The sequence below is a fragment of the Panthera tigris genome, chromosome F3 (genome assembly GCF_018350195.1).
Source record: "Panthera tigris isolate Pti1 chromosome F3, P.tigris_Pti1_mat1.1, whole genome shotgun sequence".
Classification (NCBI taxonomy): Eukaryota; Metazoa; Chordata; class Mammalia; order Carnivora; family Felidae; genus Panthera; species Panthera tigris.
The window spans coordinates 13,886,028-14,030,206 of record NC_056678.1 but is presented as its reverse complement, the minus strand read 5'-3'; the positions used below and the strand labels follow the sequence as shown (position 1 = coordinate 14,030,206).

The 144,179-nt window shown below is 41.2% G+C and overlaps 4 protein-coding genes across 6 annotated transcripts in view; all 4 read right to left on the bottom strand.

Moving 5' to 3' along the window:
• Nucleotides 1-19,265: 19,265 nt before the first annotated feature.
• On the bottom strand, nt 19,266-42,409 carry FMO4 (flavin containing dimethylaniline monoxygenase 4). The gene is made up of 11 exons (XM_042976678.1): nt 41,790-42,409; nt 41,386-41,636; nt 39,860-39,999; nt 37,680-37,817; nt 34,504-34,692; nt 33,243-33,405; nt 28,775-28,917; nt 27,110-27,309; nt 25,424-25,776; nt 23,199-23,268; nt 19,266-21,294 (listed from the first exon to the last, which is right to left on the bottom strand). Exons 4-11 carry the CDS (start codon nt 37,809-37,811, stop codon nt 20,895-20,897), a joined length of 1,650 nt encoding a protein of 549 aa, XP_042832612.1. The 5' UTR covers nt 37,812-37,817; nt 39,860-39,999; nt 41,386-41,636; nt 41,790-42,409; the 3' UTR covers nt 19,266-20,894.
• Nucleotides 42,410-50,951: 8,542 nt separating this feature from the next.
• FMO1 (flavin containing dimethylaniline monoxygenase 1) lies at nt 50,952-75,592 on the bottom strand. Its single transcript, XM_042976683.1, has 8 exons — nt 75,461-75,592; nt 66,810-66,998; nt 63,396-63,558; nt 58,601-58,743; nt 56,161-56,360; nt 54,954-55,309; nt 54,364-54,436; nt 50,952-51,864 (listed from the first exon to the last, which is right to left on the bottom strand). The coding sequence occupies exons 1-8, from the start codon at nt 75,590-75,592 to the stop codon at nt 51,522-51,524; spliced, it is 1,599 nt and encodes a 532-aa protein (XP_042832617.1). The 3' UTR covers nt 50,952-51,521.
• Nucleotides 75,593-89,057: 13,465 nt separating this feature from the next.
• Nucleotides 89,058-117,890, bottom strand: FMO2 (flavin containing dimethylaniline monoxygenase 2). 3 transcript variants are annotated; one of them, XM_015540488.2, is made up of 9 exons: nt 117,830-117,890; nt 117,340-117,477; nt 103,269-103,457; nt 100,739-100,901; nt 98,334-98,476; nt 97,806-98,011; nt 93,487-93,842; nt 90,905-90,977; nt 89,058-89,890 (listed from the first exon to the last, which is right to left on the bottom strand). In XM_015540488.2, the coding sequence occupies exons 2-9, from the start codon at nt 117,469-117,471 to the stop codon at nt 89,542-89,544; spliced, it is 1,611 nt and encodes a 536-aa protein (XP_015395974.1). In that variant the 5' UTR covers nt 117,472-117,477; nt 117,830-117,890; the 3' UTR covers nt 89,058-89,541. The 3 variants fall into 3 exon arrangements, with proteins under 3 accessions (XP_015395974.1, XP_007088786.1, XP_042832410.1); XM_007088724.3 differs by having other exon boundaries at nt 117,340-117,588; nt 117,830-117,846; XM_042976476.1 differs by lacking the exons at nt 117,340-117,477; nt 117,830-117,890 and adding an exon at nt 103,613-103,720.
• Nucleotides 117,891-137,277: 19,387 nt separating this feature from the next.
• LOC102968491 (putative dimethylaniline monooxygenase [N-oxide-forming] 6) overlaps nt 137,278-144,179 on the bottom strand; it is an 18,166-nt gene continuing 11,264 nt past the window's right edge. Inside the window, exons 7-9 of the mRNA XM_007088721.3 lie at nt 141,969-142,324; nt 139,897-139,969; nt 137,278-138,262 (exon numbers count right to left, since the gene is read on the bottom strand). Coding sequence (XP_007088783.1) covers nt 137,920-138,262; nt 139,897-139,969; nt 141,969-142,324 — 772 coding nt within the window. The 3' untranslated portion in view covers nt 137,278-137,919. The remainder of the gene's footprint in view (nt 138,263-139,896; nt 139,970-141,968; nt 142,325-144,179) is intronic.

The following is a 144,179-nucleotide window of genomic DNA, read 5'->3' as shown; positions in this document are numbered from 1 at the left end:
GGCTGTCGCCAGTGGAATGATTACGTCTGATTTGTTGATTGTTGTTCATCCATAGGCACCTGGAAATTAACTGAGGGTGGTAGAGGGAGACCAGATGGCCTGGTGTGACTGAAGGGAGGTCACAGGAGCTCTATGCATACGTGGGTGTGCATATAGTTCTGTTTCTGTTTTGCAGAGCGAATGGCAAATTTGCCAATGACTCTCAAGAGTCGACTTGAAGAGCTATAGTGAGCTCAGCTTGTAGAGGGTCAAGATGTTTGACCTTGTGTGCCTAGGGTAGTCCAAGAAACTAAGTGCTTTATTTATTTCCTCTTAAGTTAGTATATGTACTGCTTTTAAGCTAGAAAATGCAGTCTCTGAAGCTTAGTCTTTTTTTTTTTTTTTTTTTTTTTAATGATTTCCCCTTCACTTGAAGGATTTCCTTTTGGGGAGATAAATGTTCATAAATTACCTAACAGAAGTATTGGATTGTAATGCTGAACTCTGAACACATTTTATTATTGGGCAAGAGACCTTTACGGCAGGTTTGTTTGTTTGTTTATTTATTTATTTAGAGAGCAAGCTGGGGAGGGGCAGGGAGACAGAGAGAGAATCCCAAACAGGGTCCATGCATAGGGCCCAGAGTGAGGCTCGATCTCATGAACTATGAGAACATGACCTGAGCCAAAATCAAGAGTCAGATACTTAAATGACTGAGCCACCAAGGCGGCCCCAGCAGGTTTATTTTTAATTTCCTTGAATGACCTTGCAAGCTGTGCTTTGCCTCATAATGTTTCTTAATATTACATTCTTTCACATAAATTATACTTTTATATATTTTTTAATTTTTTTTAACGTTTATTTATTTTTGACACAGAGAGAGACAGAGCATGAACGGGGGAGGGTCAGAGAGAGGGAGACACAGAAGTGAAACAGGCTCCAGGCTCTGAGCTGTCAGCACAGAGCCCGACGCGGGGCTCGAACTCACAGACCTCGAGATCATGACCTGAGCGGAAGTCGGCCGCTTAACCGACTGAGCCACCCAGGCGCCCCTATACTTTTATATTTAAAAATATAAATTATATAAGTGATAGAAGATAAAATGACTATAATAATATTTTTAAAATGTTATGGAATTATGGATCATCCCTGGAACCTGTGTTTCATTCTTTTAAAAAAAATTTTTTTTTAATGTTTGTTTATTTTTGAGAGAGATAGAGCATGAGTGGGGGAGGGGCAAAGAGAGAGAGAGGGAGACACAGAACCCAAAGCAGGCTCCAGGCTCTGAGCTGTCAGTGCAGAGCCCAATGCGGGGCTTGAACTCACAAGCCATGAGATCATGACCTGAGCCGAAGTCGGCTTCACTGACTGAGCCCCCCAGGTGCCCCCCTCATTCTTGACTGAGGAAGTGAAAAGACCCATAGCTGCTGCTCTGGGGGAAAACTGCTTCAGCATCAGCTGGAACCATGACCCCTTAGAAAGGATCAAGTCCAGTCCCAGACTGTATCTGTCAGTTGCGTCTCCCAGGGAATTGCCCGCACCCGCACACACAGCAGGTCGGGCACTTCACTAGTCCTTCCCCATCTGTGAGATCTGATCAGGAATACTTGATCAGCAAGAGTCAGACCAGGGCTGGGCTTCTTCTTCTTCTTAATGTTTGTTTTTGAAGGAGCGAGAGCCTGAGTGGGGGAGAGGCAGAGAGAAAGGGAGACACAGAATCCGAAGCAGGCTCCAGGCTCCGAGATGTCAGCGCAGAGCCGGACGCCGGGCTCGAACCCATAAGCCGGCGAGATCATGACCCGAACTGAAGTCGGACACTCAACCGCCTGAGCCACCCAGGTGCCCCTGGGCTGAATTTCTTTAAGTGGATCTCAGTTTCTCCACTGTTAGGATTCAAGGCTTCCTCAAATTAGATTCCAAGCTGCACTGCCAACTTAGGTTGCCAGAGTATGGCCTGCAGGTCACGCTCTGTTCATAAATTGCAAACGTCTGCCGGAAAGAATTTTGCAATGCCGGATGAAATGTTTGCAAAGTCTCGTGAAGGTAATGATTCACCCCCACCTGCTTACTTAGGTGAGTTGCGGGTGTCTTAGAAAGGAAAAACACTCTTCCGGGTCTCCCCCGTTCTCAGTGCTCTTCCACACTTCCTAACTTCTGACACCAGGTGCGTTGGCTCGCCACACATCAAGCAATTCTGGAACATAAGACTCCTGCGCCCCACCCCCCAATATCAGAGGCCAATCTCCAGTCTAGGTTGTCACCTGTGCTTCTGACCCACCAGCTATAGATGGGAGGGTCCCATACCCCCTCCTCAGGTTCTGTTAATTTACTCCAATGACTCAGAGGACGCAAGAAAACAGTTTACTTGCTAGATTGCCAATTTATTATAAGAGGATATAACTCAGGAACAGCCAGATATAAGAGATGCATAGGTCAAGGTGTGGATTTTATTGGCCAAGGACAGGCTGCCCCCAAAATGTGTAACTGTGGCATATTGATTATTTAAAAAAATTTTTTTAATGTTTATTTATCTTTGAGAGAGAGGGACAAACAGAGTGCAAGCAGAAGGGGCAGAGACAGAGGGAGGCAGAGTCTGAGGCGGGCTCCAGGCTCTGAGCTGTCAACACAGAGCCCAATGTGGGGCTGGAACTCACCAAAGGTGAGATAGTAACCTGAGTCAAATCCGACGCTTAACCAACTGAGCCACCCAGGAGGCCCTGGCATATTGATTATTTTAAACAAAAGTTACTTAAGAAATAATCAATGTGAAAAAAACACTCTGACCTCTGCATTCCCCTTTGACCCCAGAAAGCAAGAAATAAATCTCCCATGTGAAAGGTACCCTCCCTGTACCAGGAGGTAAAGAGACATCCTTATCACCAGAGATAGAAAATTTAGAGCCCTACTAATTCACTACCTTAGCCCAAATTCTGTTTAGAATTCCTCATGAAATGAAGCTCCTGAAGTTTTCTCTGTCCTGCCAAGGGACACATGCACCCCCATGTTTAGAGCAGCACTATTAACAATAGCCGAAGTATGGAAAGAGCCCAAATGTCCATCAATGGATGAATGGATAAAGAAGATGTGGTATATATATACAACAGAGTGTTACTCGGCAATCAAAAAGAATAAAATCTTGCCATTTGCAACTATGTGGATGGAACTGGAGGGTATTCTGCTAAGTGAAATTAGTCAGAGAAAGACAAAAATCATAGGACTTCACACATATGAGGACTTGCAGAGACAAAACAGATGAACATAAGGGAAGGGAAACAACATAAAAACAGGGGAAGGGACAAAACAGAAGAGACTCATAAATATGGAGAACAAACTGAGGGTTACTGGAGGGGTTGTGGGGGGGGTGGGCTAAATGGGTAAGGGGCATTAAGGAATCTACTCCTGAAATCATTGTTGCACTATATGCTAATTAATTTGGATATAAATTTTAAAAAATAAAAATTAAAAAAAAAACATAAAAAAAAGAAAATTGGAAAATAAACATTTTTAAGGCAAAAAAAAATCACACGTTTCTAATTGACCGTTCATACAAATTATTTTTGTTTAATTTTTGATTTTTCTCCCCCAAATTTGTATATGTTAAAGCCTGTATAAGAAGGCTAAATAGGGAGAGCTCTTAGGTTATTAATAAATAGTACTAAGTCCTTACACTCCTTGGAATAAATTGCTAGGCCACTCCTGCTGGGTTGCCATGTTAGCAAACTGAAACTTAGGTAAATTTCATGTTTTTGTAAATGTTCCACTTGACTGGAAACAATATATCCAGTTGGCCAAACCCCAAATACTAAGGCGACTCTGGGCTCTATACTTATTTCCTTGTTCCTACTCATCCTAAACAAAGTTGACTACCAGGCCCAGCCAATCAGATGTTTTCTATTTTTCTCTTCCTTGTTCTCTATTCTTTAGCCTAGAAAAGCTTCCTACCTTCTGCCTTGTTTTGACTTTTCCCAATGCAGAATATCTGCTTCATGTATTAAAGTTTGTATCACCTAAATTGTCTTCTTTGGTCATTTTTAACATATTTGAAATGATTTCATTAAAAAAAATTTTTTTTGAATGTTTATTTTATTTTTGAGAGAGAGAGAGAGAGAGAGAGCATGAACAGGGGAGGGGAAGAGACAGAGGGAGACACAGAATCCGAAGCAGGCTCCAGGCTCCGAGCTGTCAGGACAGAGCCTGATGCGGGGCTCGAACCCACAAACCATGAGATCATGACCCGAGCCAAAGTTGGATGCTCAACTGACTGAGCCGCCCAGGTGCCCCAAATTGATTTCATTTTTTAAAATCCACTTGCAGAAAAAAATATATATCTAGAGTAGTGGAATGATCATTCTGACTGTGGGAAAATATTTCTAGTTACAAATGAAAATCATTTCTCTGGAAGAGTCAAGCTGAGTAAATGTTGATCTTGATCTGTAACTTAGATAGCATTATGTATGAGTAGTGGTAAGAAACATGTGTAGAAGGAAAGGAAATTGGAAATGGGCCCAAGTTCCAAAGTCGACTCGGGAGAATGGTCTCAATTACAGAGACTGATCCACAGTGGGTGGGTGGCAAGCTCATACTCAACAGAGGCAGTGGCCAGCCGTGGAGTATCCATTTTACTGATGGAACTCAGCCTGAAGAAATTAAGTGACGTTTAGTCCTTGGGAGTCAACCAGTCAGGTGACTGCCATTACGGAAGTATGCCACCGTATGTGGTCAGAAAATGTTTTGCTTCTAAAGAAGACTGATTTGAATGACTGCAAATGTTCAGAGGAGGGTTGAACACCAGTTAGAAGGGCAGAGACTGTAAAATTTGGAAGAGGAACAAAAACTCAGTTCCACCCATCCATGCATCCATGCACCTATTCATCTTCAATTGCTTGTTTGCTTGGTTAAACCAACACATATTTATTGAGCTCTTTCTTTGTACCATGCATTGAGCTAGGTGCTGGGGGTATAATGGGGAGCAAAGCAGATATGGTCTGTGTCATCCTGGCACTTACAGTCTAACGGGTGTGATAGAGGTAACTAACAATCATAAATGTATGACCACAAATTGTGAGAAGGGTCTGAAGCAAGGACACACAGTACTGTGAAAAAAATAGTAGGACACTTGACCTAGTCTGGGGATCAGGGGAGCTCCCCTGATGAAGAGGTGTTTGAACTGAGATCTGAAAGAGAAGGAGTTACCAGGTAAAGAACAGGAGGAGAGTGAGCTGGCTTGTGCATGGGTCAATTGTAGGTATTTCCTCCAAATTCCACATTCAGGTTTGTGGGTGGGGTGAAATCAGCCAGTCACGGCGGGAATATTTGCATCATGAAAATCTGCAAGCACTACAAATGGGATTTTCTTTTGGAAAGCCAGTTGTGAGACATTTGTCGGCATCCCCCTGGGAGAAGGGGAATGTAACTGACATTCACACTAATCACCCACTAGGACTCAAGTGCTAAGATACTGGGTATATTACTTCACTTAATGCTCACACTAAGTCTGTGTTGTAGAAATATTTACCCTCAGTTCCTGGACATGGAGTAGGACTTAAAATAAGAAAGTGAGTTTCCTCAAATTGTTGAGCTAGAAAGTCAACAAGGTCATCTTTGAACCCAAGTCTGCTGGGCTTTAAATAAACAAAAAAGAACTTTTTAGAAGAGTCCTTGTAAATGGTTCACTCCTAGATGTGTAATTTGCAGGAGTTAAAAGTAACCTTTTTGTTTTGTTTTGTTTTGTTTTTTGCAAACATAGAGGGGAATCTATGTCAAAGATTTAGTCATCTCATTAATTAGTGAGGGAACCAGTACAACGGTCAAGCCAGTTTAAAGAGGCTTTATGGAAGTTTAAGGCACTTTAATAAAGAAATCGTAGAATAAATTATCTGGGTTAGAAACAAAACTGATTAATGTTTTACAGGGCAATAAACCATAACCTTTGGGATTATTATCTCTTCTACTAGAGAGAAATCATTTGTATCTTTATTGGACATAAATCTACAAGCTAACATAACTTCACAGAATATGGGCCCCTAATTAGTAGTAAATAGAAAAGTCAGAAAATGGTAACTCCTCCAGAAAATGAAATAATCCTTGAGAGGATTGTCAAATAATGCTTCAGTGTGACATTGCAAGGGCACACAGGCATTCTCTTGGTTTTATTTCTGTGTTTTGAATAATTTTTCTTTCTTTAAAAAATTTTTAAAAACTTTATTTGAGAGAGAGAGAGAGAGAGAGAGAGAGAGAGAGAGAGAGAGAGAGAATATCCCAGGCAGGCTTTATGCTCAGCAGTGGAGCCCGATGTGGGGCTTGATGTGGGGCTCGATCCCATGACCCTGGGATCATGACCTGAGCTGAAATAAAATTGGATGCCCAGCCAACTGAGCCACCCAGGAGCCCCTGTATAATTTTTCTTAAATGTGAACAGGTAACTTTCATTCTAACCTGGATATCTAGCTTTAGGGACACACGAACCTAAAATGCGGCACCCAGGCACATTGAATATCTTAAGCTGAAACAATTTGAGAAAACAGCAGGTGTAGGAAGCTTACTCTGACTTCTCCCTAACCTCCTTCTCCTTCGCTGATACAGGTGATGAAACCTCCCATGTGAAAGGTACCCTCTCTGTACCAGGAGGAAGGAAAACATTGTTATCACCAGAGACAGGGAGTTTGGGGCTTGGAAATCTATACAAACAAACCTTATTAAACTAAACCTTATCTTCCTAGCTGCTTCTTCACCATTTACTATCCTAGCCCAAACCTCTCCATCTTTTCAATTCTTTACATATTTACTGTTTCTTTGTCCAAAAGGTATAAAAGCTTCTTGCTCTGGTCACTTCGGCAGGCCTTCATTCTCTTGTAAAGGCTCTTGTGCACATGAAAAGATTCAAAATTTGTATGCTTTCTCTCTTGCTAACCTGTCTTTGTCAGTTTAATTTTCAGGCTCTGCCAGGGACCCTAAGTTTTTCCTATTCCACAGTGATATGTAGTTAAGTGTGGGACTCTAGAATGAAATCTTCCCTGGTTCCATCCCTTACTAGCTGTGTGGCTTTGGGTGAATTAAGGAACCTCTCTTAATTCCTCAATTTCCTCCTCTGTGACACATCTGTGTCAGAATAATTGTACTTACCTCCTAGGTTGCTGAGTGGATTAAGAGGTGATGGTGTCTGGGATTAGGGTGGGCCTATCTAGGCTTCCCCTGTCAACTTTTACCAGCGGCTGCTCTCAGTTTCCAAGGTAGGGTCGATGGAGAGGACGTTGTTGGGCTAACGTATGTGGACAACCCTTTAAGGTGGGAAGCTGATAGAACAATAAGCCAAGAAATAGAAGGGAAGGAGTGTGATAGTAAAGGGAGTTTTATTTGGCATGTTGATGATGTCCTAGCAAAGTATGTAATTCCAAAAGAAAAGCCAGAAGTGGGACTTAGAGGTACAGTTAAAAGGCAGTTTGCTAAGGTACAGCATTGGGGTCTCAGAGTCTCCACCCGTAACTAGCACCTAATTTCTTCACCTGGGTTCTGGACAATTTATAAAATAAAACAAAGAGTGAAGATTGAGTCCAAAATGCTCATTCGGTTATGGACAGAGGTTAAGCTGGACTATATGGGTCTATCAACGGAACTTCAGCATTAGGCGACTTCCCCACCCAATGCCCGGGGCAGAGGAGAACATATGCTTTCTGTGGGCAGGCTCACTCCCACCAGAATGCCCGCAGAGCTGATGGGGAACCAGTTGTTCTCCCTGAATTTGTCAGATATGTCATTGTACCTGCCCTGATCCATAAGCAGGATGACTAAGGGGATGGAGAGAGGCCCAGGGCTATGCTAATTCAGGTCCTTTCATAGGAAGGAAGCATTAGGAATGGGGAAGAAGTGTATCTGGGCACATACAGAATCTGAAAGGAGAGTGATACAGGGAGGTTACAGAGATGGTGGCCCCCATGTGGGCCACCACAACTCTCTGTCTCCCTATAAGCAGTATTTCAAGCAGAGTCAACTCCTGGACCCTGTTTGGTCAAGTTCGAGTTCAGTCTTATCCTCTTCTGGGTAAGTTTGAAGTTTTGGAGTATAAGAAAGCTATTTTTAGTGAACACTGACCATTGACCTCTCTTGTCTCCTGCTGACCTAGGAGAACTGATAATGCATTTCTTGTACCCAGAGGTACAGACGTTGAAATTGCTAACGGCCCAAAGACCTCAGTCCCAGTGCTCTAGTCCTTAGACTGTTCCCAGAGCCTACTGAAAATAAATCTGTGAGACATTGAGAAGCCTTGTTAATCTAGGGAAGCCCAATTCAATTCAATGAACTGCTTTATTGAACTGCCCTTATTTTTTCTTTTTTAAATTAAAAAAATGAATTTATTTATTTTTGAGAGAGAGAGAGAAAGAGAGAGAGAGAGAAAGAGAAGGAGATTGAATACATGCAAACGGGGGAGAGGGGCAGAGGGAGAGAGAGAGAGAGAGAGAGAGAGAGAGAGAACCTTAAGCAGGATCCTCGCTCAGCTTGGAGCCTGATGTGGGGCTTGATCCCAAGATCCTGGGGTCATGACCCGAGCTGGAATCAAGAGTCGGATGCTTAATTGACTGAGCTGTGCAGGTGCCCCTGAATTGCCTTTCAATCAGTCTACTTTCTGTTCAAAGAGTGCATAACTCGGAAGGATGTGAAGACATAATCACAAGTCTTTTCTTGTCTGGGGATTTGTTATACGAATCTCAGAAGTTACAAGACTATGTAGGAAAGTGACATTGTCATAGTACAAAAATATTCACTGAATGTTTTCCTACTGGTGTGCATTTCCTTTCACTCTCTTTCCCCATCGCTTCCACTTTGCCACATTTTCTCCTTGTGGGTATGCTAAATACAAAGCTTCCGCCCACTATGCTGAAGAAATTGATCTCATCAGCCCCCCCCCCCCCCGCCCCCCGTTTGGCCAGGTGAGACAGGGGCAACCGGAGTGCCTGTGCAGGACCCTGACACAGAGAGCAGCCTGACAGCATGCTCTGCCTTGTCCCCCTCCAGTGGCAAGTGTGATGCGAGGGTGCTACTGTTTGAGCTGAACCGTCGGACGTTTACTTTAGCAGGGCCTGTAGAGTTTGCCATTGTTCACCGTGGACAAGGGACTATGGACTTGCTAGTGAAGTTGGTGGGGTGAACGATCAAAGTGGTGATGGTGGATGAGGTGTCGAGGGGGGTGGGGGTTCCTGGCAGGTGCAGCTCCCAAACCGAGGGCTGAAATTCCTACTCTTACATGCAACAGCTAATTCTGTGCATTTGTGGCCAAATGTGCTCTTTTAGTTTAGCCTCCAAGCTGCCTGTGGGGTGAATGCTCTTATCAAGCATGCCCCTTCTACTAATTTGAGCTATGGTGTTTTTTTAAAATATATTTTTTAAGTAATCTCTACACCCAACATGGGGCCCGGGCTGACAACCCTGAGATCAAGAGTCGGATGCTCTACCAACTGAGCCAATCAGGTACCCCAATTTGAGCTGTCTTTTTTCGAATTATTTGTTTTGAAAAAGTTGGAATGGACTCGCATCTATTCTTATAATACAAAAACCTTTCAACGTTACGATTATCAGTGAAAGAAAAAAAGGAGGTGTTACAGTCTTTAAATATTTCAACCCTAGGGTCGCCTGGGTGGCTCAGCCAGTTAAGCATCTGACTTTGGCTCAGGTTGATCTCATGGTTTGTGGGTTTGAGCCCTGTGTCAGGCTCTGTGATGACAGCTCAGACCCTGGAACCTGCTTCCGATTCTGTGTCTCCCTCTCTCTGCCCCTCCCCCACTCATGCTCTGTCTCTGTCTCTCAAAAATAAAATGTTAAAAAAATAAATAAATATTTCAAAATATTCACATGGGTGGTATCCTTACTTTTTGCAGGTACTACTAAGGACATTTCAAGAGTGACTTCTTCAAAGAGGTCTTGTCTGAGCACCCAGTTTAATCCCCCATCACTCTCTGTCTCTTAAACTTACTCTATTTTTCTTCATGGCACACCTGTCACTATCCATCACTTTCTTGTTCATTTTCTGCCTCTCATACTTGATTATAAATTCCATGAAGCCAAGGGTTTTCTTTCTCGTTAGTCAATTCCGTAGTAGCATCATGATCTAGAATAGTGCTTGGAACATAGTAGGTGCTCAATAAATGTTTGTTGAATGAATTCATGAATCAGCTGACCACTTACAAGTTTATTTTCTCTCAAACACATGTACTTACTCAATAGGAGAGTCTACCCTGGGTATCATTTTCACGAATGTCTTTGTGGTCAGTCGCTAATGATCATCTGATATCGCATACCAGACAAATGCAAAATATGTAACAGCAAGTGAAGTGACAGAACCTTCAAAATAAGAAGGACTTTATGTAGTTGATAAAGACAATATGGGAGAACTGCTAAGCCATTGGCAAATCTAGCAGAGTTATGTCAGCTAAAACAATTTGAGATTAAAATAGAGGTAACTCACAAGCATAATGACAAGACAGGAGTTTCAAAAGGGAATGATTTAAATGCCAAAGAATTAAGAGTTACATGGTAAAAAATTAAAAAAAAGATAGGGGCGTCTGGGTGGTTTAGTCGGTTAAGTGTCTGACTTCGGATCAGGTCATGGTCTTGCAGTTCGTGGGTTCTAGCCCCGCATCAGGCTCTATGCTGACAGCTTAGAGTCTGGAGTCTGCTTCAGATTTTGTCTCCCTCTCTCTCTGCCCCCTCCCCCACGCGTGCTCTGTCTGTTTCTCTTTCTTGGAAAGATAGATAAACATTAAAAAATTAAGAAAAAAAGAGTTACTTGGTAAAATCAATGAAAACTTTGGAAATTTTTGCAAAATGACCAGTCTTGTAATTTTTCTTTAGAAGTCAAACATGAAGTAAAAAATGTTAGGAGAACGAATGAGGTGGAAGATGTTCTAGCTTGCTCTTTTATAAATGGTCAGATAACTAGGCAATTCTTGTTAGTACATAGTTACAATTATAATAAAATTTGGTTAAATACAAGGCTAAGAAATTTATTTTTCTAATTTCTGGTTTTATTTCTCAAATTTACCTCTTGATAAAACCTAAATTCTTACCTCCCCCAACTATTTACTATGACATTTCGATTCCTGTTTAAAATGATTCACTTGCAGTGGCCTTTTATTTCTTATTTTTTTTTTTACTTTTTAAAATTTTATTTATTTATTTTTAATTTTAATGTTTTATTTATTTATTTAATTTTTAAAATTTACATCCAAATTAGTTAGCATATAGTGCAACAATGATTTCAGGAGTAGATTCCTTAATGCTTACCCATCTAGCCCAGCCCCTCCCACAACCCCTCCAGCAACCCTCTGTTTGTTCTCCATATTTAAGTCTCTTCTATTTTGTCCCCCTCCCTGTTTTTCTATTATTTTTGTTTCCCTTCCCTTATGTTCATTTCTGTGTCTTAAAGTCCTCATATGAGTGAAGACATACAATATTTGTCTTTGACTAGTTTCACTTAGCGTAATACCCTCCAGTTCCATCCACATAGTTGCAAATGGCAAGATTTCATTCTTTTTGATTGCTGCGTAATATTCCATTGTATACATATACCACATTTTCTTTATCCATTCATCCATCGATGGACATTTGGGCTCTTTCCACACTTTGGTTATTGTTGATAGTGCTGCTATAAACATGGGGGTGCATGTGTCCCTTTGAAACAGCATACTTGTATCCCTTGGATAAATCCTTGGATAAATTTTGGATACTAACCGTTTATCTGATATGTTGTTTGCAGATAACTTCTCCATTTCCATTGGTTGCCTTTTAGTTTTGCTGATTGTTTCCTTTGCTGTGCAGAAGCTTTTTATTTTGATGAGGTCCCAATAGTTCATTTTTGCTTTTGTTTCCCTTGCCTCTGGAGACATGTTGAGTAAGAAGTTGCTGCGGCTAAGGTCAAAGGGGTTTTGGCTGCTTTCTCCTTGAGGATTTTGATGGCTTCCTGTCTTACGTTGAGGTCTTTCATCCATTTTGAGTTTATTTTTGTGTCTGGTGTAAGAAAGTGGTCCAGGTTCATTTTTCTGCATGTCCATTTCCCCAGCATCACTTGCTGAAGAGATTGTCTTTATTCCATTGGATATTCTTTCCTGCTTTGTCCAAGATTAGTTGGTCATACGTTTGTGGGTCCATTTCTGGGTTCTCTATTCTGTTCCATTAATCTGAATGTCTGTTTTTGTGCCAGTACCGTACTCTCTTGATGATCACAGTTTTGTAATACAGCTTGAAGTCCGGGATTGTGATGCCTCCAGTTTTGGTTTTCTTTTTCAAGATTGCTTTGGCTATTCAGGGTCTTTTCTGGTTCCATACAAATTTTAGGATTGTTTGTTCTAGCTCTCTGAAGAATGCTGGTATTATTTTGATAGGAATTGCATTGAATATGTAGATTGCTTTGGATAGTATTGACATTTTAACAATATTTGTTCTTCCTATCCAGGAGCATGGAATCTTTTTCCATTTTTTGGTGTTGTCTTCAATGTCTTTCATAAGCTTTCTATAGTTTTCAGTGTATAGATTTTTCACCTCTTTGGTTAGATTTATTCCTGGGTATTTTATGGTTTTTGGCACAATTGTAAATGGGATGGATTCCTTGATTTCTCTTTCTGTTGCTTCATTGTTGGTGTATAGGAATGCAACCAATTTCTGTGCATTGATTTTACATTTTGCAACTTTGCTGAATTCATGAATCAGTTCTAGCAGTTTTTTGGCGGAATCTTTTGGGTTTTCCGTATAGAGTATCATGTCATTTGCCAAAAGTGAAAGTTTGATCTCCTCCTGGACGATTTGGATACATTTTATTTCTTTGTGTTGTCTGATTGCAGAGGCTAAGACTTCCAATACTATGTTGAATAACAGTGGCGAGGGTCGACATCCCTGTCTTGTTCCTGACCTCAGGGGGAAAGCTTTCAGTTTTTTCCCATTGAGGATGATATTAGCATTGGGTCTTTCGTCTATGGCTTTTATGATCTCGACGTATGATCCTTCCATCCCTACTTTCTGGAGGGTTTTTATCAAGAAAAGATGCTGTATTTTGTCAAATGCCTTCTCTGCATCTATTGAGAGGATCATATGGTTCTTGTCCTTTCTTTTATCGATGTGATGAATCACGTTAATTGTTTTGCGGCTATTGAACCAGCCCTGCATCCCAGGTATAAATCCCACTTGGTCGTGGTGAATAATTTTTTTAATGTATTGTTGGATTCGGTTGGCTAATATCTTGTTGAGGATTTTTGCATCCATGTTCATCAGGGAAATCGGTCTATTGTTCTCCTTTTTAGTGGGGTTTCTGTATGGTTTTGGAACCAAGGTAATGCTGGCCTCATAGAAAGAGTTTGGAAGTTTTCCTTCCATTTCTATTTTTGGGAACAGCTTCAAGAGAGTAGGTGTTAACTCTTCCTTAAATGTTTGGGAGAATTCCCCTGGAAAGCCATCTGGTGCTGGACTCTTGTTTTTTGGGAGATTTTTGATTACTAATTCGATTTCTTTACTGGTTATGGGTCTGTTCAAATTTTCTATTTCTTCCTGTTTCAGTTTTGATAGTGTACATGTGTCTAGGAATTTTTCCATTTCTTCCAGATTGCGCATTTTATTGGTGTATGATTGCTCCTAATATTCTGTTATTATTGTTTTTATTTCTGCAGTGTTGGTTGTGATCTCTCCTCTTTCATTCTTGATTTTATTTATATGGGTCCTTTGCTTTTTCTTTTTGATCAAACTGGCTAGTGGTTTATCAATTCTGTTAATCCTTTCAAAGAACCAGCTTCTGGTTTCATTGATGTGTTCTACAGTTATTTTGGTTTTGATAACATTGATTTCTGCTCTAATCTTTATTATTTCCTGTCTTCTGCTGGTTTGGGGCTTTATTTGCTGTTATTTTTCCATCTCTTTAAGGTGTAAGGTTAGGTTGTGTATCTGAGACCTTTCTTCCTTCTTTACGAAGGTCTGGATTGCTATATATTTTCCTCTTATGACCACATTTACTGCATCCCAGAGGTTTTGGGCTGTGGTGTTATATTCATTGGCTTCCATGTACTTTTTAATTTCCTCTTTAACTTCTTGGTTAGCCCATTCATACTTTAGTAGGATGTTCTTCAGTCTCCAAATATTTGTTACCTTTCCATTTTTTTTCTTGTGGTTGATTTTGAGTTTCATAGCATTGCGGTCTGAAAATATGCACTGTATTATCTCTATCTTTTGTACTTGTTGAGGGCTGATTTGTGTCCCAGTATGTGGTCTATTCTGGAGAACGTTCCATGTGCACTGGAGAAGAATGTATACTCTGCTGCTTTAGGATGAAATGTTCTGAATATATCTGTTAAGTCCATCTGGTCCAGTGTGTCATTTAAAACCATTGTTTCCCTGTTGATGTTTTGATTAGATGATCTGTCCATTGCTGTGTGGTGTTGAACTTCTCCACTATTATGGTATTATTATCAATGAGTTTCTTTATGTTTGTGATTAATTGATTTATATATTTGGATGCTATCACATTTGGTGCATGACTGTTTACAATTGTTAAGTCTTCTCGGTGGACAGACCCTTTGATTATGATATAATGTCCTTCTTCATCTCTTGATACAGTCTTTATTTTAAAGTCTAGATTGTCTGATAGAAGTATGGCTACTCCGGCTTTCTTTTGTTGACCATTAGCATGATAGTTGGTTCTCCACCTGCTTCCTTTCAATCTGAAGGTATCTTTAGGTCTAAAGTGGGTCTCTTGTAAACAGCACATAGATGGATCTTGTTTTCTTATCCATTCTGTTACCCTATGTCTTTTGATTGGAGTGTTGAGTCCATTGACATTTAGAGTGAGTACAGAAAGATATGAATTTATTGCCATTATGTTGCTTGTAGAGTTGGAGATTCTGGTAGTGTTCTATGGTCCTTTCTAGTCTTTGTTGCTTTTGGTCTTTATTTATTTGTTTTTTTTTTGTTTTTTGTTTTTTTTTTTTGTTTTTTTTTTTTTTTTTTGTCTTTTCTTCCCTCAGAGAGTCCCCCTTAAAATCTCTTGCAGGGTTGGTTTAGTGGTTACAAACTCCTTTAATTTTTTTTGTCTGGGAAACTTTTCATCTCTCCTTCTATTTTGAATGACAGCCTTTCTGGGTAAAGAATTCTTGGCTGCATATTTTTCTGATTCAGCACATTGAATATATCCTGCCACTCCTTTCTGGCCTGCCAAGTTTCTGTGGATAAGTCTGCTGCAAACCTGATCTGTCTTCCCTTGTAGGTTAAGGACTTTTCCCTTTGTGCTTTCATGATTCTCTCCTTGCCTGAGTATTTTGTGAATTTGACTATGAGATGCCTTGTTGATGGTCGGTTTTTGTTGAATCTAATGGGAGTCCTCTGTGCTTCCTGGATTTTGATGTCTGTGTCTTTCCCCAGGTTAGATAAGTTTTCTGCTATGATTTGCTCACATAACCCTTCTACCCCTATTTCTCTCTCTTCCTCTTCTGGGACCCCTATGATTCTGATGTTCCTTTTTAATGAGTCACTGATTTCTCTAATTCTTAAATTGTGCTTTTATGCCTTAGTCTCCCTCTTTTTTTTTCTGCTTAATTATTCTCCATAAGTTTGTCCTTTATAACATTGATTCTCTGCTCTGCCTCATTCATCCTTGCTGCCATGGCATCCATTCAATATTGCAGCTCAGTTATAGCATTTTTTATTTCATCTGGACTAGTTTTTACTTTTTTATCTCCACAGAAAGGGTTTCAAATCTATTTCCGACTCCAGCTAGTATTCTTATTATCATGATTCTAAATTCTGGTTCAGACATCTTGCTTGTATCTATTGGTTAAGTCCCTGGCTGTCGTTTCTTTCTGCTCTTTTTTGGGGGGTGAATTCCTTCATTTTGTCATTTTGAAGGGAGGAAAGGAATTAATGAGGTAAAAAAATTAAAATTAAAAAATTAAATTAAAAAATATTAAAATTTAAAAAATTAAACACACACAGACACACACACACACAATAGAGTAAATGATGCTAGATCTTAGGTGTGTTTTGGTCTGGGTGTTGAAAGGGATTTGATAGATTAGAGAAAAAAGGGGAATAAAAAAAACAAAAAGAAAAAAAAGGAAATCTTTTGAAAATTTGAAAAAATGAATGCAGTGAAGTAGAATAAAATGAAATGATGGAAGTAAAATAGAATTTGAAAAAATTTACACAAAAGTAAAAAATATGGTAGAAAAAAATTCAAGAAAAATATTTTTAATAAAAATGAAAATAATAAAAATTTTTCTCTTTCTGTATTCAAGAAAAAAGAAACGAAAAAGAGAAAAGAAGAAGAAAAAAGAAAATTGAATAGATGGACCGGCGAACATACCGAAATACAACTGAAATTACTTCAATTTCCCCCAGAAGTCAAACTATGAAGCACTTTATAGTCCATAAAGTAAGCAGGCGGAGAAACTTGTGTTCCTGAAGAGCGAGGTTGGCCCAGATGGCGGGGCTTAGTGTAACGGCTCCGTTCTCCACTAGATGGCGCTGCTTAGCTTACTGGGGTAGGTTGTGCCGCTTGTAGGTACGTATGCGCATGCGTGGGAGTGGTGAAAATGGTGTCGCCCAGATACCTGGTCTCTAGTATGGAACTCCCTTCTCCGGGATTAGTTTAGCAATCGTGCACCTGTCCTTTGTCTTCGGCTTCCGTCCACTCCCCGCTTTTACACCATCTGCAACCGAGCCCCAGGCAGCACCTCCTTCCTGAGTTGTATCTCAGATGCGGCTGTTTTTCCCGACCCCTTACTTCTGAGGGACTGCGGCTTTGACCCGTTCTGCTCCTCTGCGGGAGGGTCTCACCGAGCGGTGGCCGGGTGCCGGCTGCACCCAGGAACGTTTGCTGGTTGCTGCTGCCGATGCCCAGATACTGCAGCCGGGGGCCAGCCCGCCCCAGAGAAAGTTCGCGCGATCGTGTAGCAGCGGCGTTTCAGGGATTATGGAAAATCACAACAGGCATCTGGCACCGGGCTCCGCCCCCAGCGACCTTGTTCCAGCACCAGCGAATGTGGCCGTTCTCCCGGGTCCGCCGGGGTCTTTGCCTGTGCAGGGGCCACGCCGCCTCTACCAGCTGTCCTCCCAGCGGGGGAACTGCCTCTCCCGTGTGGCCCAAAGCCCCCCGGACCCCACTCTGCTCCTGGGGATTCGCCCTTCCCACCCGAACGCCGCCAGGTATGGAGCTGCGGGGTTTCAGCCTCTGCTCCCCCTGTTTATACTCTTAAGGGAATTTAAACCCTCTCCTTTCTCCTTTCTCCCTTTTTAGTTCAGTCCCTGTGGGTGTTTCCACTTTTCCACTTTCTCTCCAGCTGCTTTTGGGGGGGTGCTTTTCCCATATTCTCCCCCCTGTCTCCATCCTCTCTCCGCACACAAAAGTGGCTCCTTGCCCTATGTGGCTTCTCTCTCCCCCAGTTCACCTCTCCACGCCGTGTACCTGCTAAGTTCTGTGGTTCAGGTGGTGCAGACTGTTGTGTTAACCTCAGATCAGTTTTCTAGGTGTGCAGGATGGTTTAGTGTTGATCTGGCTGTATTTCATCAAAAAATTTTCATTTAAATGTTTGTTTATTTTTGAGAGAGAGAGACGGAGCACAAATGGGGGAGGGGCAGAGAGAGAGAGAAACTCCAAATCTGAAGCAGGCTCCAGGCTCCGTGCCTGGATGGTCCGATGTGGGGCATGAACTCATGAACCATGAGATCATGACCTGAGCCTAAGTAGGATGCATAACCAACTGCCCCTGCAGTGGCCTTTTCATGATACCTTTTTTTTTTTTTTTTCGGGAACTAAGGTCATGGCATGTGATAAGTAGAATATTCAGAAGTCTATTCAAGGTTCAGGGAGGGAATGTCCAGCTTGGAATGTCATCCATAAGCAAATCAAGGTGGTAAGGGGTGAATTGGAGGAGTTCTCTCTCAAGGCAACTCAATCTCAAGGCCTTAGGGTTGCATGTTTGGATTCAAATCTCTGTTCTGTCTCTCCCTTGCTCTGTGAATCGGGGCAAATTACTTCTCGGAGTTTTCTTTCTCATCTAAAAATTAATACATGGAAAAATAAATCGCCACATTACATGTAATGAGATAATAAAGACATCTCAGTTCTGCTTTCTCCTTCAAGAACTTGGGCATAGATAAATATGACATTGCTCTTGTTGGTCAGCTTTGAAGATTTGGAATTAGGTGTCCCTTCTACTAGGTGACGTTGTTAGTAAAAATCCAGACATATCAACAAGTTATGTCAGGGGCTCCACTCCTAATGATTGAGAATGATTCCTCCTTTGCTGACGTTTCCCTCTGCATTCTGGGGGGGGGCCACCGGAGTGGGGTGTGTGTGGTGATGACGGCAGCCATGATGGTGGCAAGGGGCCTCAGTGATTTGGTGGGGGTCACGAAGACAAAAGAGTGATCTTAGCTGGAAAGTGCTACCAGGGGATTCATGGAGAGCAAAGGCCATGCTTTCTGATTAGGCAAGAGGGAAAGGAGCCGGGCAACAGGTTTCAAATCCTTTAAGTCAGAGAATTGAAAATGTCCTCGGGCTCATCAGCTATTGATAGTTAATTTACTGGGTAGCTAACATCCTGTATTGTCTCACTGTTTGCTTTTAAGGTAGATGCCATTATTACCTTTCTCCTCGTTTTCCAGATGAGGATACTGAGGCTTAGCCAGGCTAAGTCACTTGGCCAAGCCCTCACAGCTCATGGCAGAACTGGGATTATAATCCAAGTCAGAGAGAGTGCTTTCAACCAGGACACATGGTTGCCAGTTATTGTATAGCCATATTGACTCTATTTGCCATATGGGTTTCTTGCTGTTGGTGAACTGTTCTTGTTCGTTTGCATGGCTGAGGGAACCTGAGGATGTTTATCATGTTGGCAGGAGAAAGAATCTGGGTAGGAGAACACAGACAAGAAACGTCAGCTGGTGAGGCAACTGGTAAGCCATCAAATATTTATTTAGCAATATTTTGGATCAGGCAGTGTTTTAGCTGAATAAGACGCAACTCCCCTCAGTAACTTCTCATTTGTTAGGAGACAGACACAAAAAGAATGTTACAGTTGATCCTTAAACAACGCAGCACTGCCCAGTAAAACATCTGTATAACTTCTCATTCCCCCCAAAATCTAACTCTACTAGTACGCTAATCACCTACTGTTGACCGGAAGCCATCCTGATAACATAAAGTCAATCAACATATATTTTGTGTGTTATTTGTATGATAGACTGTATTCCTATAAAGTAATAGAGAAAAGAAAATGTTATGAGGAAAATCGTAAGGAAGAGAAAACATACTTATAGGACTGTACTGTATTTATTGAAAACGATTTGCATATAAGTAGACCCATGCAGTTCAAACCTGCATTGTTCAAGGGTCCACTGTACATGACAGTAAGAAAAGGGCAACGACAAAGCAGTACATGAAGGGCAGTCGTTACAAATTGGAGGTAACTCTGCTTTAAGGATCCAGGGAAGGCTTCACAGAGGGAGATAATCGATCTCTCTCTCGAAAGAGAGTTGGGTGGATTCGCGTTCCCAGTGGAGGCAATGCCTTGTGCCAAAGAGAGGAGGTATGGCGCAGCTGACAGTTCGGTAGTGTTGGATGGTAGGTCCAGAGTGGAGTGGGGGAAGCTGTAGGACAGGACTCTGGCGACCTGGGCAAATGCGGTCAGATCACGAAGGGTCTCCTCTTCCAGGTTCAGTAATTTGGACGATTATCTCTAATCAGAGGAGGAATTTTGAAGGATAGTAAACAGTCTGCACTGGATCCTTTCTGTCTGCCCTTCCGTATATGCTCTCCATTGTCTTTGCTCTGACTGCACTTTAGGAGGCCGACTTCCGTGGGTGACATCAGTCGGTATGTTAGTTTCCTAGGATTGCCACCACAAAATACCACAAACCAGGTGGCTTGTTCATTCACCGTTCTGGAGGCTGGAAGTCTGGAACCCAGGTGTTAGCAGGATTGATTTCCTCGGGAGGTTCTGGGGGAGAGTCTGTTCATGCTTCTCTCCTAGCTTCCAGCGTTTGGGCCATCCTCAGCTTGTGGATGCATCACTCCGACCTCTGCTCGTCTTCACACAACATTTTCTCCCGTGTCTCTGTTGGTGTGTCTTATCGTCATTGATAAGGACACCAATCATATTGCATTTAGCTCACCCTACTTCAGTATGATCTCATCTTAAATTGATTACATTCACAAAGATCCTATTTTCAAACAAGGTATAGGTACCAGGGGTTAGGACTTGCATATAACTTTTTGAGGGGCACGATTCAATCCACAATAGTTGGTAACCTTGCCCTTTGAGTTTTGGCTGGGTTAGGCCATTGGGGAGCATGGGCAGGGGGTCAGAGGGAGGGAAGAAAATAAACTTAGGGAACTTATTCCCAAGCTTTGCACTTTTGGGGTCACCATGGACTGCCTTCATCTGTCAGCTGAAGGCCGTAACTCTTGAGGTGTAGCCCTCTCCACAAAAAAGTCTCTCTGTCTCATTTATAATTGTTTTCTCCCCTTGCCTCATTAGGCCTCAGAATGGTAAAAATATCTCATTGTTACTAGTCTGGGAGTATTTCATTATCCCTATGATTTCCTTACAGTCTGCCCAAACCCAAATCTCTATATTAAAATTTCCACCAAATTAACTAATTTGAGTGTCATCTTATTCCAATCAGCATTTTTATGGAAACAATGACAATATTTTTATTTTACATAATTGCTTAGGTAGCAGAGTAGAGTATGGATTGGAAAGGGAGGCAAGAAAGGAGGCACTGAGACTAGAGAGGAAGGCAGTAAGTATAATAATTCAGGTAAGAGATGACTGGACTTGAACTTGAAAGATAGTGGTTATGATGGAGAGGAGAGGAGGGATGCACAACTATTTGGAGATAGAATTAATATGGCTCGGGACAACCCTTGTAACCAATCAGATTCATCCTCACCAAATACTGGTAAGAGGAAATTCTTGCACCAACTTCAGAAAAAGTGAAGATTTACAGATCAGCAGAAGAGAGGCAAGTAGGATAGGTACCCCCCAAACTTTTAAATAATGTGACATGGAGCCAGGCTTGGTGGAATCAGGGACGATTCGAGTTTTTAAGGGTTTCAGTGTCCTGTCCCATTGGGTCAGGATGGCATTTCTGGCTCCATCCCATTTCCCAGGTCCCTTTAGGCGGTACTGGTAAGGAGTACACGGCCCAAAGAAAACTTCCCAAGCGAGTCTGGGATCCTTGAGGAACAGAAATGGGACACTGGGCTTGGCGCCTATGCATGCGGCAATGTCATCCATGTAGGTGATGTACTCAAGTTTGTCTTTACTGATGTCTTTCATCACACCCCTGCAGGGGAGAAAGATGGATCATTTTTCAGTTTCAAGTTATAAGTCACCCTTCCTCCCGCCATTTTGTTTCTTTTTATCACAGTCAAGCCATGTTTGGGAATGTTTTTCTATGTTGCAAAGCAAAAAAAAAATAAGAATTTATCTACAGAAGGTATTTGGGAAGGTAATTTTGTTAAAGGAGATGGTAAAAGGAGGCAATTGGAAGAGCAGTTCTAGATAATGTTTTAGGTTCTTGAATTTGATATAAGCGTAAAATCTCATCCAGTCTCAATACAGCACTTATTGAACGAATGAACATGATCAGAAAGCATCACATATATGGCCACCTAAATTAGTGTTATTGACATTAATTGTGAGTTGAGAGAGCCATACATGGGGCCCTGAACATGACACAGATGTGGGTATCATGTATATGAAAGCTTTATTCCTACCTATTTCTGTGGTTAGTAAACTTTCACGATGTCCTAATGACATTCATTCATTCATTCCTTCAATAAATATCACATGAGGCATCATGCTAGCTGCCAGGAATCTAACAATGAATAAAACAAAGTCTGTGTGGTCAAGAACCTTACCTTCTAGTGAGGAAACTAACAGGCTATAAAAACCCTCAGCCAAGCAGATATATAATAAATCAGGTGGTAATAGGTATTATGAAGAGATATAAAGGAGGGGGGGAATGCAATGAAGGGATTGAGTAGGCCGCCATATTTATACAGTGTTGTCAGAGAAGGCTTCTCTTAGGAGGCGGTATTTGACAGAGTGAGCCTGTAGGTATGGGGGGAGGGGAGGGGAGAACATTCCAGGCAGAGGTTAGAGTAAGTGCAAAGGTTCTGAGGGGGCTAGGTTTGGGGTGTTGTTTGAGGACCAGGGAGGAGGCTGCCTCGGACTGGAGCAGTATGGGTGAGGTGGGAGGACAGTAGGCAGTGAGGGCACAGAGACAGCTGGTTGCTCTGGAGCACTGGGGAGCCCCAGGGAAGTTTCTGGGAGTGAAATGGGAAGCAATTAGAGGGTTTTGACCAGAAGGACAATGTGGTGCTCCTCACTTCTGCCACAGTGTCAAGACTTGACATTCTCTGTATAAGAGCAGAGAGGAGGCCGGGAGACCAGATAAGTGGTGACAGCCAGTGTCCTAGTGAGAGGTGACAGTGGCCTGGTCTGGGGTGGCTGTGGGGGTAGCTAGAAGGGTCTGGATTTCTACCTTCTGTTCGAAGGTAGGAGCTGACAGTATTTGCTGATGTGCGGTATGGAGAAAAAAAGAGGAGAAAAGGATCGCTCAGGGGTTCTGGCTGATCACCCAGAGTGAGTAGCCAGTGACTGAGAAGGGGAAGAAAAGTCTCAGAGCAGCCCGGGTGCAGGATGAGTGGGCAGGTGTTAGAGGGCTAGAGTTCATTCTTAGCTGTATTAAATTTGAGATATCTAAGTGGTATCCAAGTGGAGATATCTAGAGGGACTTGGATTAGGAGTTGGAATTCGAGGGAGAGACTTGGCAGTCATGACTATGTGATGGAATTGAGAGCCACAGGCCTGGGTGAGGCCGCCTAGGAGTGGGTGTTCGTAGAAGTGAGAAAGGATCTGAGGATTAAGGTTGGGGTTCACCAATATTTAGGAGCGAGGAAGAGGTGACCAGGAATTGCAGAGAAAGAGCAGCCTAAGAGACACAAGAACAAAGACACAAGGGGGTTCTGGGGGCCAAGTGAGCTCAAGGTTGCCACCTGTTGGGGCCCTGGCTCTGTATTCTGCTGAGAGGAGCTGGTACCCCCACCTAACACATCCGAGACCACACATCTAGTTGGCGGAACAGTTGGGATTAAAAGCATATTCTTCTGGCTCCGATGCAGGTTTGTGGGTACGGAAATACATTGGTAGGTTTTCCCGAAGAAGCTGCGTGTCGTGTCATACCTTTCTATGAGCTGCTCCTTTTTCGTAGCCTCAGCCATCAATTTTGGAGACGGAGGTATCTTACAGAGTCCTGTGAGAAACATTGGAAAGAACATTAACGTCACATGTGCCTTTTCCTTTGCGTTCTCTTCTCCCTCGTTTCTGGCCCCCCACTGCTCTATCCTTAGGACGTGTAATAGTCAAAGCTTAGACTGGAACTAGAGGTAATTTCTGGAAGCATAATGCCCCTCCAAACCCACTTAACCAGGGTTCGTGGCATTCTACTGCCAGAATTATGAGGATGGACGCCCCTGTCACCCAGCCCTCAGCCTGCACTGACCCATCGGCCATTGGTACCTGCTCCAGCTCATTTACCTGCTTGCACATTACATATATTCATATATACTGTTTGTATTGTATTGTCTGTATACCCCTGTTTGTATGTGTGCGTTAAAGCTATTCGTGGGTTAAGTGTAACTACTTAAAATGACCTTGTTTTTATAGCCCTGCTTTGACATGTCTTCACTCCTGTTGTACCGGAAGCCTCGCGCGTGGAAGCGCCTGGTGGTCCCTCAGCCTCACAGAGAGACTAGGCTCTGACCTCTTGAGTGGTTGTGGGCATGTGTTCCTTCTCGGTCTCTCTCCTAGACGGTCTCAGCTCTTGGACTCTGCTCGTCCGACCGGAGCCAAGTGCTGGCCCCAGGGTGGGGGGGTTAGTATCTGCTTGAGATAGGTCTGACTTAGCCCCGTCGTGTGCTTGCCACTAGAGTCACTTTACCCTGTAAAAAGCGGGCAAGACTTTACCTAGTGGTTCTCAGATTGCGTCTGGAGGCTCTCTGGAGAAGCATGCAATCCCTCCTGTGGCGTCATCTAATTGAGTTTTGTTTTGTCAGCTCTATCATTCTGGTGAGCATTTTTGAGCTCATTACAAAACATTAAAAAAACCTCAAAACACCACGTACTTAAGAGTCTTCTGAGGTTTTAATATAACCAGATAATGTTGTGAAAGCACTTTAACTGGGCTTAAAGAAAGAAATATTTGTGATCATTTAATGAAAATGTGCAGAATCTGAGGTCTATTACATTTGTAGAGGGTGAATGAAGTCGACACAACTTAGTACTGTGTTATATACTGTTGATAAATTACTGGTGATTGTTTTTATTCATTAATGACACAATTCTGCTAAAGAACACCTGGTTGGCTCAATTGTGATTGCTGTTTATAGTTAAAAAATCAGGGGCGCCTGGGTGGCTCAGTCAGTTAAGCGTCATGACTTTGGCTCAGGTCATGATCTTGCACTTTTTGAGTTTGAGCCCCGCGTCGGGCTCTGTGCTGACAGCTCAGAGCCTGGAGCCTGCTTCGGATTCTGTGTCTCCTTCTCTCTCTGCCCCTCCCCTGCTCACGCTCTGTCTCTCCCCCTCTCAAAATAAAATAAAATAAACATTAAAAAAATAAAAAAATCATGCAAACGCAATTCTTTAAAATGCTTACTAATCTAAAACCTGCCCTACTTTGGAGAGGTATGATAGTAACAGCAAGAGTAAGAATGCCAGTTATCAATTAGTAGAGTTCACTGTGTGCCAGGTACCATGATAAGTGGTCGGCAGACATTATCCATCTCACAAAACTGTTGTGAAAGAGGTTTTATTATCCCCATTTTACAGACGAAGGGGCTGAGATTCAGAGAGGTCCTCACAAAGATAGTGAGTTTTAGAGTCGGGATCAGACCCTGGTAACCCCGACTCCATCGTCTGTGCCCTTACTGTGAAAACTGACAGCAGTTAGTGTCTAGTGTCTAAAATATTTTTTTATAGGCATTCCTCAAAGGTTACCATCTCCTCAGAACTCAACTTTATTCACAGTCTGCATTATTCCAGCAACTTCCTTTGGAAGGGATATAGAGTTCTACTTCTAGAAATAAATAGAAAGATTTAGAAGTAAATAAGCTAGAGTAGAACAGAATAAGGATCCCAAAGCTTCCAACAATTTCAGTTAATCTGAGAAACATGATTATATGTTGCTGTGCAAGTTAATCCCATCCACACAACCCAAACCTTTTTTCCACCGTCACATTAGTGACATAAGCACACCCATGACAATATGACTCATATATGAAATTAAATATTTCCTAAACTTGAAATATCTTACGGTACGTTAGCTCACATCTGTTCCATTTTGGCTGAACCACAAGACACTAACTGGAAACTGAGTTGATCACGTGGGGCTTTAAATAGAGTCAAGGTACCTCTGAATACTCTTGTGGCCCAACGTGCCTGGAGCTCTGTGCCTGATAAGATGGACCCTTTAAGGCTGATGAGGCCAATGATAGCTAACGTTGCCCTCTCCAGGTTTGAAGGAAAGACCTGCTTATACAGGAATATCTTCTTTGTACAAAGGCTTTTGAGAGGCTCTTCAAGGAAGGGAAAAGAAAATGTGTATCCTGTCGTAAAGATCACAACGTCGAGGTTTTCCTCCACTGTTCCGTCTTCAAAGACAGCAGAGGTTTCCGTGAACTCCTTCACGCTGGTTTTCATAGTGACCGTCCCACAGAGGATACAGATTGGCAGTTCATCATTCACAATGAATTTTGGTTTTCTCCTTTGACACAGAAGGGAAAATTATTCATTGTAGTTGTATCTGTGAGACGCTTGAGCAAATTATGTATTTGGTCAGCTCAGGGGAATTATCTGCCAAGCCAAGGGAGTGAATTGACCAATGTCTAGTTCAAAGTTGTCTACCCAACTTACTGTTTCAATAACATCTTTTGTTTTTCTGCTTCCAGTAGAAGGCATGTGGAAAATGGCTAAACCTATTCTTTCCTGCCTGGGGTTTAAAATTCTCTGTCTCTTGAAATTCATTTCTGGAGCAATGCTTTTCTCGAAGAATTAGGACCGAGTATACAGCAATCCATTTAAGAATCAGGTCTCACATCACCCAGGCCTCAAAGGATTGACGTTAGACAAAGAGGAAATTAGCAAGAAACTTTTTGGATAAAAATAAAAAAATCTGAACCAAGTTATGCAGAAAAATATTTTTTATTACAAACATCATTCCATCTAATCATGGCAGGTATAATGTCTTTATAAAATTGACATATCAAATCATCCACTGCTGTTAATTTTCTTTGTAAGTTGAGAGCTGTCTTACGAAAAAAAAAATATTTGGGTCAAGCATAAAATAGAAGTCACATTTAATGACCTTACATTCATTTCAAAAGTTTTCTTTTCCTTGCCATGTGCAGCTTCATACAGATGTATGTTATATTAAAATGTTTAATTTTAGGAACTCCTATTGGAAATTCATCCTCTAATCATTCAGCCAGAGAATCATTGGCAAGAGCTGGCCATCTGTACTCAAGATGCTGCAAATATTCCATTTGTAGATGGTGCCCATTTCAGGACTCCTCAAAGCCAATTTTAACGTCCTGACTTTCAAGCTAACATCCTGACTTTTCAAGAAATGAAGAGTTTTTATCTTTCATTATATTCTAGCCTCATGAATTACTACTTTTGTTACCAGACAGAGAATATTCTTATTTGTGGTACCTGATGGACATTGTCTTAAGGAACTAAGCCCAGAGCAGAATAAATAAAGGCAGCATAATAATTACTGAAGATTTGAGTTCTGAATAAAGTAGAATTAAAAATTATTGATTGTTCTTTAAAAATATGTTTATTTAGAGACAGAGAGAGAGAGAGCACGTGCATGCACCTGAGTGAGTGGGGGAGGGGCATAGAGAGAGAGGGAGAGACAGAATCCCAAGCAGGCTCCATGCTGTCAGTGGAGAGCCTGACTGGGGGCTTGATCTCATGACCTTGGGATCATGACCTAAGCCGAAATCAAGAGTTGGACACTTAACTGACTGAGCCACCCAGGTGCCCTCAAATTATCGGTTCAATTATTTTCCCATTAAATAAAAAAATTTAAGTACCCCTTTGTAATACTTAATCCATAATTCTCATGGTTCAATCTTTTATTCATTTGCCTCTCTTGAATCCAGTTTAGTACACATGAGGGCAGAACTTGCGCCATAAAATTAAGGTATCTTCTTGTAATCACCATATTATAGGGGTAACCCCCATTTGAACAGCGGTGGATAACCCAGGCACCAGTTCTAGTACTGAGAAGTACCTAAAAAGTAAGGAAGGATACATATACGTACATCATTTTGTAGCATGTTTGCTTGATGTGCTTCAAATGTTCTTATAACATTTGTCCTTTTTAAAGAAGTTTTTATCTTAATCCCAGTTCATTAACATCCAGTGTTATATTAGTTTCAGGTGTACAATATAGTAATTCAACCCCTGCACACATCACCCGGTGCTCATCGCGCCAAGTGCACTTTTAGTCCCCATCACCTATTTCGCCCATCCCCCCACCTCCCTCCCTTCTGGTGCTCTCAGCTTGTTCTCTGTGGGTAAGAGTGTGTTTCTTGGTTTGCCTCTTTCTCCCTTTGCTCATTTGTTTCCTAAAGTCCACACGTGAGTGAAATCATAGGGTATTTGTCTTTCTCTGACTTATTTCACTTAGCGTTATACTCTCTGGCTCCATCCATGTTGTTGCAAATGGCAAGATTTCCTTCATAGCTTCTGTTTTTAACTGGTGAGTTTGTACATACAACTACAAATGACTGTTTCTGTTGTTTTCGTTTTTATAAGTCACTTTTTCCTGATCTATATATCTGTTAAGTATTTTTTATCATGTTCACTATAAAAATTATAGTGCTAGTAGATATGTGCACTGTTGACCTGGCGACCTTTTACATACAAATAATACAGAATGTAAAGTGGAGTTTTGGGAAAGCAATTTTAACTGAGTTCAATAAAAATCTTAAAAATCTCTTTCCCGGGGTGCCTGGGTGGCTCAGTCGGTTGAGTGTCCGACTTCAGCTCAGGTCACGATCTCACGGTCCGTGAGTTCGACCCCCGCCTCGGGCTCTGGGCTGATGGCTCAGAGCCTGGAGCCTGCTTCCGGTTCTGTGTCTCCCTCTCTCTCTGCCCCTCCCCCATTCATGCTCTATCTCTCTGTCTCAAAAATAAATAAACATTAAAAAAAAAAATTAAAAAAAAAAATCTCTTTCCCAAATCTAATAATGTCGTATAATATATGTTAAAGTGGAGCAGATTTCTAACTTGCGAATCTATGCTTGGACTTTCTAAAGTCATTCTGCACACTTCGTGGGCAAAGTGAAGGCTGTTTTTATCTGAAAACAAATTCTAAATGTGACTTCTAATAGAAAATTTGGACATGTTCAGAAAATAACTTCCATTTTCTATTTTTATATGGGGGTTTCGCCAGAATTATGAAGAGAGAGTGTAAAAACAGATCAGTGGTCTGGGTGGAGTAATTTATTCATTTGGTCTTGTTCCTGAAACAGTGCCTCTGAAAAAATGCCTCGTGGTCTGGCATCCACACAGTGTCCTTGACCCCTCTTGGAGATGTTTCAATTCTGTTATGTGTGGATTTTTTTTTTTTTTTCACTCACGTTGGGTCCACATGACTTAGCAATCGGCCAATGTGCTTTATAGTCTTGTATCCCTCTCTCCAGCCACCAGAAATGATGATGGGGTGGGGGTGTGGATTCACCCTTGTGTACCTGAGCTGCCGTTCGACTGAGTTCCACTGCCACGTCCCCTCCAGTGTTCCCAAGACCGATCACTAACACGCGTTTGCCTTGAAAGCCTTCTGGGCTCTTATATTCCTGACTGTGCAGGATCTGGCCTTTAAATTTATGAATACCTGAGGGGAGGGAGGGATCAGAAAATCAGAAGCATCTAAAGTTTTATAACTCCCTAGTATGCAGGCATAGGGTCTGTAGGAAAAGGAAAGTTCCAGAAATATGTCAGCCTTTTGCTCCTGCTGCTAATTGCAGGACATAGAAGCCACGTATCATTTTCTTCTCCCATTGGATTCTCTGAGCCTGGATATAGCTTTAGTACAACCTGCAGGAGATTTAAAAATACGGGAGAATTTAAATTCCACATGAGTGCTCCCTTTTAAAGCAATTACTTGGGGAAATCAAGGTCACTGCAGACCATAAGAAACATCTCATGCACGACCCTGAACATCCTAAGCAAGAAGTAGATCGCTGATGCATGTTATTTTACCCAACAGATATATTCTATAAGAAAATGGTTTGTGTATAGAACATATTTACAAGTGAATTTTAACTCAATTATAATTTTCCACAAAAGAAATTTTGTGGCAAGTTCTCTTATACATAATGATTTTTGTGGCTTAGGCTTGCTACTTTATGCTTATTTTACTTTATTCTTTATTATAGGCTTAATGCTTTATGATACCATATGCTTATTTATACTCTATTCTTGCATTATTTACATTTGTGTTACTGACTGTTTTTTCAAGTTCCGAACACTGTTGATACAAGTATCACTCTTATGGTATTTGTATACATGAGAAGGACTCATGTATCCAAATATTTCTTCTCTTGATTTATTTTTGGTAATTATCTCCTTGGCATGTATAAAAGACATAAGTCATAGATTCATAAAAATGAAGACTGGTCGCAACAGCGGAAGTAGAGGTATTTCCAGCGGTGGCTGCAGAAATGGACATTATGAGGTGGCAGAGGAAACAAGAGTGATGGGGACAGTGACCATCAGTGAGATGAAACTCTGATGAAGAATCTGGAAGGAAACCCTGCAGTTTAGAGAGTTTAAAAGCTTCTCACCCCAATACTTCAAGTACATTTGAAATTTTAATATAAAAAAATGAAACTGTCTCCTAGAATATATCAATCTTCTTCTTCTTTTTTTTTTTTTAATTTTTTTAACGTTTATTTATTTTTGAGACAGAGAGAGACAGAGCATGAATGGGGGAGGGGCAGAGAGAGAGGGAGACACAGAATGGGAAGCAGGCTCCAGGCTCTGAGCCATCAGCCTAGAGCCGACGCGGGGCTCGAACTCATGGACCGTGAGATCGTGACCTGAGCTGAAGTCAGATGCTTAACCGACTGAGCCACCCAGGCGCCCCAACTCCGGTTCAATCTTCTATCATGGTGATTGACTGATTCATTTACTCAGTAACATTTATTTATTTATTTATTAAAAACAACTTTTTTTTTTTTTAATGTTTATTTTTGAGAGAGAGAGACAGAGACAGAGCGTGAGTGGGGGAGGAACAGAGAGAGGGGAGACACAGAATCCAAAGCAGGCTCCAGATTCCGAGCCATCAGCCCAGAGGCGGATGCAGGGCTCTCCAACTCACAAACTGTGAGATCGTGACCTGAGCTGAAATCAAGAATTAACAGACTGAGCCACCCAGGAGCCCCATGATGCCAATTTTTGTTTCAGCAGGCTTCGTGCCCAGGGTGGAGTCCAACGCGCGGCTTGAACTCATGACCCTGAGATCAAGACCTGAGCTGAGATCAATAGATACTTAACCGACTGAGCCACCCAGGTGCCCCTGATGCCAACTGAAAGGAACTTTGCATGAGACAGGCATCTATCTGCCCAGGCAATGAGACCCTAAAGACAGTCTGTGTGGAGATGACTGGGGGAGGAGCTAGGGTTCAAGGAGCTGTGCGTGGTCAGCGAGAGGGTGCGGCCCATGCTAAGGGGCTGCACTGAGAGATCCCCCTTCATGGAATGTCCCTCTGAAGCAGAACCAAGAAAGCACCCTGCAAAGTGTCAGTCTTAGGCACGTCTGCGGCCAGAGAAAACTAGCGCCTGCTTGGTGCCAGTCAAGAAAGACCCTCCCTGCCCCCTGTGACTCTAATTCCGGAAGGGTCTAGGGTTAGAGACTGTAGCTGGTGGGTGATGGGTTTGGCAAGAGGAGGCACTGGGAGAGGAAGGGGGAAAGCCATGGGTGCCTCCTGTTCCCACTGAGCGTCCAGCCCAAAGCAGGCTCCAGCCGGGGGAGGGGAAGCCCCACCGTTACATGTGGTTGCAAGTTTTGACTATTCCAGGAGGCAAGATGTTTTCATTAGGAAAATGAGAATTTTCTTGGGTGATTTTAAAGCGATGAGAGGGCTTGCCATGATCTGACAGAAAAGCGGTGGGAATGGCCCGAGATTGCGCGGCGGGGGAGAGGAAGGGCAAGCCCCACAGAGCAGGCCTGCTCTGAGAGACAAAGAGACACAGAGAGAGAGAGAGAGAGAGACAGAAACAGAGATAGAGCGTGAGCGGGGGAGGGGCAGAGAGAGAGGGAGACACAGAATCAGAAGCAGGCTCCAGGCTCTGAGCTGTCAGCACAGAGCCCGACGCGGGGCTCGAACCCACGAACCTGAGCTGGTCAGATGCTTACCTGGCTAAGCCATCTGGGTGCCCTGAACTCATTTAATTCTTAAACCACTCTCTAAATGGAATCACTGGGTTAAGTTTGCCCAGTGCTGGCACGTGGTCCGGGCTACCAGACTTTAGACCTTTGCTCCTAGGGGCACCCGGGTGGCTCAGTCAATTAAATGTCTGACTCTTGATCTCTGCTCAGGTTTTGATCTCAGGGTTATGAGTTAAAGCCCCATGTTGGGCTGGGCATGAAGAACTTTGTTCATAACTATTATGTTAAATGCCACTTATCACCAAGGGCCAATGTCCCGGGGGAACTGTAGCAGACCAGGACTCTTTGGAAACCTGAAAGCATGCCTACTCACCAAGATACCCCATGCTAGGAACACAGAGGACATTGGCATATTTGGCCTGGTGTCCTCCTGTGACAAATCCTTCTGAAGTTTGGTCTTAAACTAAGACCTCCTCAGGAGGAGTCTCTGACATCTGTATATGTGGATTTCTTCCTTCTCTATAATCTGGGTTTTGTGGCAAAAGAGAAGGGCACACGGCTATTTCTACTGCAGTCAGCCGCACCCCCCGCCCCAGAGATCATTAAAGTATGCAGAAATGTTTGCTCTTGTATTGATCCCAAACTCTCCTGTCATTCTCCTTTGTGTTTGCCCAGTCTCTTTCCTTCGGACCAGCTCTCCCAGATTACGTACATTATACTGCCGCAAGGATCCTCGCCTCTCAGCTCTTGGTTGATCTTTTGCAACAGCATCTTTTAGTCAGAGTCTAAGTACAACTGAGGGCGAGCCAACCCAAACCTGACAAGATACTGTATTCCAAAACATAGTATCACATCTTGTAAAACATCTCCCCATAGAAACATTGCTATAACAGGCGGTTCTGTATTTCTTTACTGCTGTGCCATTGTGGATTGAGCCCCCAGGCTAGCTGCAGGCTGGACCATCATTTACAATATTGCTTCTTTGCAATAGTATGCATTGAGGTCTCCCGCTGGGTCTCTAAGACATTTTTTTGAATATGATATTTTGTTAATTTGATTATGAGATTACGTTTATAAGGTTTACATTTCATTTTCTTCATTGGCCCAGGTTTGCAAGCTTTATTCTTCATAGTCTTCCTTGAAAGCTTGCTTTCTTTCTTTCTTTCTTTCTTTCTTTCTTTCTTTCTCAAATATATATATTTAAAGTTTATTTATTTATTTTTAAAGAGAGAGCATGGGAGGGGCAGAGAGAGGACAGGGGGGAGAGAAGCCCAAGCAGGCCTCACACTGTCAGTGCAGAGCCTGATGCGGGGGTTGAACTCACAAACCGTGAGATCATGACCTCAGCCAAAGTTGGATGCTTAACCAGCTGAGCCACCCAGGTGCCCCAACTGCTATGTTTCTTAAAAACAAATCTGTCAAGTTTCTTTATGCTCTCACTTTGTTTGTTTGTTTGTTTATTAATTAAGTTATTGATTTGCAGTTTACTCCTGACTCAAATGACCTGTAATTCAATGACAGAATTCAAAAGCTTGGCTTTTTTTTTTTTATGACACATCTGATAGGGTTATGTGATCACTGAACTTGAATCAGATCCGGCACGATAAAGCTTAAATAATAACAACAGCATTTATATTAATAAGTAAGTAATAAGGCCTGACACCTCCATAGCTTCCTACCTTTCCAAGTTATTTTGTACACACTTTTTCTGAGGTTGAGCATCAAGTCACTTATAATCATCATGAATTATTTCCAATGGCAAATAAACAACTTTCTTCTAGAATAACCCAGCAGAGTAGGCACGATCTCGGGTAGAAGTGACTCACCAGGAAAGGACTCCAGAGGCAAGTGAGGATTCAGGAAATGTCCAGTGCAAACCATGACAGCATCAAAGACACCTCGGTCCCGCTTTCCCTCTGTCTCTGTGACAACATCCCACTGACCAGTTTCAGAGAAGTCTGGACGCTTCGTGACATTGCATACTGTGGTCTGAAAGTAAAAGACACGCACTCACTTAAAAAAAATGTTTTTTTTTAATGTTTATTTATTTTTGAGAGAGAGGCAGAGACAGAGAGAGACAGAGCACGAGTGGGGGAGAGACAGAGAGAGAGGGAGACACAGACTCCGAAGCAGGCTCCAGGCTCTGAGCCGTCAGCACAGAGCCCGACGCGGGGCTCGAACTCACACACGTGAGATCATGACCTGAGCCGAAGTTGGACGCCTAACTGGCTGAGCCACCCAGGCACCCCCAAACACTCACTTTCTATCAATCACCTTTGGACTTCATGTAATGACTGGTATGGTAACCATGTTTGTTACTTCCAGCGGGCTGAGTGAGTCTCAGGACAGGAGGTCTGTCAATATTGGTTTATCTCCCCCCTAAAGAAATGAAGCAACTTGGGGCACCTGGGTGGCTCAGTTGATTGAGTGTCTTACTCTTGGTTTCGGTTCCTGTCATGATCTCATGGTTTGTGAGATCAAGCCCGGTCTCGGGCTCTGTGCTGACAGTGTGGAGACTGTTCTCTCCTCATTTGTGCTCTCACGCGCGCTCTCTCTAAATAAATAAATGTTAAAAAAAAAAAAAAAGAAAATAAGTAACTTGTACAAAGTCTCAAAAGTAGTCATAGAGAGCATGACCCAAAACATCTGAATGACTTCACTGGAAGGAAGAAACATTCAGTTTTTACTCCCGGTGAGAAGGAGGTGAGTTACAACACTGAATGACTTGGGAAAACACAGGAAGATGAATTTTGGCTCATTATAATTTCTGTGGTCCAGATTCCTAGTCACTTCTTCCCAGTGGGTTTCATGGGCAAAATTTATTTTTCCTTTCCTCTCATAAAGAAAAACATTCTAAATTTCATCCTGAATAAGAATTTGGATTCAGGAGAGGAACCAGGATATTCAGTATTTTAATGCCTTATTTGAGTAAAACATGAGAAGCAGGAGAAGTGAGGAGTCTTTATTATCTGCCTTGTTCATATAGAGATAAAATCAGGAATGAATTTACTTAAATATCCCATTTCCATTAGATTGCCGAATGAGCAGCCCCCATTCATTAACCTTCCGTGACCCAAGGTGTCTTACCCTAAACCGAATGTATTTCAGAAGGTCAAAGTGCTCAACAAATTCTTGGAGATAGTCCCAAAATTTTCCTTGGTTCATGTAGTTTGGATAATCTTCTTGGAAGGGGAAGTCGCTGTAACATGACATCTCTTTGCAGACGTTTGTCACTAATGACCTGTAGACCCTGGTCATCCCATCTTTAGAAGTTTCCTGTGGTGAGAGCACAGTTAGCTTGATGGGGTGGGGGAGTCAGGAGGAAGAGAAAAGAGATTGTTAGCAGTCAGTGTTCCACTCACCATTCCAAAGAATTCCATGGAAATGCAGCACTGGGTCTCTATGCTATAGTTATCAGAAATCGTTGTTGGGATTGGACTTATTAAACATAGTATCTTTATCAAACTACAAAGAAGTTAACAAAATTTAACAGGGTTCTCCAAGACTAACAATGCCATTAAGCGATTCCATGAACATGGGGCCTATGGTCTCTCCCTTGCTTATTTTCTTCCCCTTCTTTGCCATCCTCACTCCCTCAACTCATGCCCTAGACCTCTTTCTCTTGACTTTACTCAGAGAACTCCTCACTGATTTTTGTATTTATTGTCTATGTATATTTTCAATCACTCTCTCTTTATTGGCTCCTTCCCATCAGCACTTAAAATACCGAAGACTCTAATTTTTAAAAACAGAACAACACTCCCTTTCAACCTATATCTATTCCCTTTCCAGCCTTGTCTCTCTGTGTCCTATATCAATCTTCATGAAAAAAATCATCACATACTGGGCAGCCTCTGTTTTCTCATCGACTCTTCAACTCACTGTTGTCTTGTCGCAACCTCACACACTCAAAAAACGTACCAACAAAACAAAAACATGCATATTAAAAGCACAGATGGGGGCACCTGGGTGGCATAGTTGGTTGAGCATCTGACTCTTGGTTTCACCTCAGGTCATAATGCCAGGGTCACGGGATGGATCCTCACATCGGCCTCCGTGCCGGGCATGGAGCCTGCTTAGGATTCTCTCTCTCTCCCTCTCTCCCTCTCTCTTCCCCTGCCCCTTCCCCAGCTTGCATGCTCTATCAATCTCTCTCTCTCTCTCTCTCTAAAAAATAAGGCCTCAATGAACTTCTGATGGCTGAAGCTAATCTCTATTTCTCTTTTAAGTATCTTTCTTAGCTGTCAATATCCATAAGACACCGTCTCTAAGGTAGCTGTTCCGGCCGCATAGCACCCTGCACTCCCAACACAGCCCTGATCACACTGCACTGTAACAATGTGTTTTACTGTTTTTGTTCCCTACTAGACTGTAAGGAGGGCAGGGTCCTTGTCTATTTTGTCCCCATCCTGGTAGAGGGACATTATAAGCACAGGTACTCAGGTACTTGGTGAATGGGTGAACATTAACACTATCACTGCATTTTTGAAAAAGAAATAGTATATATATGACTGAAAGAAATTACATTGAAATTTATCATTATTATTATTATTTTAATTTGAGTATAGTTCACACACAGTGTTACATTAGTTTCAGATGTACAACATACATAGAAATTTTAATAGTGCAGGTATATAATTCTCATGGGTATTGGTATTATATTTAATTTGTACTTTTCTTTTTGTTTAACTCAGTATTATTTTCTAAAATTTATCTATATTACTTTATTTTTTTGAGAGAGAGAGAGAAAGAGAGAGCATGTGTGCGCACGCATGCACACACAAACGGGGTGGGCCAGAGGGAGAAAGAATCTCAAGCAGGCTCCACACTCAGCACGGAGCCCAATGTGGGGCTCGATCTCACGACTGAGATCACGACCTGAGCGGAAATCAAGAGTCGGACGCTTAACTGACTGAGCCACCCGGGCTCCCCTATCTATCTTACTTTAGGGGAAGAAAACCAAACAAACTGTGGGGTCAAATAGCAGAAGGGACACAAACCAGGCCCAGTGTTTTCTGTCCACATTGACATTTGGCTCCATTTGGTTCCATCAGGCTCACGGTACAACAAAAGAAACTTTTCTCCCCTAGTACACTATAATCACAGGGCTGTGACCATTTCTGCTTACATACATTTGCTCATTCTGTTTTCTTCACCATCTGTCGATGAATGGCAAATGCCACCTCCTCCATGAAGGCTTCCCTCATTCCTACCAGTTTGAAGTACTCTCCTCCACGCTGAGCTCCCACTGAATGTTGCTCTTCTCTTCCCCCCAAGGCCTCCTATCTTCTGACATTTTATACCTCACTGCTGGGACAGATCCCTAGGTCCCTGCCGAAGGCCCTGTGATGCCCAGGACCAGCCAGAGGCAGGTGGTATTGAGCCACTTCCAGCCCCTACTTCTGTTGCTCAAGTCACCTAACAGCTGGCCTAACCCTAAGCATAAGCCCCCAGGATGCACACCCCTCTCCCTGGAAGGACCGATCAGCATCTCGACCTTTTTTATTCTGATACTGCTGTGAAAGCTACCCACCCCCAACTCTACAGGGTCCGGATTCTTGCCTCACTCTTGCCAGTTCTCTTCCCAAAGACCCGAACAATGCCTGGGGGCTGGGGCTTCGCTCCCTGAGGCCAACCTCCGTCCTTCGAAAAGTGTCAGTGCTCCATATTCACCAATGCCATTCAGTTTAACCTATGTGACACTTTGTTCCTTTGCCTCAGAATGTCCCTGGTCCAGAAACCACTGTAACTTCCAACACTATGTTTGTGTAGCGGACTTAACTCTTCCTTCTTCCCTCCTCCAACTGTCCCTGCCCTGCCCTGCCCTGCTAAGTCTCCGGGTTCATCACCTGTCAGACTGCATCCTGCACAGTATCGGCACCTTACGTGCACAATCCCGTGTTGTTGTAGTGAGCTGCTTTCTTTTTTTGTTTTAACGTTCATTTATTTATTTTGAAGAGAAAGAAAGAGAGAGAGAGAGAGAGAGAGAGAGAGAGAGAGAGAGAATCCCAAGCAGGCTCTGTGCTAAATGTCAACAAGAGCCTGACACGGGGCTCGATCTCACAAACTGTGAGATCGTGACCTGAGCCAAAATCAAGAGTCAGCCAGCTTAACTGATTGAGCCACCCAGGCTGCCCACCCCCACCCAGTGAGCTGCTTTCTTATGTGGTCCCCAAGATAGGCTGAAGTCACCATGCCTGAGCAGGGACAAAGCCGACAGCCGGATTATGATTGATAGAGGTGGGAGGGTACGAGCTACGCACAGTAAACTTCCATAGTCCCCCGATGTCATTACTTCTCTCAAAGCAGGTGGGCTCCAGATCCTCATCCAAGCAGCACTTGATGGAGGACAGGCCGCTCACACCCGCCCCAATCACTGCGACTCGCCTGGCCATGGCACCCTGTTGGAAGAAGGGTGGCCTGAGCGTCCTCCTGTGACAAAACTGGAAGGAGCCTCCTGTCGTAGCATTCAACTTTCATGGTGGCATAAACACCCTCTTGTCATCTTTGAGCTGGGGCAGACTCACATTGTGGTTAAACATGAGGGCTTTGAAATGGGACTGTTCTGGTTTAACTCTTCGTGTCACTTACTAGCAGTGTGACCTTGGGCTAGCTTTTTTTTTTTTTTTTTTTTGTCTCCGGGCCTCGGTGTTCTCTTTAGTACAGTGGGGACGGAAATAATAATAATAGCTCTTAAATATTTGTTATGGAATTAAATGATTGATATGTCAGAAGGATTGTAGAAGTCTGTTTCCTACATAGTAAGTGCTCACTTAAATTTAGTTCTTATTATTAACTAGTATAGTCAGGACCTTGATGCCCTTGGGACTTTAGATCCCCTCAGTATGAAAAGGACCCTCTACTTCCACTTTGTCTCTCTGGACCCGAGGAATTGCGGCTAGCAAAAAAGATTAGTTTTTATTCATAGCCTCTAGAGTCCTGAAGAACAGCTGGTCATGGGTCATCCCCTACCATGCAATGGTGATATTACATGAATCGAGTGGGGGGTTCTTAACCTCGCACAGAGGCAAGACTGGCTGACCATAATGCAGAACAAAGTCCCCAAGGAGAGCTACATGGGGCATTCTGGATGAGGTCTTCTGGACATGGGGATGTCCGTGGCAGTCAGTAGAGACTGGAGGAGGTAAGTGTCATAGGGATTGAGAAGCAGTTTTTCCTGGTACTACAATTTGGGCTTCTGTCAACACCAACGTAGCTTTTGCTTTGACAGATGGGCGAACCACTCAGTTGATTCCAGCAAATCAGACATGTCACGCTGAGGCCCTCGACACGTCAGGTGGATTCAGTAGCCAATGCTGCCTTTCCCTCAGCGCCCCCCGGCCAGTCCCACACACACACAGAGTAGTCGAGACGTCAAAGTATTTGTTTTATAAAAATATATATATGTATAATTGATTTGGCTTTGCCTTTGAAGACATGGTATTTTTTTGAGGGGAGGTCTTGCTGTGTAACCCTTACGTGATTTTTGTAGCGTGATGCCGCTTATTCTAGTGCTATTTGCCTTGGGGAACCAAGAGAAAAAATATTTATTGAGACCTGAGCGCCAGTAAATGAGAAAACAAAGAGCGTCATCGTGTGACGTGATTTGTGGCCACACTGCTAGTAAGGGGCTGAGTCTGCAGCGACTCTAGATCTCTGACTCTGAGGTTGGATGTGCACATCTCCTTGGTCTGAGAGGCTAAGGTGTCCTGTGGTTCCCATTAGAAAGCCTCTTCCCTCACCTGTGCTCAGGTTTGCTGTCACATTTTTGTGATGGACTTGGGGGAATGTGTCGTATGCCTTTGCAGCTTGCCTTCTAGATCAAATCAGAGTCCCCGGGGCACAGAGTCAAAGTGTATTTATCTCCTTTACAGGGGGCAGAGGAAGACTTCTGAGCCCTTCAGACCCTCGAACTCACCTGGTCCTGGAGCAGATCCAGGGACTTGCGAGGAGATACAGAGGGATTTCTTAGGGCTGTTGCCAAATCTTACTTGCCAACCTGCCCTTTGTAGGGTTGAGACCTCCATGTCTGGCTTTCATTATTTACGACCAAACTGACACTTCTTCCCCTTAGACTCTCGGTTGACTTGGGAGTCTCTATTGAATTGAAAGAGCTAGGTAGGCTGCAATCAGAATGGACTTAGAGGCAGCAGAACTGGTTTGAACCCTGTGTCTGCAACTGATTGGCCATGTGACTCCAAACAACCTACTTGAACACCTTAAGAGTTATTGCTTATAAAATAAAAAAAAAGAGCTATGTAGAATTGTTTGAGTTTTAAACAAAGCGACATTACTCACACAAAAGTGCCCAGCACCAAATATTTATCAGTGTTCATTCCCTACCTCCCTAATCATCTCCCTCACTTCCTCTCTTTTCCCTAGAAAAGACAGCTCACACAGACAAAAGCAATCAGCGAGTTTGGAAATAAGGAGGCATACATACCTGTAGTTTCCTTTGGGGTGAGGAGGAGGATTTTCAGACAGCTTTCAAACAGAAGTAAATGGCCTCTGCCAATGAGAATACTGGAATTTCTAGGCCACTAGGTAGAAGGCCGAAGTCGGTAGATCTCAACTGTGTTCTGTCTTTGCAATCAAAACACAAAAGAAATGGTTGCTGATTGAACTGGCAAAGTGCAAAACGTGCTCCAGTGAACAGGCGAGCAGCAAATGAATCCATTCTGTTGAATGGATGGATGCACCCGGGTACCTCGAAGTGCAGTTAGAGAGCCAGGGGTGGGGACCCAAAGATGATGAAGGCCCAGTGACTAAATAATAGTAATAAGAAAAGACCCCGTAACAGGAGACGCTGCCACATGGAGAGATGTGGACACACATGACATCATGTGGCGCGTTCCTGGAACGGTTGTGTGCTCCAGGTACCAACGTTTGCAGGCCCTGTGGGGTTGTTTGGCTACACAACACAGCAACACAGAGCAACACAGAGCAACAATGTCTCTGTTGGTTAGAGACACAGAGTGGGCTGTGTTTTTCCAGGGCAAAACACCTTGTCCTTTATAGAGCCACTTAAGAAACTGTACAGGCAGCAAAAACAAATTAGGAATTTACACCTCTTGGAATTACACAACACTTGCAGATTATGAATTTCTGAGTGGGGGCAGCCATTTAAAAAATATGCTTCAAATAAAAAAGTTGAAATAAAAAAAAGGGGGGGGGGCGCCTGGGTGGCCCAGTTGGTTAGCGTCTGGCTCTTGATTTTGGCTCAGGTCATGACCCCAGGGTCGTGGGATCCAGCCTCGCATTGGGCTCTTTGCTGGGCAAGGAGCCTGGTTAAGATCCTCTCTCTCTCCCTCTGCCCCCTCTCCTCCCGCATACACACCCACATACTCTGTCTTGTTTTATCGCTCTCAAAATAAATACGTAAATATAAAAAGTATGCTTCGAGTCAATGAGGGGAGTTGGTGAGTGAACTAGAAATAGGAAGATCTGGGTTCTGGTTCTGCCTCTGGCTCTGACCGGCCGCAGGAACTTAAAATTCTTTATTTCCCCGTGAGATTGCTCCTACATTTGTAAAACAGAGGGTTCTAGTAGTTTTCCCTTTGTCCTCTTCCAGCCCAAGAGAATTGTTTTTATGTCCCAATGCCAAGTAATTGGTACCAAAATAGGTGTGATTTGAAAGGGAGGAGAGATTCCTCAGGCATGAAGGGCAGGGGGAGTGGTGGGACATAAGGTGTGTGTATGCTCTCTCTGAACTATAAAGTGTGTTATGACTGTGAGGTCCTCTGTAGCTCAAAGGTTGCTTCTAATCGGAGTTCTTTGGTAAATGAGCCCTAATCTATTAAACTGGACTTTTGAACGACACGAAAACCCCATCCCAGACCTGCCAGACCAGAAAATGTAGGAATCATTTCTGAAATATGGAGAGACTTGGGTGATCTGCAAATCATGCGATCGATCATGATTCATTTGGGTTTGGAATTTGATCTGTTTATATTTCTTATTATCACTCACCAATGCTATAGTATTTCCTAACACCTGTGGAGTATTTTATGTTTCCCAACGCTTGGCACTCCTATGTCATCCGTAAAATGACATCAGAGGGGAGAACAGAATCACAGAAAGTCCTGGGATGCTGTTATTCTCACTGACAGCTTTCTTTCAGATGGTTGCTCCCGACAACGTAACTTTGTTTCCTTACAACAGCTCCTTTGCTTTCTGACTTTCTCCTTAATTCTGTTGCTTTCACCCTGATCAAGAGGCTCCTGAAGAAGACATTCATCCTTAAGGAAGGCACTCAGCAAGGGGAATATTCATCCTCTGCAAAAGAGGTTTCTGGAAACATTTCCCCCCATTTAAAAAAAAGAAAAGAAAAGAAAAAAAGACAATGACAATGAAGAATAGCCCAGCACACTTACCTTATTGGCACAGAGCAGTTACTCTGACAACTTATTTCTCAAAGCAAATAGACAAGATAGTGCTTGCCTTAAAAAAAAAAATTCGAATCTCAAACTCTTTGTTCTAAAAGAAAAACAACATCACAGGAATGCAGACTTTAAGTTCTCTGTTTCCAGTCTTGCTGGTGACAGCAGAGAGTATCGTCCTCACTGAGGATGAAAAGTTGTGTGGGACAAGGGCTTGCTACTTCTGTGATATGAGGGGAGGGCTAAATGACGAGTTAGATTACTGGCTCTGGATTCGAAGAACATACACGACCTCTGCCCCCCTCCCTCCCAAACGTCACACTTCCGGCAAAGCCCGAAACTTAAAGCACGTGGTAAGCGGCTGCTTTTCTCACAGTAGCCTTTAGAGGGCACCAGAGTCACCGCCAACATCACAGCCCTGCGTGAAACAGGCATTCTGCTTGCTAGATTCTTCTGTGTCATTTAGTCCCCGGAGCCATCCTAGGAGCCGTCCAAACGACAAAGTCATTTCGGTGACTATCACCTCGCCAAGTTCTTTCATGTCTACAGGTCTCTAACCCGAGAAATATGATTTTAAAATCCAGAACTTGTAAGGAATTTAAATATTGTCATCCTTTCAGAAAGGGTCAGCCGAGAAAGCTGGTAAAATGAGTTTGAGAAAGCACAAAATTAGTTTTAGATCTTAGCCTGGGGCACAATGAAAACAATAATTCCAGAAGCAGGAACAGAATACTAAATAGGCACCATCTTTTTGTTTTTCTTTTTTCTTTTTTTTCCTTCTCCATTGAGTGCTTGGAAGCTAGCATAAAAGGCCATCTTGAGTTCGCTGAACCCGTTTCTGGACCCCGAGCTCAAATGCAAATGCCCACAGGGGTCAAGAAGGTAACTCAGAGGAGGAAAGAGGGCCAGGTAAGACTGATCGGCAAGCACATCTCCTGTCTGTTAGGTTCAGGTAAATGGTGCTTTTTGAAAGCATGAGTCCGAAATTGCATTTTTAGGCTTTTTTCAATAGAAAACGAAAAATCCAGATTTTTACATGATATCTTCTGTTGGCCACAAGTTAATTTTTCCTGTTTAAAAATATTAAGCTTATAGAATAGCTGAAAGAACAATTTTGTTAATGAAGACCAATATATCCTTTCCCCCCGCCCAAACGTGTCCATGCGTGCACATGCGTGCGCGTGCGCACACACACGCGCGTACACACACACACACACACACACACACACACACACGAGTGTAGTCTTTAAACATCAGGATGCCATCAGGATATTTTAGCATATATCTCACAAGAATATGGGCATTTGCCCACACAATCACATTACCATTACCACATCTAAGAAAATCAATATAAGTTCAGTGATATTATCCAACACATCCAGTCTACTTTCAAATTTCTCCCGTTGTCTCCAAAACGTTCTTATCCAATGGCATGCTGAGGCTGGCTTGTACAGTGACAATGTGTGCATCTCTTCCAACTTCAAGTTCAGTGATATCACAAGTTCAGTTCAGTGATATCACAGTAGCTTGACATTGGTCGTAGTGGGAATATTTATACCATGGAAATTGGCAATTACTAGAAGTCTGTGATCCTCCCTACCCCTGGCTAGTTGTTAAAATTTAATGACACACCATTCTTCCTTTTTTTTTTTTTTAACTTAACAGCATATATATATATATATATATATATATATATATACACACACACACACACATATATATACACACACATATATATATACATATATATATATATACATATATATACACACATATATATATATATGTATACACACACACACGCACACACATACAAATTCTACATATATTTAATGAAGGTAATTTGGCGAGTGTGGATGTATGCAATATGCTTATGAAGCCATCACTGCAATCAAGATAATAAACATGCACATCACTTTCATTAAGTTTCCTCACACCCTTTCATTTGTTTGTTTTTGGTAAGAATACTTGATGTAAGATCTACCCTTTTAACATTTTTTTATGTGCACCGTTCGTATTTTAACTGTAGGCACTGTGTTGAACAGCAGACTCTCAGAATTTATTCATCTTGCTGAACTGAAAGTTTATATATATTGAACAACTCCCCATTTTCTCCTGTCCCCAGTCTCTGACAACCACCATTCCACTCTTTGCTTTTTTGAGTTTAACTGTTTTGAAGAAGAATCATATGATTTTTTGGTGACTGGCTTATTTCATCTACCATAATGTCCTCTCCAGGTTCATCCATGTTGTCACATATGGCAGGATTTTCTTTTCTTTTCTTCTCTTCTCTTTTCTTTCTCTTTTTAACACTGAATATTCTGTTGTATGTGTATAGAACATTTTAGGTATTCATCTGTCAAGATCCTGATTTCAATTCTTTTGGATAAATATCCAGGAGTGGGATTGCTACTTTTCATTTTTTGAGGACCCTGCATACCACTTTCCATAGCAGGTGCCCCATTTTATTTTCCCACCGACAGTGTACAAGGGTATTAGTTTCTTCACATCCTCATCAAACCTGTTACTTTTATTGTTTTTGATAATAGCCATCCTATCAGGTATGAGGCGATATCTCATTGTGTTCTTGATTTGCATTTCCCTGAGGATTAGTGATGTTGAGCACCTCACCTTTTTATGTATCGGTTGGCCATTTGTATGTCTTTTTTAGAGACATTCAAATACATTGCCCATTTTTAAATAGGATTATTTGCTTTGTTTTGTTTTAATTGTAGGAGTCTCATATATTTTGGATATTAACCCCTTATGGGGAATATGGTTTACAAATCTTCTTCCCATTCTGTAGGTTGTCTTTTCATTCTGTTAATTGGTTTCTTTGCTGTGAAGAAGGTTTTTAGTTTGATGAAGTCCCACTTGTCTATTTTTGTTTTCATTTTCTGTGCCTTTGGTGTCATATCCAAGTGATCACTGCCAAGACCATTGTCAAGAGGCTTTTTCCTGGGGTGCCTGGATGACTCAATTGGTTAAGCATCTGACTCTTGATTTTGGCTCAGGTCATGATCTCAAGGTTTGTGAGTTCAAGTTCCACATGGGGGCTCTGAGCTGACAGCATGGACCTTGCTTGGGATTCTCTCTCTCTTTCCCTCTGCTCCTCCCCTGCTCATCCTCTCTCTCTCTCTTTCCCTCTCCCTCTCTCTCTCCCTCTCCCCCCCCCCACCAAATCAATCAATCAATCAATAAATAAATAAAAAAGAGGCTTTTTCCCTATGTTATCTTTTAGGGGTTTTATATTTTCAGTCTTATGTTTAAGTCTTTTTTTTTTTTAAATGTTTAAGTCTTTAATCCATTTTAAGTTGATTTTGTGTGTGTGGTGTAAGGTAAGGGTCTGATTTCATTCCTTTGTATGTGGATAGCCAATTTTCCCAGCACCATTGTGTGCTCTTGGCAGCCTTGTTGAAGATTAATTTCCGGGCTCACGATTCTGCTCTGTTGGTCTATATGTCTGTCTTTCTGCCAGTACTCTCTTGTTTTAAGTGCTGTAGTTTTGTTTCTTAGTTCTAACAGGGTTTTTGTTTTCGCTTGTTGGAATCTTTAGTGTTTTCTATATGTAAGATCATGTCATTTGCAAACGTATTATTTTATTTCTTTCTTTCCAGTTTGGCTGCTTTTTATTTCTTTTTGGTGCCTAGCTGCTGTGGCTAGGACTGCCAGTACTATGTTGAATGTAAGTGGCAATAGTGAACATTCTTGCCTTGTTCCTGATCTTAAAGGCAATGTTCTCAGTTTTTCACCATTGAGTATGATGTCAGCTATGGGCTTGTCGTATGTGGCCTTTATTATATTAAGAGAAATTCCTTCTGTACCTAGTTTGTTGAGAGTTTTAATCACGAACGTGTGTTGAATTTTGTCAAATGCTCTCTCTGCATCTACGGAGATGACCATGCGACTTTTATCCTTCATTTCGTTAATATGGTGTATCACTTTACCTCATTTCCATACGTTGAACTATATACCACTCTTTACAGTTATATTTTTTCCTGATTAAACAGCCAATCAAAGTTTACAAGTTGCATTTGCCTGTTAGGCCTCTTTAGTTTGTCCTATTCTGTAGCAGTCTTCCAGCCTCCAAAGGGCCCAATTGAAGATGGGCCAATATTATTTAGTTTGCTACCACAGAAACTATTTTTCTGAAATAGCATTTTAATTAGTCTCCTTACTTTCATTTGCTCCCCTATAATCTATTCTCCAGAAAGAAATCTATTCTTTTAAAATCATAAATTAGATCATGTCACTCTAATACACAGAAGCATTTGCTGAATGTGTGGTCAGGGAGGGTTTTCAAAAAACAGGAATATTATACCATATTTATATATTGTGAAGGATGGTCCAGGAGAGCGAGAGAAAGATCAGCAACTTGGGAGAGAAATTGGACAAATTATGGGAGAGGTCTTCTTGGGTAAGTACAAAAGGACGAAATCGAGAACACTAGCCGGAATTGCCCGTCAGAGCATAGGTAGTCACCCTTGGTGACAGGAAAGAGAGTTTATGGGCACAGTGGCAGGTGGGTTAGGAAGTTGGTGGCAGGGAGATCTGATGACGTTCCCCTTGAATTGTTACTATTTTCTCGTCTGACAGTGAACCGAGAAGGAAGTGGTAGAGATTGGGGGTGAGAGGAGATGATATAAAATAGTCATCCAGGAGATCAGATTGGGGAGTGAAGGAATTAGGGAAATCTAGCAGGATTTGGGGGCAGTCGTGTAGGCTTGAACTGAAGAGTGATCCATTAGGTACTACTGAGTGTTCTTCCTCCATCTAAGGTCAAGTGCTCAAGCAGAAGTTTGAAGTAGGTAGAGAGTTGGATTTTGACCAGAATTGCAGTTCTGCCGTGCAAATATGAATGAATGAGAGGGGGCAATGAGTTGAGAGCACACACAAATGTGACACCATAGAATCACGAAGTCGAAGCTGGATGATGAAGGAAATGAGAAAATGAGGGGAGATGGAAAGTGAAAGATGGCAGGATGTTTGGATCGGACGTCCCAGCAGTTTGAAGAGAATATTGTATTAGTAGGGGTTGGCTGGCAGACCATGACACGATTGGCGGAGAACGGGATGTTTGTAATTCAGACTGTGGACAGCTGCTTTTGCTGAGAGTGACAAAGCCAAGGCCTGCCCTGGCTAGTACAATAGCCACTCGCCATCTATAGCTGTTGAAGCTGAGACTTAAATGAACATTAAATAAAATTAAAAATGTAATTCCTTATTGGCACTAGCTGCCTTTCAAGTTTTTAACAGCCACGTGAGGCCAGCGGCTACCATATTGGAGAGTGAAGGTGAAACATTTCTGTGATGGTGGAAAGTTCTTCTCTTGGACAGCACTGGTCTAGAGTGTGAACATAGTAGTGGGTGGCTGAGATAGGTGGAGGGTGTGATCGTTAGAGGTAACCGGGTTAAGGAATAGAGAGAACGTGACCGGGAAGGATCGTACACTTGATTTTGAAATCACTGAGAATTATGAGAAAAGTAAGGGTGAAGAAAGAGGCACTGAGTCAGAGATCTGTTCACGCTTCCACGCAGCTCTGAGCCTGAGGATGCTGGCTCCTCCCCCAGCTCCAGGTGCGGGTCGTTTGGTCAAAGGAGAATCCTGTCCCCGATGCGATGCAGGCCGTGAGGACTTGAGACACGAGGAGAGCTCTGCTGGAGACTTCAGGATACATACCTATTAGTACTGTAAATGGGAAGCTGACCTAACAGGCTCCTACGCACAGTGGAACGAATAAGACAACATTTTATTTCTCTGTCATGTAACAATCAGACCGCTCTAGGCTGGTAAGGCAGCTTTGTCCCCTGGGTCGTGCAGGGAACCTTGTCGCTTCTATGTTGTTACTTAGTCATCTCTGAGGAGTATGGTTGAAGCTGGTTTGCTTCGTGCTCCATTTCCATGGTACCCTCTTGCAGAAAGGAGTGAGGAAGTCCTCAGAGTAAGCAGTTCCCTTGCAAGTAAAGCAGGGATAAATGACACACATCGTTTCCATTCACATTCCGTTTGCAAGAACTTGATCACATGGCCACACTAGCTGCGAGGAAGGCAAGGTGGGCATATGACCTGGAAGAGGAGGGAAGCAGACTCTGTGGATACGAGTTGCTGTCTGCCGTTGTCTGCTTCTGGAAGAATTCTGGAAGCACTTCTCTCCTTTTCTCCAGGCAGTAGTCTGGAATTGCAGCCACCATCCCCTTATCGTGCTGAGGATGATGCTGGCCTAGGGATAGGAGTAGATCAGGGAACCATGGAGAGATGGCATTGAAACTCCTAGATTCAGTCCACCCCGAAGCCCATCTCACTGCTGGACTCCGATTACATGAGCCACAGATTTTCCTTGTTGTGTCAGTTTCAGTTGAGTTTCTGTTTCTTACAGTTGGGATGTTCCACAAATTATGTAACCATTCTGCTACTCTCAGTGCAGTGTCTTTTTGCCGTTGTTGTGAAAATGAGATAACCGTCTTCACGTACGTATCTTTGAACGCACGACTGTTTGTACAGGATGGATTCTGAGATGTGCAATTGCTGTCCCAAGGGATATGCACATTTAAAACTTTGGTAAGTACTGCCAAGGTGCCTCAAAATGCACTTAATAACATTCTCATTCCACAATCACCATCCTCCTCCTCTGATGTCTTGCGACATCTCCCTTTGCCTTCTTCTATGTCCTGACTTTATAAAGACCATTTACAGAAGAGCATGTGGGGACATGCGTTCTCTCCCCTGATGACATTTGCACTCAGCTTCCTTCCACAGCCACATGTTGCCCCTGCTGTTTCTGGCCGGAGCTCTAATTCCAGCCACTCTCTTTATAAAGGCTGCTTGCACTTTCATGGAAACAGATGCCGCAAATAACAACATCGCATATTTAAATAGCATAAATTTTACTTTGTAGGGAAATTTGATCAATTGTCTTATCCTAATGAAACAAGTTGATCACCTCATGTTTTCCCTTTTAGCTTAAACTTGTTAGGTTTGCTTTCAAATGTCTAGTCGAGTTCTTTTTGTAGAGAAAGAACTAAGTGCAGACTTTTTAAAAATCAAAATGTTCTGGAGTTAGGCTATTTACTTTATTAAAACATTTTTAAATGTTTATTTCTTTTTTTTCTTTTTTTTTCTTTTTGAGAGAGGGAAAGAGCGAGCGAGCGAGCCAGCAGGGGAGGAACAGAGAGAGAGGGAGACACAGAATCTGAAGCAGGCTCCAGACTCTGAGCTGTCAGTGCAGAGCCCGATGCGGGGCTCAAACCCACAGCAATGAGAGCCACCCAGGTGCCCCTGAAGTTAGACTTAAATAATGTAAATTATTCTTAAATAATGTATCCTATCTTACTAAGGACAGGACAACCCTGAAGGGTGTTGTTTTTTTGTTGTCTACGGCTTCCGTGGGAATCTTCCTAAATTGGGAGAGTATTCAATGGAGCATTTTTTCGTTACGTTTCTATTTTAAGGGTTTTGTACCCAATTCCAAAGTGTGTGGGAGGTTTTTTCCCTACATTGCAATGCAATTCTTGGACACCAGTTGGGTATCCTACAACTGAACTCAATTCTGGTCCTTCCTACCTGGAGACAGCATCTGATTGCACAGGTTAGGGGCTCAGTCCTACGAGGTGCCCCTCTACTTGAGTTGCCAGCCCAGGGTATCACCCATGCTTCTGATGACCAGCTATAGATGGAGGTTCTGTGACCCCTCCTTCGGTTTGATTAATTTGCTACAGTGGCTCACAGGACTCAGAGAAACATTTTTCTTGCTAGATGATCAGGTTATTATAAGAGGATATAACTCAGGAAAAACTAGATGGGAAGAGATGCATAGGACAAGATATATGGGAAGGAGGGGCGCCTGAGTGGCTCAGTCAGTTGAACATCCAACTCTTTAATTTTTTTAAGTTTTTAAAAAATTATTTTGAGAGAGAGAGGACATGGGGTAGGGGCAGAGAGAGAGGGAGAGAGACTTCTAAGGAGGCTCTGTGCTGACATAGTGAAGAGCCCAATGCGGGGCTCAAACTCACAAACCATGAGATCATGACCTGAGCTGAAATCAAGAGTCAGACCTTTAACCGACTGAGCCACCCAGGCGCCTCAAGCATCTGACTTTTTTTAAAAGACATTTTAATTTTATTTAATTAATTAATTTATTTTCAGAGAGAGCAGAGTGTGGATGGAAGAGGGACAGAGAGGGAGACACAATCCAAAGCAGACTCCAGGCTCTGAGCTATCAGCACAGATCCCGAGGCAGGGCTCAAACCCATGAGCTGTGAGATCATGACCTGAGCTGAAGTCAGATACTCAACCGACTGAGCCACCCAGGCGCCTCAAGCATCTGGCTCTTGATTTTGGCTTAGGTCATCATCTCATGGTTTGTGAGTTTGAGCCCTCATGGTTTGTGAGTTTCAGCCCGATGCAGAGCCTGCTTGGGGTTCTCTCTCTCTCTCTCTCTCTCTCTCTCTCTCTCCCCCCCTACCCCACTTGTGTGCTCTCTCTCTCTCTCTCTCTTTCACAATAGATAAATAAAGACATTGGGAAGGGGTGTAGAGCTTCACGTATTCTCTGAGGACATCACTTCCCCCCAACTTCTCTGTGTTCACCAATCTGGAAGCTCTCTGAACCCCATGGTTTTGGTGTTTTATGGAAATTTCATTTCATGGAGGCTGGCTCCTTGCACTGGTGGAGGGGGTATTTTTCTGTGGGGTAGATCTGATCTGTATGGTCACTGTGCCAGCTGGAGCACCCCATTTTGTTGTATAGGGCATTTTAGGGGAATAAGCACTTACAAGCAGGAACATCCCTTTACTTTTATTAAGAAATTATCTTTCAACATAGTGATTCGATGATTACATACATTGCAAAATGCTCACCATAAACGTAGTTACAGTTATGTCTGTCAGCATACAAAGTTGTTATAATATTACTGACTACAGTCCCCATCCTGTACTTTTTACCCTCATGACCTACTTATTTTATAACTGGAGGTTTGTGCCTCTTAATCCCCTTCTCCTATTTTGTCCCTTCCTCCAACCCCGTGTCCCTGTGGCAACCACCTGTATTTATGAGTGAGTCTGTTTCTGGATTTTGTTGCTGTTTTGTTTGTTCTTTATTTTGTTTTTTAGATTCTATATATAAGTGAAATCGTATGGTATTTGTTTTTCTCTACCTTCTTTACATTCTTTTAGAAACATTCCAGTGAGTTTACTGAACCCCCAATTCTTTTATGGTCTTTATGAATAGACACCTCATCCCCTTATCTCTTTCCCCCTACCTTTACCCCAACTTGTAAAAAAGAGGTTAAAAGACCACTTGAAACAATCAGTTTTGTTGTTTTTTTTTCCTTTCTTTTTATTTTTAATCATCTGATATCACAAGAGGATTATTTTAGTACAACCAAATCTTTTATGAAGTAGGGAGTTTTAGTTGAGGCCCGTGAAAATAGTTTATATGAGAAAGATATAGGAAGGCTCAGAGGGCTGTCTTTAATAGCTCTCTCTTGTAAAATGAACCTGGAACCTTCCAGCAGCCTTCAAAGGCACAGAAATCTTGGTTATCTGCCTCTAGCACTGGAAGTAGGTGGAGCCGTGAGAGGCCCAGGAAGACCGGCAGGAGGGGACAGGAAGTGGCTTTCACCACTTGCACATGGCTTATGACTGTGAATGCAATGTTGTGTCAATGGCAGAACAGAGCACTGTAAATCTACAGTGTGCATCTGACGAGCCATTTGGGTAATCTTTTATTTATAGGAAAATTAGGAAAATGGCCATAAGCAAAGCCAGAAGGCTTAAGAGTTTAAGTAAGCTTGCAAAGGGAGATGGGGATTCTTGTACACTTCGAGTTTTGGTGACTTTGAATGTTCGATCCCACTGGGTCAAGATGGCATTTCTGGCTCCTTCCCATTTCCCCGGGCCGGTCAAGCGGAACTGGTATGGTGTGGATGGGCCGAAGAAGATGGTCAAGCCCAGGCGTGGGTCCGTCAGGAGCATAGAGAATAGGTTGGGTTTTGCATTGATGTAGGTCAGGAGTTCATCTATGTATGTGATATAATCTGCTTGTAAAGCTTTGCAGTAACACAAGCCAAACCTTTATAAAAGGAAAATGGGGGATAAAGAGAAAGACACAAAGATAAAATAATGATAACCCAGAGCAAGTCAACGTGCCAAAAGTAAACAATGATGCTAGAAAATTTGAAATGTTCTCTTTTGCTTTTCTTTTTTATTTGAGAGAGAGACAGAGACAGAGACAGAGAGAGAGAGGAGCCGGGGAGAGGGGCAGAGGGGGGGGGAGAGAGAGAGAATCCCAAGCAGGCTCCATGCTCAGCACAGAGCCCGATGTGGGGCTCGATGCTATGAACCTGGGATCATGACCTGAGCCGAAATCACGAGTCAGATCTCAACTGATTGAGCCACCTAGGCACCCCTGAAATGGTTTTTGTATTATTCTCTCCAAGCCCATAGCTGTCTAATGGTTTCATTGCATTTTTTTTTTTAATACAAGATGAGCTCCTTGACAAGATACTCTATGCATATGGTGCTCCAAATGCTTAAAATGCATCTAGTATTTTTCTGCTTCTTTTGTCAAATATTTAGGAATTTCTAGAAAAAAATTTATTTACATAATTTCACTATTCCTAAATTTTTCTAAAACTCAGTTATTGCTAGATTTATATAATGTAAAGTCCGCAAGAATCAATAAGGTGGAATTTCCTGTAATGCTGGTGTTGGTCCTAAAATCACCAGCTGACCTATGTGACAAGAAGCTTTTCCACTGTGCAGCTCTAATTAATTATCTATGTTATAGCACAATTCCATAATGGAGATCAAATCACATTCCAGGTTGAGGGTGAAAAAGAGGCATCTAAAATGTTTTTTGTTATTTTGGGATTTAGCACTTTGACAAGGATAGCTCAACATGAAGTTTGGAAATATATTTAAATTAGAGAAGTGATAAAAATAATAAAAAAATAAAAATTATTTTTTAATGTTTGTTTATTTTTGAGAGAGACAGAGGCAGACCATGACTGGGGGAGGAGCAGAAAGAGAGGAAGACACAGATTCCAAAGCAGGTTCTAGGCTCTGAGCCATCAGCACAGAGCCTAAAGCAGGGCTCAAACCCATAGACCATGAGTTGAAGTTGGACACTCAACCGACTGAGCCACCCATGTGCCCCAGTGATAAAAATGTTTAAATGCAGTGATTTATTATTATTTTTTTAAAATTGTTTAATGTTTATTTATTTTTGAGACAGAGAGAGACAGAGCATGAACGGGGGAGGGTCAGAGAGAGAGGGAGACACAGAATCTGAAACAGGCTCCAGGCTCTGAGCCATCAGCACAAAGCCTGACGCGGGGCTTGAATTCACGAATCGCGAGATCATGACCCGAGCTGAAGTCGGACGCTTAACCGACTGAGCCACCCAGGCGCCCCTAAATGCAGTGATTTAAAAACTTTCTTTTGGTATCAGAAAGCATTTTTCAAGTGATAATTTATATTAAAGCCCAAAACAGACTAACAGTAAACAAAACCAGAGATGTTTTAGTTGGGTTAGGAGTGAGGATGAGAGTCGGTGGGGTGGGGGGGGGGAGGCCGACACTCCTTTCTTTTCTGCTGCTTCCCTTCTGTAATCCCTGGTCCTTGAGTGTGAGCCAGAGAGCAGAGAACAAGTGGAAACTTCTCTAGGGAACAGGGTCAACAAACTTATTCTGGCAAAAGGTCAGATGGTAAGTACTTTAGGCTTTGAGGGCCATGTTATGGTCTCTATCTCAACAACTCAAAAGCAGCTACATGTAAATATGTACATGAATGAGTGTGGTTAGGTTCTCATGAAATTTTATGTATGGCTACTGTGATTTAAATTTCATATGAGGCACCTAGGTGGCTCAGTTGGTTAAGCGTCTGACTTCGGCTCGGGTCATGATCTCATGGTTCGTGAGTTCAAGCCCCATGTGGGGCATTGTGCTGGTGGTTCAGAGCCTGGAGCCTGCTTTGGATTCTGTGTCTCCCTCTCTCTCTGCCCCTCCCCTGCTCATGCTCACTCTCTCTCAAAAAATAAGTAAACAAAAAAATTTTAAAACAATAAATTTCATAATTTTCACATATCACAAAATATTCTTTTATTCCAACTCTTAAAAAACATAAAAGTTCAAGTGGTCGGCAGATTTGACCTGCAGGACATAGTTTGCAGAATCCTGACTAGAGTAGAATCTAAATAAAACAATAGAGTTGAATACAGATTGGTTGAATGAATGAATAAACAGACCCTTCTAGCATCAGAGGGGATAAACACAACTCTTTGCCTGCTGATTATGAAAAAGGCGTGGAATAATGTATCTGGTAGATGGGAGTTAATTGTATTTGGTTTAGAATCCAGACTCCATGTGGCGCTAGATAATTATGGTCTGAAGTGACGATTTTGGGACCTTTAAACTTTTCAGTTCCCCTTCTCCCCACTCTCCTTAACAGGCTATGCTAGTTTTTCCCCCCCTCTAAATCTCAGGCGCTGCCTCATGTCTCTCTGCTATTGTTTTACCAATTTGAGTCATGATTCAAAAGGATGCATAAGGAGTTAACTAAGTTAACTTACCCACTGGGTTTGTTTTCTTTTCTTGCATTGACTTCCTCAATCATGACACTTTGCGGTGGTAACTTATTTATACCTGTGAAACAAACAAAAAAGGCAGTTTAACTTCAGGCCTGCTTGCTTAGTGGGTGAAGATGTTTTATTACTGCTTATCTTTATTCCTGGTACCCAGCGACTCATCTGTTCTCCTCCCAAAAATATTAGCTGCCTACAGGGTTGATGGTAAGTTTTTGGTAATAATGCTACCAGCTGAAAAGTTACAAGCATCTGGTCATCTCACTAGTTATCTGATACAACATAACCTCAGAACTGAATTCTGTCACTTGACTGAAGTTTTATACTTTAATTGAACCGGTTAATTCAGTGAAAACAACAGACAGACACAACTTGTATTTTTTTGACCCCCGATTTATCTTTTGTGCTGGTAATGGCTCAAATTCATTCTGAGTGTAATTCCATGAAGAATAGAATGAATCCTGCTTTTAAAGATTCTGTTGTTTGAGATAGGAGCTGGGGACGCTCTCAAAATTTCTGGTATCCAAAATAACATAGTAAACAGAAAACATATGCCCTGAAATTTCTCATGCACGTACCTTTTAGGACTCGAACAACCCATCGTGCTTGGGTCTCTCCAGTGGGTATGATGGAGCCCAAGGGTTTGATGAGGCCAATAACAGCCAGGGTTGGCTTTGGCAGATGTGCAGGGAAGATGTACTTGTACAGTGATGCCTGGCCATTTTCGACTTTCACTACGGACTCATCAAGGAAGGGGAAAGCAAAGGTGTATCCAGTGGCAAAGACAATGATATCAATGGGCTCTTCCTTTGGGGTGTTGTTAAATACGACAGAGTTTTCCTTCACCTCTTTTATGCTTGGCTTGATGAGCACTTTCCCAGTGATGATACGGCCTGGGAGTTCATCATTTAGCACAGGCTCTCTCAGCTGTGTCCTAAAGAGAAACATGGGCAGGGAAGAGATGTGCCGGTGACCAGTGTGGCTGGCCCTTCCACCTCCTTCCCTTCCCTTCCCTTCCTCATTCTGGGACTCTCCCCTTGGCCAGGCAGGAGGTGCCAGTCTTGGGAGAAGTGGCACTCGGTAGGGAGCTGTGTGCCCTCAGTGGTGGCTTGGGTACACCTGATCCACTTTGGTCCAGAGTGGAACCTGGAGGAAGATCAGACGAGATCTCTGGGCTACGATGCCAACCCCGGGAATGGAGTATCCTTGTACTGACTCAATGAGAAAGTAAAACCGTCTGTTCTTCTTAATGGGGTAAATTGTAGGCTGTAACTCAGACACAGACTGAGTTAAGTACAGACTGAGGTCAAGGTCGTCTTGACAAGGGCAAGAAGGCACTGCTGCTGGAGAGATGGGCAGGGGCCACTACAACATTTGATTCTTCCCACACAGGGAAACAAGCCAAGCGTGTTGCTTCTACCAAAAGAGTCGTAGACAAGTCATTGTCTTTCGAGCGCTGCAGCTGAGGGCCACGTAACCTGCCTAGGTCATAGAGCTCACTTACCACTACATGAGCTTGGGCAAGTGGCTGAACTTTGCCAAGCCTCGGTTCGCCCACAGTAAAAAGAAGATTAAGTAAGACTTTAAAAAAGGGTTGTTGACAAGATGCAATACCTAGTTTCACTTACCAAGAACTCAAAATAGCTAGCTATTAGGAAATACACTGGGATGAAGTTTTCCTTCACGTTCGGTCGATATGATGTGCTGCTGCCTGGTTTGGCTGTGCCAGTGGAGGCACAGAGCCTCCTCCTTCCTCACAGCCCTCAGCAGATACCCGCCGTTTACCTGTCTTCCGGTACCAAGCCGTAATTTGCATGATGGAACCAGCTGTTCATCTTTCTCGCCAGCAGCCAGTTCACAATCGGAGTTGGGAGAGAATTTCTGAACATGTTCTGAAACCGAGTCGTGAACACCATGTCCCACGGGTACCCTGAGTCGAAGACTCGACTGATCACCCACGCCCCGCCGGTGGTGCTGAGGAACACCTGGAAGCAGTCAAAGAAGCCACTCAGTTTGACACAGTGAGCCCGGCTGGCTTCGCCAGAGAGTCAAGAGGTCTCATCATTGGAATAGCGCCCGAAAGTCTCCCTCCCTCGAAATACATCCTCCACAAGATGGTTTTGGCTCCTCTGGCTCCCGTGGTAAAGTTATTCATTTGAGATAACGGTTTGGGCACTTAGAGTATTAAAGTGCCTTCGAACATATAACTGAGCACTTATTATCTGCGAGACACAGTGCCAGACACCTCAGTGAGTGAGCTACTGTGGCAACCCAGGGCGAGCTCAAAGTCTCGCGTGAAAAAGCAGCGAGCGGGTGGGTACAGTTTTGCATGCTGGTAATTGTAGGTCATAAGAACAAGGTGTGGCAGCAGGTGAATCTTGTCTATAAAGAGTTTCAATAGAAACCACTGTTTGAACTGACAATACATTTCAGTAACACAGTTGGTTTTGGTGAATTCCTTTAAAAACACTTTTTTTTTTTTTTTTAACAGGTTAGCTGTTTGAGTTCACCAGCTGACTGAGTTGGAAATTTCCACATGATAAGAGAGATAGAAATAATATGAATGGAAATAGAATATGCTACCCACATGTCTCCTGTGGGGGTCGGAGTGGATGGGACTGTGTTAATTTTTATTTCAGGACCTCCTTTCTCTTCTCTCAGGATGTCTCCACCAAACTGCGAAGTCTCTCCAAATCAACCAATCAATCCGTTTTTTGAAAGCTCCCGAAGGGAATATCAAAATCACATTCCCAATCCTTTTCCTTCATAGCTATTTTTACTCTTGCATTATTATTTTTAAAGATTTTATTTTTAAGTAATCTCTGTATCCAACATGCATCTTGAGCCTACAACCCCAAGATCAAGAGTTGCATGCTCTACTGATTGAGCCGGCCAGGCACTCCTCACTCATGCATTCATTCATTCATTTATTTATTTATAGAGCAAGAACAAGAGAGAGAGAGTGCACAACCCAAGTGTGAGCACAAGCGGTAGAGGGGCAGAGAAAGAGGGAGGGAAAGAGAGAGAATCCTAAGCAGGGTCTGCACTGTCAGTGTTAAGCCCGACATGGGGCTTGAACTCACAAACCATGAGATCGTGACCTGAGTTGAAATCAAGAGTTGGACACTTAACCGATTGAGCCATCCAGGTATCCATGACCTAATTATTTATACTTATTTAGTTGGCATCTGTGTCCGCCTCAACTCTATGCTCCATTATGGCAGAAATCTTGCTTTTTTTTTTTTTTTTTTTTTGAGAGAGAGGGCTCAAGTGAGTGAGGGGCAGAGAGAGAGGAAAAGAGAGAGGGAGAGAGGGAGGGAGAGAGAGAGAGAGAGAGAGAGAGAGAGAGAGAAGTGGGACTCACACTCACCCAATGCGGGACTCAAACTCAGGAACCTTGAGATCATGACCTGAGCCAAAGTCAGATGTTTAATTGACTGAGCCGCCCAGGTGCCCAGAAATCTTGTTTTTATTGTATTTTTCCGTGATTCCCGCTGTGCCTGGCACAACGTTTGGCACATCAGAAACAAACAACTAATATGTATTTGTTTTTAACAAGTGCCAGCTGAGGAACGTTAATTACAATTATTACATAAACTTTACTAGGGAGAGATCACTGTGTTGGGGCAACATAGCTGGGGAGGTACAAGTGGATTGTAATAAAGGGGAAAAGAGCACTGAAGGGAGGGGTGTGGTATGAGCAAAGGGGAAAAACACAGGAATTGGAAAAGGCTCAGAGTAGTGGGAGATAAAGTTGAAATGGCACATTTGAACCAGATTAAGGAGAACTCTATAAAGCAGGGCTAATCCATCTGCAATTTATTATTATCATTATTTTCGCTTTTGTTGCTTTTATTTTATTTTACTTTATTATTTTCGTGAAAAGAGTTTCCCCGTACATTTTGGCAGGATTGAGGAGCCAGAATAGCTTTTCTAGCTTCTGTTGTTTCACAAAGTGATTAAGCATGGCCTGTGCTTTCTCAGATCTGCCTCCTCTGCTAACAGCACAGAGACTCTCTCTCCCTCTCTCTCTGCCCCTCCCCTGCTCGCTCTCTCTCTCAAATAAATAAATAAACAAACAAACATTAAAAAAATAAAATTAAAAAATCTTTTTTTTTTGTATGTGTGTGTATTTTAGGCATTTTTATTACTTTCGTCTTTTGTCACTGTTTGGCTGAGGCATGCATCTTAAGCTACAGTTTTTCATTAGGTAACATCAGGGTACCTTTTCTGCCAGGTGGCTGGCCTCCACAGCAATGTCTGTGCCCGAATTCCCCATTCCAATCACAAGGACTCTCTTGTCCTTAAATATATTTGGGTATTTATACTGTCGGCTATGAAAGTACTGGCCTTTAAAGGTATTTATACCTATAGAAAAAAAAAAGTCAAATGAAGAATTTTATAGGATCAGTAAACGAAACATATGTATTGCTCCATTAATAATATCCCTTTGATTGGGGCGCCTGGGTGGCTCAGTCGGTTGAGCATTTGACTTTGGCTCAGGTCACGATCTCACTGTTCGTGGGTTCGAGCCCCACGTTAGGCTCTGTGCTGACCGCTCAGAGCCTGGAGCCTCCTTCAGATTCTGTGTCTCCCTCTCTTTCTGCCCCTCCCCTACTCGTGCTCTGTCTCTGTCTTTCTCTCAAAAATAAATAACCGTAAAAAATTAAAAAAAATAATATCCTTTTGATGGATTATTTTGGTTGTTTTTAATAGCATGCTCAATTTTAAGAAAATCCAAAATGTGAATACATGACTTTGTAAGACACAGAAATGAGTGATTATTTATTTAATGGAGGTACTTATTCCATCTCACTAGATAGGCCTCTGGGTTTATTTGCTACTAAGTTGAAATATCATGGCATAAAGATTAATTAAGCCATTATTACCAATTTTATTTATTTATTTATTTATTTATTTTTTTTTTTTTTAATTTATTTTTAAGACAGAGAGAGACAGAGCATGAGCAGGGGAGGGGCAGAGAGAGGAGACACAGAATCCAAAGCAGGCTCCAGGCTCTAAGCCGTCAGCACAGAGCCTGACACGGGGCTTGAACTCATGAATTGTGAGATCATGACCTGAGCTGAAGTCAGAGGCTTAACCAACTGAGCCACCCAGGCGCCCCTATTTATTTTTTTAATTTAATTTTTAATTTTTTAAAATTTACATCCAAATTAGTTAGCATATAGTGCAACAGTGATTTCAGGAGTACATTCCTTAGTGCCCCTGACCCATTTAGCCCATCCCCCCTCCCACAACCCCTCCAGTAACCCTCTGTTTGTTCTCCATATTTATGAGTCTCTTCTGTCTTGTCCCCCTCCCTGTTTTTGTATTATTTTTGTTTCCCTTCCCTTATGTTCATCTGTTTTGTCTCTGAAAGTCCTCATATGAGTGAAGTCATATGACTTTTGTCTTTCTCTGACTGACTAATTTCACTTAGCATAATCCCCTCTAGTTCCATCCACGTAGTTGCAAATGGCAAGATTTCATTCTTTTTGATTGCTGAGGAATCCTCCATTGTGTGTGTGTGTGTGTGTGTGTGTGTGTGTGTGTGTATGTGTGTATACACCACATCCTCTTTATCCATTCATCCATCGATGGACATTTGGGCTCTTTCCATACTTTGGCTACTGTTGATAGTGCTGCTATAAACATGGGGGTGCATGTGTCCCTTCGAAACAGCACACCTGTATCCCATGGATAAATGCCTAGCAGTGCCATTGCTGGGTCGTAGGGTAGTTCTGTTTTTAGTTTTTTGAAGAACCTCCATACTGTTTTCCAGAGTGGCTGCACCAGCTTGCATTCCCAAGCCATCATTACCAATTTTAAAGTAGATGGAAATCAGTGATAGAATTAGTTTGTTCTATTTACTAATATTTGACTATCTGGAGCTTCTCCCAAGCAAGGAGCAAGAGCAGAGAAGTTAAAGGGAACTATGAGTCAGCGCCTCCACTCTTTTCAGCAAACTGTTTTTGGCATCAATGTGCTTGGACCTGGGCTAAGTTGATATTAGAGAAATAAGATAAACAAAATGTGGTTCCTATTCGAAAAGATCCGTGTTGGCTGGGGAAGTTCACTGATAGCTCACCTTGGTGACCGACTATAACGCAGACTGAGTTTGCTGAGGCAGCAAGAGTTGGCTCTGAGAAAAAGGGATCATGTTTGCCACGCTGGGGTTAGCTCTACTGTTCTACTCAGAAAGGATATCTCAGGCAGTTGATGCCAAATGTCTCACTGAAACATTAAATGTGAATGGAGAGTTTTGGAAAATACTCTCAGGGTTGCATAATACAAAAAGTTAAGAGGTGCTGTACAAAGAACCTTTTTTTTTTTTCCCAGAAAAAGTGATAAGACACCTAGATTCTCAGGGGATAAATATCGATGCTTGTGGCAAATAGCCTTATCAAGGTTTGGTTCACCCTTAGTTCACCTTGAAACATTAGAAATCTGACATGAATCTCAGTTAAAACCCACCACAATCCCGAGCACTTAGAATTTAATAATCATGCAGCCAAGTTCAAATATTAATTCAGACAGGACTCATCACAGATCAGAGAATGGCTGACAAGGGAGAGCTAGGCAAGTTTAAGGAGAATCATAGAATTATTATCCCTGGATGCTAAATTACCTTAGATTTTTCTCCAGATTAGGGTCTTTTGGATCAGAAGTGAACAAAAATGAGACTGTGTCTGAGTCACCTATCACACTAATATTTTCCCCCCTTTTATCACAGGAGGATAGAGCAGGCACTTTTTTTAGGTGAATGTGGTTGTGTTAGTAAACACACCAGAGTGTATATATCTGAATGATTGATTACAAGTAGTTATTTTGGGAGGTTGTACATTTATTCTGTGATACCTATTATTTTTACTAAGACTTTTTGGAACATCTTTGGAATTGACTCCAGACAATGTGCCTCCAGGGGTGCCTCAGTGACTCAGTCTGTTGAGCGTCTGACTCTTGATTTTGGCTCAGGTCATGATCTCATGGTTTGCGGGATCAAGTCCCACGTCAGGTTCTGCGCTGATGGCGTGGAGCCTGCTTCGGATTCTCTGTCTCTCGCTGCCCCTTCCCTGCTTGTGCTCTCACTCTCTCTCAAAACAAACAAACAAACAAACAAACAAGAACAATGTACCTCCAGACACATCTTTTCAAATGTCTTCAGTAAATCTGAATTTTTCTAATAGTTAATGATGACCCCAGGAATTATGTACAGACTAAGTAAGTCTGTTGTGAGGCAGAGAGAGAGTTTGTGAGATTTCGAGGACTCTTTTTCAAGTCTAATGTCACAAAACCTTGGAACTCAAAAGCTCCTTAATGGTTACCTACCCAGGGATTTCAAATGGCCAATTGGTAGTAGCCGGTGAGATATTGAAAAGGTCTGCAAGTCCCATAGAGCTCTGTTTGCTTGATTTGTGGTGTATGCTGTTGGATAAGGTGGTCAATTTATGGGCAAAACCCCAGAGGCTTAGAAAGGTTAACCGGAAGGCCCAAGGTTGTATAGCTTGTTAGCTGTGTAGCCTAGAATCTGTACCTCCTGGGTCTCAAGCCATCCTATTCAAATTGAGGACACTGGTTCAGCTGCTTTCTGGGTACACCTTATCCTAATCTGACCTGACTTGAATGACGTCTGGAGGGCAGACCCAGCACCAATGGATGTACGTGAGTTGTTGTAAAATAAGCATTTGTATCATTTGCAGGTCATGTGTAGACTGTGATTCCTCTGCTGGACTCCTATAAAACTCTTTTCATTCCTTCCAGACAGGCTACATGTTGTCATATCCACCCCTGTATTTTTAGCACTTTGTGTAATTTGGCGCTATTGGTGCCAAATAAATTCAGCGTATTCTCTTTGTCACGGAACTTTCTGGATTCTTAGGGTGATCTAGTACCAGGCACTCCCTCCTAGGAGTTTGGAGGGGCTTGCCTACTTAGGGATTTTCTCTGTGGACAAGAGCCGAGAAAGGATTGGGTTGTCTTGTGGGGTGGCTATTGATCCTCTCTCAGGGGTGTTGGGGAATAGTTCCTTATATCGTGGACTTGGGGCTTTTTGATTCAAGATTCAATTCCACGGCAGTTTTCAGGATGTGCTTCATCCTAACTTGGCCGGACTTGCATAAGCTCTTGGGGCATGGGAGGTGTGTGAGTTTATCGTAAGACGAGACTTGAGATCACTCCAAGTCATATTTAGATGATGAAGAGAAAAATTTCCTAAAGTTTTAACTTCTTGAAAACTTACTGTGGATAAAATAAACCAAATCATTGTGTTTTTTATTCCCTCTGCATTGTACTCCAATGGAAATTTGACATAGATTAACATGAATCATATTTGCAAAAACCAGATAAGGAAACTGGGACTCAAAGATGACTTAACTTGCCTTCTAAGATTCTTTTCTCTGTTGACTACTGACCCAGTGCTATAAACGTCTGATCTAGGGGGGTGGGAGGGAGGGTAGGGTGGGTGATGGGTATTGAGGAGGGCACCTTTTGGGATGAGCACTGGGTGTTGTATGGAAACCAATTTGACAGTAAATTTCATATATTAAAAAAATAAATAAATAAATAAAATAAATAAAAAAAATAAACATCTGATCTAGCTAAACCTCTATGGAACAAACGAACAAAAATCGCACTACTTTTTTTAAAAATTTATTCACTGATCGACCTTTGTGGCCTCTAAACTCAGCTTTGGTTGCGTGCTACTGCTGAGGCTAACAACTTTGTAAGCATCCAGTGTCTTAGAAGACTTTCTGAGTGTTGCCCATCGCTTAAGGAGGGACATTGAACCCCAGTGAAGCATAAAACTGCTTGCAAGTAATTTGTTCCCCTCCTTGGCACTTATAAATTGTTTGGAACAAATGAAAGTCAAAAACTGGCCAGAAATGCTGGTTAGAAAAGATCCCCGTTACCTTACAACTTTAACTCTTTAATGGAAGAACCATAGAAATTCATTCCCGGACCAAGCCAGTATTGGGATGGCTCCCACGAGACGAATTAAGGTCAGGTTCAGAAAACCGTACCTGGGAAAGAGTCCAGTGGCAAATATGGGTCAGTAAGAAAACCAGTGCAGACCATGACGGCATCAAAGATGGCAGACCCTTGCTTTCCTTCATGCTGAGTGACCACCTCCCATTGGCCAGTGACAGTAAAATCTGGGCATTTTGTTACACTGCAGACTTTAGTCTGAAAAAAAGAGTCATAGTCACAATTAATTGTTGTCAAGCTGCTAGTAAGGGCTTGCTGGCCGACATACCAGTTGACATTTCAAATGTTCTAGAGCATAGGCTAAACATAATCAATAAGCATAAACTTAGAAATAGAATCAAGTTATCAGATTAACCATAATTTTCTGGATGGATGTATTCTTTTTAAAAAATATTTATTTTTGAGAGAGAGAGAGATTGAGAGAGGGAGAGAGAGAGAGGGAGAGAATATGAGTGGGGGAGGGGCAGAGAGAAAGGGGCACAGAGGACCCAAAGCGGGCTCCACCCTGACAGCAGAGAGCTGGATGTGGGGCTTGAATTCACCAACCGTGAGATCACCGCCTGAGCTGAAGTTGGATGCTCAACTGACTGAGCCACTCAGGCACCCCTGGATGGATGTATTCTAAGAGTTGTACAGGGTTACTTAAGAGAAGTGATGTGATCCAAAAATTTTGAGTGATTTGTTCAAATTCTCATAGTAAGTGATAGAACCAAGCATCGCGGTCTTCTGAAGTCTTTTTCATTTTTTTTTTTCTGTTACGTCTATCTCTCATAAAGCTGTGCTTTAATAAAAACATGGATGATATAAATTGGAAATATGAATTTGGTCTCAAGTATCTTACCTTATGAAAGTTCCTGTAGAATATGTTGTTGACGTTTTCCCAGATCTTGATAGCTATTGATAAGTACTAACTTGATGGCCTGAATGTTCTGGGAGTGGTCCACATGTCAGTCTATTTTTTGTTTCAATAGAGTATGTATATGTTTATGCATGCTAGGTTCTGATTCAGAAAATATATAAAATAAATTTACAAGACAAATTTATTAATTTACTTATTTATTTATAGTTTATTTATTTTGAGAGACTCAGAGAGAGACAGTGTGCGCAGGGGAGGGGCAGAAAGAGAGGGAGAGAGAATCCCAAGCAAGCTCCGCGCTGTCTGTGCAGAGCCCGATGTGGGGCTTGATTTCACAAACCATAAGGTCATGATCTGAGCCGAAATCAAGAGTCAGATGCTTAACCACCTTAGCCACCCAGCGGCCCCCCAAGTCAAGTTTAAAAGCATAAATGCTCCACTGGCCAAGAGACTTTGCTGCTTTTCTTTCCTTTTAAGTTTTCAGAGAAGACAGGTGTCTCAAGTCTTACCTCATGGGTTCACAATTTGGTTTATAATATTTGAAGTGCTTATTGGATTTCAACATTTGTATTAGTAACTCTTCCTTTTTTTAAATATAAATTTTCAGTTAATTAAAAATTAATTTCAAAGTAGAATTTACTTTCAACTTAAAAATAAGAAATGTTTCTAATTAAAAACTTGGAATGCACAGAGAGGAAAGAAATCTCTTATAAATAGCTGCTTGTGTGTACTCTCTTAAAACTTTGGTGAACATCTAGCTTTAAAGTTTTTCAAGGTGGGCCTGGGTGGCTCACCCAGTCAAGTCAGCATCCAACTTCGGCTCAGGTCATGATCTTGCAGTTCGTGAGTTCGAACCCTGCGTCAGGCTCTGGGCTGACAGCTCAGAGCCTGGAGCGTGCTTTGGATTCTGTGTCTCCCTGTCTCTCTGCCCCTCCTCTTCTTGTACTCTCTCTCTCTCTTAAAAATAAATAATAAAACATTAAAAAATTTTTTTCAATTATTTTAAAGCAGGCTGGGAGCAGCACCTAGTAAAGAAAATGCTTCAGATTCAGGAGCTCTGATGCATTAAAACTACTTCTGTGGGTTATGCCCATTCACTATGGTACTGTTTCAATTTTACTGTGTCCCTTGAAAGATATGGGAGTGGGGTAAAATACTCTTTAGAAGTTTTTTAAAAAATTTTTATCCAGTTTTTTTGAGATATAATTGGCATATAACATTGTATAAGTTTAAGGTATACGACATAATGATCTGATATATGTATATACTGCAAAATAATTATAATAAACAATAAGTTTAGCTCACATCCATCACCTCACATAGTTATAATTTTTTGTCTTGTGATGACAACTCGTAAGATCTACTCTCTTAGCAACTTACAAATATACAACACAATAGAGTTAACTATATTCAGCATGCTGTGCATTATATTCCTGGAACGGATTTACCTTACAACTGGAAGTCTGTACCTTTAGAGAACCTTAACCCATTTCCCCAGTCCCTACTCTTCACCTCTGGTAACCACCAATCTGTTCTGTTTATATGAGTTAATTTTTTTTTTTTTTTTTTTAGATTTCACATACAAGTGAGATCCTACAGTCTGTGTCTTTGTCTGACTTATTTCACTTAGTATAATACCCTATAGGTCCACCCATGTTGTTGCAAGTGGCAGGATTTCCTTCTTTTTTTGTGGCTGAATAACATTCCAGTATGTGTGTATGTGTGTGCCACATTTCCCTTATGCGTTCTTTATGCATGTGCCCATCGATGGACACTTAGGTTGTTTCCATGTCTTGACTATTGAAAATAATGCTGCAGTGAACATGGTGGTGTAGATATCTCTTCAAGATATGGTTTCATTTTTATCAGTGCTTTTAAGGTTGTGAATATGAATCTTATTTGCTACTAGTGTTGGTCATTCATGTTGTTTTCAATTCCCTAGGAATTCCTTATTATCCCCATCTGTAGTAGGGAGAGGGGAAGAGAGGAGAAAGAAAACATGTGGATTTTTCATGTTTCTTGGAGAGGGGAAAAAAAGAAGATCTATTTGTCCCCATCCTTCTACCTTCTTCCTGTCTCTGTTCTTGGAAATGGGAAGGGAGGTGGTAAGGCCTCTATAAAGAACAATATTCAAAGATCTTTCTATTCCCAAGGATATCTAGAAAAGATTTCCTTCAGATCGTGGGGTTCTCTTATGTGTGGGCCCCTGCACATGCTTATTCCTATAGAGGGATAGTCCAGAGGAGAGTGCCTAGGTATGGGTAGAAGTCATCGGTGTCACTATGTGCATTTGTTCCGAGCTGAGAATGTGGCCTGATATTTTTAGGTCCCTTTGGGTACTTGGGTGAAATTATTGCAAACTAAAAATTTATTCATGTGAATCCTTACTGAAAGTACCCATTTCCACCTCCAGATTTACTTAAGGCGGCGGGGGTGGGTGGGTATGAGTACAAGGGGAAAAGGAATCCAGCCAGCTGTCAACAATCTCGCCAGTTCACGATCTCATCTGCAGAGCCAAGGGCTAGGCTATGGAGAGAAATAGGAAATTGGTAGGAAATACTTCCTGACTACTAACTCATGTTTTGTGTCTTACCTTGAACTGAATGTGTTTCAGAAGGTTGAACCGGTTTGCATACATTTTGAGATATTCCAGGAATTGAGAATTTGGCACATAGTTTGGATAATCTTCTGGGAAAGGAAAGTCTGAGTAACAAGACATCTCCTTGCAGCTGTTGGAAACCACAGACCTGTAGAGGCTGGCTCTTCCTTCTTCAACATGTTCCTGTACAAACGGTACACGCACATGAGTGTGTTTGCATTTGTGCATGTGTGTGCACACGCATGAAATGGATATTGATTTTTAGACATTTCAAATATTGACAAAGATTAAGGTTACCCTTTATCTTTTTATTTCCTTTTCTTTCTTTCTTTCTTTCTTTCTTTCTTTCTTTCTTTCTTTCTTTCTTTCTTTCTTTTTCTTCTTTTTTCTTTAATTTAAAGCATGGAGCTTGAACTCATGACCCTGAGATCAGGACCTGAGCTGAGATCAAGAGTAGGATGCTTAACCAACTGAGCCACCCAGGCACTCCAAGATTGACATTTCTTTTTTTGTTTGTTTTTAAGTTTATTTATTTATTTTGAGATGGGAAGAGGGGCAGAGAGAGGAGAGAGGGAGAGACAGAATCTCAAGCAGGTTCTGTGCTGTCAGCACAGAGCCTGAGGTGGGGCTGGAACTCATGAACCATGAGATCAGGACCTGAGCCAAAATTGAGGGTCGGTCGCTTAACCGACTGAGCCCTCCCAGGAGTCCCCCAAGGTAACCCTTCCTAATGGGATTTGTTACCCTGCACTTGAGATAGGGTGAACACTGAATACTTAATTTTATGATCAGAATTACTATTTCATTCACTACATGTTAACAAATAAACCCAGGATGAACTCCCTTGTCCAGATTGATATGGCATCACTTCAAAATGTAGGAAAATATGGAAATAGACCAGAGCCAGAAGTACTATCTGGATGATGGACAATCGCTAGGTAGTTTGGTTTCCCAGGGTATTGTTGAAAGAATCACGGAGAAGAGGGTTCAGATTATTGAAGGACTCTGCATCTAAAGTTAAGGAATTTGCATTTTATAGGAAGGTTATGGCAGTCTTCTGAGTTTTTATGTGGAAGTGATTCATATTAAATTTTGGAAAGATAATTCCAGTTCTACAAAAGAAATAGGAAGTCTGGAAAAGAAGGAAGGAGGCCAGTGAAGAGCCTAAAACACAAATCCACTTGATTGCTAATGGCAGCCCGAGCAGAGGCAATGGCGGTTGCCACAGAGAGGCGAGATTTGTGAGGTAGCAGTAAGTCAGAATGCGCAGCATAGGGAATTTGTTTGGATTTAGGACTTGGGAGAAGAAGCACGTCAAAGGTTTTCAGAATGGACAACTGTGCACTTAGTGAAACGCTAATTTCCCACTCCTAGTTTTGACATGAATAACTAGCACATGTCAGTGTCTCAGACAACTACAACCAGGTTGAGTAATAAGCACTTTTGGTATATTCAGTCTTTAATATACATTGCCTCTGTGTTTTGAATGTATTATGGAGGATTGTTCTGATTTTAATGGGAATGTGGTCCTTAGTATTTTAATATTATTTACCATTTTGGATATCTACAGTTCTTTTTTTTTTTTTTTTTGTCCTCTGTGAAGCAAAAATTATTTTGTTTGTGTGAACAAGTGGAAAGACGAATGTAAGCCTCCCCTATGGAGAAGGGCTCACTTCGTTCCCTCAAAGGGAAAGGTATAGTGAGCACAGAGAATAAACTTATAAACATGTCTTTGTGGTTTGAATTAATGTTACTGATCTCATCAACTAAGGAGCAAGCTGTATCTTGTTTGTCTGGGGCCTCAGCTCTGCCAGTCTCATTTATACAGCATAAATCTAGAAACCTGGAATCTAAAGGCTTCTGAGAAAGATGACTATTTAAATCCTGATCTTTTATTCTGCAGGCAGATCTAAAGCACTGTTGCTCAAAGACGTATTGCTCGGCGAGCAATATGGAACTGGATTCTTTGTTAATCCTCTATGACAAGTACAGGAATTGAGAGTAAGCATCTGGAAACTTTACTAGCAATACTTCACCATTGCTCAATATCCAAGCACGTGGACTTCTATGTGTTGAATGGGACTTAGATCAGTCTCAGTGTTGCCTTAACTCGTGTGATGAGTGGCCTGGGGTTCGAACTGTGTGCGAGTCATGGATCACTGATGTTTTAAGGTTAGTTTGAAAACTGTTAGCCAGAAGTGCATAAAATTTGTCATTATTTTCTTTCATTGAAAGATAACTGGGGGCACCTGGGTGGCTCAGTTGGTTAAGTGCCCGACTCTTGATTTTGGCTCAGGTCATGATCTCATGGCTTGTGAGAGCCTGCTTGGGATTCTCTGTCTCTTCCTCTTCTCCCCCTCTCTCTTTCTCTCTCAAAATAAATAAATAAACATTAAAAAAAAAAAAAAAGAATCACCTGGGGAATCTTACTCGCATGTAGATGCTGATTCAGTAGGTCTGGGTGAACTTGAGATTCTGTATTTCTAACAAATTCCCCTGCAGATGCTGTTGGGCACAGACCATACTTTGAGTAACAACACTTTGGAGCAGTCCTACCAAAGTGGAATTTGGTGGAGGCCACTTATGCTCTTTAAAATTTTCTGGCAGTCATATTTAAAAAGGTAGAAAGAGCCAGTGAAATTAATTTTAACAGTATATTTTATTTAACTCAACATATGTCAAATTTTATACTTTCAACACGTAATCACTATAAATATTACTAATGAAGTAGATTACATTCTTTTACTCATAGCAAGTCTTTCAAATATCAGTGTATATTTTATTTATTTGTTTAAAAATTTATTTTTCTCTTTTTAAAGAATTCATTTAAAAGATTTGTTATTTTTAGAGAGAGAGAGAGAGCATGAGCAGGGGAGAGAGGCCATGGGAGGGAGAGGGAGAGAGAGAGAGAGACAGAGAGAGAGAGAGAGAGAGAGAGAGAGAGAGAGAGAGAGAGAGAGAGAACCACAAGCAGGCTCCAAGCTCAGTGTGGAGCTCTCTATGCAGGACTCATTCCCACAACCCTGGGATCATGACCTGAGCTAAAATCAATAGTCAGATACTCAACTCACCTGAGCTGCCCAGGTGCCCCTTAGTGTATATTTTATACTTCTCAATTCAAATGCCAAATTTTTATTGGAAAAAGGGGATTCACATACCCAAACTGTTAGCAAATATGCTTAAAAACACTCCAGTAACGGAACTGAGTATTGGTTTTAAAATTAAAATTAATTACAATTAAGTGAAATAAAAAATTCAAGTTTTTAGTGAACCAATTCCAATATGAACCAATTCCATAGTTACATGCAGACAGTGGCTACTTTATTGAATAGCAGAGCTTTAAAGTTGAAGCCAGCTATTAGAACAAAATTTAGTGTTGGTTTTATTTAATTAAAAGTGATGCTTCCTCTGGGTTACAGGAAAAAAAGAGAATAGGAACAGCTATAAAGAGATGTAATGTGGAGCAGTGAGAGCAAACAGCTGGGGAAGAAGCTATACTACAATAAGAGAAACATCAGTTATGAATGTTTTGGGGTCAATTAGGCCAAAGCTCCCTCACTTTTCTCTAGCATCTGAAAACATCACATAGTGAATCATACTTGGTTAATACTGGCAATTTCTAGTTAACAATAATAAAAGGGTAAGTTAGGAATATATACTGTTTTAATAGGGGAAGAGATGTGCATAATACATGTTGTAAAGATTTCCATAAAAATGGCTCAAAAATTTTTTCCGTATGTTGGAATGGCACATTTAAACAGCAGAGAGTAATGGGGCTCAGTGGAGTCGCATAAGCCAGGAACCACGTATTAAGGGGACCTTCGAACAGGTGAACAAAGAAATATAAATAGAAAAAACTGCTGTTTTGTAAAACTCTGGGAGATAATTGTAAAGGCAGGGAGAAGAGAGTCTTCCCGGAAAACCTGAGGCCTATCTTGAAACAATGTATCACAGATGTTAGCCAAGGAGGCTCTATAGTTTAGAGGGAAACTTAGCCCTTAGGGCGGAATCCAAGACCAACTCTTTGGTCTTTTCTTTCTTCCCACTGATTGTTCCTCCTAGAAAGATAGAGCATGCACTGAGCGGTTCTGGCTTCCCGGTCTACTTTGGTCCTGCAATGTAATGACTGGAAAGGTCACAGTCATCTGCTAAGACACTTGGGTGGGACTCCCTGAACCGTCCAGAATTTACATGCTCTCATTCTTGAGCCAGACTCTGGAAATGCATGAAGGACAGTTCTCGACAGCACAGACCCAGACCCAGACTGCCTAGGTTCATCTTCAAGCTCTACAGTTTTATCTGGGTAATCTTGGGAATTTTCTTTTTTAAAGTTTATTTATTTTTGAGAAAGAGAGAGAGAGAAAGACAGAAAGAGAGAGAAAGCACGCACAGAAGCAGGGGAGGGGCAGAGAGAGATGGAGAAAGAGAATCCTAAGCAGGCTCCCCACTGTCAGTGCAGAACCGGGAGGAGTGGGGGGGGGGGCTCAAACTGAAACTCCCAAACCTTGAGATCATGACCTATGCTGAAATCGAGTCAGTTTCCTCAGCTATAAATAGGTATTATAATAATAGTGTATATCCCCTAGGATAAACTGAAACGATAGCTGTAATGTGTTTAGGATAGTGTCTGCTAAGCTCTCAATAAATGTTAACTGTTACTCATATTATTCCTCCATGATTATTATGGAGATTTACTTTCTGAAGCTTTGTGTCCTTCAGAGAGGATAATAGGTGATGGGAAGAAAGCTTTGACAGTTCAGATGTCTCTCCTGTCTCATATTAAAAATAAATGTAAAATGATAATAAAAGTCACTCCTAAATAGAGACATTCTCTCTGTACAGGACATTCATACCTCTTGCTCTCCAAGAACAATTACTGCCTTCTTTTCCTCTCCTTTGAGCAGCCAGAATCCGTTTTTCTTTGTCTCCTCCTCTCCCTAGCGAGAGTTGGAGTCTCACTGGAGGCCAGAACATCATTCTGGGAGCGTTAGTAGGCCCTGGAATATGTTTCAGGGATGTGAAGGATGAAGCCGAATGTGTTTCTACCAGTATAGTATAATTTCCTCTAGATAATGTCAGTGTGGTTCTATAGGAAGGCTATCCCTTAAGATCCCTTCCTATACTAAAATTCTCTGAGTAAAATTCATTTTGAGTGATGGGACAATTCCTCACATTTTATTTCAATGTTACTTTATAATTGAAGTAATCAACCTATGGTGTTACTGCCCTAAGCCTCCCTTCCCTCTTAGGAGCCTAAGAGAATTGGTTGTAAGATAGACTTTCCATAAATCTCGCTTGCCCCCACTTGAGTTAGTGGACAGAAGTGGGCTCTTTACCAACGTATCCCAATTATTACCAATTTATTTCTTATTAAAGATCACCACCTCTCTCCCACCCCAAGGAATGATGCCATTTCTTTTCCATTGCAACCTTTGTTTCCTCTTTGCTTGAGGCTATGGTAGCTGGAAGAGGCCAGAGTCATGGGTGTCTGAGTGTCAAATTAAGCACAGTGGTTTCTAATCTCTATAATCTTTGGGGGTGTCTCCCTATTTGGAAATGGAGGCAGTCTCCATATGTGTTTTCTTGGGTTTCTGCAGATGGCTTGTCCATTTTTGCCCGGTGATCCCCGATGCCCAGAAGGGGTACTAAGGATCCCCTATGGGCTTTCTGGTAAGCACAGCCCTTGGTCGAGCACTTTATTTTTTTCATTGTAAAATTTTATTATTTATTTATTTATTTATTTATTTATTCATATTTTAGAGAGACAGAGCAGGGGAGAGGGGCAGAGGAAGAGAGACAAAGAATCCCAAGCAGGCTCCATGCTAAGTGTGGAGCCTGACATGGGGCTCAGTCCCACGACCCTGGGATCCTGACCTGAGCAGAAATCAAGAGTCCAGCACCCTGGAGCAGACACTTTAATCTGCAAGTTTTGAGTTGGCCACTTGCTTTGAGTGCAGAGACAGAGACACCCTGTAACCAAGCCTGTGTGCGGATGTGCACGTGCGCTGAGGTAGGAGGAGAGTGGGATGCCTCTAGAAAGACTCAGAAGGCTCATAGCATGTTGGAGCTGAAAGGTCCCTTTAAGGGCACCTTAGTTTAGGGATTTTCTCTCAGGCTTTTGAGAAATCTCAAGGTGGTACAGTTATCTCAAGAGGCCACTGTGTCAAGAGAGGGCTGCTGAATGAAGGTGGGGTGGTTTTCCTGGCTCCCAGTCCCTGAGCTTTTATCTATATTTCAAATTGGTTCTGTGTTCTCATTGAAGACAGAAAGCAGTGGGGCTGGAAGGACTTGTTACTTGGGCTACTTCTGCTGTATTATCCTCTTTGCCATCCTTTCGGTGCCCTATCATGTGCTTCGAGATAGGTTTCCCTGACTTCTATTTTTCTTACTTCCCTCCTCCCTTCCCCACTCCCACTCCTTTATCCTCCACAGAGGCCGTATTTTCCTGATGGAATCGAGGCCTCTCCACCTTTCCGAGGCAAACCCTTCTGCTGGACCTACAACGACACTCCTTCCCTTGTCTGTAGGATCTTGTTCTAGTTTGGGCTCAAGTAATCAATAGTCCCCCCCACCCCCCTACCTCCCCTGTCCAGGTAGCTTCTCTTTGCCTGTAAACATGTCTGGGTCTTCCCATCATGCCAACATAAGCAAATCGATACACTAATAAAAAGTACCTCCTTTATTGCGTTCCTCATTATCGATTGCTTTCTAAATAATACCTTGCCAGAAAATTCAGCCACCCTCATCCCCTCCCATTATTTCTTACGCATGCCACGTACACCAATGAGCTATTTTTATTTTCCAAGCCTGCTCAGTACCTTTTCTTTACTGGTTTCCTCCCTGTAATCTCCCACTCAGTCTCGTCTGCCTGTTGAAATCTTTCCATCGCACACCGTCTCCCCCATGAAGCCTTCCCTGACTTTCCTCCAGTGGATACAATCCTGACCTCATTTAAATACCCACAGCACTGTGTCTAATTTGTAGGATCCTACTCTCTTCTCATTACCCCGGCAGCAGCCTGGGGGTTTGATGTATTATTCTCATTTCTGTGTCCCCCACGGTGCTCATGCATAGGTGTTTGACCTGCCCAAGTCACACGACCAGTTGGGCACAGCTGGATCTGGAACTCATTTCTCTTGATTCTTAGATCAGTGATTTTTACATGTGAATAATTAAGTGTCTGTGACCTATATAAAGTGCATTTTTTTTTTTTTTTTGTCCAGCATCCTCAGGTCTCTGGGCTTTTTTTTTTTTTTTCTTTCTGGACTCACCTTTGCTTTGACTGAAATTCTGCTATCTATCCTTTTAACTGGGAACTTTCATCTTGCAAGCCAACTCCCAGCTGTGATAGATTAATCCTATTTATCTGGAGTATGTGTTAAGAAGGATTCTGAGGCTTATCAGGGGAAGTGTATCATGCTTGACTAGCAAGGTCTTCAGTGGGCACGGGAGGGGAGAGGTACAGCAGGGGTGTTAGGTTTCTGCTGTCCTAATGGAAAGTATGCACTTTGAAACATGGGAACAGATGTGCTCTTTCACTTAGTGCCTTCGGAAGAGGTTTCTATGTATCGAGGGTCACATTTCAACACCTGCAGTTCTTTATGTGGGCCAAGCGGACCTATGCTAGGAGAACTGCAACTAACCAGCAGCCTTGGCCTCTGGGGAGCTTTGCTCACAGAGTTAGGAAATCTTTTATTCCAGTTCCAAATTCCATTCTTCTAGGGTAGAGGAGTGCCGCATCTTTCTCTTAGCCCCTTATGGGCTCTGAGGCCCGGACGTCTGACACCTTGCTCCTTTTCACTATTCCCGACAGCTTTCTCATCAGCATGTTTAAAGCTCTAGAGAAGGAGGGCCAGGAGGAGGCTTGGGAACTCTAATGCAAATGCTTCCCTGCCCAGCCACAGGACTCAAAGGGTTTCAGTGGCCCCAGCAGTGCCCCTGCGATCCCCTTTGGCCCAGGCCAGTCAAGGGTGGGCTGTAGAGTCCCCTCTTCTCCTTCCTCACCCCGTTCTCCTCTCCAGTCTGGACGGTAGCCCTGCTGAGACTTGAGGATATTACTTTCTTTGCCTCAGGGAAAAAAGGCTCCTAACTCACATTCTTTACTTCTGGTTGTTCTTGGCATAGATTGGCATTGCTTGGACAGCAGCACCTTGAGTGTAGAACTCATCATCCAGCGAGCCCTGCGCTGTTTCACGTCAGGGGCAGCAGGACTGGGGAAAAAAGAAGGTGAGCAGTTCTGCCCAGCAGGTGGAGGCCAGCATCCCTGCGCTGCTGGGTTCATATGCTTGCCCCAAACACTACAGCCTCTGGCCTCACTTCACCCCCCCCCCCCCCCCCGGCTCCTGCTCCCCTTGTTCCGGGCTTTCCTGGCTGTCCCAGCCACTGCATTCTCTCCCACCCTTTGTGGGCATCTTCCTTCCTCTTGGCTGTAGATAAAGTTTGTAGGGTTGCTTCCACACTCCCCACCCAAGCTCAGGCTGTGTCCTGCTTCTTTCTTTTAACAATTTCATTAACCCTCCTGGCCCCTGTTCAGCAGATGCTTCTAACTCATCCCCCCGCCCCAGAGCAGCCTTGGGAGAAATGCTTTCACACCGTCGAGCCTTATCCATTAGACACATCGCACAGCTGCTGAGACCCCTACTTACGGTGAACCTCCACAGCCCCCCGAGGTCGTCACTCCTCTCAAAGCATGTGGGCTCCAGGCCTTCCTCCAGGCAGCACTTGATGGAGGCCAGGCCACTGACCCCGGCTCCCACAATCGCAACTCGCTTGGCCATGTTCCCTGGTGCAGGGGAAAGCAAAACTGAGCCTTTTATTCACAAGTGAAAGCCCCACCCCAGCTTGGCTGCTCTAGCCAACCAGGAAAAAGAACCGGGGAGGTTAAGAAATTTGCTCCATTTGATCCCTCTGTGGCTGGCCTCTGGTGTTGTGAGTGCAAAAAGAGAAATGTTCAGGTCCCTGGTTTAACCCTGTGCTCGTAAGTCCCTGCGCCTACACTCGGAGCTCGTGCCTGATGTTAGCACATTTGTTGCCAAGACTGTGGCTTCTGGCAGAGTGGCTGAAATTAGACCCTCTCGTGGAGAGTTTTGCATTCAGGATGGGGCTGCTGCCTCCGGCCTCCCTTCATGGGTCCCAGAATGGCGTAGAGTAGTAGACCAGAAAGAATCACCTGGTCAAACGTTTTGTTTTTTAAGTGTATGTATGTATTTTGAGAGAGAGAGAGAGAGAGAGAGAGAGAGAGAGAGAGAGAGAATGCAAGCTGAGCACACAAGCAGGGAAAGGAGAGAGAGAGAGAATCCCAAGTGTCAGTGCAGAGCCCGATGTGGGGCTCGATCTCACAAGTCGTGAGATCATGACCTGAGCTGAAATCGATAGTTGGAAGCTTAACTGACTGGCCACCCAGGTGCCCCTAACATGTTTTTTAAATAAACATGAAACTGGAGGTCAGATTAGCGTGGTGGCATGAGACAAGGCCACATGGCAGTGGTGGAGCGGAGTTGGGACTGGAAGCCAAGACCTGTGGCCACTGCAGGTGCCACGGCAGCCCTGGGAGAGTCCCAGCCCCTGGCATACTGCAGGGTCCTAGCTCGGTTGCCCATCCTTCTCCTATCTGCGGCCAGTGGATGGCTGCCAGTGGAAGGGTGAGGGTGCGAGGCTTTGTGTGGACATTCATCCCTCCTCTCCCCTTCAGATACTGATGCAGCTCAGGGAACATGGCCCTGTCCCCACTGGCACAGGCGGAGGGTCATCTGTCCCCAGGCCATGCAAGAATGCTGAGAGGCAATATAGTGTATTGGTTAAGCAACCAGGCTCTGGACCAGATTGCCTGGGTTAAAGCTCAGTTCTGCCAGTGTGATCTTGGGCAAGTTATTTAACCCCTCTGTGCATCATAAAAATTGAGGAAATAGTGGTAGTTTCCTTGTAGTGTTTGGTGAGAATCAAGGGAGTCAACACGTCAGATGATTTAGAACTGTTCCTGGCATGTAACAAATGCTTAATAAATATAAGCTATTATAACTATAAAACCATTTCCCAAAATTGGTGTCCTCCTCTGCCTTTCCCATTAGTAAGTTTCTGCTCTTTTAATTCCTATACGTTTTGGCCAGTTCATCCACATTTAACAGTGAATCATGTGATTTAGAGTTGTTCCCTAATACATTTTTGTGACAATTGTATCTCCACGTTAGTGAGTTTTGAAAGCGCATGGGTCCCAGAGTCAATGTAAGAAGTGCCCCCGAAGGCATTGTTTTCATGAACATTTGCTATTTTCTCGTTGCACAGATGAGTTTTTTCCACAAAACTGGATATACATCTTTCGTTTTTGAGAGAAATAGCTCAACTATAGAGACTTCATCTGCTTTGCTCTCTGCTGGGGTCTCTGTGGCCAGGGAAGTCCTTGGAACAGAATACAACGGGTGCTCAATAAATAGTTCTAGAATGAAATGGAAAGGCCCATTTATTTTCAGGTGTTATGTAAAAGTTTCTTCCCCGAAGCTACTAGCTCTGATTTACTGGGAGAGAGCTGGTAGGTCCCCTTTAGGGGAAGTCACGCTCTAGATTCTAATGGATACCATAGAAACACAACCTCATACAATTTTCCCTGCCTTGCGTCCTAGAGAAATAAAATGACCCTACATTTAGAGAGACAGCTGATGTAATGAAATGAATATGGGTGTTGGGACCAGACACATCTATTTCAAATCCCTGCTCTATCAGCTTGGCACATAGGAAAATATCCCCTCTGGGCCTCACTTTCCTCATTTGTAAAATGGGACATCGTGCTCTTCATTTTTGTGGGACATAGTAGACATTCAATGAAGAATATCCACTTTTTTAAAAAAGATTTTATTTTTTTCTTTTTCAAGTTTTTATTTAAATTCATTAGTTAACATACAGTGTATTATTAGTTTCAGGTGGTGAATTTAGTGATCCATCACTTAAACACCCAGTGCTCATCACAAGTGCTCTCCTTAATCCTGATCACCTATTTAACCCGTCCCTCACCAACCTCCTCTCTGATTAAACCCATCCCCCACCCACCAGATTTTATTTTTTTATTTGAGAGAGAGAGAGTGCATGTGCACACAAGCAGGGTGGGGGGTGGATGGGGCAGAGGGAGAGAGAGAGAATCTGAGGCAGGCTCCATGCTTGGCATGGAGCCTAATATGGGGGACTTGATCCCAAGAAATGTGAGATCATGACCTGAGCCAAAATCAAGAGTCGGATGCTCAACCAACTGAGCCACTCAGGGAGCCCCAAGAGTATTATGGGAAAAATGACTCTCAGAATGAAGAGAGGAATTGCATATATCACTATGATATCTGCAGCTGTGTGCAGAAGCATGCTGGCTCTGTAAAGACAGCAGGTCTGATTATAACGGGATACTCATGCCCTCAGCAGGGGACCAGGAAACAAAGTTTCCTTTTGGAAGGGGAGAGGGCAGAGCCATTTGCAGTAGCTGAATTGAGAAGGAAGGTGGGGGAAATTTCCCTAGCATGGCTCCACTGAGACTAGAGGTCAGCAGGTGGAGATCGAACTTTTCTGGAGAGAGGCTAGTCAGTGTATATTCTGCCATGTTTCCAGGGTGGTGTCCCATGGAGGAAAAATGGGCTTCTGGTATGGCAAGAACCAGTGTGTGTGTTTCCTTGACTAGGATGTTGTAGCTTCAGATACATGTTGCTGAATGAAAGCACCAAACTGGTTCTATAAGAAGAAAAGGACCCGTCTCGTTGTATGTCAATTATGTTTCAATAATAAATTTTGGAGGGAGAAGAAAGAGGAGAAGGAGGAGGGGAAAGAAGGAGAAGGAGAAGGAGAAATGCATCCACTCCAGCTGTTAGCCTGGTCAGAGGGAGGGCCAGCCAGGGACCTGGCTCCCTGTGAGGTAACTGTGGAGACCTTGGGCAAGGAAATCAACTGCCTTGGGCTCACTTTGCAAAAAAGGATAACCATATCAACTCTTACTCCAAGGGCCTGACCCAGTACTGTAAACATTTGCCCCTAAGCATTTGAAGGATCATTGCAAACAGAAGGATTAGATTTATGGGAAATGGTGGAACTGAAGACGTTACATGAAGGCAAATTTTAGTTCCATATAAGCACTTTACAGCATTTCAGGCTCTGATATTTGTGCAGGGTCTGTAAGATTATTTTTTGGAAATATTGTAAGTAGGAGAGCAGTAGGTAATGTAGAGGGTGGAATCAAATGCCCTTTAGGATTCTGTTAACTCAGATTCCACGATTCATTCATGGATTAGTCTAGCCGTCAAACACTCAATGAGGGGCTTCTGTGATCCGAAGCCCTGGGCGAGGTATTGGGAGTACGAAAGATGAATAAGGTGTGATGCCTTCTTTAGAGTAGCTATCCCTCTGGCGGGGAAGTCAGGATGATAAATAGATCATTGCAGTATTCTGTGTCACGCGCTAAGACAGAGTCGTGTCTTATGTACACCTTGCAATAAGAGCATGAAGGAAGAGCCTCATACTGTGACTTTGGGGTGATAGGAAAGCAATACTGAAGAATACTAGTTGCTTCAGGTTTTGAAGTTTGAAAAGAACGCCAGTGGGCAGAAGAGGGAAGGAAATGAGCTCTAGAGACAGGGAGCAGCAAAAGTAGCCGCCAGAGACGGTCGATGGACGCCTCTACGACTGCCCAGCACCCCAGTGAGCTTGAAACTTACAGGAAATAGCATGTTCCCCACAAGAGGAGACTATCACAGTGTTGATTCACTGGATCAGGTCTGTTAATCTTCTCTCTGCTCAAGGTTATATGTTTGCCTCAAGTGGGGCATTTCCTTTGACTCGTTTCTTATTTTCCCTTTCTCTCTCTCTCTCTCTTTTTTAAAAGTTTATTTATTTATTTTGAGAGAGAGAGAATGAGTGTGGGAGGGGCAGAGAGAGAGAGGGAGAGAGAGAATCTCAAGCAGGCTCCACACCATCAGTACAGAACGTGACATGGGGCTTGAACTCACAAACCCTGAGATCATGACCTGAGCCAAAGTTGGATGCTTAACCGACTGAGCCACCCAGGCGCCCCCCTTTGTCTTATTTTCTATAGTGAGTGGCACACTTGGTCTGTGCTAGTAGTTGCATAAACACTTGGCAATGAGTTGACTTCCTGGTGGGTAAAATGAATGAATTCACCACAGTATATCCTTTTTGAGCGAATATTTACTGGGAGCTAATATCAGAACAGGAGGCTGGACCTGCCATTCCCCGAATGGTGTGCAGAGGTGCTGTGAATGATTTTAAAATATCCAGGAAAACACATGTATGTTGAATTCTGAGCAAAGCTGATGGGTAGTTGATAGTTTTAATATCAGTTAGCGCTGTGTTATGTTAGATGATGTCATATTTTTGCAAAGCTGGGTTTTCGGCAGTTGCAATGTTAAAAAAGCAAGTACTACACAGAAAGTGCTTGGATACCAGCACTGAGTGCACAATGATACAATATCCTTTTCTTAATGTTTATTTTTGAGAGAGAGAGAGAGAACGCGCGTGCAAGTGCGTGTGCACGTGCGCACGAGCGGGGGAGGGGCAGAAAGAGCCGGGGACAGAGGATCCGAAGCTGGCTCTGTGCTGACAGCAGACAGCCCCATGTAGGGCTCAAACAGCCCGATGTGGGGCTCAAACTCACGAAGCATGAGATCATGAGGTAAGCTGAAGTCCAACCCTTAGCCGACTGAGCCACCCAGGTGCCCCGTGATATAATGTCCTTAAGTGGGCTATGCATTTCAAGACTAAGAAGAGACAGTAGATTTAGCTGGATGGATGGCAGTTGGGGGAGGGGTGAAGGTGCCTACTTGGCCCCTGGGAACAAATGAGCACAAGCTGGTAAGAAACTGAGGTCAGAGCAGGGCCGTGCTTTGTGATTCGTGTCTTCCGGCAGCTGTTCCTCGCCTGCTCAAGCCCATTCCTAACCACATAAGAAAAATTCTGCTAGGATTTAAATTTATCTTGTCAGTTACAAGGCCACAGAGTTTCCCTAGGCTGGAGGAGAAATGAAGAAGTAATGAAGGACTGAGACTCAGTTTCACCGTCTGTAAATCAGAAGACATTAAACTGGGTATCTATGAAAGATTTCCAAAACCTTTGAGAGTTATAGTGAATTCATCTGGGAGTGGGGTTTACAAGAGGTATCTGACCATAGAAACTCAAGAAACTGTCACAATGCATAGAATGGAGCACTTTTAACAACGGGAAAAGGACAACTCAGATGCCAAAGGGGGGTTACTTATCTTTCCCGACTTGTGCCAAATGGGAGGTAATTCTGTCCTGAAGCACAATAACAAAACAGAAAAAATCTGGGTCCCACCTCCCTAATTCAAATAAATCAGAGATTATATCTGGTTACTTACTTTATGTAGTTACTTTAATGTACCTGGAATTCCCATGGTCCCCACCATAGTTTGGACTCTGGAGCCAGTAGGAATTGAAATGGATGAGGACAAGCCAATGTTGTCCTAGCAGGCCCTGGCTCCGGATGAACTGGGTCTAAGAGATAAGGGATGTTATGCAGAATTTGGGACCTAAGGTTAGTCTTTGCTTACATTTTAACTTGATTAATGGTACAATCATGCTAAGAGAAAAACATTGCCTGGTGGGTGATATGCCCTTTAGACTCACACTTGACCCTGCAGAATAGAAATTAACTTAGTGAGTCACAGTGGCATCTTAACTGTTCATCAACTTTGCTCTTCAAAGGGAGAAAATAAGACAATCATGTCAATAGCTGCTATACCAAAGGTTTTGATCCATTTAACATTGTTTTTATTTATTTGTTTTTTTTAATGCTTATTTATTTTCGAGAGAGAGGGAGCAAGTAGGAGAGGGGCAGAGAGAGAGAGAGAGAGAGAGAGAACCCCAAGCAGCCTCTGTGCTGTCAGCACAGGGCCCAATGAGGGAATGTTGAACCCACAAACCATGAGATCATGACCTGAGCCGAAACCAAGAGTCAGACGCTTAGCTGACAGCCACTTGGGTGCCCTTCACATTATTATTTTTAAACCATACATCACCCACATTGTTAAATTCATTTTTAAAAGACTTTTTAAGTACAGATGATTGCCCAGACATTTGGGAAATGTAACAAACATCTGGGTAGATCATGACTTTTGGAGTCACAAGTCCTGGGTTTGAGTACTCTCTTTACCAGTTATTACCAGAATAATCTTGGGAAAATTATATAACTTTTTAAAGCTTCAGCTTATTCAATTAAAATAAACATAATAATACCTAACTCAGATGGTTGTGGTGGGGATTAGATGGGATAATCCACGCAGAGATTTTTTTACATAGTAAACACTGAGTGGCTGCAATGAAGGTGATAACGATGTCATTGGCAGGACAGATAAGGTGTCTTGGTTATTGACTTGTGGTATTGAAATGACTCCCACAGGCACAGAGAGTAAACGTCAGGACAGATCGGTAAGATCGAAGCAGGGGGAAGGTTCTGGAAGAATAAATCTTCTTCTTGATTTTCATTATGGTATAACCACACCCTTCAGCTCTGTATCTAGACGGCCTTGTGTATCACCCAGTCTGTTGCTGGCTCATTAGGCTTACCCTTTACCTTGCTTCTGGCGAAAGACTTGGCACGGAGACAGCACTGTTAGCTGTGTGGAGTTCAGCTGCCTTCCTGCAGCTATGAGGACAATATTTGAATCATTTCAAAGCTTAGTTTTTACCCAGAAAGGGAGCCCTCAAAAGTAGTATTAGTTCAAGCATGTTTTTAAAAACCAGAGTATCTTTGACGTCAAGTTAGGGATACCTTGAGAACTAGGGCCACAATTAGTGTCCCAAGCCCCAGTACTCAGGCATTTACCTCCCCCCGCCCCAAAGTTTAGTTAAATTCGAGTTAACTAACATATAGTGGAATGTTGGTATCAGGAGTAGAATTTAGTGATTCATCACTCATATGTAACACCCATCATAACAAGTGCCCTCCTTAATACCCATCACCCATTTAGCCCATCCCCCTCCCACCTCTCTCCATCAATCTCGGTTTGTTCTCTATTTTTAAGAGTCTCTTATGGTTTGCTTCACTCTCTCCCCGCCCCTTCTCATATGTTCGTCTGTTTTGTTTACCAAATTTCACATTTGAGTGAAATCTTATTTGTCTAGCTCCATCCGCATCATTCACAATGGCAAGATTTCATTCTTTTTTTAAAAATAATGTTTATTCACTTTTGAGGGAGGAGGGGGAGAAGGGGCAGATAGAGGGGGACAGAGGATCCAAAGCGAGCTCTGTGCCGACAGCAGAAAGAGCAAGGCAGGGCTTGAACTCATGAACTGTGAGATCATGACCTGAGTTGAAGTCAGATGCTTCACCAACTGAGCCATCCAGATGCCCGAAGATTTCACTCTGTTTGATGGCTGAGTAATATTTCATTGGATATATATACCACATCTTCTTTATCCGCTCATCAGTTGATGGACACTTGGTGTAGGCACTTACCTTGATATGTTCATGCATCTTTGGCACACGCCTAGTAGGTCACTAGGCCTTACCAGGCATGCTGCTGACGTAAGTAGAAACAAAGAACTTAAAACGTTGCTTGAGCCTAAACATGATCATTGATCAGATCATCTCATTTTTCTTAATTAGCAAGAGACTTGTAGTAATTAAAAATGAGAAGAGTGGCTTTCAGTGACACCTTTACTTTCTGCTATTTTTAGGGCTTATTGTAAATTAGCTGTGCTTGAGGCCATGGAATGGAGAAAGCTATCCAGGCCCTTTTTGAGCCCTAGGAAGCCAGATTGGTAGACAATCATGCTTTTTAGGAAATATTTTGGACTTTCTGCCTTCTGGGTGCATGGTAGGATAGAACTTCTTGGTCTCTTGGTCTCTTGGCTGGGAACATGTCACTAGTTCTGGTTGGTGAAATGTGGGCCAAAGTAACATATGTCCTTTCTGGGCTCAGAGCTGTTAATTGTCAGCGTAAGACCAGAGAGCACTTTCTTTTTCTTCGCGGTGGCTATAGCTACTTTCAGACTTTCAACCAGGCTGTTCCATTAGCCTGGATGCCTGAGTGACTCTGATGAGCAGAGCCTAGCCTCCAGTGGATACATAACGTGAAAGAGGAAGGATCTTTGTCTTATTTCAAGGTTTTGAGCTTTGGGGATTGGTTGTTAGTGCACCATACCTGGCTTCTATTGATGGATGCACTAGAATGATGTTTCTGGCTCCTTCACTGTATTTCTAAATTATCTTCTGAAGTCTCCCCACCCTCCCTCCCCCACCCTGCTCTGATGCAGAGCGGAGTTGAAAGAGAGTGTAGAATTTACTTAGCTTTAGTAAATTAGACCCACCCAGTGCAATTTTTTTCTTTCTCCCTAAAAATTAAAGACAGCCACAAGTCCCTACCCCTCAGCTCTCCCACTCCCCCAGAAGAAAGCATCAAGAGGCTCCACAGGTGCCTTTCTTGATGGTGGTTGATTGATTGGTTGATTGATATTCCTAAGAGTGGGAAACTCCCTAAGTCCCTTTCACATTGAGGTTGTTCTTTTTCTTTTTGTGAGAACACAGACTAGTAGTACTGAAAGGGCAGGTGGAGAGGGTACCGTGCCTACTGAAGGTCAAATATTTTACTTGGAATGGGTCCTTTCTCTGCCAACAGTGGTGAATCAGTGACTAGTCTTGTTGCTTTTGGGTTTTTTTTTCCTCTACTCAGAGTCCCCCTTAAAATTTGTGACTGGTTTAGTGGTCACAAACTCCTTTAGTTTTTTCTTTTTCTTTCTTTTCTTTCTTTTTTTTTTTTTGTCTGGGAAACTCTTTCTCTTTCTCTCTATTCTGAATGACAGCTTTGCTGGATAAAGAATTACTGGCTGCACATTTTTCCCATTCACCACATTGAATATTCCTGCCATTCCTTTCTTGCCTGCCAAGTTTCTGCGGACAGATCTGCAGTGAACCTGATCTGTCTTCCCTTGTAGGTTAAAGACTATTTTCCCTTGCTGCTTTCAGGATTCTTTCCTTGTCTGTGTATTTCGTGAATGTGATTAGGATATGCCTTGGTGATGGTTGGGTTTTGTTGACTTTCATGGGAGTTCTCTCTGCTTCTTGGATTTTGATGTCTGTGTCCTTTCCCAGATTAGGAAAGTTTTAGTGATAATTTGTTTGAATAAACCTTCTGCCCCCTTTTCTCTTTCTTCATCTTCTGGGACTCCTATGATACAAATGTTATTCCATTTAACAAGTTGCCGAGTTCCCTAAGTCTGCCTTCATGATCCATTACCTTTATTTTCTTCTTCTTTTCAGCTTCAGTATTTTCCATAATTTTATCTTCTATGTCACTGATTCACTCCTCTGTTTTATCCCTCGTCATTTTTATGGCCTCCTTATGGGTTTGCATTTTCAGTTATAGTATTTTTAATTTCAGCCTGACTAGATTTTAGTTCTTTTATCTCTGAAGAGAGGGATTCTCTAGTGTCTTCTATGCTTTTCTCAAGCCCAGTGAATCCTTATAATCATTATTTTAAATTATAGTTCAGACATCTTATATCTGTATAGGTTAAATCTCTGGACATGAGATCTATTTCCTGTTCTTTCTTTTGGGGTGAATTTTCCATCTCATCATTTTGTCTAGGAAAAAAATAAGGGAAGAAAACAAAAACAAAACAAAACAAACAAACACACAAAAACAAAGAAAAAAAACAAGGAAAAAAAATTTAAAAAACCCAAAAACTAGATCCTGGCTGTGTTTTGGTCTGCTTTTTAAAACAATCTATATTGCCCCCCCAACCACCCAAAAGCAAGGCGGAGTCCCAGGAGTGACAGTATGGACTGAGGATCCCCTGGGTCACAAGAAGAATGGGTGGCTCCAACATGCTGCACTGTTTATTATAGATAAATAAAATGAAATGAAGTGAAAACAAACAAAAAATTTAAAAATATATATATAAATAAAAATTAAAATAATAATAAATAAGGAATAGAAAAGAATAAGAAAGTAAGTGAAAAAAATAAAATAAAGAATATAAGTAAAAAGGAAGTGAGATCCTATTTCCCCTAGAGCTAAAGCTTGCAGCACTCTATGATCAGTAGACTTGGGGTGAGTGAGTTGTTTGTGTTGGTCTTCTGGGGGAGGGGAATGCTGGGCTCATTCTCCTGCTGTCTTGTTCAGTGGAAATACACCTCCAGGGCACAGGGTGGGTGAGGCTTGGTGTAGGTAGCTTAGGCCTCCACTAGGTGGTGCTGATTTGCTCCTTGAAGACTTTCAGCGCTGATGGGTGGGATGAATATGGTGGTGCCACATTCTTTAGCTCCGGAGCTGAAAGTTCGTGCCCCCCACTCTTTGGGGTAACCCTCACAGAATAGCAATCAGTCACCCCTCTTGTGTCCCTGGTTTCTGTCAGGACCCTGCGTTCACCCTGCCTGTGTCCGAGCTTCTTTAATCGCAGACGTGTGACTGAGTTTCAAAACTCCAAATTTTAGAAACTTTTGCAGCCTGGACCGGTGCTGTTCCTCTGCGGGAGGGTCTTGCCATACTTGTGCAACAGCACAAGTGTTTGCCAGCCCGTGCTAGGAGAGTGATCACATGATCATGCAGTGGTTCAGAGTTTATAGCGAAGTAGAGCAGAAAGCTGGCACCCTGGCTCACTGCCCTCAGCCAGAGACCCTGCTCCTGTGCCTGGGAACAGTGCAGCATGTTGGAGCCACCCATTCTTCTTGCGACCCAGGGGATCCTCAGTCCATACTGTCACTCCTGGGACTCCGCCTTGCTTTGCCACCCGAGTACCTTTAAGTCAGGCACGTCCCATGGTAGCGGACTTCTAAAGACTCAGATTTTGTGCCCTGCTGCTTATAATACTTTGTGGTAGTCTCCATGAGCAGGGCTCCCTCCCCGCTGGTGTACCCACAGTTGTATCTCCCCTGAGTCAACGCTCAGCACTTCCTGCCTTCCGAAAGGTGGTGGCTTTTCTACTTGTAGACCACCAGTTTTTGTTCTCTCAGACGTCTGATTGATTTCTTGGGTGTTCAGCATGCTTTGATAACTATCTAGCTATGTTAGAGGGATGAACCAAGCTTAGGGTCCCTCTATTTCTCTGCCATCTTACTTCCTCCTCCAAGAATCTGCACTTCTGGAAGCTCCCTGAGATAGTCTGTGGGTTGTAGTTTGGAACAAACTATCCTAGGTGGTTTGTCTGGGATAGTTTCCTGTTTCAGGGTATATAGAGGCAGAAGAATAAACTTGGATGAGTCTTCCTTAGTGAATCTCAGACTCTGGAAATGAACTATTTATGTTTTTAAAAAGATTTCAGAATATTTGGAAAGATTTCAAGAGATCATCCTCTTTCTAGAATTTTCAAGGTTATGCATTTAATAATAATTTTGTCCTAATGGAGCTATTTTCCCCACTGATTCAGTATCAACCTGACACTTGTTTCTCAATTTGTTCCACTGTAAAAGTAGGGTAATAACCATAGTTACTTCCCTGGTAGTGGTAATGATGAATGAAGCAAGTTATGAAAAATAATTGGGATGACAAAGAAATTGGCAAACTTTCTCTGTAAAGGGCCAGATAGTAATATATTTTAGGCTTTGTGAGTCCTACTGTTTCTATCACAGCTGCTCAACTCCGCCATTGTAGCTTGCAAGCGGCCACAGACCGTCAATGTATGTTGTGACTGTGTTCCAATAAAACTTTATTTATAGAAATAGGTAGTACACTGGATTTAACCTACAGGAAGTAGTTCACCTTCTCTTGCTATACAAGATTGATAAATTCTATTATTATTATTAATGATATAAAGGCTTGCAAATAATCTTTAATAATTAGCAAAATAATCAGTTTTTAATCAAGAAGTACACATACCATCTGGAATTTTTTCAAAGGAAACTGCTTATAGGAGCAATGAAAACAAATGTGGCATTTAAATGGTGGTGTTATTTCAATGGACTCTAAAGAAATAAAGCTTCCACCGATAGTGATTGTCATTACATTGCTCTAGGCACTTCAGAAACAAATCCAGGCCCAAGTAAAGAACAGTGTCCACGAAGGCTTTGGAAAAGTAAGAGGAGACATTTGTCTAAATCTCTAATCTCTGACCTTTTCCCTCTTCAGAAGGCCTTGGTCTGGGTTTAGGGCATAGTTTATCTCCCAAAGCACACTTCATGGAAAGAATGGCTGTAGTGGACAGATAAACTGGATGTATATTATGTTGCTCAAAGCTTACTGACATTGAATTGCTTGTGTCTTTTTTTAGATTTCAGTTCCAAGAAAATGTGTCTCCTAAAAAACTGGTATGCTTCCTTTCATCAGATGACGGAGATTACATATTGTTTTGCCTTTGCCTTGATTATAAAGTTAGAGCTATATACAAGGCTCAATCATTATAATGCTTTTCATCTACTTGGAACATATACTTCTTCCTTGGTGCTTATTTTTTCAAAATGTCAGTGGCTATTTGAAATGTTCTTGTATAGGTGTCTCACACTGTTAATCCCTTCAAATGCTTTTTAGATCTAGCTGGACTATAAACCAAATATTATGAATCAATTAATTGGGGGTGCCTGGATAGTTTGGTTGGTTGAATATCTGACTCTTGATTTCAGCTCAGGTTGTGATCTCACAGTCGTGCGATCAAGCCCCACATTGGACTCCACGCCAAGTGTGGAGCTTGCTTAGGATTCTCTCTCCCCTTGTTCCTCTACTCCTCTTCCCCACTCATGTACTCTCTCTCTCTCACTCAAAAAAAAAAAATTAATTGATCATATTTGCAAGAAGAGTGCTATTATCTGTGTTAAGTTCCTCCCAAAGCAACATATATATGATTATAAAGAAAATAAACTGTTAATAAGTACTTGATCAATAATAAGGGCTTTTGTCAATAAGTAGATTCTGCAGAAAGGTTATGATCTGCAGTTCTAGAGTCAAGCAAAACTGGGTTCAAATCCCAGCTCCACGACAAGACCAGCTGTATGGTCTTGGGCATGTTACCCAAATGCTCTGAGTCTCAGTTCCATCATCTGACAAGTGGGTATGATAGCCACACCCATCTAACAAAATTATCGCAAGAATTAAATGAAGTCAATACTATACTGTGCACTTAGCACAGTGTCTGGTCAACGGTAAGTACTAAATATGTATATAGCTATTATGGCATGTTTATTTTTATTTTTACAGTGGTTTTATGTCAAAGTATCAGAAATGTGGCTATTGGCTCAGCTTTCAACATGAGGTGCTAGAAGTCTGTCACATCATTGCCATCGTTTTTTGAGTCTATCCTCTCATTGTTATCTCCAGGATTTTTGAGCAATGCCCCACTAAGCAAATGGAGCATGATGTAACACCCAAGGACTTTGTTACCAAATACAGTCTGGGTAAGGGGACCATTAAGAGCATCACGCAGGGGATTAGATATTTACTCACTGTTGAAATTTTCCAATGTTTTAAGCCATGGGGCCTGCTTTTCATTCTGTGCATTTCTATTTATTTCCACACAACTCTGTTATGTAAGGGCTGGCAGCACTATGAACATGGCCATGTTATTTGTCCTTTTGGAGAATCTGGCGAACTTGAGGAAAGGTTGGAATGGCCGAGAAATTTCATGACGCCATTTTGGTGTTTTACACGGACCTAATTCTGCTAATTCTCTACAACTACCTCTCTGTTCCTATCAGCTCTGAAACATAGAATCTAGATTTAATATTTTTTCTTTTAGCCTTTTTTGTTTTTAAAGAGGAGTTGACTGACACTAAAGTCAAAAGCCTTACTCTGACAGATTAGAACTGAAGCTGGAAAAAAAAGGCCACAGAAATAGCAAGAAGCCCCAGGATTTTCAACAGGAAGGAAACTAGGAGAGTAGATGAGGTTGTTAGTGCCCGTGTCTTCAAAGGCTTCAGTATCCTCTTTTTCTGAGTGACAATGGCACTTCTGGCTCCCTTCCACTGCCCAGGCCCAGTGAGCCGGTACTGGTAGGAGTTGCAGGGTCCGAAATAGAGCTTCACGGCCAGTTTGGGATCTTTTAGCAGGAGAGACAGGAGGTCTGGCTTCGCACCTATCTCTGAAGCGAGCTCATCCAAGTAGTCGATGTAATCGGTCTGCAGTGTCTGACTCTGACTCTTTCCAAACCTTAATGAAGAACGTAGAGAGGGCAGATTCACAAAATGTTACAAGTCACATAAGAACAGTAGGTGTTCGAGGGCTGTTGAAAGAAAGAAGGGCTGAGTGAATGAATAAATGAGTTTTGAATAAATCGCCAGTGGAAGGTGTGAGCTTATCTCATTAGAAGGCCCAGATCTCAGATTGAGAGGAGGCCGTGAAAGAAATAGTCATGAATTCATGGCAGTTCTGGGAATGTGACAAGGTTTAAAACCAGGATTATTACTTGGTATTTAGTGAGTAGCTTCAATTCTCCAGGCAAGTGCAAATTAATCAAGATTGCTGCAAAGGTTCATGAGCGAATGCAGATGAAAGCCGAGCTCAGTGTCTTGCACAGAAAAGATACTTAATATTTGCCTGCTAAATTATGAAAGTACTTGGCACTGTGGCTGGAACGTAATAGATGCTTAGTAAATGTTAGATTAATTAGAATTTAACCATGAGAAAACCCCTATATATGAGACCCCCAAGTCAACTGTCCAAGGGTACTTGATCACTACTGAACCCCATTCTACTGTATCACAAAGTATGCTTCTTTGAACTTTCGCTTCACATCAACTCCTTTTATAATTTAGTTTGATAGGACACCCCCCAGCTATCCTTCCAGAGACACTCAGGCCATTGTCACCATCACTGCCCCATCCAATTTCCTCTCTAACCACAGAGAGTGGGCAGCCTGAGAAGATATGGAATTGAACACAGGCATCACACAAAGCCGGATAAAATTAAGTCCAGGAAAAATGTCCTGATTTGGTAACACTTGTAGCTTTACGTAGTTGGTTCTTAAACTAATATGTATAAGAATCACCCAGGGAGAACATAAAAATACAGGTTTCCAGTCTCATCTGGAGGTTCTGATTCAGTTGGTCTGGGTTGTGACCCAGGAAATGTTTAAGAAACAGCTAGGTGGTTCTTGTGGGTAGTCAGATCACTATACTTTGAGAAACACTGCCCTGTGTAAAGAATTAGAAAAAAAATTCTTACAGATCTATTCTTTTTTCATTCCTCTTGCTAGTGTCCGCCATCATAGTCTTCTCTGAGGGCAAGGTACACAAGCCTAGAAATAAAAGGCTGGTTTGAGTAGTGGATTTGGTTCAGTATCCTTGCTTTATCTAGTACTTGATTCCCACCATTAAACTCTGGCCCCTGTGACGCCAGTCAGGGCTGCTGTGTTGTTGAACTTTGGGGTGTGCTGCTCTTCTTGGGTTCTAGGTGATGTTGCCCATAAGGGGAGCATGGGCTACTGTGTGAACTCTGAGGTGGAGGGAGTAAGAGAAGTGGCTGGAGAAGGAAGGTGAGCCTGAAGAGCTGGAAGCCACACCAGGTGGCTTGAGCTGTATCCTGAAGGTGATAGGAAGCCATGGGAGGATTTTCTGCAGGTGGTGACAAGATCAGATTTGCCTTTTGGAAAGATCCTTCTAGCTGCCGAATTTTGGAAAATGGGCTCCAGGGAAGTGAGTTTAGTGGCAGCGAGACCAGTTAAGAGGCTGTTGAAGTAAGCCTGGTGGAGGTAAGGTCGAGCAGTGGGGACAGAGAAAGTAGATTGATGTAGGAGTTATCACTACGTGCTTGTGATTACATCTCTGTCCACGGGTGTTCTCGGGCATGTTGAAATGCTCAGTCTCCCCTGGATATGGCTGGTCATCAGACATACCAGAGTCAACGAGTCCATAACCAAGCGCGTCATTAAAGCCCTCCTGGTCAGACTTACGTCTTCTTCCACACGTCCTCTCTCTTCCCTTCTTCTTCTTCTGTCCTCTCTATTCATAGCCCTGCTGTCCCCCCAGTTCCCATACTGGAGATCTGAAAGTCATCTGTGATTCCTGTATCTCTCTCTGATTTTCTACATTCAGCTGATCATTATGTCCTGCGGATTTTATCCCTAATTATTTCCCACATTTCTATCACCTTCACTACTTTCTCTCTGCCTGGCTCAGCTGCATCGTGTTTCAGTAGAGACTTGCAGACCAGCCTTCTCACTGGTCTCCAAGACCTCATTCTTTTCTCCTTTCAAATCTATGTTCCACACTAATGCTGAACTAATCTATTGAAAATGTAAATCTGATAATGTCTCTTCTTTGCTTATAACCTCTCATTGGGTCCTCTGGCTGCAAAGCTTTCTAAAATGGAGATTCTAGGTCCTCAAGCCAGACTTAATCAGGGTCCCTAAGGGTCCACCAGATGATTTTTATGTGTAGCCAGATTTGGAAAGCGCTGACCTAAGTTTTGTATTGTAACCTTCTTAGCATGCCTTACAAAGGCTCCTGTGTCCTGGCCCCTTCTCCAGAAAGAATAATCTCTCACCCCTCTCTGCCTCATGGGTCAGGTTCTGGGAACAACAGACAGCTTGTAATTCTCCACATCCATCATGCCTCTGTGCTTTGGCTCAAGTGATTCCCTTTTCTGCACCTGAGAAACCTGGTCATCTAGGAAGTTTTCCTTGACCACATGCCCTCCTTTACCCCACTCTGCTGCTGCTAAGCATCCTTTCTCTTCTTCCTATACCCTCCATGCATTCTTCTACCAAAGCATTTTTCTTAGTATGTGGAAATGATCTGTTTAAATTTCTCTCTAGTGTTGCCTGGGTGGGTCAATTGAGCATCTGACTCTTGATTTCGGCTCAGTCATGATCCCAGGATCATGGGATCAATGGGCTTCATGCCGAGCACTGAGCCTGCTTAAGATTCTCTCTCCCACTGCCCCTCTCCCCCACTTGTGTGTGCTCTCTCTCTCTCAAATAAAAAAAAAAAAATTCTCTCTATTCCACCAGGTTCCAGCACAAGGCTAGGTATTCAATGAGTTTTGGTTGAGCTGAATTTGAACCCTGGGGTCAGGGAGGAATGCAAAAGGCTGTACAGATACTTAGAAAACTTTCAATAGCTGTATGACTTTGTAAGGACCTATGAGGTTGAGTTTCTTAACATATTAAGGGCTGGGGCACCTGGGTGGCTCAGTTGGTTGAGCTTCTGACTTCGGTTCAGGTCATGATCTCACGGTTTGTGGTTCGAGCCCCACGTCAGGCTCTGTGCTGACAGCTCAGAGCCTGGAGCCTGCTTTAGATTCTGTGTCTCCCTCTCTCTCTGCCCCTCCCCTGCTCACACTCTGTCTCAGTCTCTCTCTCAAAAATAAATAAACATTAAAAAAATTAAAAAAAACATACTAAGGGTTAATTTGGAGTTAATGCAGAAAGGCCCTGGGTCTCTGGATTTGCATGTATTCAGAGGAATTTATAAACATCATCTAGGTAAAACTGGGAGTCATAGATCTTTTTTTTCTCAACTATTCTCTCATGATTCCAGGAAAGGATAGTATGTACTTAGCTTTATGACAATTGAAATTCTATGAACTTTCTAATATTTTAAAAGGATGATTGCAGATATTTAGTATTATTTTATCTCTGTATTTGCTACTTTGAAAATTCTCCACTAACTTTTTAGGATGTTAATCTCACGAGAGCAGCCCAAGTTTGGCCACATTCTTACTGGCAACCTCTGTGTCTAAACTTACTATTGAGCAAGCTCCATCAGGTGTAAAACCCTTAGCCCCTCATTTGGCCCCTCACGTACCTTTGAAAACTCTGGTTGCCCAACGAGCTTGAAGTTCAACAGTTGGGAAAATGGAGCCTAGGGGCTGGATGAAACCAATGCATGCCAGAGTTGACTTCTCCAGGTGAGGAGGGAACATGTACTTATACAGTGAGACCGTATTATCCTTTACTTTAACAACCGACTCTTCCAGGAAGGGAAAAGAGAAAGTATATCCCGTTGCAAAGACAATGACATCAATATCCTCCTCCACTGTTCCATCTTCAAAGATGGCGGAAGTTTCTGTGAGCTCTATCACTCTTGATTTCACCTTGATGGCTCCATAGAGTATACGACTTGGAAGATCATCATTTACTACAGGTTCTTTCATGAGATGTCTGAAACACCCAGAAGAAAATACTTAGAAGGAACATTTAATAAGGAGTCCTGGAACTCTTGATATTTTATGGGGTTGGGCTCTTTGAATGAGGTTTCTCAAATATCCACAAAACTTTCTTTCTTTCTTTCTTTCTTTTTTTTAAAGAGAGAGAGAGAGGAGGGGGAGGGGCAGAGGGAGAGGAAGTGAAAGAATCTGAAGCAGGCGCCACACCCAGCACAGAACCCTATGTGGGTTTGGATCTCACAACTGTGAGATCACCATCTGAGCCAAAATCAAGAGTGAGATGCTCAACTGACTGGGCCACCCAGGTGCCCCTATCCATAAATCTTTCTAACTTAACTAGTTGGTCTACCCCGGACCTTACTATCTTGATGACTTTATTCTTATATCACAAATCTCTCCCTCAACAAAGAAGGGAAGGCATGTAAGTGATGTGGGTAAAAGGCATTTCAAAAGAGGAGGCATTCCCAAGGACTTAACCAAAATACCAGGGTCAGTCCCTGAATATTCCAGTCATGATTATCCCATTGATATTTTCACTATTGTTTTATGTTATCTGCCTTTAATTATCATGCTGCTCCATTTAATCTCTATCTGATCATAAAGTAAGGAAGGAGAATTTAGTTAAATCCCCATTCGTTTTGAAACTTTATTAAGGGATTAGTATTGCAATTAATGTATAAACTGAAGTTTGGGAATATTTGTTCATCCCAAATATCCACAGAGTCTCTGTATGTGATAGCATGGGTGATAAAGTCTGGTTGTATTTCCGGAATTCCTTTTTGTAGATTTGAGAAACATTTTTTTAATATAAGAAAATACATGCTACATGTATTAGATATCAGAGCTGAGCAGTCATATGGTGTTTGTTAAAAGATTCCGAAGCTCTTGTGTTTTGTGTATATGTATATATTTTTACGTAAGCTTCACACCCAGCATGGAGCCTAATGCAGGGCTCGAACTCACAACCCTGAGATTAAAATCAGAGCTGAGATCAAGAGCTGGATGTGGGGCACCTGGGTGACTCAGTCGGTTGTGAGTTCGAGCCCCATGGCAGGCTCTCTGCTGTTAGCACAGAACCTGCTTCATATCCTCTGTCCCCCTCCCTATTTGCCCCTCCCCTTCTTATACTCTCTCTCTGTCTCTCTCAAATAAATAAACTTAAAAAAAAAAAAAAAAGAATTGGATGCTTAACCAACAGAGCCACCCAGGCACCCTCTGTTTTTGTATTTTTTTTAAAGGGAAGGAGCCCGCTATCACTAAAGAAAAACAAACATTCATAATGTTTGCTTGTGTTTATAAGATCAGCGATACATAACTTCGAGCTCAATAGAGATTTATTTTTTGGCAAAGAGATAGTGAATATGTTCTCAAAAGCCACTCATAGGAAGAACCCTTATGGTGTACAGAGTTAGCAAAGCATTAGTTCACATGGAGAATTTGGGACACATGTCCCACTACACCCTTCTGAAAGGAAGGTCACAATCTCTTAGAGAAGCCTTTTCCAAGGCAACTGATGGGATGGGAGAAGATATTTGCAAATGACATATCGGATAAAGTGTTAGCATCCAAAATCTACAAAGAACTTATCAAACTTAACAGCCAAAAAACCAAATAATCCAGTGAAGAAATGGGCAGAAGGCACAGATACTTTTCCAAAGAAGACATCCAAATGGCTAACAAACACATGAGAAGATGTTCAACATCACTCATCATCAGAGAAATACAAATCAAAACCATGATGAGATACCACCTCACACCTGTCAGAATGGCTAAAATTAACAACTCAGGAAACGACAGATGTTGCCAAGGATGTGGAGAAAGAGGAACCCTTTTGCACTGCTGGTGGGAATGCAAACTGGTGCAGCCACTCTGGAAAACAGTTTGGAGGTTCCTCAAAAGATTAAAAATAGAACTACCCTATGATCCAACAATTGAACTGCTAGGTATTTATCCAAAGGATACAAAAACATTGATTCAAAGGGGCACATGCACCACAATGTTTATAGCAGTGCTATCAACAATAGCCAAATTATGGAAGGAGCCCAAATGTCCATTGACTTATGAATGGATAAGGAAGATGTGGTATATATACAGAATGGAATATTACTCAACAATCAGAAAGAATGAAATTTTGCCATTTGCAACAATGTGGATGGAACTAGAATGTATTATGCTAAGTGAAATAAGTCAGCCAGAGAAGGAAAAATATCATATGATTTTACTTATATGCGGAATTTAAGAAAGAAAATAGATGAACATAGGGGAAGGGAAAGAAAAGATAAAAACAGAGAGGGAGGCAAACCATGAGAGACTCTTAGATACAGAGACCAAAGGGAGGATTGCTGTAGGAACGGTGGGTGGGTGGGAGGATGGGCTCAATGGGAGATGGGCATTAAGGAGGGCACTTGTTGGGATGAGCACTGGGTGTTACATGTAAGAGGTGAATCACTAAAGTTTACTCCTGAAAACAAAAAAAGAAAAAAAAAAGGTAATTAAGGTAAAATGAGATCATAAGGGTGGGGCCCTGATCCAATAGGATTAGAGACCTCATAAGAAGAGGCATTAAAGAACCAGCTCTCTTTCTCTCCCCCTCACTTGAGCACACAGTGAGGAGGCAGCTGTCTGCCAGACAGGAAGAATGCTCTCACCAGAAACCGAATCTGCTGGCACCTTGATCTTAGACTTCCCAGCCTCCAGTACTATGAGAAATAAATGTCTGTGGTTCAGACCAAACCAACCAATCAAACAAAAGCCAACAAACAACAACAACAACAACAAAAGCAGCCTTTTCCAATGTTGGACAGCTCTGGGTATTAGGAAGTTCTTCCCATGATCCTAGTTCTGCTTTCTGAAGCAGCTCTTAATATTTCCTTTTCTTTTTTTAATTTATTATCCAAGTATAATTAACATACAGTGTTATATTAGTTTCAGATGTGTAATATAGCGATTCAACAATTGTACACATTTCTCAGTGCTCATCAAGATAAGTGTACTCTTAATCTCTTTGGTCTATTACATCCATCCCACCACTCACCTCCCCTCTGGCAACCACCAGTTGTTCTCTGTATTCAAGAGTCTATTTTTTTTTTTTTTGTTTTTATTTCTTAAATTCCACACCTGGGTGAAATCGTATGGTATTTTTCTTTCTCTGACTAACTTATTTCATTTAGCATTATAGTCTCTAGGTCCATCCATGCTGTTGCAAATGCCAAGATTTCATTCTTTTTTATGGCCGAGTAATCCAATTAAAAATTGGCAGAAGACCCGAAAAGATGTTTTTCCAAAAAAAGACATAGATGGCCAACAGCTGCATGAAAAGATGCTCAACATCACTAATCATAAGACAAATTAGAACCTCAGTGAGGTATCATTTTATACCTGTCAGAATGACTAAAATAAAAAACACAAGAAATACTAAGTGTTGGCGAGAATGTGGAGAAAAAGGAACCCTAGTACAGTGTTGGTGGGAATGCAAATTGGTGCAGCCATGGTGGAAAACAGTATGGAATTTCCTCAAAAAATTAAAAATAAAATTACCATGTGATCCAGTAATTCCACTACTGGGTATTTACCCAAAGAAAATGAAAACACTAATTTGAAAAAAAATATATGCACCCAATGTTCATTGCAGTATTATTCACAATAGCCAAAATATGGAAGCAACCTAATTGTCCATTGACAGATGAATGGATACAAAAGATGTGGTGTACGTACGCAACGGAATATTACTCAACCATAAAAAAGTTCATAATATTTTCTATTTCATCTCTTTAAGTATTTACTTTTTAAAAGGTATGCAGCACAAATTTGGAATTCAAATCCTGGCATGTCTATAATACCCATACTGTCAGGTTGTAGTTTGAAATGCCGTGTTAGCAATTTGGCTCTTTACCAAGAGGCACCTCTAACACCCTTGCTTTATCAATGAGTATAACATGAAAAAGCAAAATGCCTTTACTTGTTTTGAGGCTGAAGGCCATAATTTGCATGGTTGAACCACCGATTCATCTGCTGTTCCATCATCCATTTTCGAATTATTTTGAATCGTGACAGGACATTTCGGAACATGGAAATAAACCGGGTGTGCAACACCATGTCCCAGGGATAGCCATCTTCGGAGATACGGCTCATGACCCAGGAACCATGTCTGGTGCTGATAAAAACCTGGTAAGCAAAACGGAATGCTGTTGAAATCAGGGCATTGTCCCTTGTGGGAGGAATCTACTGTGTAGGTGATATATCACATATATGGCTCAGAGAAGAAGACTTACTCTGGGTTACATGGCTGATTAATGGCAGGGCTGGGAGGTAAACCTTGGCTTCCTGACTACCAGGTTTTTTTTTTTTTTTTTATGATACCGCACTGTAGGAACCAACTAACCAACTAATCAGTGAGTAATGGAGCTTTTTGGTTATGTGGCTGGGGTTTTCCAATATGTCCCTCCTCCCTTCCTCCATGGTACAAGATAAGCAGAGAGCATCCCACCTGAGCAGCCTTCTTACTCAGCTCAACGGCAATATCTGAGGCCGAGTTTCCTAGTCCGATCACCAGGATGTGTTTCCCCTCAAATCCCTCTGGGTGCTTGTACTGGCGGCTATGGAAGTACTGGCCTTTGAACTTCTCAATACCTTCAGGGGAAGAAGAGAGAAATCCATGAACCACGTACATTTCAGTAAAAGTGCATTTTCAGCTTTTCTTTTCTGGGGTCAGTTATTTATTTTACCTCTTCCCCTCTTAGGGGGGTTGCAATGGCAAGACCGATTGGCAGACTCAAAGAATTAAGTATAGAAGAAATGCTAGCATATGGCATAGGACCAAAAGAGCTGATTTCAGAGGCTGCAGCTTATATATTTATTAGAGAATAAACAAATGGCTTCAATGAATACAGCAGAGTCAGATGCTGTCTTCTCACTACCCATTATCCTATTTTTTTTAAGTTTATTTTTTTATTTTTGAGAGGGAGAGAGAGAGAAAGAGAGAGCAGGGTAGGGGCAGAGAGAGGGTGACAGAGAATCCCAAGCAGGCTTCGCACTGTCAGTGCAGTCTGATGCAGGGCTCAAATCCATGAACAGTGAGATCATGACCTGAGTCAGAGTCAGACGCTCAATCGACTGAGCCATCCCTATCCTATTTTGGATTGTATAGTGATACTTTAATACCACTTAACACATGTATTCTTTTAAATGTTATTTGACATATTATGAAGTGCTATTATTGTAGTTGTGTAATAATTAGAATAATATTTATCATTCTTATTTTGCAAAAGCAAACAAAAACGAAAATAAACTAAAAACAGGCACCTAGAAATTGAAGGATGCTTCCTACATTGCGGTAAGTCAGTAGCTCACTGGACAAACCTTTTTGAAGACAAGCCTCTCTCTGTCTTTCCCAGGAAAATATGACTTTATTAAAGTATCTGTCTTTGATCATGGGTTGCTTGAAAGAACCTTTAGATCATTAGTTTTCAAAGTGTGGTCCTTTGGCCAGCGTCATTAGCTGGAACCTGGAAACTTGTTGGAAATGCAAATTCTCAGCCTCATGACACCTTATCTACTGAGTTGGAAATACCAGAGGTAGAGCCTAGCAAGTTGTGGTTTTAAAAGCCCACCAGGTGATTCTGTTTCCTTTGGGGTAGAAGATCTTATGCTTGGCTTGGCTGTATATTAAAATCACTTGAGCAACCCTTAATTGATCTAGGCCTACCTTATATCATTTGAACTTTTGGGGGTCATTAGGATGTTAGAAACTCCACAGGTGATTTGAGTGTGAGGTCTGGACTGTGAACCACTGTACTAGACATTCCCCTGAGGGCCTTGAGAAGGAAGTATGCTCTCTGAGAGAAGGGCCTGTGAGGTACCAGGAGAGATGGATGTGGGGTTCCATTGGCTACATCCCTCTCCTTCACTCTCTCTGTGTCCATCAGTGTCCTGTAGGAGTACTTATTGCCAGGACATCTCCTCAATATCCCTGTCTGTAGGCATGGCTCTGAGGAAAAGTCTCCGAGGATATAACAGAGTCACAGGGCTTGGTAGGCTAGATAAAGGCCAAGGTAGGCACATGGATATAAGGGCCTTGCCAATGGAGAACCAATTTGGGTGAAAGTTCTCTGAAATCCCAGGGAAGATTTAGTGACTTTGGAGGAAGTTGGCCGAAGTCCCTGTGTCATGAAGACCCAAAGAGGTCAATGGGAACAAAGATGGCGTGTGGAGCTTTTCATCTTTCTGGCTCTTTCCAGATCTTAATATTATGTCCCGTTGCAGTAGCTAGTTTTGCCTGTCAATCCAATCTGCGTATAAAATACCTGGACGCTGTAGGGCAGCCAAATTCGTCACCTCGAAATGAGCCTCCTTGGCATGTGAATTATTTTAAGCTAGTAATTTTTAAGGCACAGAAGCCTCCTTAAAACAGAAAAACCTTTGACTTCCCCCAACTGCCTAAAAGAATTTAGACAGAGGACCTGCTCCTGGGAGGGAGCTGTCACTGTCGATAACTACAGTATAATATGAACTAGGGGAGGTAGACAGGGAGGAACTTAGCAAAGTCTGTTTGTTAAACTTCCTCTCTGTGTCCCATTGTTTCTGGATGGGCCATCAAACAGAAGACTTTTTCACCTTCCTGTGAACTGACTTCCTTCCCTTTGAAGTCCTTAACCCGTGCCCCCTTCTCTTTAGCTCAGAATGGCACACAAGCCTCAATTGCCTGACTGCCTGCCTGTGGGCCTCATATTCTTACGGAGTCTCTATATGCATAATTAAATTAAACTTTTTCCTCTTAGTCTGTCTTGTCAATTTAACTCGGAGACTAGCCAAAAGAATGTGGAAGGGTCGAGGAAAATGTTTCCTCCCCAGCAAGACCTACTCCAAAAAGCTGGGAATCCCCGCAGGCCTCACCTGGAAAGGAGTCCAGTGGGATGTGAGGGAGGATGTGATGGCCACTGCAAACCATAACCGCGTCAAAGACAGCGCTTTGCTTCTTGCCGTTGCTCTCAGTAACAACCTCCCATTGGCCAGAGGATGAGAAATCTGGGTGTTTTCTCACACTGAGGACGGTTGTCTTGAACGAACACAGAGAAGGCATCATTGAGCGTTCCTCTGGCATAACAGGGGCTTCATTCAGTAGTACCCTGGGAGTGGGGATGGGTAGACTCCATCTCGGTTCCATTCGAATCCATTTCAACTCACTGAAGACAGAGACGGCGAAGCGTCCCCTTCTCATTCTTATTTGGCAGGGAGCTACCAAGGATATGGTACTTTGTGCAAGAGGCCTGACTCAGCAGTGAGAACCTGTCTGTTAAGGACTGAATAAGGACTTGAGAGAGACAGACAAGTTCTGGGCAAGATACAAAACACATGTTTATTATTCAAGTGATCGCACAGTCAGTATTGATTAAGAAACTTTTATGTGTCCACCTCTGTGCAGAATCTGTGCTAGAGAAGACATCTCGTGTGAAGCACTTTGCATGGTGCCTGGCACATTGTCAGCATCCCATGAATGGTAGCTGTTCATATTAATTATTTTTAAAACAGAGTACATCATGTTAGCAATATAGTTCATGATCTCATTTGAATGAAATAATTTATGTTCATTAATTTTTTAATAGGAAATCCTTTTTTTAAGTTTATTTTTGATAAGATTTATTATCTCTCAAAAATTATTTCATCCAAATGAGATCATGAACTATATTTCAGAGAGAGAGAGAATCCCTAGCAGGTTCTGCACTGTCGGCACAGAGCCTGATGTGGGGCTTGAACTTACAGGCCATGAGATCATGACCTGAGCTGACTCGTATTATAAAATCAAGAGTCAGATGCTTAACCCGACTGAGCCACTCAGTCACCCCCATTAATTTTTTTTTTTTTTTTAATGTAGCTCACTGGAGGTCTATGAATTTGTAAATGCACATAAAGGTTATACATCTTTGGTGTTTAAGAAACAGTGTCAAGTGGAAACAAAGTTTTTCTTACTTCTAGAGTCCTGGCATGCTTCTCTTGCTTACAAGTATTTGAGTCCCATACACCTGCTTTTCAAATTTTCAGATATTTAAAAAAATGCTGGGTTGGCAATTTTTGAAGCTGTGCCAATTAAGAAAATATATAGACTATTAGTATAAAGTTTGCGAACGTATTATAAAATGTCTGGGCATTGTTGGCTATGAGAAAAGATTTCAGATTTGCAGTTTAGGGTAGTATATTAGCTAAAGCACTGTGGGTTATTGCTACTAAAAATGTGCTTTGGGAACTAACACCTTCAGTGCAACTCAGGAGGCTATTAGAAATGCAACAGAGCTTTTATAGATTGAGTGGAGCCCTAATATCTTATGACTTGTACCAAGAGACTAATAATGGAAATGAGTGTTCCTAACCCCTCTCTAATCTCCAGGAATCCAACAGCAGTAACGCAATAAACAAAAGAAACAGCTCCCTTGCAACTTTAACGTGACCTTTCAAAGAACACATAACACAAACGATATCATAAGAGGACAATATATCTGTTAAATAAATTGATAGTCAAATGGGCAAAGACCTATTAAAGCTTCTGGTACAAAAAAATCTGTTATTCATAGGATGGTTCTACCAGGCATTGGGGAAAACTACATCAGATACATTTTCATGGTAGTTACAAATATAGATTTCCACCACAATCAGCTACTATAAATTAATAGAATGCAAACCTGGAACAAAAATGAAGTTACTGAGAAAATGAGATTTTTTTTCTTGTGTTACAAGAAAATAAGCTCACTCACAGTTATTTATCCAGAGGTATAATTTAATTTTATTTCCTAAGCACAGTTACTAGTTTTCAGAGTGTAGGTTATTGATAAAAATCCAGCATGTATAGTGAGAATATTGTTCTTGTTGATTATTTGTTTTTGAGGGAGCACAGGAAAGGTGGTTCTAATTGTATCTAAAAATGATCCAACAAGCCTTATGTTGCCAGAGAATGTGCCATGCCTCCCCCCCCACCAAAAAAAAGACCAAAAATAGTTTCTACAGGCTTATGAAATGGAGAGCTGTGAGTTTATTTCTTACGTATTTCTCAGCAATTCCATTTCTACAGAGAAGATCCAAAAATGAAATAGCAGTTTGATTTTCTTCTTCTATTCTTTCAAGGGAAATGAGGCTAAGAGTCTGCAGGGGTTATAGATATTAGCTTAAGTGCAGTTTCATGGTCAATATCATCATTATTCAAATCCTTAGTTTTAACAGGTGATTTTCCTCTTCTGATAATGTGCATGTAATCTATAATATCGGGGTTAGTGACACTACCTTTTGGGCTTTCTATCTTGCTCTTATCTTTCAGCAAAGAATTGGATTGAAATGTTTTGTTTTCTTCACTTTTTCTTAATTACCAGAGTAACTTCTCTATTTAAATGTGAGCTCAACCCATGTGGAGAAAACCATTCCCCCCAAAATACAATACCTGGAACTGAATATATTTTAGAAGATCAAACTCTCTGGCAAAAATCCTGAAATATTCCAGGAGCTTAGAATTGTGCAGGAAGTTTGGAAAGTCTTCAGGCATCGGAAAGTCACTGAAACAGGACATTTCTTTGCTGGTGTTGCTGATGACAGATTGATAGATACTCGCTCGGCCATCTTCAACATTCTCCTAAAGAAGCAAATAAAAAAAAAGTGATAATCATGTTGCGTTTAAAACGGTCTCTTGGTGTTTTACTCTTTTTCCGAGTCTAACCCTTGGGTTATGTGATCGTCTTTCACTGCTGTAGAGGGACTACAGTTACTGGGTGCTGAGGTGCAGCTTACATGTTCCATCATCCCGTGTGAGAGGGCCTCGTTGGGGCCCTCCAGTGTTGTTCACTGGAGGGGCTATTGCCACTGGTGGATAGGAAGTGGGGACAACCCTCGTTTTGGCACATTGCAGGATATGGGGCACCTCTCTACCTGCTTAATGCCAGCCATTGTGACAATTAGCCCCATTCCGGAACTCCCTCTGGAGAGCCTATCTCCACCTTCCACCTCTTTAGGACCCAACAAACTCTGGGATACTGGTGAGGAAGTATTCTGGAGAATTGTAACTAAAATGAATACTTCTGGGAGCAGGTAGTTTTCACATCTTAGTTTGAATGCCCCACCTTCATTTTACGCTTTATGGAAGCCAACCTTCCTCAAGTGCTAACAGTGAACAGCATTAGCATCCATCACATCTTCGGCTTGAATCTAAATCTTAGCCACTATACTTTGGTAAAACCGCAGACAGCACATGCTATGGTTGAGTTTATAGTTTCCTCTAAGCGCTGTGCATACTGATAATGTTCTTTATGTTAAATTATGTAAGAGCGAAGTGTCCCTGAAATCGGCATGTTATCAAAGAGGCTTGCTCAAGAAAATTTAAATGGCGCCACCCAGGAACTCCTCAATTAATGCTTCTGCAGACTAAGGCATAATTCAGGCAAACAGTAGTTGTTATTATGATGCAACGTTAGGGTGCAATGTAATGAAATGGAAAAGTTGCAGGAACTCGTGAATTAATTGGAATAGGTTACTCAGTGATACAGAAACAGCACTCTGTGGTTTCCACAGAATAGTAAATAAAGGAAAGTAAATATTGAACTCTAATCCTGCCACCATAATAACTCAGTTGTGCATGTTTCTCTCTCATCATTATTCATGAAGAATTGTTACTTTCCTGCCAAACCTTTAGATCCAGCCTCCTTAAATCTTTGGCAGCACTGAAAGAGGCAGCCTGGACTAGCTGAAGGAATCTGGTTGTTGGAGTTAGACACGGCTTTGAATCCGTCTCTCTTTAGACTGTGTGGCCCGGACCAGTCAGTGCAGTGAGGTTCAGTCTTCTCATCTATAAAATGGGCAGCTACTGGATGCTCAACAGTGTTGTTATTGTCTGTGTTATTAAGGAAGCTACGAGCTTCAGCAAAGCTGTTGGTTAAAACTCCCCATTCACCGCAGTACATGAAAGGCACTGAGGGTAGCTTTTCTAGCAGCAAGATAACCGACACAGGCACACTCACCATCACACCTGAGTTTTCTGCACAAGAGGTTGGATTTGATTTCAAAGACTTAAAGAAGAAGAAACTGTGGGACCTTTCCTCTTTTATCAGCAAAGCTCTTTATATGCATTGGGCCTCACTGTGTCCTAATTTCAGGATTATCAGTACGAATATGAGTTACCAAAGCTAAAACAATGTGCTCAGATCATGTCATTTAGGAGTGGTATGTAGAATGCTTGCTAACTAAGTCTACGTTTTGAGGATCCATCTCCCTCATGCATTCCTTCTATCTCTCCTCATCCATCCATCCATCCATCCATCCACAATTCATGCCTACTATAGGTCAGGAGCCAAATGCCTTTTTGAATGTGAACAATGTGTTTACCTTTCCTAGTCTGGAATCAAGCCTCAGATTGTACCGTTATTTCAGTTTCAAATGGCTTGATAAAAGCTAGTCAGTTTAGGGTCAGCCAGCTTTCTAGGTGATTACAGCTTGGTGTGATGTTAACTGAATGTAAGTGCTTGAATGTCAAGGGAGTTTGCGTTAGAATATGAAGTGGTTTCTGCCTCATACACAAGGATACAACGACCCTGAACTCTGGATCAATAAATCATTTTAATTTTCAAACACTAGCTTCAAATTGTATACGACTAGGGTCAAACTGATATTTCTGGATGTTTCAGCGTGGTCAAGTACAATGTCCTTGGTAAGACTAAATGTCTGACTTTCTTATCCGGCCAAATTCTCAAACTTGGAAATGTAGTTGACCCTTGAACAACATAGGTTTGAACTGCATGGCTCCATTTATACATAGGTATTTTATAGTACAGTACTTATGATTTTCTTAATAATATTTTCTCTTCTTTAGCTTGCTTTAGTGTAAGGATATAGTATATAATACATACAACATACAAGATATGTGTTAATCGACTGTTTATGTTATCAGTAAGGCTTCTGGTCAATAGTAGGCTATTAGTAGTTATGTTCTAGGGCAGCCAAAAAATTTGTTTTAAAGTTTATTTATTTATTTTAAGGGAGACTGTGTATACTGGAGGGGCAGAGAGAGGAGAGAAGGAGAATCCCAAGTAGGCTCTGCACTGTCAGTGCAAGGAGCCTGATGTGGGGCTTGAGCTCAGGAACCCGTGAGATCATAAGCTGAGCCAAAATCAAGAGTGGGATGCTTAACTGACTGAGCCACCTAGGTGCCTCAAAGGAGGAGCCAAAATTTATACACCGATTTTTGACTGTGTGGGAGTCAGTGCCCCAACCCCCATGATGTTCAAGGGTCAACTGTGTTTTGTGAAGCAAAGAGATACCAATTATTTTTTCCTCAAGATCAGATAATTTTATAAGTGGCACAGAGGAAATGTGAGAGCTCTGAAGTCAAACTGGATCGATGGCCTGATTCTACCACCTTTAATGGCTTTTTAGCCATGGGCAAGTTATGTAAGTCAGTTTCCTCACTTTCTCCTGTAAAATGGGGTTCATTAATAATTCCAACACCGATCAATTGTTATCAGGCTGAGATTAGGTAAAGTGCTTAGCACAATGCCTGTCTCTAACTAAGTGCCCAACACATGTCTGCCTCGATTGTTACTATTATAGGTCACGAGGATTAATCTTACTAAACTAGTCATAGTTTGACAAGTTTGACTCTTGAAAAAGCTAAACTAAGATTGTTATAGTGTAGCCAACATGCTGGTTCTTTCACGTGCCAATACAGTGGCTTTCAAATGCGGTTGGCTCCTCCGTCAGGTCAATTTTCAGGGGCTCTGGAGTCATGAGAAGGACTGCTTGTGATGTCTGAACCCCTACAGAAGTTTCAGAGCCAGGGCAAGACTCTCCTCTGGGAGTTCTACTGGTGTCAGCAATTGTCAGCAATCGATGATGACATCACAAGTTTTTCCCTGAAGATCAAGTAATAATCTTTATTATGGTTGATTGGTATACAGCTGTTAAAAAAAAGCTTTGTTTCTATGTTGGCTTCCTTCTGTGTTGGCTGAGGCAGATGTCTATGCGTTTAGACGAATCTGGGTAAAACCCTTTGCTGATGGTTGAGAAGGGAGAATGATTCTTATTAATAAACAAATAACATATCAAGTATGTCTCCTGTCCACAGGCCCTGAGCTTTGAGTTAGGGACTAAATGCAAACAGGACACAGAGTTTCTGTCTCCAGGGAGCTTGTTATTACATTGAATAAAAAGGCATTTGGTGGTACAAAAACAGACAATCAGATCAATGGAACAGAATAGAGAACCCAGAAATGGACCCACAAACGTATGGCCAACTAATAATCTTGGACAAAGCAGGAAAGAATATCCAGTGGAATAAAGACAGTCTCTTCAGCAAGTGGTGCTGGGAAAACTGGACAGCAACATGCAGAAAAATGAACCTGGACCACTTTCTTAAACCATACACAAAAATAAACTCAAAATGGATGAAAGACCTAAACATAAGACAGGAAGCCATCAAAATCCTGGAGGAGAAAGTGGCAAAAACCTCTCTGACCTCTGCCGCAGCAACTTCTTACTCAACACATCTCCAGAGGCAAGGGAAACAAAAGCAAAAATGAACTACGGGGACCTCATCAAAATAAAAAGCTTCTGCACAGTGAAGGAAACAATCAGCAAAACTAAAAGGCAACTGACAGAATGGGAGAAGATATTTGCAAACGACATATCAGATAAAGGGTTAGTATTCAAAATCAATAAAGAACTTATGAAACTCAACACCCAAAAAACAAATAATCCAGTGAAGAAATGGGCAAAGACATGAATAGACACTTCTCCAAAGAAGACATCCAGATGGCCAACTGACACATGAAAAGATGCTCAACTTCACTCATCATCAGGGAAATAGAAATTAAAACCACAATGAGATACCACCTCACACCTGTCAGAGTGGGTAACATTAACAACTCAGGCAATAACAGATGTTGGCGAGGATGCAGAGAAAGAGGATCTCTTTGGCACTGCTGGTGGGAATGCAAACTGGTACAGCCACTATGGAAAACAGTATGGAGGTTCCTCAAAAAATTAAAAATAGAATTACCCTATGACCCAGCAATTGAACTATTAGGTATTTATCCAAAGGACACAGGTGTGCTGTTTCGAAGGGGCACATGCACCACAATGTTTATAGCAGTGCTATTGACAATAGCCAAAGTATGGCAAGAGCCCAAGTGTCCATCAACAGATGAATGGATAAAGAAGATGTGGCATATATATACAATGGAGTAGTAGTCGGCAATCAAAAAGAATGAAATCTTGCCATTTGCAACTACATGGATGGAACTAGAGGGTATTATGCTAATTGAATTAGAGAAAGACAAATATCATATGACTTCACTCATATGAAGACTTTAATATATACAAAACAGAGGCACATAGGGGAAGGGAAGCAAAAATAATACAAAAACAGGGAGGGGGACAAAACATGAGAGACTCTTAAATATAGGGAGCAGAAGGTTGCTGGATAGGTTGTGAGGGGACGATGGGCTAAATGGGTAGGGACATTAAGAAATATACTCCTCAAATCATTGTTGTACTATATGCCAACTAACTTGGACATAAATTAAAAAAAATTATATATATATATATATACACACACATACATATATATACATGCATATATATACATACATATATATACATGTATATATATACATATATATACATACATATATATACATACATATATATATATATATACATATATATGTATATATATATAGGCATTTGGGCTCTGAGGATGGAAGAATGGGGACAGAATAAGATGAGAAGCTTTCCTCTCAGCCAAGACAAAGACAGGGAGACACAGCTTTCAAAACATATAAATGTAACTCCTATTTATTTAAAATAGAAATAGTACCTAAAAATGATATTTAAGCACAAATACTGATAGTCTGAATTTCCTAGCAGATAGAATTTGCTACGATTTGCCTGTTTAAGAGAAATGGTCATATGATAAAGTATTTTCCTAATGTAGAATTTTCTGAATGTCAGAAGACTATATAGCAAAATAAAATTAGTTCAGAGAGCCCTGATTTAGAATTTACGATCTTTTGATCATAGATTAGACTGAAGTTTATCTTCCACTGTGTAAGAATAAAAAGGTTGCAAAAACTAAGTTTAAGGAAGATTATAATGGTAATATTTAACCTACTAAAGGGAGCAAACTTATACAGTGAAAATAGATTCAACTTATTATAAATGTGAGTTACAAACACTTATAAATTAGTCATTTTCATTGTGATACATTAGCATATTGACCTCGACCAGTAAATATTTGTTCTCTTGGCTAGTTGCTCTAAGCAGTTGGAAATAATAAAATTGTATTTCTTAAAAAATTTCTACCACTCTCCAAATTTTCACTCTTTCCGATGGAACTTATAGCTCTCTGTTCCATTGCTTGAAATAAGTACAACTGAAACTATTTTTACGTTCTTGTCCTACAGTTAGGGGAAAAATTGTGGTTCCCAAATGCCATTCATGGATTATTGCATGATAAGATTTCAGGAGAGCTTTGAAAAACATAAACTTTGAGCAGGTCTGGTTTGGGTCCATTCATGTGTATTTAAGACATGCTTCCCCAGCTGGGGTGCCTGGGTGGCTCAGTCCCTTAAGTGTTGGACTCTTGGTTTCTGCTAGGGTCATGACCTCATGGTTTGTGAGTTGGAGCCCCAAATCGGGCTCTGTGCTGACAGCAAGGAGCCTGCTTGGGATTCTCTCCCCCTCTCTCTTCTCCCCTGCTCATGCTCTCTCTCTCCCTCTGTCTCAAAATAAATACACTTATATAAAAAAAGTGCTCCCCAGCTGATTCTTATGCACATGAATGTTGGGAGCCACCGTCTTTATTAGACCGTTACTGCATTCTGCTATCCCTCTAGTAGGTTGGTACCTCCCTAGAGGCTTTGCTCACTGATAGTGACCCCCATTTAAACTCCCTGACTCCAATATTGCCTACTTTCTTTACTGCCTTCACGGTAAAAAGTATACTTGTTGGAATGGGACACACGTTCTTCATGACGAGACCCTGACTATTCTCTCCGGCTTCATCAATTTCTATTCACCCACCTGCCTCCTTTGTTCTAGCTGCATCACGTGACTTTATCTTCTCTAAGTGTGTCAGGTTTCTCAAGCTCCTTTGCACATGCCATTTACTCTGCCTAGAGCACTGCCTAGAACACAGGCCTGATCTCTGCTTATTGTCAAGACAAATGAAAGCATCTCGTCGTGTAGGAAGCTTGCCCTATTCTCTACCGCATGAGGTTCTGTGCTTTCCATAACACTTAGAGTAACGGCCCTTATAAAATTGCACTCTGATATGGATTTGCTTTAGTATTTCCTCTTCTGAACTATGAGCCCTTAGCCTGCAGGGACTGTGCATTTGTGCCTGTTGAGTACTGTGAAAATTAGTAACAGTAAACGTCACTAAAATGGAGTTGGGAAGTTTTGGCCCTATCACTCATAGTCAGTTGCAGACCCAACAGGAAGAGATGGATTTGACCTTGCACATGGACACTACTTTATTCTTCCATTTGGAGGAAGAGACACTTTCCTCACCTCCCCCCGCCCCCACAACAGCTCAGCCAATGAGAAGCCACCATACCTCAAACCCCAAGTTTATTCTAATGGGCTTTTAGTTTATAACAGCCTTCCCAACTTACCGTTTTCTCCTTTAAAAAGCATTCCTTGACTTTGTTCCCTGGATTGCGCACAGTTTTGCCACAGCTTGTTTGTCCCAGACTGAGATTCTCTTCTATTCCTCAATAAATCTGTCTTTTGCTGGTAAAATGACTGTCAGTTTTTAAGGTTAACGGTACCTAGTATATGCTGGGGACATGCATGGTGCAAGATGAGCTAATATGTTTGGTGAAAGAATGAAAGAATGAAAGAATATGTAATGTTAACTAGAAGCATTTTACCATCACTGCAAATAGGGCTTAATGATAGTAAAATGGACAGTCAGTGGTATAGTGGGAATGAGTACTTGGTTTTGCTAGTCGTACGCTGTAAACTTTTTTCCTTTCTTCACACGTAAACATTACTTTAAAAATACTGTGGCAAGTTAACCAATATATATCTTGAACTACTGGTGAACAGACTTAATTGAGACCCATCCATAGTATTTTATATTTCACTGCCTGGAGAGTTACAAATATCTAACATGTTAAATTTGGTTATTAATAAATTTGCATTAATTGGGCAGCAAGGTACAAAAACCTAAGTTATATTGAATTACGCTGCGATAGATTCTTGGGATAAGCTTACCTAAGAGAACGCCTGGAAGTAAAACAAAGGGAAGGCGGTTATCTCTTCTGGAGAGGAAATGGCTGTTCGTTCTAAACCAGCAAAGAGGAGCAGAATTTGCCACCCTCGACTATGTCTGTTTGGCATGGGGATTATTTTAAACTGGTTATTTTTTAAGAAACAGCAGACATAGGTGAGGCTTTGAAAACTGAGTAGAAGTTACCTTTCTGTGAGAGATATTTACTTGCATAAGGGAAATCTCTTGCTTGCATAAGGGTGTCTCTCTCGCTGTACCAAGATGAAGGGGATGAGTCAGTCTCTAGAAACTCTTATCAAAGAAGAAGGCAATGGCTTAAATCTACACAACAACCTCCCTCTGACTGCTTTTCCTGGGTTACCTCTTGGAACTGACTCCCTACCCTCAACATCTTCTCATGTCTTTAACTAAAGGTGGTCTTTAAGGTGATGGCCATTTCGGGGAGTTACTCAGTTTTCCTGAGTCTCTCCCAGGTATACAAGATATATACATGTTATTAAATATTTGTTTCTTTTCCCCCCGTTACTCTGTCATATAGCAATTAAATTATTAGACCCGTTACCCTGTCATAGATCAATTAAATTATTAGACCAGCCAAAGAACCTAGAAGGGAAGAAGGGAAAACTTTTCTGCCCCTACATTAGTCTTGTATAATGTTAAACTTCAAGTGCACAGAATGTGCTGTTAAAAAGAATAAGCCAATCGACACAAAAGAGAGTTTGTGGCGCACAGGAAAGATAGGAGTGCAGTATAGAGATAGATGGTGCCACCTGGGAAGTTCCATTTGGTGATGTCCCAAGTGTCTGTTTCATATTTTTATCTTCCTAGTTTTAACATTTAAGTCAAAAACATTGACGGAGACAAATACAGGTGATCAAATTTGAGTATACCCCAAGTAGAGAACCGAAAGAGCTGAGTAAGAATAGACAGAATTGAAATTTCAAATGAATATTTCTTGACCAAAGATAAAACCAACTAAATGCAGTTGGACATGCCCAAATGTGAACTCCTATAAGTAGAATTAACAATTCAGTTTCAGGGGCACCTGGGTGGCTCAGTTGGTTGTGTGTCTGACTTCGGCTTAGGTCATGACCTCGCGGTTCGTGAGTTCAAGCCCCACGTCGGGCTCTGTGCTGACGGCTCAGAGCCTGGAGTCTGCTTTGGATTCTGTGTCTTCTTCTCTCTCTGCCCCTTTCCACTCATGCTCTTTCTCTGTCTCTCTCTCAAAAATAAGTAAACGTAAAAAAAAAGACAATTCAGTTTCATAAGGGTAGAATAATAGTGACCTGGATCATCAGTGCTTCAAATAGAAAAGATCCAGAACTTTGATTGATCCTAAGCTCAGTATAAATGATTGGAGTTATGTGAGACAAAGCATGATGGAGAGCCTATATGTATTTAATCTCAATATTGTGGCTAGTTCTAAGATCTAACACCTACTATTTATTTAGTCACTATGGGAAAGCCACTTACCCTTGGTTTTCTTATATTTAAGTTGAAATTAATAACAAATAATGTAGGAGAGTATTGTGAATATAAAATGAGATAATCCCTATCAAAATAATTATATGAATGATAGCTTTAATTTTGCAAATGCAGAAAAAGCTAATGCAGCATTAAATTGTTTTAGCAAAGGTAGACCGTCTGTCCAGGCCTACTGAAACATAAGTCATGCTGGGCAATTGTTAGACCAATTGATTATAAATTCTTCAAGGGGATTTATCCCCATTGTCTAAAGCAGTGCCAAGCACCTCTTTGGTTCTGAAAAAATACATATGTTGGAAAAAAAACTTGGTTTAGAATATTGGATCTTGTGTGAGTCACATTTTAAGAGGGAAACTGGTATTTCAGATTGAATCTAGAGGAAGGATGGAGAGACATTTAGAGAGTATTATATGAAGATTAAAACAATTGAGTATTTGTAGCTGGGAAAAGATCTATTTATAACCAAATGTAAAACAAACAAACAAACAAAAATGTGATATATGTTGGTAACTTTCCTGTGAACACTGGTATTAGGAACAATGAAGGAGGTGGAGAAGGTTAGTGGCTAAAGGCAGATCATGCTTTCCTCTCTTGACACCTCAGTAAGATTATTAAGTGTGCAGGCTCAGAAATCTTATAGACCTTCATTTTTGTGCCTTTCCCACTACCTATGTTCCCCTGGAGAAATTGTTCATTCCAAAACTCAGCTTCTTCTTGATATGTCCATGAGGATAATCATAATACCTACTGAAGGATCTCAGGACAGACCCTCTTCCCCCCAAAACGTGCCACTTGGGCATGTGGATTATTTTGAACTGAAGGCACTTGAGACCTTATGGGCTCAAGAGAAACTTTTGTCCTCCCTTTACCGTACACAAGAATCTAAACTGAGGGTCTTTCCCAGAATAAGGGTTATTAACAGAGATAAATTTTATGTGAGTGACCCATCTGAATGACAGAGCAAGCATCCATTCTTATTGCCGTGTGAAGGACATTCCTTTCCTTTAAAGTCCCAGAACCTATCCGCTTCTCCTTATTTTAGAATGACGTACATACCTCATTTTCCCTGTCTTTGGAATTTCTATGTCTATGTGGATTCCTCAGGAACATCTATTAACTTTGATTTTCTCCTGTTAGTCTGTCTTATGTCAATTTGATGCTTAGTCCAGTTAGAAGGACTTTTGAGGGGGCAGGAATTCTTGCTCCCTGACACTGCTTTTTAGGAGTATTATGAAGAAAAAAAATAAGATGATGCATGGGAATTACTTTTCCATTGCTGGAAAAGTGCTAAAAATAGGTTCATGATGCACCCCGCCCATGTTGCAAAGCTGCCACTAAGGGGTGCTGGAGAACCTTCTGGAAAAATCCAGCACCTTCCGAGCAGGGCATGGGGCAATGATTCTTAAATTTTGTTTTAACTTGTCAGCACTAAATATGTTAAGCGATCTTAGAAGGACTATGTGTAAATATAGAAATTAATGAATAAACTATTTTCAAAATTGATTCTTGATGGTAGAGTAGCGAAGAGGTGAAGCTTCCTCCGGAGTGGGTGCGGTAGCTCCCAGCATCCTTTTCGGTGCCTCCTCCCTTTGGCAATCAGTCTGTTGGTAATCAAGACCCTCACGTGGCCTCACTGGCCACTTGGGATATTTTGCATACTGTATATTTAACACTGCAGGGAGATTACTTGTCTTCTTTGGGTTGAGAAAATTGTTTGTTTCTCTATTGGACATAGTTTTGAGAGGTTTGAAATGTGATGTTGTTAAAGGTTTCAGGAAATTATATACTTCACCATTTTATATCTAATGAGGTTTAATTAATTCAAATTTTAATCTAATTTTTCTTTTCTAACCCATAGGAAGGTATCTCTAATTCTGAAATGCTAAACACTGGCAACTGGGATTAGGACAGCAGGAAAAGTATTTGGGGGCAGGAAGAAACCTTCTTGGAATTCATCAAGTCATATTTTTGACAGACCACGTAAAAATAACTCTTACGGCTTCTATCACCAAATTGATGATAATCAAATAAGGGACATTGGCTTTTTTATTTTTTTTAACGTTTATTTTTTGTTTATTTTGAGAGAGAGAGAGAGAGAGAGCGCAAGCAGGGGAAGGGCAGAAAGAGTGGGAGACAGAATCCAAAGCAGGCTCTGCACCATCGACACAGAACAAGATGCAGGGCTTGAACTCACGAACCCATGAGATCATGACCTGAGCCAAAGTCAGGAGTCGATCACTTAACCGACTGAGCTGCCCAGGCACCCCTGGACATTTGGCTTTTAGATATTAAGTCCCAGATCAGGTAATAAGACACTGACAAATTTATATTTAATAATAAATTTGTTATAACTTCACATTTATTCTTTAGATTAAAAATCTCCCGGGTGGGGGGGGGGCACCCAAATGGAACCTAGAGTGAACCTAGAGTGAACAAAAATAATATATCTTTGGTTAAGACAGGAATGACCACCTTATTATATCACCCTCTCAGGAAAAGCTATCATGTTTCTTTTTTTTTTTTTCTTTAATCATTTTAGAGTTGGGGGGGGAAAGCAGCAGAAGGATGGAGAGACAGAATATTAAGCAGGCTCCACGTTCAGCATGGATCTCAACACGGGCCTCAACACGGGGCTCGATCCCATTACCCTGGATCATGACCCTGGGATCATGACCTGAGCAAAATCAAGAGTCTGGCACTCAACCAACTGAGCCAGCTGGGTGCCCCAGGAAAAGCTGTTTCTAATGACCAGTTGTTAGTAAGAAATGAATGTGATTCAAACTGTTTTTCCAGTTTCCTCCCTGCAAGTTACCTGTCCTATATAAGGATCAATATCTCCATCATTAGCTCTGATTATGTTTGCATAGTTGAATGAATAGATTTTTATTTGGTATTTGTGCAATTTTCTTGCTAAATTTGTCTCATCGTAAGATTCATTGGAGACTCCTGTTAAAAACAGATTCCCCTCCTCAGAAGATTTTGGTTTAATAAGTCTGGGTTGGTGTTAAGTATCTTTAAAAAACCCTCTAGGTATGTCTTATAGTCATACACATTTGAGAAGCCCCAGGTTAAAAAATCCACTTTGGCATAAAATTCAGTTCGAACTCGCAAAGCACATGAGCTAGATGTCTGTGCCTTCCCCCTAATTGGTCAGCTTGTAGGCAGAGCCCTTTTGATGGTCTCTGCTAATATCAGAGTCTGCTTTTATTTTTTAAAAAATGTTTTAACATTTATTTATTATTGAGAGACAGGGAGAGATGGAGCATGAGCATGGGAGGGGGCAGATAGAGGAAGAGACACAGAATCGGAAGCAGGATCCAGGCTCTGAGCTGTCAGCACAGAGCCCAACGTGGGGCTCGAACTCACAAACCGTGAGATCATGACCTGAGCTGAAGTCGGACGCTAAACCGGCTGAGACACCCAGGTGCCCCTATTTTTATTTGAGAGAGAGAGAGAGAGATCAAGCCAGAAAGAGGGGCAGAGAGAGAGAGAGAGAGAGAGAGAGAGAGGGAGAATTTTAAGCAGGCTCCATGCTCAGCATGGAGCCACATGTGGGGCTTGATCCCATGACCCTGGGATCATGACCTGAGCCAAAATCAAGAGTTGGTCGCTCAACTGACTGAGCCACCCAACTGCACCTTGGAGTCTGCTTTGAGTGTATTCAAGCCTTTTGCTTCTGTTTAGAGTGTTCGCAACTGTTCACTCCCTCACTTAGATGCACCTGATACACAGTCCTAAAGTTGTTGCTCAGGAGTTCTGAGCTAGCACTTCTGTTTAAACTTTCTGAGAAAAAAATGCAAGTTAGGGCATGGTTATAAGTAGGGGGCTAGCCTGTTTAGAAGTCATAGAGACCTGGGTTGGAATGCCAATTCCAGCTATGTGACCACGACCAAGTTACTTAATCTCCCTCAGTTTCTGTTTGATTGTCTGTAAAATATGTAGCTCTTGGAGCTGACATTTATTGTGCTCTAATTTCTTTACATAAATTATCTCCCTTAATCTTCAAAACAGCACTGTGGAGCGATTACACTTTTAGATTATTATCCCCATTATACAGCTGAGAAGGCTAAGACACAGGGATGCCAAGAGCTTGCTCAAGATCTCACACTGAGGAGGTGGCAAGCTAGTATTTAAAATCAAAACACTGTGGGAAGGGATAATTATGAATCTCTGCAGTTGTCTATCTATGTATCTGTTTAAATTTTATATAAATTCTGATGAGTGGAGAGCATTATCAATATTTAGGTTTGGCTAATAGAATGAACTCAATGAATGTGTTTAATAATACCTTTAAAGCGTTTCCCAGAAGTTACCCTAGAGTGTCATCAGTAATGCTAAGCAAACAGACATGATTTGTCAGAGAAAAGGAAAGTCAGCACACTCTGAAAAAGCACTTGCTCAGTGTTTGGAATAGATGTGGCCTCTTGAAAAGAATTCCTGTCACTTCTATTTTGTAAAATGTCCTCCAACATTAGTATGTTGCTTTGAGAATCACTAGAACGTGGGCTGCGAGACAGTTGCAGGATCCATAAGAAAAGGTCCTTTATGTGCCTGGGTTGGCCATCTGGGTTAGGAGAGTCGTGACCTGGGAGAGATGACAGCCTATTTCTATAGCTCCTGTGTAGCTGCATGAAATAGGTCTGATCAAAGTCGCTTAGGAGATCCCTCAACAAGGCCCCTCTGCAGCTGTGAGTTACTCTGCGAAAGCAGTAGAGTCTGCTCAAGAGAAAAAAAAAAAGATGTCACTTACTTTGAACCTCCACAGCCCTCCAATATCTTCAGTCCGCTCAAAGCAAGTGGGTTCCAGTCCCTCATCCACACAGCACTTCAGTGAGACCAGGCCGCTGACTCCAGCTCCAATCACTGCCACCTTCTTTGCCATGGTCTCCTGTCGAGGAATTGATCAATCAATGCTGCTTCACTGGTAAGAGAGTCCTTGCAGTGTGGTCAGTAATCAGCTTTCAATAACGCGGTAGCACTGGCAATATACTAAGCAGCACTAATTGAATAAAATTCCTCATTAGTCAAATCCCAGACTCCTCGTCCCCTTCCTGGTGAGAAACCAAGTTGTTTTCCCAGACTTGGCTACAGAGTTTGTCTAGTATTTAAAAGCAACCCATTTAACAATGCCAAACAATTTAATAATATAGCATTAGGTATAGGAGCCAAGTTTCATGACATAATTTAGCGTGCTGAACTTTTCCTTTTCAGCTACTATCCCCAGCTGTGATTACCCTTACCTTCGTTTTGCCTTTTGGTGCTGTCTCCTTGACACAATGGTTTTTTTTATGTTGGTTGTGGGCTGGGAAGCAGTCAGAAGTGTTCTAGTTGGAGGAGGCTGTGAGGAGTGGGAGGAGCTTCTCACTCCTTCAGCATTTTGCAACCTGAAACTCTCAGGACTTTGTTAGGAGTTCTGAAATTAAGCAAGAGGCTTATATTTCGAGGTCCAGGGTAATGATCTTCACCGTAACACCATTATATACTTACACATATCATACACATAGTATAAAATTCCTTTTTAGAATGGATGTGACCAATGGTCATTAGCAAAGTAGCAAACCTGGATAAATTAAAAGCAGTTAAAATCATCCCTAAGCCCTCTGTATAGAGATAATTATAACCAACGTGGACATTTTGGTGTATCTTTCCAGATATTTGTATGTATACACATAGATGCACATTCCACAAAAGTGGAATGGCACTCTAAATATAATTTCCAATTTGATTTTTCACTTTTCAGTATGGCAATACCTTTATACGTATAGCAGCATTTTAAAAATATTTATTTATTTATTTATTTATTTATTTATTTATTTATTTACATTCAAGGTAGTTAGCAAATAGTGCAACATTGATTTCAGGAGTAGATTCTAGTGATTCATCCCTTATGTATAACACCCAGTGCTCATCCCAGCAAGTGTCTTCCTTAATGCCCCTTACCCATTTAGCCCTTCCCCCCTCCCACAACCCCTCCAGCAACCTTCTGTTTATTCTCTATATTTACGAGTCTCTTATGTTTTGTCCCCCTCCCTGATTTTATATTATTTTTGCTTCCCTTCCCTTAGAGATCTTCTTAAAAGTGAAGATATGGATTTAATAGCTATGGGATAGGCCTGAAATTATTTTTAACAAGCTTCCAGGTAAGGCCAGTGTTGCAAGTCCTTGGATTACATTTGAGTTGCAAGTATCTACTATGTTTTGCCAAGTTGCCTTTCAAGAAGCAGATACACTTGAATAGTATTTCACCTTTATAAAATGTTTTAATGTGTAAACAACTTTCACACAGATTAATTCATTTTGATTAGTTTAGAACCATAGGCATTAGCATCCATCCTTGTTTTATGGACATGGGAACAGGCTTAGCTTGGCTACTGGGAAGTTTAAGAATAACCAGGATGATAATGAGCATAAAACCTTGTCACATACGGAGCCACTGAAGAAACTTTTGATATTTAACCTAGAGGGTATAGGTACATGATAATTGACTGCAAAAGGCTGTTATATGGAAATGTTTATATAAGTCTATTTTGGATGGACATAAAAGTCTATCTAGGACCAAGTATGTGAATGTTACAGAAAAGGTGAATTTGCCCCAGAATAAGGAAGACCTTCTGGCTAACAATGGTGTATAAATATGGACCATACTGTTTTCTAAAATAGCGAATTCCCTATCATGGCAAGTATTCAAACAGAAGTTAGGTAGCCGCTTGTTAGAAGACAATAGGAGGATTCATGAAGGCAGGGCATTAGAGTGAAGTAAGGTTGTCACTAACTGTAATATTCGCGGGTCTGAGATCTGAGATTTTATCTTTATCAATTAGAATTTTATTATAGGTACAAAGTTGTTGAGAAGACTTTATTTTTTTTTTAATTCAAAAAATGTTTTATTTATTTTTGAGAGAGAGAGAGAGAGAGAGAGAGAGAGAATGCTAGCAGAAGAGGGGCAGAGAGGGGGACAGAGGATCCAAAGCAGACTGTGTGCTGAGAGCAAACAGCCTGATGCAGGGCTCGGACTCACAAACCGTGAGATCATGACCTGAGCTGAAGTTGGAGGCCTAACTGGCTAAACCACCCAGGTGCCCTGAGAAGACTTTAGATTGGATTTGCAAGTATGACTGAGGCTGTTGGCACTATATCACCCATCCACATGGTTTGGGCCTTGCAGTCACTCCCCTCGGACATTGCTAGAAGAGTTCAAGCTCCCTTCATTATGGTCACTCCCATGAAAACAAGGTGTATATCATCTGTGGTATCTCTTCCTCCTTCAATTTTAACTTTCTGTTTTATGTTTCAACTGAAAATTTCTTCTTAAAACCATGCTTCTTAGGCAACACAATAAGCCACCTGGACCTAACAGACATATACTGAACACTCTACCCAACAAAAACAGCATATGTATTCTTTACAAGTGCACATGGGGCATTTTCCAGAACAGAGTATGTGTTGGGCACCCATTAAGTCTCAATAGATTTAAGAAGGTGGATACGATACAAAGTATCTTCTCTAACCACAACAGAATGAATTTAGAAATCAATAACAAACAAAAGTGGAAAACTCACAAAATTGTTGAAATCAACACAGTTTAAACAATGGCTCAAAGAAGAAATAGCAAGGGAAACTGAATATACTTACAGACAAATGAAAATCAAAACACAATGTAACAAAACTTCCGGGACAGAGCAGAAGTAGTGCTAAGGGGAAATTTATAGCTATAGATACCAACGTTACCAAACAAGAAAGATTTCGAATCAATAACCTAACTTTACAAATTAAGGAAGTAGAAAAAAGAAGAACAAACTAAACCCAAAGTTGGTGGAAGGAAGGAAATAATAAAGATTAAGCAGAGATAAATGAACTATAAATGAAAAATGAGAATGTAAAACAACCGAGAAAAACCAGTGAACACAAAATTTGGTTCTTTGAAAAGATCAACAAAATTAACAGCTAGATAGACTCATAAAGAAAAAGAAAGACACAGAGAGAAAACTCAAATTACTAAAATCAAAAATGAAACTGGGGACATTACTATCTATTCCACAGAAACAGAAAATTGTAAGGTACTACTATGAACAATTGTATGCAAAAAAATGAGGTAACCTAGATGAAATGGACACATTCCTAGAAACAAAAAAGCTACCAAGACTATATCACAAAGAACAGACAATCCAAATCTAATTCAAGGAGATTAAATAAAAAACTGAAAATGTCTCAACAAAGAAAAGCCTGGAACTTGATGGCTTCATTGGTGAATTCTACCAAACACTTAAAGAACTAATCCAATCCTTCTCAAACTTTCCCAAGAAATTGAAGAGGAGGGAGCACTTCATAATTCATTCTATGAGGCCAGAATTACCCTGATACCAAAGTCAAAGACACTACAAAAAAGAGGAAACTATAGATAAATATCCTTTATGAACGTTGATGCAAAGATCCTCAATAAAATATTAGCAAACAGAATTTAGCAGCATATTAAAAGGATTATACTCCATGATTAAGTGGGATTTATTCCTGAAATGCAGGGATGGTTCAACATATGAAAATTGATCAGTGTAATAAACCACATCAAAAAAAGTGAAGGAAAAAACCTCACATGATCATTTCAGTTGATGCAGAAAGATTATTTGACAAAATTCAACACTGTTTTATGATAAAAACACTCAATGAGATAGGAATAAAATGGAAACTACCCCCACATAAGAAAAGCCATATATGAAAAACCTACAACAAACATAATACTCAACTGTGAAAGACTGAAAGCTTTTCCTCTAAGATCAGGAACAAGGAAAGGATGCCTGTTTTCACCACTACTATTTAATCTAGTACTGGAAGTCCTAGTGAGGGCAATTAGTCAAGAAAAGGAAATAAAAGGCGTCTGATAGGAAAAAAGTAAAGTTATTTCTCTTTGCAAATGATATGATCTTACATATAAAAAATCCTAAAGACTCCATAGAGAAGCTGTTAGAACTAATAAATGAATTCAGCAAGTAGCAGGATACAAAGTCAACACACAAGAATAGATTGTATTTCTCTATACAGTGAGCCATCTGAAAAGGAAATTACAAAAATAATTTACTTTATAATAGCATCAAAAAGAATAAAATAATGAATTAACCAAGGAGATGAAAAACTTGTACAATGAAAACTATAACACATTGCTGAAAGAAATTAAAGAAGACACAAATAAGTGGAAACACATCCAATGTTCATGGATTGGGAAGATTTATATTGGTAAATTCCAATATTATCCCAAACAATCTGAAGATTCACTTCAATTACTATAAAAATTCCAATAATGTGTTTTTTTCAGAAATAGAAAAATTCATCCTAAAATTTATATGGAATCTCAAGGGATCCTGAATAGCCGAAACAATCTTGAAAAAGAACAAAACTGGAGGACTTACATGTCCTGATTTAAAAACTACTACAAGTCTACAATAATCAAAGCAGCATGGTATTGGCATAAAGACAGACATACAGACCAATGGAATAGAAGAGAGAGTCCAGAAATAAACCGTTGAATATATGATCACATGAATTTTGACAAGGATGTGAAGTCCATTCAGTGGGGGAAAGGAAAGTCTTTTCAACAAATGGTGTTGGGAAAACTGGATATCCATATGCAAAAGAATCAAGTTAGATCCTTATCTAACACCACATATAAAAATTAACTCAAAATGGATCAAGCAATTATACATAAGATCTAAAACAATGAAACTCTTAGATGAAAACATAGGACAAAATCTTCACAACATTGGTGTTGGCAATGATTTCTTGGATATGACACCAAAGGCACAGGCAATGAAAGAAAACAGACAAATTGGACTTCATAAAAATTAAAAATTTTTGCATATCAGGAGATATTGTCTACAGAGTAAAAAGGCAACCCACAGAATGAGAGAAAATATTTGCGAATCTTGTATCTGGTAAAGGATTAATATCCAGAATATATAGAGACTCCTAAAACTCAACAACAAAACACACAAAACCTAATTAAAAAATGGGAAGGACTTCATCAGACACTTCCCCAAAGAAAATCTATGGATGGCCGATAAGCACATAAAAGAAAAAGCCCATCATCAGTAATTATTAGGGAAATGCAAGTCAAAACTATGATGAGATACCCTCTCACAACCAGTAGGATGGCTACTATCAAAAAACCCCAGAAAACAGCCAGTGTTGGTGAGGATGTGGAGAAATTGGAACTCTGTGAACTGTTGGTGGAAATGTAAAATGGTGTAGTCATTGTGGAAAACAGTATGGAGCCTCCTCAAAAAATTTAAAATAGAATTACCATACAACCTAGTAACTCTACTTCTAGGTATATAACCCAAAGATATGAAAGTAGGGTCTCGAAGAGATATTTGTTCACCCATGTTCACAGCAGCATTGTTTACAATAGCTAAAACATGGAAGCAACTCATGTGTCCATTGGATGATGAATGGATAAGCAAAATGTGATATATATATGTGTGTATATATATATGTATATACATATATATGGATATAAAGTGTGTATATATATAGTGATATGAGGTATATATATAATGCATATATAAAATGGAATATATATTATATTATATTAAACTGGAATATAATATATGTAATATATATAATGGAATATTAAAATGGAATATAATATATATATAATGGAATATTATCTAGTCTTAATAGGAAGGAAATTCTGCAATATGCTACAATATGAAAGAACCTTGAGGACATTATGCTAGGTGAAATAAACCAGTCACAAAAAGACATATATGAGTCCACCTATATGAAGTATTTAGAGCAGTCAAATCATCAAGACAGAAGATAAGTGGGGGTTGCTGGGGGCTGGAGGGGAGAGAGAATGAAGAGTTACAGAATTTCAGATTTACAAAGTGAAAAGTGCTGTGGATGGTGGTGATGGCCACACGATGTGAATGTACTTGATAGCACTGAACTGTACGCTTAAAAATAGCTAAGATGGTAAATTTTATGTTATGTTTATTTTAACTCATGAAGCAAAAACAAAGACAAAAGCTAAACCATGTCTCACTCCTTGAGGACAGCAATTACTGAGCCAGGAGGACAAGTTCTCTCATTAAGTGACTCCAGACTTAGGCAAATGACAAGCAAAACTAGTTTTATTGTCCCTTGACTATGACTCAGTTTTTTCTGTCTGAGTGAACACATCTGTGTCTCCTGTGTGATGTATATAGTCCCATCACTTCTGTGTGTTCTGTATTTTCTGAGGCAGGTCCAATAAGGAAATGTTCCATGGATCAGATTTTTGTTGTTGTTGTTGTTGTTTTTAAGTTTATTTATTTTTGAGAGAGAGAAAGTGATAGTGTATACGCATAATGGGGAAGGGGCAGAGAGAGAGGGAGACACAGATTCCAAAGCAGGTTCCAGGCTCCGAGCTGTCAGCACAGAGCCCGACATGGGACTCGAACTCACGAACTGTGAGATCACGACCTGGGCCAAAGTCAGATGCTCAACTGACTGAGCTACTCAGGCGCTCCTGGGATCAGATTTTTTAAAAATAGTTTCATATGATATATAATTTAGCCATTTAAAATATGCATATTAATAGTTTTTAGTATATTCACAGAGTTGTGTAACCATTACCTCGAGCAAATTTAGAACATTTTTATCAGTCCCCAAAGAACTGTACCCATTAGCAATCACTCAAACAAACACCCTTGGTCACAGGCAACCACTAATTTGTTTTTACTTTCTCTTGCTATAGATTTTCCAACTCTGAACATTCCATAAAAATGGAATTATGTATGTTTTGTGTGTATGTGTGTGTGTGTGTGTGTGTGTGTGTGTGTGTGTGTGTGACTGGCTTCTTTCACTTTAGCATAACATTTTCAAGGTTCATCCATTTTTAGCATGTATCAGTACTTCTTTTTACTGATGAATAATATTTCATTGTATAGTTACCACAGCTTATTTATCCATTCATCTGTTGATGGACATTTAGGTTGCTCTTACTTTTTAGCTATGAATATTGCTGCTATATGCATTCATGTGCAAGACTTTGCTTATCTCTGGGCCAGATTTTGATGAAGTTTCTGGAAGGTGGAATTAGGATGGGATCATCTTGATAAGCCAGAGTAGAAGCCATGGCCTAGAACACACAGGAAAAGGATGGAGCAGGGATGGGAGGTATCCTTAACAATGAAGGCTATGAAACCACTCTCCTACCTATTATTTATTAATAACCAAGCCTTGTTAAGCAATGCTTCATTGTTACAACAATCTTATGAGTGAATAAATCCTGTTACCTGCATTTTATGAGAGAGAAAGCAGATACACAGAATTAACTAAAATGCTGGAGATCATGCAACAAGGAGGCCTTTGAATCCAGGCCATCTAAGTCCTCGTTCGATCACTGAACCAAACTACAAGCCCTAAACTCTGCTGTGGTCAGTGTGGGGAGTGGAGTAGATTGTGGGACATCGATCAAGGAAATTAATTCAATGAAAGCCTATGTAACAGCTGAGCTGGTTCTTCTTCATGTTTCTACCGATCACCTTCCAGCATTGAGCCTGGGACCAGTGGTATTTGCTTCAGGGTTAATTCTAATTGATGAAGCAAAAATCAAAAGCCTGTTTATTCTCACAGTCCATTGTATCCCAGCACTCTTCCTAGACTTCATTCCCACATAACTTTTTGCCATTTCCTCAAACAGCCTTTTGCAGAGTCCCACAGGTATTTCTTCTGAAAAACATACTCTGACATTTTAATTGGAATGATCTATTTCATTTGATCTATAAGTCTTCCATTTTACCATTTGTATTCTATTTGCCTCACCTATTCTGTTTTTCTTTTTGTCCTCTTGTGCTTACTCTCCAATTAATGAAATGTATTTATCCTTCTTCCCCATTAACTCATTTGTTGAGTTGTCTTTTGCTATTCTGTTAGGAGTTTCTTAGGGATCACAGTATACATCCTGGGCTTCATAAAGTTCAAAATATATTTGAATTCTTACCACACCCGAGACAATGAAAGGTCTACATAATACTTAAATTTATTCACTACCCTCATACCTTTTGTAGTACTATTGCCATATATATTTAATTCTTCATATATGTAATACCTCATTAGACATTTTGGTTGTGGCTTCCTGCCATCAATATTCATTTAAGCTTACACACATATTTACCTATTCATTCCTTAGTATTTCCATGCTTCAATATGGGATCATTTTTATTTGCCCAAAGAACTTTGATTTTCCGTTAGTGTGGGTCTGCTGGTAACTATCTCAGATTCTTTCTCTATTTTTTAATGAATTATTTTACTTTCATTTTTTAAAATTTTATTTAAATTTTTTTAAAATTTATATCCAAATTAGCATATAGTGCAACAGTGATTTTAGGAGTAGATTCCTTAGTGCCCATCACCCATTTAGCCCATCCCCCCTCCCACAACCCCTCCAGTAACCCTCTGTTTGTTCTCCATATTTAAGCGTTTCTTACATTTTGTCCCCCTCCCTGTTTTTATATTTATATGCTTTTATATTTTTGTAATATGGAATGTAATATGCAATATATGTTTATGTATTTTTGTTTCCCTTCCCTTATGTTCATCTGTTTTGTCTCTTAAAGTCCTCATATGAGTGAAGTCATATGATTTTTGTCTTTCTCTGACTAATTTCACTTAGCATTATACCCTCCAGTTCCATCCACGTAGTTGCAAATGGCAAGATTTCATTCTTTTTGATTGCAGAGTAATACTCCATTGTATATACATACCACATCTTCTTTATCCATTCATCCATCGATGGACATTTGGGCTCTTTCCATACTTTGGCTATTGTTGATAGTGCTGCTATAAACATGGGGGTGCATGTGTCCCTTCAAAACAGCACACCTGTATTCCATGGATAAATACCTAACAGTGCAATTTCTGGGTCATCGGGTAGTTCTATTTTTAGTTTTTTGAGGAACCTCTGTACTGTTTTTCAGAGTGGCTGCACCAGCTTGCATTCCCATATTTTACTTTCGTTTTTGAAGGACATTTTCATAAGGTATAGAATTCTGGATTGGCAGTATCAGCATCCTCCCAGCACTTAGAAAAAATTATTTTATTGCTTTCTGAATTCCATCATTTTGATTGGGAAGTCTCCTTTTGATTTGCCTGTTGATGATCTTAAAATATTCTATTTGTATTTGGTTTTCATCAGTTTTATTTCCAGGTCCATAGATTATCTCTCTGGGTGCTCTGGAAGGCAGTTAGGCTGGGTTTGGCTCACTAAAATCTTTTGATTAGTCTCAAAGACTCTGGATATTTTCAGTCTCCCTTCCTCTTGGAACTTTAATTTTTACCTCCTTAGCTCCTTGGGGTTTTCAAAAATCCAGCCTCTCATTTCTTTTTATTTTTTTAAAGTTTATTTGTGTATTTATTTTGAGAGAGAGAGAAAGTGGGGGAGGGGCATAGAGAGGGAGAGAGAATCCTAAGCAGGCTCTGCACTGTCATTGTGGAGACTGATACGGAGTTTGAACTCGTGAACCATGAGATCATCACCTGAGTCAAAACCCAGAGTTGGACGCTCAACCTACTGAGCCACCCGGGTGCCCCCAGCATCTTGGTTTCTACTTTCTAAATGGTACATGCCTCAAACACACAGTGAAGCTGACTGTCTGGCTCACCCTCAGTGAGCTCTCCTTTTTTCCAGGTCTTGGTTTTTGCTGTCTTGGTAGCTCCCCGATACTTTTTAAACAAATATTTAAAAAAAAGTTTTATACTGTATTTCTAGTTGTTAGTGGGAAGACTGGCGTAGAATAAGCTAATCAGTCATAGCTGGAAGACTTCAGTGAATTTCAGCTATTTCTGATCGTTTCCTAGATTTCATATAGGTCCAGAAAAAAAAAATCATTTAGTTTCTTCTGCTCTGTACATCTTGCCAACATTCTATTGCTGAAGGCCTTGTGAGAGAATGCCTTCTTGGCATAGCTCTTCCTCTTTGCCCAACTTTGTATGTGCCCTCACTCTGAGACCACTTTGCCCTAAATCCTAAATTGTACTGCAAAGATGGAGATGTAATTTTTTAATGCTGATAAATACATTACAAAATATTTAAGACATATAAAAAGTATAATATGAGTACACTCGTGTACTTACCTCCCAGTTGAAGCCTTCTTTGTGCCCTGCTTGATTTTATCCCTTTCCATGCCTGTCAAAGGTACCCAGGCTCTTGAATTTATTATGTTTTTTGGTGTATTTCTTTATACTTTTGCTATAGATGCATAACTCAAACATTATACTATCAGAAAAATGTATCATGCCATGTAAATGCTTGAGCAACTTGTGTTTCTGCTCAACACTATCTTTGTGAGATCTATGTTTTCTAAATCTAAAAACCTTTATTTAATTCCTTGATATAAATATATTGCAATTCATTTAATTCTTCTCCACTGATGAATATTTATATTTTTTTCAATTTTTTTTCTATGACAAACAATCTCAGAGTCCCTCACCACACTGACTCTTTACTTAGCTTCTACCAGAGGCTAATCTCAGAGTCCAGAACTGGCCACCTCCAAAACCCGGAGAGAAAATCACCACTGCCCAACTCATTTGCTTCCTGAGAATTATCCCTTTCTCAGTACAACTGACAATAAGAACTTAATACTATTCTTGGAAAATTCATGCCCATAAACAAGGGTATCTTCTATCTTCATGATCTGAACAAACCATAATACTAGAAGGACCATATAGTAAATAACAGTAGACTGTTAGAATGGCGGTAGAGCTATCCCAAAGCTGGAGTTTTGGAGTTCGACACCATGTGGGCAACCCTGACAGTTGGGGCATATTGTGCCACTGATACCAGTATCTTTCTATTTTACTCTTTCCTCCCAGGGAAGGACTGCCTGAATGTCCTTTTTGCTGTATTCTCATTTCTACATTTGTATGCTGGAAACCGAATCATAAATAAACAGAAGGTCACATAATCGCCCAACAACTGGTTGTAAGCCTAGTTTGGTCTAGCTCCAGATTTATGAAAAAATCAAAACAAAGCAAAGCAAACCCCAATGCCAAACATTTCACTAGTTCCAAAGGGTCATAGCTTTGCTAAAACACCCAATTTTTATTTCTAAACAAAACATTTAATCCTACAAATACAGTTGAATAGTAGGTGAAATGATTTGTGTACAAAATTATTCATTGAAGAAGCACGGAAGAACATTGAAAACAATCAAAATGCCCATAGGAGACTGATTCAAGAAATCACATTGAATAGTATGCAGTTTTTAAAAGGTTCTCTGTATACATAGTGCCAAGGTATATTATTAAGTACAAAAACAAGGTATAGAACAGTGTATATATTTTGCTGTACTTTGTCTAAAACAAGGGCAAATAAGAAAGTACATTTTAATTTTCCCATACTCTCATAAATAAACTATGCAAAATTATTCAGGACATTAATAAAAGTGACTACCTGAGGGGACCAGGGAGAGGGTGGGAACTAAAAAGAAGGGAACCGGGACCTGGGCAAGTAGAAGTCATGGGTGAAAATAAGATTTTTCACTTTTTATTTTAAAGTTTTTGAACCATGAAAATATATAATTATTATAACAAAATAAGCACACACAAGCACAACACTTGTTATTAGTCCATGATCAAGACAACATCTTCATTTGGGTGACTTCCTCCAGGCTTGCCTTAGTAAGGTGTGAACACTTGTCTTGCAGGGTCATTGCTGAAACAATAGGGTGATGAAGTAAAAGCCAAAGGGAACAGAGAGGGAGTGTTTGCCTCAAAAGGCAAATGATAGTCCCCATTCAGGAAGACAGAAGATGATTGTATCTATCAAAATAGTTTTTTCAGTTTCAAAATAGTCCGAGTTGTAGTCTTGGCAGAACACTTGTTACAAATAAATGGTAATGATTGATCACCTCGTTTGGAATGCCCAGCCTCCATTTCCATCTATCAAACTCCCACCCGTCTTTGGGGTCTTCGCTGATCATCCCAGCCAGAGGCTGGAACTTACTGTTGCTACCGTTGAAGTGTAACCTGCACAACCTGATATACAGTACCTGTTATGCTGCTCCTTTACAACTAATCACCAACCCCAGCTGTTTCTATCAATTTAGTTTGTCTCAAGGTTGTCCTCTTATCTCCGTTATTCCTGCTACTATCATAAGTTGGATTGTCATCACTTCAAACTGAAAGTCTCGATTGTCTCCCTACTCTCCGTCTTAGCCCATCCCACCAACCACCTTAGCCACCTCCCACCCCTACAGATTCATTCTTCACACTACAGGTGTACTTGAGAAAACTCCAGGCTAAATATGGTGGATTGAAACATATATTTTTTTCTCTCTGCTACCTTTTGAAACCTCACACAAATGAGAATAAAAAATAAAAAAGTCATAAACTTAAAGGATATAGAAAATCCGAGAGGAGATTAAAGTAGAGAAGAAATATCAGCACATTTTCTGAAGACAGGAAGTGAGCTGATGAGTCATCAGAAAAGAGAGTTAACACTGAGCTTGCAAGGGGGATGCTAACATGTAAAGGTGAATTTACACCAGATGAAGTCAGGGGGTGGTGGTTTAGGGACTGGAGACATCAGGAACTGCAAAGGTATCAGTAAAAAGACACAACATGAGTGGCTGAAAGTTTGTTTATGGAACAGATATTTCTTACTTCCATGTTGCACAACCACCAGACTGACCTTCCTTCATCTTGGATGGATAACTGGAGGTTTGATCTTTGTAGAAATTGAATTGATGAAGTTCCAGACCTGGAAATTTGAAAAGACCCCAAACCAGGCATTTCACCATGAAATTTCAAAACTGCAGGGATTAAAAAGAAAGCCCCATCACCTTCTAGAAAAAGAAATACAAGTCACGTTTAAAGGACAAAGAATGGAAATGACAATGGGCTTTTATAATACAATAGTAGAAGGCAATGAGGCAATGACTTCAAAAGTCTAAGATAATTTGATTTTAGGCTTGTGATTTTATATCTAGCTGAACTACTTACTAATCAAGTGTGAGGATGACACATGAGAGATATGAAATACACTGTTTAATGGCTATCCAAGAGCTTCCAAGTTCATTTTTCCCATTCTGCCTTGGCTGGGAAAGATGATTATTTCAGATGCCCTTGCACTTAGGAGTCACCATGCATTTTCAATTCTGGCCAAGGAGACATAAATAGAACTTTTCCAGTGGATCTCTGGGAAAGGATTTTGTTGTCCTTCCTTCCTTCCTTCCTTCCTTCCTTCCTTCCTTCCTTCCTTCCTTCCTTCCTTTTTCCTCTCCTTCCCTCCTTCCTCTCTGTTCCTTCCTTCCTTCCTTCCTCCCTTCCTTCCTTTTTCCCTTCCTTCCCTCCCTCCCTCCCTCAATCCCTCCCTCACACCTATCTAGCTATCTACCTATCTATCCATCTATCTAGACATAGCATAACCTTCATCTTCTTTATTTTTATGATATTGAGATGTCTTATTAGATTCCTCATTTAATGGTGTCCTCTTCTGAAGGAATAGAAAAGTTCAGGTATTTAACAGTTTGCTTGTTTGTTTAATTATGGTAGAGGGGTTAGGAGTCCTCCAAATTCTGTGGTTCTTTTCTGTCTTACAGGACTCTCCATTTTACCTTTTCTTTTTTTCTTCTTTTTATTTTACAACGGACTTTCCAAAGTGCCTATCTTCTTTTCTTTTCTCCCCTAGAGCTATGCATTTCAAGGACTGTCTCATTGACTGCAGTCAGTATGTTTATGCCACACACCCCCCCCCTTCATATTGTGCCAATCCTTTTAAATGGTGTCTGGTTCTTCAAACTCCTAGATTTGAAATTCCTTCACAGTAGTCTGTGCTCTGACCTGCCTTGATGCCTTTTTTTTTTTTAAGTATTTTCTAGTGTATGTAGCCCCTTTCGCTAGCTTCCCTTTCTTTTCTTCCATGAGGCTTTTCTTGGCCAACCTCTACCCGATCTTGCAATAGAATGAGGTGGGTGGTCAAGTGAGAGACGATACACTGTAATTTGGTGAGTTTTCTCTTTAATTCCAGTTATTTTGTAGCTTTGGCACTCTGTCTTCAAGTTATACTGAGGAGCATGTTTCAAATCATTTGATGAGGAGATCCAGCAGGATGGGTCACTGTACAGCCATCACTGTCCTCAAGTAGTCTAGAGTTTTTGCTGATATATGTACTTGTGTATATGTATGCATTTAGATAATAAATTCTTGGGAGACAGGATCTAGTTATTTTTTTCCTTCCTAGCACAATATACTAGTTGCTAAATGGTTCTCTTATTCAAAGTCAATGAAATGGTCTCTTAACTACTAGGATGCCTTAAGGGTTGTTGATATATTCCTACTAGTTTTGAATTTAAGGCAAAGAGGCTGACTAGTAGTTGCCTTTCATTAGTCTTAGTGAAAACTAATGAAAAGTTAGAATAATGATTAATTTTCAAATAAATGCAGTATGATTACTTCCATAGGTGGCAAGAACCTTGGAGCAGGGATACTTCTTTGCAGAGATCATTATTTATAATTGCCATAATTCTTATTTTTGAGGATTTTGTGTTGCAATAGCACATGATTAGTCTGTTTTCTTAATTAGGGTAAGTGTTCCTCACTGAAAGAGTGTTCACTTTATTCATTTGCTTTTTAAACTTAAAAACGAAAGTCATCATTGGCACAAATCAATGTTAGCTCACACTCTGTGACATTGTGCATTCTACATGGAGATTGAGTGAGATTTATGGAGAACTATTACCTTTATAAAACCTCTCAGAAAAGCAGGTGCTGAATTTCTTTTTGGTGCTCATTCTTTTAGCTGTCCTCACTATCAGGAAGTTCTTTAGTATGTTGAACTGAATCCTTCACGTTAACAACAATACCTCCAATAAGAAAACAAACATACTTGAATTTTTGCTGGTTATCTTTTCTGCAGACACATCCATAACTCTTAATCCTACTATATTTGTGTCATTTAAAGTTATATAGTTTAACTTTAAAAGTCAAAGATAATTTTTGGCCTGTTCTTAAATATTCTGAGATTATAGCTGGGATTATAGCTTGTACTTTATTCTATGAGAATATTTCATGGGTAGAATACTTAAGAATATTTCATGGGTAGAAATTAAGGTGGGGCATAAAGCTGGTCCACTGGTATAACATCTGAATGAGGAGCTATTTTTAAAAAAATGATTTTAAAAAAATGATATGTCTATTTACTTAGTAAATATTTATTGAGTAGAGAGTGTGGACCATGTATTGCACATACTTGTACCATTGGACAAATTGTTGCACAAAGTCTTTCAAGAATGTACTTAAACAAACAAGAAATTGTTTATAATAGCACATTGTCATGGGAATGTGATTGCTTCCAAATATTAAAGCATTTTGTACTTTATAATAGTTAAAGCTGTCTGTTATAATTTTGTTGACAGTATTAAAATTCATGAAACTCCGCTTTTATAGATAAAATAAAGGGACACCTCAGCCATAACTTTTTTGGAATTATCACAACTTCAAAACTGTTGAAAATAAGGCCTAGATTTTCACAATGCTTTTTAACTCATCTTTGTATTTCTACTCTTGCCCACTTAGAATAAATTCTCCACCCTGATGCCAGATTATTTTCTCATATTATTAATTTAATTTATACCACTTCCCTGGTTAAAAGCCCCCACTGGTCTGGCATTAAATTTTTTGAGTCTTCTAATATTTGTTAAAAATATTTTAGATCTGGGTCACCTGGGTGGCTTAGTCAGTTGAGCATTCGACTCTTGATTTTGGCTCAGGTCATGATCTCAGGGTCGTGGGATTGAGCCCCACATTGGGCTCTGTGCTGAGCACAGAGCCTGCTTGAGATTCTGTCTGTCTGTCTGTCTCTCCCTCTGTCCCTTTCTCCCACTTGCATGCACTCTGTCTTAAAAAAAATATTTTAGATCCATTGCATTTTGTCGAGTGTAACATATTTATAGAACAAAGGAATATTATATACATGTAAATGAAACAGCGAATCTGACCAACAATAAGCCCTGTCACAACCAGATATTTATTTTTTTAATGTTTATATATTTATTTTGAGAGAGAGAGAGCAGGGGAGGGGCAGAAGGAGAGGGAGAGAATCCCAAGCAGGCTCCACACCGTCAGCACAGAGCCCAATACCAGGAGTAGGCGTGGGGGTGGGGAGCTCAAACTCAGGAACCATGAGATCATTAACCTGAGCTGAAATCAAAAGTCAGATGCTTAACTGCCTGAGCCACCCAGGCACCCCCTGTCACAACCAGATATTTAAAAGGAATGCAAACACCACCGTAAGTTATGAGATTTAAGATAAACAGAGACCCAGAATTATAACATATCCAGAAAAGAAATGTGGAGAAAACCCCTAAATTTTAGAACAAAATCCAAGCTTAACCATGGTCTTCTTGGCAGTAAGCTTTAGAAAGAAGGAAAAGCGACTACAATTTTCCTCTTTGTTGTGCCATTTCTCTTAGTTGAAAAATGCTTCTTTGGGGGCTCTTTTCACCTTTTGAGACTGCCTTTGATTTCCCCAGACAGGACACAGTTATGAGACGTGTGGAAATATGCAAAGGTAGTTGCTATGGAGTGATTCACAAACATAGACATTAAGGATCTGGTTATCCTTCTTTTTATACAAGGTAAGGAAGGGTAGTCAGTCTAAGCAGAAGACAGTTGAATGAGTTTGGACCACTGTAGTTCAATGTAAGAGGTAAACTTTAAATGGCACAAGGATTTCAGTTATCACTAACTTGTGGCTTTAAAAAACGCTCCCCTTAGTATTTATTGTGCCATCAACTATTTTCTTTTTACTAAAAGCCACATTAGGACATTGCATTCAGTTGCGTCTTTGTTGATTTGCAAGGTATCATATTACCAGGTTGTGGTCTTATCTCTTTAAAGAAATTGGTAGACACATCCCAGCATGTCATGTACATAGGGCTGCTCTTGGTCTCTGTAGCAGCATGCTGGTAACTCGATCTCTTCGTTCCAGATCTTCTACTCAAAGCTCAGATACTTGCTAGATCTTCAGAAGGAGAATCTCTCTTCCACCAGAGGGTCCTGTTTTCTTCTCCAGACTCTCCCTTGCCTTTCCCCTCCAACTCCCCCTGAAGTCATGAAAGATTTCTGCCGCTTCTTCAAATGTGCCCTGCTTGTTCATAGCTCCAGAACTTTGCAGACAGGGCTCTCTCAGTAGGGATGATTCCCTTTATTCCCTCCTGTGACCCTTTTTTTGTTCACTTCCTTTACTGATTTTCTTCTGAGGACTGTATGTTTTCCTGGATCATTTCTTCTGACCCATTGATCTGTGTGTTCATTCATACTCATAGCACATTCACAATATTGTATCTTTATACTATGTTTAGACACCTGACAAAGCATTTCTCCCCCTACTTTTGTCTTCCTCGAAATTTTCTAGACTCCTTTTTCTCACGAATTCTTACAGATAGATTTTGAAACTGTCATGTTAATGAGCAATTTTTGGGTTTACTAACTCCTTGACACTCCTTTTCCTGTATTCCAGCATATTATTGTCTCCCGGTTTTCTCTTCCACGGTTACCAGTTATTTCTTTTTTTGGTCTCCTTTTACTTTTCCGGCTGGGGTTCTCTCCTTATTTTCTTTTCATTCTCCTACATCTCCTTCCTAGCTGATGTAATCCATATCTATGGCCCTGTTGACCTTAAAAGTAAAACAGTCAGTTTACTAGAGGAATGGGTTTATTCAGAGATAGCAGAGGATCTACAGTTTGGAACATGCCAGGTATGGCAAAAGCCATAAGGCAAGTCTGCAGAAGGAAGCAGGAGAACATTCTCTTTTAGAGTGAGGGCGGGGGGGGGGGGGTGTTGGGAGGAGTTGTTGTAAACAAGAAATCCATTGGAGCAAACTGAGAGTTCCAAGGGTAGTGGCTTTTCATTGGCTGAGTTGTGCGAGTATCTCATTGGCTGGGTTGTTACTGGGGGAGGAGGAAAACGTTTCTTCCTCCTCCCCTAGTAGCAAAGTAGACTTTTTCTTTTTTTTTTTTTTCTTTTTAAATGTTTTTATTTATTTTTTTGAAGGAGAGAGAGAGAGACAGAGCATGAGCGGGGGAGGAGCAGAGAGAGAGGGAGACATAGAACCCAAAGCAGGCTCCAGGCTCTGAGCTGTCAGCACAGGGTCTGACGCGGGGCTCGAACTCACGGATTGTAAGATCATGACCTGAGCCCAAGGAAGTCGGTCGCTTAACCAACTGAGCCACCCAGGCACCCTGCAAAGTAAACTTTTTCCTGTTGGGTCTGTGAAGGACTAGGTCTGTGAAGGGCTGCCATGAGTGGTAGGATGTGAGAGCTCCCTGTTCCAGCCTCCATGACTCCATTTTATTTTATTTTATTTTTTTAATGTTTATTTATTTTTGAGAGAGAGCATGCAAGTGGGGGAGGGGCTGAGAGAGAAGGGGACAGAGGATCTGAAGCAGCTTGTACGTTGACAGCAGAGAGCCCCACGTGTGGCTCAAGGGCAGGAACTGTGAGATCATGACCTGACTTGAAATCAGGACCTGGACACTTAACAGACTGAGCCACCCACTCACCCCGTAGTTTGTCTTTTCATTCTCTTAATGCTGTCTTTTCAAGAATAGAAGTTCTTAATTTTGATAAAGCCTAATTTATACATTTTTTTGGATTTTGCATTTGATATTGTCTAAGACCTCTTTGCCTAACTGAAAGATCTTCTCTTATGTTTTCTTCCAGAAGTTTCATAAGATTTAGGTTTTTAAAATTTAATTTAATTTTTAATTTTTACTTTTGGGGGCGGGGAGGGACAGAGGGAGAGGGAAAGAGAGTCTTAACCAGGCTTTGCACTGAGTGTGGAGGCTCCATCCACACCCCTACATGGGGTTCGATCTCACAACCGTGAGATCATGACCTGAGCCAAAATCAAGAGTCAGATGCTTAACCAACTGAGCCACTCAGGTGACCGAATAGTTTTAGGTTTTACATTTAGTTCTAGGATCTATTTTGAGTTAATTTTTGTATAGGATGCAAAGTATTGATTGAATTTTTTTCATATATATATCCAATTGTTCTAGTACCATCTGTTGAAAAGACCATTGTATCTTTATTGAATTCCCTTAGATAAAATGAACTAATTACTTAGAAGACACATACTACCAAAGCTCTCTCAAGAAGAAACACATGACCTGAGTAGCCCTATATCTATTAAAGAACTTGAATTTGTAGTTTAAAAACTTTTACACAGAGAACTTTTGGTCAAGATGGCTTCGCTGGTGAATTTTACCAAATATTTAAGAAAGCAATAATGCAAATGATAGACAAACTCTTCCAGAAAATTTAAGAGGAAGAATACTCTCCTATTCATTCTATGGGACTGTCATTACATTGATACAAACCAAGACAAAATATTACAAAAAAAAAAAAAAACCAGATAAATATCCATCATGCAAAAATCCTAATTAGGAATAGAAGGAAGCTTTCTCAACTTAATAAAGGGTATTTATGAAATATCTATAGCTAACATCATACTTAGTGGTAAAAGACTCAATGCTTTATTCCTAAGATCAGGAACAAGGCAAGGATGTCTCATCTCACCACTTCTATTCAATATTATACTGGAGTTTCAGTGCAATAAGTCAAGAAAAAGATAAAAGACATCCAAGTTGAAATTGGAGAAGTAAAGCTATCTTTATTTTTAGACAACGTGATTATTTACGTAGGAAGCATTATGGAATCTACAAAAAAGTTACAGATGATTCAACAAAAGAACAAATGATCGCATTTCTATATGTTAGCAATAAACAACAGGAAATTAAAAAATGTTAAACTACCATTTATCATAACATCCAAAAATATGGAATACTCAGGATAAATCTGACCTAAGATGGGTAAGATCTATACACAAAAAACTACAAAACACTGCTGAGTGCAATTAAAGGTCTAAATAAATGGAAAGATATACCATGTCATGGGTTGAAAGATTCAACATTGTTGTGATGTCATCTCTGCCTATGATGAAACACCCTTAAGAAATGTATTAAACTTTGTTCATCCTGCAAACCTGTGCTCACTCTCCTTCATCCCCCTTCTTCCTCATCTCAAGCATCTCCAAATTTGCCCATTCAGCATGTGAAAAGCCTTTTTAGAGTATAGATTCTCATCAGAAAGGGAAAGCCCGAGTATTTTCCATTTTTTTTTTAGCCTTTGAGTCAAATGGGCCAGAATTAATTTTTACATCTGCAGGAAAGCAAAGAGCAGCTCTGAGATTTTATGGATGCATATGTGTATATACCTATAATTAAGCTACATACATATCTGAATAATTAAACTTCTAGGCTAAACTCTGAGATGTAAAGGACTTTCTCATTAATAAAATGTAAGCCAAACGGCTAGCAAAAGCACTGAGAATGAAAGAATTCTGAGCAAATTATAAAAGTGTTGGGGTCTCTGAGCTTTCCCTACAGCTCTCATCCTGGTTGGCTTTACTGTCCTGTCCCATTGGGTCAGGATGGCATTTCTGGCTCCATCCCACTTCCCTGGTCCCATCAGTCGAAACTGGTATGGGCTGCAGGGACCAAAGTACACCTCCAAGGCCAGCTGGGGGTCAGTCAGGAAGAGCCATGGTATGTTAGGCTTGGCTCCTATGAAGGAGCCCAGCTCGTCCATGTACGTGATGTAATCTGTCTGCAAAGTCTGGCTCTGGCCAAACCTGAGGAAAGAAAAGAACATATGGGAATGAGGGGCACAGTAAATAAAGCACGAATTTCTTATTTTCTAGCTCAGAAAATAGCATTTTAGTCAGCAGCTCCAGGATTATCCCATTCCTCCCTTTTTCCACAACAATGAGTTTATCATTTGTTCTGTGGCTATAAATGTGTTGATTCATTTTTTTCCCTCCTTCCTAACCTCTATCTAAATTTGATGTCATTTGGTCTTCTGTGGCCTGGAGTGAAAGGACCCCAGGATGCCAAGGTGACGGATCAACTTAGTTTATTCTTTAACACATGATTATTCTTTACATGACCTTGCTTGGGATCTGCCCCAGTGTTAGATTTTTGGGGCAGGGCCTCATTTACTTTTAGGAACCCTGAAGAGCAGGCTACCATTTAAGAAATGCGGTTGACTTCGGGGCTTCTCCTTTCCCTGCTTCTTATTCCTATTGGCCTGTAATATAAAGGCTGGTAAGGAGAGTGAGCTGCGTGAATGGTGAATAGGCGTGTCCACTTGGCAGAGCCGCCCTGTGAACTGGATGAGATGCAGGAGAGATTTTGTTGAGTCTGAAGCTTCCACCTCTACTTTCCTCTCCTTTGCCAGCAACTGTGTGGCAGAACTCAGTGGATGATGTGTTAGAGCTTGAAAGAAGAAAGAATCTTCTTACACAGACACCTCTTCATCCGAATAGGATTCATTATCTAATTATTCTTCCAACAGATTTTAATATAAAATTGGAAAAAAATTGATTTATATGGAAGTAGCTAACATAAAAAATACATTTAAATACGTGATGTCTAGCCACTTGAATGACTTTCTACAAATCCCCTTTATGGTGTACTTGAGAACACATGTTTGGATGAATCAGAAAGGAATGTTCTTTTATTTTTTATTTTCTTTTTATTTTTTGAGAGAGAGAGAGCACAAATGGGGGAGGGACAGAGAGAGAGAGACAGACAGACAGACAGAATTCAAAGCAGGATCCAGGCTCCGACAGTGTCAGTGCAGAGCCCAATGTGGGGCTCGAACCCATGAACTGTGAGATCATGACCTAAGCCAAAGTCAGACGTCCAACCGACTGAACCACCCAGGTGCCCCGAAATGAATATCTTTTTAGAAGAAAATACTAGGGCAGGTGAACTCAGTTTGGTTCTTCATTTGGTTTTCTGATTACAGTGCTGCCACTGCTCAGTTCCCAGCTAGTTAACTTGCTGGCAGACATGTGGCTGATGGGAAAGGACTTCTTGGAGACATTTGAGCTGGATAACATTTTGTTTAGGAGGCCTGTCCTCTGCATTGTGGGATGCTTTGCGGCATCCTTAGTTTCTACACATTAGATGCCAATAGCATGCCCTCCCCACTTGTGACAACCAAAAATGTCTCTGGACTTTGCCAAACGTTCCCTGGGGATCAAAATCACTCCCATGGAGAAACTACTCTAGAGTGTAGTTTGTACTATCCTACAGGTGACGTGTAATGACTATTATTTTCCTATCTCATACTGATTGATCATAGCAAGTGTTCCAAAAATGTGAATTTTGACTAGTAAAAATATTGTAAAATATATCAACATTTTCCTACATATAAAGGAAAATCTTATGGTTTGTTTCATTAGCAAGTACAATCTCTTACCACTTGAGTTTTTTCCCCATTTTCTCATCAATGTCATCCATCATTTCATTTGTAGTTGGCAAGGTGCATGAGTCTAGAAGAGAAATGGGGAAAGAAGTATTAAAAAAGATTTAAAAAAATCAGAAATATATAATGACACATGATGATTTTTTCATAGTGTTTTTTAAAATTTCTTTATTTTATTTTTTAATGTTTTTATTTATTTTTGAGAGAGAGAGGGAGAGAGAGAGAGAGTGAGTGGGGGTGGCCAGCAGAGAGAGGGAGACACAGAATCCGAAGCAGGCTTCAGTCTCTGACTGTCAGCACAGAGCCCGATGTGGGGCTCGAACTCACAAGCAGTGAGATCATGACCTGAGCTGAAGTCAGACACCCAACTGACTGAGCCATCCAGGCACCCCTGATTTTTTTGTAGTATTTATGAACTGTATCCCTAAAAGATTTTATATCAAGAGGAGCTGCCTTTGGTATCTTTAGTAGAATAACAATTTATAGAAATAAAGACTTGAGAGGTCAATGAACCCCCCTCTATAAATAGCAGGGCTGGCCTGCAGTGAGACAGTGGCAACAAAGAAGTTTGTAGCTTCAGATCACCTAATCTCATATTTCTGTGACATCCTGGAGGACCTAATCCCCAACATGCCTTAGATACACTTTATGTATACTAATATCATAACAGCTTCTTCATACTTCTTATTTGCATCCTCTTATTAAGAATTCTCTCCAGAAGTAATCTTCACTCTAAGGTACATGCCTATTAACATGGAACAGTGGAAGGACGCATGGGTTTTCCAGCATTAGCCTGCGGCCAGGAAGCATCAGAAAATTTTAGAGCTTTGCAATACGTTATCAGTGGAGGGGTCATCTGATTGCTGACTGTAGCTCTTTTGCCTTTGTCACCATGGCAGAAAGCTATTATGACATTCACAGTGCATGAATACTTCCTAGTCATTGTTAGCACCTTACCTCTCCTGGTACGGTTGTGGTCAGATGTTTGCTAGAATTTTTGTCTGCTTTGATGTTGTGTCCCAAGTGCCAAGATGGAGCCTGGCACATAGTAGTTGCTCAATAAATATTTGCTGAATGAATAAATACCACCTCTTGTTTCATATACATTTCTTGGGCTTATGAACTGTAGCCATTTTTTTTTTTTTTTTTTTTTTTTTTTTTTTGTAAAACCCCAGGTACTTGGCACTGTTGTTCCTTTAAGAGGAAAACACAATGCAAGTATTTTACAGAGGAACAACCTTGTAAAGGATTTCATAACAGGGATTATTTCAATAATGATCCTTTGTGTACATTTGAAATAGAAGCTTACTTACCCACAACATTTTTAGAAAACATCCATTCTAGGATTGTAACGTTTTCTTCATTACCTGTAAATTTATTACCTAAGTTTTTATGGACAGTATGTTAGGTAAGGTATACCTATGTTGGCCAAGGTTTTCGGACCCTTGAATAAAAAGACACTTTAATAATGATCAATATGACTGAAGTAAATTAAATCTATATATTTGAGACATTGCCTTTCTCCATGTAATCCTCATGTTCTTGATTTCCTTACATAAGCATACTTGTAGACCCTAGAGTCTGGATTGGAGGGGGAGGAGAAGTAGGTGCATAGAGTAGGAGTGGCCTGCCATTGTTATTCTGACACAGTTTGATGCCAATCGGGTGCCTGCAACATCTACCAGGGCCCTTCTGACCTTCACAATGTATCTTGACATTGCAGTTATCCACTGCTGTCTTTCTCTTGCTTAAAGCCTTGCAAACTCCCTCCAATAGTCCCTCCAATCTCCCTATGAGCTCTTTAACACAGCTCTTAAGGCCGTCCGTGTTCTAGTCTATCTCTCTGTTTCTTGCCACTCCCTGCCTCTGATTTATATTCCTGTACAGAACATCCTAAAACTTCCCCTATTTTAGCATCCCCCTGGCTCTATTTTAGGCTATCTAAGGTCACGGAGTGTGTCTTGTTCCCTTTAGATCCTGAGCACCTAGGACAGTACGTGGCATATAGAAGGTGCTCAGTAAACGTTCACTGACTAAATGGATAAAAGATAGAATGGTCGACCTACTTGCAAACACTTTAGCAGCCCAGCGAGCCTGGAGGTCAGCTGTGGGGATGGCAGCCCCAAGGGACTGGACGAGGCCAATCACAGCCAAGGTTGGCTTCTCCATTAGTGGGGGGAAGATGCCTTTAAACAAGGTGACCTCATTGTTTCTGCTTTTGATGATGGAGTCATCAAGGAAGGGGTAGGCATAATCATAGCCTGTTGCAAAGATGACGGAGTCGATGGCCTCAAACACAGTCCCATCCTCAAACACAGCCGAGGTCTCTGTGAACTCCTTCACATTGGGCTTGATGGACACGGTGCCACACAGGATGCGGGATGGGAGCTCATCGTTGAACACAGGCTCTTTTCGCAGGGAACTGTTCAGAAACAAGAGACAGACTTTTGCTGTAATGCACCAATTCCAAGAAATATCTGCAACAGTCCATAGCACTGGAACCAGATTTGAAGAGCTAAACATTAGCATGAGGACCTCTGAACTCTTCTCTTGTGGCAACTTTTTTTTTTACTATTGCCTGCAACAATCCTTAAGAATTCTGTCTGAGCTGCCTCTTTGGGTCCTTTGAAACTTGAAGATTCCCTTATGGGTACTTATACTATTTGGAGATTGGCCAAATAGATGACAATCAAACTAATTCCTAGACATAATCAGTGGTTAAGAATGCAGACTCTGGGAGACACCTGGGTGGCTCAGTCAGTTAAGTGTCTGACTTCGGCTCAGGTCATGATCTCACGGTTCATGAATTTGAGCCCTGTGTCGGGCTGCGTGCTGACAGCTTGCTTGGAGCCTGGAGCCTGCTTTGGATTCTGTGTCTCCCTCTCTCTCTTTGTTCTTCCTCCGCTTGCACTCTCTCTCTCTTTCAAAAATGAATAAAGATAAAAAAATAATAATAGAAAGGTTTATAATCAATCTCCATCTCTCACTAGTGACTACTCTGTATTTGTTTCCTTATGTGTAAAATGGGGATAGCGATAGAATCTACCTCATATGGTTAGAACTAAACGAACAATTACCCATAAAGCACTTAAAACAGTGCCTCTGCCTCATGCAAGTGTCATTATTATACGTGAACTATTATTATAAGTAAGGTCTTTGATTTGAGCAAATCAAATTGGCTGTGGCGAGCTGTTACACTGTCATGTGTGGCTTCCTTTCCACAGCTGTGGTCCTAAAAGAAAGTGTAACAACTTTAACACTGCACTTTGGTTGCCAAAATTCTGGGAGTGATGTGCTTTGCGACGACATTCTTCATTTTGACTCACCTTTCCTTTTGGGGCGTTTTGGAATGTACTCCAAGTATCTCAAAGACTCAGAAAGTTTATAAATCTTAGAATGTTCCTGTATACTTCCATATCTTTCTCTGCCTCTATCATTCTGGAACTTTGTCTCTTACCTTACCAGGTGACAAAAAGTAGGTCTCAGTAAAACCTGTTTTTATTCCCCCCACTCGAGTGAGGAGTGAGAAGGTGTTGTCAAAACCTTAGGGTACTTGGAACCCTTTCTGAGAGGGAGCTTCATTCTTAGAATGAATGGATTTCCAAACCTATGTTTCGTTGTCTAAAGGGCAGAGTCAGACTATGATTTGCAGTTAGTCTTACAAGACCAAAAGTCTTCATCAGCTCAGGCTTTGGAGTGTCTATTACATTAAACATAAGTTTAAATGCATGAAATCAACGTTTTTTGTTTGTTGGTTGGTTGGTTGGTTGGTTGGTTGGTTGGTTTTATCTTTAAGGATATAGTAGTCTGCCAGACTAAGTAGGATAAATGCTGTGGAGTGAGGGTCTGACTCTTAAACCTGGCATTTCCTATTTCAATTTACGGTTTCCTCTTACTTTGCCTCACCTGATTCTCTAACACAATGAAACCTTTCTTTGAAACGTTTTTAAGGATTTTATTTTCAAGTAATCTCTATACCCAACACGGGGCTCCCACTCACAACCCCGAGATCAAGAGTAGCATGCTCGCTGACTGCACCAGCCAGGCGCCCCCCCCTCCCCACAATGAAACATTTTTGCTAGCATGGGCCAAGATGAAATTTCTTAGTGAGTCCTTTCTTGTCTTAGCCACTCGAATATTTTTCTATGGACGTACTGATTCTTCTACTTAGAGTGCCTTTCTAATTAGCAGGTGTCAGGCTCTGTGTCTACAGAAAAATAATAAACCAAAGCTTGTTAATCTTACCGGCTACATCAGTTTTGTGAATCTCCACTGCT

Coding starts and splice junctions, on each gene's coding strand:
- FMO2 (XM_015540488.2), bottom strand. CDS start 117,471: ATGGCAAAGAAGGTGGCAGTGATTGGAGCTGGAGTCAGCGGCCTGGTC. Junction 98,012..98,333: donor TGAGTAAGAAGGCTGCTCAG/GTGGGATGCTCT, acceptor TTTGCTTACCAG/GTTTTTATCAGCACCAGACA. Junction 90,978..93,486: donor GGCAACCAGAGTTTTCAAAG/GTACGTGAGGGG, acceptor TTTTATTTCTAG/GCTTGTGTACCTTGCCCTCA.
- FMO4 (XM_042976678.1), bottom strand. CDS start 37,811: ATGGCCAGGCGAGTCGCAGTGATTGGGGCGGGTGTGAGCGGCCTGTCC. Junction 33,406..34,503: donor TGAAATACATTCGGTTTAGG/GTAAGACACCTT, acceptor TTTTACTTTCAG/ACCACAGTATGCAATGTCAC. Junction 21,295..23,198: donor AAGGAGCAGCTCATAGAAAG/GTATGACACGAC, acceptor TCTCCCCTGCAG/GGGTGTGATGAAAGACATCA.
- FMO1 (XM_042976683.1), bottom strand. CDS start 75,592: ATGGCCAAGCGAGTTGCGATTGTGGGAGCCGGGGTCAGTGGCCTGGCC. Junction 66,999..75,460: donor GGGGGCTGTGGAGGTTCACC/GTAAGTAGGGGT, acceptor CCGTTTGTACAG/GAACATGTTGAAGAAGGAAG. Junction 63,559..66,809: donor TGAAACACATTCAGTTCAAG/GTAAGACACAAA, acceptor TCTTTTTTTCAG/ACTAAAGTCTGCAGTGTAAC.